General features: G+C 40.1%; 2 protein-coding genes and 1 pseudogene across 5 annotated transcripts; all 3 read left to right on the forward strand.

Moving 5' to 3' along the window:
• Nucleotides 1-6,032: 6,032 nt before the first annotated feature.
• On the forward strand, nucleotides 6,033-8,153 carry LOC137182622 (monocyte chemotactic protein 1B-like). The gene is made up of 3 exons (XM_067588969.1): nucleotides 6,033-6,269; nucleotides 7,110-7,227; nucleotides 7,325-8,153. Exons 1-3 carry the CDS (start codon nucleotides 6,203-6,205, stop codon nucleotides 7,437-7,439), a joined length of 300 nt encoding a protein of 99 aa, XP_067445070.1. The 5' UTR covers nucleotides 6,033-6,202; the 3' UTR covers nucleotides 7,440-8,153.
• Nucleotides 8,154-9,923: 1,770 nt separating this feature from the next.
• On the forward strand, nucleotides 9,924-14,168 carry LOC137182623 (C-C motif chemokine 4-like; annotated as a pseudogene).
• Nucleotides 14,169-19,478: 5,310 nt separating this feature from the next.
• Nucleotides 19,479-78,071, forward strand: LOC137182624 (septin-7-like). 4 transcript variants are annotated; one of them, XM_067588970.1, is made up of 13 exons: nucleotides 19,479-19,785; nucleotides 27,993-28,092; nucleotides 49,652-49,758; nucleotides 57,871-57,971; nucleotides 58,081-58,215; nucleotides 62,610-62,727; nucleotides 63,642-63,734; nucleotides 64,882-64,978; nucleotides 71,121-71,172; nucleotides 71,585-71,710; nucleotides 73,152-73,287; nucleotides 73,654-73,799; nucleotides 75,507-78,071. In XM_067588970.1, exons 1-13 carry the CDS (start codon nucleotides 19,747-19,749, stop codon nucleotides 75,544-75,546), a joined length of 1,290 nt encoding a protein of 429 aa, XP_067445071.1. In that variant the 5' UTR covers nucleotides 19,479-19,746; the 3' UTR covers nucleotides 75,547-78,071. The 4 variants fall into 4 exon arrangements, with proteins under 4 accessions (XP_067445071.1, XP_067445072.1, XP_067445073.1 ...); XM_067588971.1 differs by having other exon boundaries at nucleotides 27,996-28,092; XM_067588972.1 differs by lacking the exon at nucleotides 19,479-19,785 and adding an exon at nucleotides 27,362-27,486.
• The last annotated feature ends 42,158 nt before the right edge of the window (nucleotides 78,072-120,229 follow it).

Raw genomic sequence — 120,229 nt, forward strand, 5'->3', positions numbered from 1 at the left:
ATGAAATACTTTCTGCTTATGAGCCCACATCATTGCCTTGGTGACTACATGGGTTATGAGCAGTTCAATTAGAGAGTGATTTTTCTGTTTGAGTGATTTTTACAGCCTGAAGAGGTGAATGTATCTTGTATTTCACAAGAAACAAAAGGTAGTTGGAGAAAATCTGGGTTAACTATTAACATCATTTTGTGCAACAGAAATGTAGTATATTCTTTCTTTCCTGTGTCTTTAAACCTGCAGTGCGGAACTTTTACATATAAATGAACGTACTTAACATTCAAGCTCTTGCCAGACAAGTTCACACAATGCTGATTGAGTCTATCACCGCCAGATAAATGTCTGTATTTTCACAGTATAGGGAGTTTTTAAATCTCATGTCGGGGGCGACATTCTCTGCACTGGCTGTTTGGCCGTTAATCATGTGGCTCTTCTAGACTTTCCAAATGTTGTTAGACCGGATGTATCAAACTGGGACAGTAAAACGAGTCACTTTACCAGGGTTGTGTGACACTCAAAACAATTTATCCACCGTGTTACAGCTGCAACAGTAGGTTATGGCCAGTGGTGTACTGGCCAACGGGCATACAGGGACAAATCCCGGTGGGCCAGTGGACCATCAAAACATATCCAGCCTTCTCTGTGTGCCTGTCATTCAGGGTGCGTATGAGAGCATGCCAGAAGGGGGAGACAAAAGTCCCACACTCCAGCTTTAAAGGGTCACTCAACTGATTTTACACATGAATGTCAGTTTAAAGTTTAATTAGCACCACTCATCCTGTATAAACTGTTGTATAATATGTTTTGTGGCACTGGGGGAACTCTCTAAAGAGAAAATAACCCTGGAGTTATCAGGGTTGTTTTAGAATTTGGTTGAACAGAAAGCCCAGGGGAAAGGAATCTGAAAGACATGGGGATTTACCAGGCAGGGTGAGTCTAATGAGAGTCATTGTCAAGTTCAATTACGGGCAGTGGTGACAAGTAACACATTTTTTACAATTTTGAGATACTTTACTTGAGTATTTCCATTTGATGCTACTTTATACTTCCACTCCACTACATTTCAGAGGGAAATATTATACTTTCTACTCCACTACATTTATTTGACAGTTACTTTTCAGATGAAGATTTGACACAATAAGTAATATAACAAGCTTTGAAAATACAACCCATCGTTAAAGATGAAACCAGTGGTTTCCAGCTGTTTTGGCTTCTGACGTCTTACAAAAAGCAGTGTGTAGTCACATTTCAGATGTCTATGAGTTGTTAACAGTGATTTTTCCATCTAAACTTCTCACATGGTTTCATTTCAATAAATTACAATTTACAATTTTGCTTTTATCCAAAGCGACGAACATCTGAGAGCTGATACAACACAAGCAGGGATCTAGTCAGGAGAGAACAACACGAGTAAGTGCCATGAAGCTAAGTCTGAGTCCGATAGGACGTAGATGCCAACAGATGGTGCACAGAGGCAATGCATAGACTGCAGAGAAGCAGATTTGTTTTTCTTGGGTTTTTGGGGGTTTTTTTCTACCTTCAGTCCATCAAGTGATGGACAATGGACAGTTCTTCTCCAAAACAAATGAAGTGTTTTTGAACCAGCAAACACCATCACTTTGAGCTGAAAAAAGTGATTTGAAGGATGTGCAACAACACACATTTGTTTGGCATTCATTATCATGCTTTTTCCATCCCTCTTGCTTCCAAAGTGGCCCAACTACCTTGAATCACTTTGCAAGAGCTTCACCTACCTAGATGTGTAAACAAACATACAGTGCTGAGGTGAGCTGATGTGTAGTGATACAGAGACAAAGCAGTTCCATTAGTTTCAAAGCAAGAGGGCTAGAAAAGAGCCTGGACAATGAATCCCAAACCAACATGTGTCGTGCATCCTCCAAAATATATTTTTTAGTTCAAAATGGTGTTGTTTGCTGGTCCAGATTCACTTGAGAGGGGTGTGCTATGTTGGGACTACATGTGGACCACAGTTTACCACATGTTTCAAGACTCCAAGAAACCTGAGCCCTGCGGGTTCGCACCCAAAGTGTGAAGCTCCACCCATGGATCCAGGTTATCGAAACTAGAGATTCCCCTCTTATCTTTCTCTTTTCTCCACGAGTTGCAGCAGGAGCAGCTCCTTGCTCTCTTTCTCCTTAAGCTGCAGGAGCAGCTCTCTGCTCTCTTGTGTGGCCTGCTCACAGCAGACACACACAGTCTTCTTTACGGCAGAAGATGCAAGAGCCTGCCTAACACTCAGAAACTAAGTTTCCTTGTGCCAGCAGCTAACACACAAGTCTGCTGGCCAGTTTAACAAGTACAGGAGCCGCGAAATGGAGTTGCCACTAACTCTACACAAAAGAGTGACCTGGGCCCTCTGTACGACTGGAGTGCTGTCTCCCCAGCAACGCCTGCATCTTTCAGCTTCAGAGCCAAAGCCTTCTCAGCCTGAATCACCCACGGATTCACCGGCTACAAAGCAGAATGCCACAAAGCATCTCTTCCTTCATGGACTGGTAACAACTGGGCATAGCCTAGCAACACAGTGAAGCATAGTACGGCTAAGCAAGAATGTTTAACCCAAACAATGTACTGTACGTGTATTGATTTGGTTAAGGTTATACACTGAACTGTTGTTGTGATGTCCTTGTTGCTTATAGTCAGGTTACAGCATAGCCACACCGCTAGGTTAATGTTAGCAGGCTTAACACATGTTACATCCAGTAACTAGGCCTTGCATGCAACTAACCTCGTTTTAACCTGGCACCTTTAGCATACACCAATTGGCCTTGAACAGAGAACCAGACAGTTAAGTGGTTAAAACCTAGTTTGGCAAACTTTGGTTCAAGACACCACATGGTCTGGCCTTTTATCTCTGTAGTTCCCTTTATCAGCCAAATTGTCGGCATGCCATGTGCTCAGTCACCAGGTGACTGCAGCCATCTTGCTATTGTCTTCCTTACACACACACACACACACACACACACACACACACACACACACACACACACACACACTTGTATATAGGTACACTTAGCTAGATTAGTATTTTGTGTCGCTTTTACCCTTTGTTAAATAAATGCTTTTGGATAAAATCAAAGTTAGCTCAACATGATCAATCTCAAAATATCTACAAATGTTTAAAAAAAAGAATGTGAAGAAATTTGAATATTTAACACTTACAGTGAGACCAATGATGCTGATGACTACGGAATATTAAAAACGCAGATCCACCTCATTGCAGGAATTTGTGGCACTTTCCTGAGTTCCAAAGCCTGCATTTCTTCTTCTTCTTTTTGGTTTTCAATGGTGGTTGGCAACCAGCGTAGGTGCATTACCACCACCTTCTAGTTCGGAGTGTGGATCAGGGTTCAAGTTAATAAAAATTATCAGTTTAATAAACTCAAAAAGGAAGAGAATGTCACAGGAACTCAAAATATTTAAGTTAGTAGAATTTTTTTGGAAAATTAAGTTTACACTACTTAAACTATTCAATTATTTTGAGCATAGGATCAGAGCTTGACTATACTAAACTCTCTGTCAGGATATCTCGGACTCTGCTGCTTTGAATCAGACCTTTCTTTTTTTTTTTTCCTGCCTCTCATTAGTCCCCCTACCTTATGTGAGTTCAATACAAAATCGATGGAGTACCCCTTTAATCCTCTTGAGACCACTCACATGTTTCTTTACACCCCATGAAGGATCCTGACCACCAAGTTGGGAGCCACTGATTTAGTTCAAACTTTCAAAATAACATCTTTACCCTCTTGTGAAAACCCTTGAGAATCCTCAAACTGATTTTACTGTGCAGTTCATCATTGTTTTGAATACCAATGAAATGAGTGCCCCATTATCACTGGGCCTCAGAGTATGGAATCTTTTGCCTATTTTAAAATGTTCAATACACTGTAAATTCAAACAAGTTAAGTTTACTTTTAAAAAAATTAGGAAACTGATTACCTTAGGAAAAGTAAACAAACGTAACTGTATCTAGTTGTTTACATTTACATTTTTCATTTAGCAGACGCTTTTATCCAAAGCGACGTACATCTGAAACAGATACAACACAAGACAGGGATCTAGTCAGGAATGAACATGTGATATTTGATTAAGTTCTTTTTTTTAAGTTATGAGTACTTAATGTATCTCAGTATAGTAAAATTCAGTCAAGCTGTTACAACTCTAAAACTATGACTCACATTAACCTAATATATTCTGTCAAAAACAAGTGGGCATTACGTGAGATTTGTAATACACTACACTTAATGTAACTTAGTGTAGTCAACTTCAATAAAGTTGACAGGAACTCAATAAAGATAAGTCACATGAGCTTAATATACTGTGCCAAAGTAACTACAATACACTTAATATACCTTAGTTTAGCTGACTTAAAAATAAACAAGATGACAGGATGACAGGACAAGACAACAAACATCCAGGTTTGTTTCTTCCATCAAAGTAGTCATTTGCCATTACTTTGGACACTCTAAAGACTAAATGATTAATCAATTAATTCTTAAAATAATCTAATGAAACAACAGAGTAATCAAAAATGAAAATAACGATTAGCCTACTTCTGTTGTGGTTCAATATAGTGCAGCATAAGTTGGCCATACCTGACTTTTTGTGAGCAGCGCAGGCCAGCATTCCATCATCCTTTCGACTGGAGGCTGATCTTCCACAATTTCTTTGCGTTGCAAACCTTCAGGACATTAAACAATTTGAATGTGCAAATACACTGCTGATGAAGACACAGTATTTGGGAGGTTTTCGTGAAGCCACCATGTTTCAGTCTGTAATGCTTTGATAACTGGCCTCATTTGGGAGAGACAAAAGTAAAAATACAGGAGAACAGTCAGTTAGACTATAACAGACAGTGACTACCTATAGTAACAACAAATTTTGTAACATTTGGGTTAGGCAACCTGCCCTTTGAGGTGTTGCTAATTATTTATCATTGTTATCATTTGCCATTATATTTAGTCCAGTAATATAGGCCATATACAATAAAAACAAAAAAATAAAGGACATTTTAAGTTTAAAGCCAGTGATAGAAATAGGAATATGACAACCGAAGAGTAAAGTGTATCATATTAAGTCTGTTTAAACTTAAGTCTGTGTAGAAGCCTATACTGTATAGTCTTCAAAACTATTCAGTGTGAGTTCCAGCATAGCCCATAGACTTTAAATTGTGATGACGTCACAGATTTTAAATTGCTTTTGTCAGCTCGACGACAATTTTACAAATATACAACCAGACAGTTAAGAGGTTAAAACCTAGTTTGGTTCAAGACACCACATGGTCTGGCCTTTTATCTCTGTAGTTTCCCTTTATCAGCCAAATTGTCGGCATGCCATGTGCTCAGTCACCAGGTAACTGCAGTCATCTTGCTATTGTCTTCCCTACACACACACACACACACACACACACACACACACACACACACACGTGTATATAGGTACACTTAGCTAGATTAGTATTGTGTGTTGCTTTTATCCTTTGTTAAATAAATGCTTTTGGATATACCTGTTGTCTGTTTTAATGTTGCACAAGAATGAGTTTTGCCAACCCCTGCTCTGTAAAGAACTCAAAATCCTTCAACCATAACTAATTACACATCATTGCATACTGACTGTAAAGCAATTACTCATCATTTAACTTTGCATATGTGGTTTTCGTAACTTTTCTGTCCGTTTAGCAGGTTTATTCATGCAGTTCATAACTGAAATTTATGGTCAACCATAATGCTGCTGCTTTCAAACACCTAGAGTGTAAAAAGTCCATGATGTCAGAAAATCACCAACAGTTGTGACACACTGTAGGAAGTGAGAGAGACAACTGAAAATACGTATACATTTAGTTTCAGTCACAATCACACTAGCAATAGGCCCCCACAAAAAAAAACTATCACTTCCACTTTCTATTAAAGTTAATCGCACGGTTTATCAGTGGATGTTTAAGGAAGTGATGGACACACACACAGTAAAAACCCACACACGCGAAACTCCCACTGGTAAGCACCAACACGTCAGTAAATTTCCGAAGGCTGATCCAGGGGTCTTCCCTTGGCTTCTCTGCTCCTGTATATAAGGTTGATGTAGATGGAGTACAAGTCCACACAGCAGAGAGAACAGGCTGATACAGCTCAACTGAGACTATAACTTACTGCTACGCTGTAAAGGGAATAAACACACATACTTCAGGATGGCTGCTCCTCGTCTCGCTCTGTCTGTGTTTGTGCTGATGCTGGCAGCCGTCACTCTCAGTGAAGGTAAGAGCTCGACAATAACATGTTCATTCAGTGTTTGTGAGAGAGACTGGGAATTGTATCATATTTTAAAACGTTTATAATCAAAAGCTCTGAAAAACTGGTACAGGTCTGAATGCTTGACCCCTACAGTGAGGGGATCTGGTGGCTCTGTCATGCTTTGGGGGGCATTTTGCTGACATGGTTTGGGTCCACTTGTCCCCTTAGAGGGAAGGGTCACTGCAAATCAATACAAAGTTGTTTTGAGTGATCACGTTTATCCTATGATGAAACATTTCTATCCTGATGGGAGTGGTCTCTTCCAGGATGACAATGTCCCATTTCACAGGGAACGAGGGGTCACTGAATGGTTTGATGAGTATGAAAATGATGTGAATCATATGCTATGGCCTTCACAGTCACCAGATCTCAACCCAGTTAAACACTTATGGGAGATTTTGGACCGACATGTTAGACAGTGCTCTCCACCACCATCATCAAAACACTAAATGAGCGAATATCTTTTTGAAGAATGAACATAGTGGAACATTTAGTGGATATGGAGTTGTTAAAAACCAAAACACTGCTAAAAGAGTGTGAATACATTACCTGAAGCTGTGTTTATCTAAATAACAGTAACACACATCAAGAGTTTTTCTGTATCACAGTGGAACAACTGAACAATAGCACAATCTCTTCAATCAAAAAATGGCATAAAATTTAGCTTCCTGCAGGCCCAAAGGAAATGGAAAAGGGAACAAGAGAAAAGGGACCAACAGATGATGTCTGTGACTGTGATGATGCATGTGATTGCGTGTTTGTTGTATGTTGCTGAGTTGTTCATTCACAGCTGTGTGTTTGCAGGTTTGCGCGGTTCTGGTCCAAAGAAATGCTGCTTTCGTTTCAATGAGAAACCAGTGCCTAAAGGCCGAGTGGTCAGCTACACCAGGACCAGCCAGCAGTGCTCCATCCCTGCTGTGTTGTAAGTAAACAACCATAGAGAAATATATTGCCAATCACTGTATCTTCACCAGAATGAACTCAACCTGACCCATTGTCTTGTTTATTTGTGTGTTCAGGCTGAAGACAGAGGCAGGTCGTCAGCTGTGTGTCAGACCATCAGCTCCTTGGGTGAAGGAGCTCATCAGCCACCTGGATGCCAAACTTGTCCCAGGGGAGACATCCAACCTGTAACCGTGGCAACACCACTATCAGAGCCTCCAGTTAACAAAATCTTGCTGGTTAATGTGGAATAATACTGCAGCTTTTCAAACTATAACTTTTCAAGTAAGAGGTGTTAAATGCAAATATGTTACTATCCCCACTGTAACATCTGCAGGTGGATAATCATAAGCTAAACAGCAGCTCTATGTCTATCTATGTGCAAAATATATACAAAATATTCTTATATCTTGTAACATGCTCTGATAAGATTTGCTGAGATAAGTTGTATTTATATACATACAATGTTGTTAAGATGCCATTTTTATAACTGTGACATTTCCATCATATTTTCTACATTTTATTAGGTAGAGAAATGTAGTGTATTTTATTATACAAAAAGTATGTTTTTCTTATGGTATTAATACAACACTCAAAGTCAGACCGTCAACACTGTGAGCTACTGTTGTAATTTGAATTGACTTACAGAAACTACATTTGCTGTAGAAGAACAAAGCCTCCCAACTCCACTTGGTTTCATCAGTAGAGTATAAGCTATTGGCTACACCACTATTTCTAGACTGAACCACTGACAGTTCTGTGTCTTGTTTTTTATACATATGATGTTTGTACTTACAGTCATGTTTTAAACTCAGTTACCTGTAAGGATATGTAACCAATTTGACAGTTATTTATTTCTCTATGCTTATGCTACTAATCATTGAATTAAAGCAAGATAACATGTCAGAGTTTGGTTCTGTGTGGTTCTCTCTCTTCTTGCCAAAGGTCTAGTTTCTAATTATAGCTGTTATTTATTTAACAATCTAGGTGTTGGTTCCCTTTTTAATGTTACATAAACTAGAGTGTGGAAGCAGAACTGCCTGAGAGGCAATGTGCTCAGGCCATGTGTGGGTGTCTCATGGAGTGCCCTGGACCGGTTCTCCTCCTACCTCACAGATAGGAGTTTTTCTGTGTCTCTTGGTCCTTACACATCAGAAAGTGCTTCTCTTTCCTGTGGTGTGCCTCAAGGTTCCGTTTTGCGTCCTATACTCTTTGCTTTATATATACTCCCCCTAGGTCAGGTTATCAGCAAATTTAGTGATGTTTCCTATCACTGTTATACTGACAATATTCAGCTCTATGTATCTTTTAAGTCTGATAACCCCGGTAAAGTGTCTGTGCTGCACAACTGTCTGACTGCTATTAAGGACTGGATGTCAAACAACTTCTTACAGCTTAAAGGCCCAAACGCATTAAAAGTGATAATTGACGCGCGTCATCTGACGTCAATTGATGCTCTTATGGCGCACTGCAGACATCAGATTGTTGTTTGTATTAATCGCTGCATTAGTTGGATGTAATAAATGAATGAAAAGGAGAAATGCAGAGGAGGAAAATGAAACTGAAACTAGGAGCGTCTGTGTCCACAGTAAATCATCTGTTGACTGTTTAATGGTTATTTATTTGTGTTTTAAAACCTGACAGCCATGAAATAATCAGTATATAATGTTTTATTTCTCTCATTCAGAGGTTTTGTTCTCACTACCGCTCGCTCTCCTTACTCGACCACTGCCGCCAGCGGCAGAGCATTCTTAAGGGCCCTTCTAAAATATTTTAAAATTCACAGCTGTAAAATAGCTGATATATCCTATCCATAATCACAAATTGTTATTGAGCCATGAAGCCACTTTCAGACATGCTTGTTCTGAAGAACAAAAAAGAAAACAGGCTGCCAGCCGCGTTCAAATGTTTCAGCACTGAGGACCGCATGTGGTGCTCTACGTACAATTATTGATGAATGGTTCAGCACCACCGCCAATAGACAGCGACAAGCCAGGTGCTCTGTCTCAGTACCATGTCTTTCTTACATGGGAATAACATAAACATAAAATAGACACAGCGGTCTACAACACTACAAGGCCTATTCAAATACATGCTGAGATAAGCATGGAGTTAAACAGATGAATCTATTATTCTGACTGATTTCTTCATAACCAAAATTTAAGTTAATAAAGACTAATTATGGATGTTTCACTCACCAGTTGTTTTCCCTGCTTAGACTGCTGTAGTTTAGTGTAACGTTAGTCCATTTGTGTATTTCTCCATCCTCCATAGAACAACATAATCCGAACAGTTTAACAAACGTTGTACATATCATGATCCCTTTTAAAAACTTCATCTTCCTCTCCTTCATGGTGGAAAACCTGCCAACCACTTTGTCCTCATTAGTGTTTATGTCCCGCTCAACACACAGCAAAGTGAGGTTGGATAGTTTGGCCTCATCCATGCAGTAATGCAAACAGCTCTGTTCATTCACCATAAACATGAAAAGATGCAAACATCTCATATTTTGGATTAAGTTTTCAGCAAAGTTAGTCATAAACTTCGAATCTCTGCTTCTGCAGTCTTCAGTTCCCGAAGAGTCAATGAGCAGAAATACGGACAGCGCCACTCTGCCATAGCAACCCACATTGTGGTTGGAGGAGGGATTACACCCATTGTGATAAGAACTACCATATAGATGAATAGAAGAAGCTGAGAGTTAAGTTCTCCTTTTCCTGCTGCATCCACGGGGTCGCGCTCTACGTCCCCAGCGGAGCCCCTCCTGAGCGTGGGCCTCGAGGCGGCTGCCTCCTCGCTCTGGTTATGATGCTGTCTCTCTCTCTCGCTCGCCTTTGCTCAGCTGACTTACGCTATGTCTCTCTTTTTCGGCTGCAGAGAAAACAGCTTTGGTCGCTGGGTCCTCATTTGACGCTCCAAAAATCGAAACAAGTTCGGAGTAGGCGCGTCGAGGCAGTTTGACACGTGTCATAACGCTTCTAGTGCGGCATAGAACAGGCTGATACAGCTCAACTGAGACTGTCACTTACTGCTACGCTGTAAAGGGAATAAACACACATACTTCAGGATGGCTGCTCCTCGTCTCGCTCTGTCTGTGTTTGTGTTGATGCTGGCAGCCGTCACTCTCAGTGAAGGTAAGAGCTCGACAATAACATGTTCATTCAGTGTTTGTGAGAGAGACTGGGAATTGTATCATATTATAAAATGTTTATAATCAAAAGCTCTGAAAAACTGGTACAGGTCTGAATGCTTGACCCCTACAGTGAGGGGATCTGGTGGCTCTGTTATACTGTGGGGGGCATTTTGCTGACATGGTTTGGGTCCACTTGTCCCCTTAGAGGGAAGGGTCATTGCAAATCAATACAAAGTTGTTTTGAGTGATCACATTTATCCTATGATGAATCATTTCTATCCTGATGGGAGTGGTCTCTTCCAGGATGACAATGCTCCATTTCACAGGGAACGAGGGGTCACTGAATGGTTTGATGAGTATGAAAATGATGTGAATCATATGCTATGGCCGTCACAGTCACTGTCGACTGTCTAACATGTCGATTTTGGACCGACATGTTAGACAGTGCTCTCCACCACCATTATCAAAACACTAAATGAGGGAATATCTTTTTGAAGAATGAACATAGTGGAACATTTAGTGGATATGGAGTTGTTAAAAACCAAAACACTGCTGAAAGAGTGTGAATACATTACCTGAAGCTGTGTTTTATCAATCTAAATAACAATAACACTCATCAAGAGTTTTTCCGTATCACAGTGGAACAACTGAACAATAGCACAATCTCTTCAATCAAAAAATAGCATCAATATAGCTTCCTGCAGGCCCAAAGGAAATGGAAAAGGGAACAAGAGAAAAGGGACCAACAGATGACGTCTGTGACTGTGATGATGCATATGATTGCGTGTTTGTCGTATGTTGCTGAGTTGTTCATTCACAGCTGTGTGTTTGCAGGTTTGCGCGGTTCTGGTCCAAAGAAATGCTGCTTTCGTTTCAATTAGAATCCCATGCCTAAAAGCCGAGTGGTCAGCTACATCAGGACCAGCAAGCAGTGCTCCATCCCTGCTGTGTCGTAAGTAAACAACCATAGAGAAATTTATTGCCAATCACTGTATCTTCACCTGAATGAACTCAACCTGACCCATTGTCTTGTTTATTTGTATGTTCAGGCTGAAGACAGAGGCAGGTCGTCAGCTGTGTGTCAGACCATCAGCTCCTTGGGTGAAGGAGCTCATCAGCCACCTGTATGCCAAACTTGTCCCAGGGGAGACATCCAACCTGTAACCGTGGCAACACCACTATCAGAGGCTCCGGTGAACAAAATCTGGCTGGTTAATGTGGAATAATACTGCAGCTTTTCAAACTATAACTTTTCAAGTAAGAGGTGTTAAATGCAAATATGTTACTATCCCCACTGTAACATCTGCAGGTGGATAATCATAAGCTAAACAGCAGCTCTCTGTCTATCTATGTGCAAAATATATACAAAATATTCTTATATCTTGTAACATGCTCTGATAAGATTTGCTGAGATAAGTTGTATTTATATACACACAATGTTGTTAAGATGCCATTTTTATAATTGTGACATTTCCATCATATTTTCTACATTTTATTAGGTAGAGAAATGTAGTGTATTTTATTATACAAAAAGTATGTTTTGCTTATGGTATTAATACAACACTCAAAGTCAGACCGTCAACACTGTGAGCTACTGTTGTAATTTGAATTGACTTACAGAAACTACATTTGCTGTAGAAGAACAAAGCCTCCCAACTCCACTTGGTTTCATCAGTAGAGTATAAGCTATTGGCTACACCACTATTTCTAGACTGAACCACTGACAGTTCTGTGTCTTGTTTTTTATACATATGATGTTTGTATTTACAGTCATGTTTTAAACTGGACCGGTTCTCCTCCTACCTCACAGATAGGAGTTTTTCTGTCTCTTGGTCCTTACACGTCCGAAAGTGCTTCTCTTTCCTGTGGTGTGCCTCAAGGTTCCGTTTTGGGTCCTATACTCTTTGCTTTATATATACTCCCCCTAGGTCAGGTATCAGCAAATTTAGTGATGTTTCCTATCACTGTTACACTGACAATATTCAGCTCTATGTATCTTTTAAGTCTGATAACCCCGATAAAGTGTCTGTGCTGCACAACTGTCTGACTGCTATTAAGGACTGGATGTCAAACAACTTTTTACAACTTAATACTGACAAGACAGAGGTTGTCATCATTGCTTCTGACAGTATAGCTCCCCAGGTAGCTAAGAGTATTGGGTCCCTTTCATCAGCTGTCAGGTCAAACTTAAGAAATCTTGGTGTCATATTTGACCAGGCTATGCATTTTGATCAGCATATTAAATCACTGACCTGTACATGTTTTTTCCATTTACCAAATATATCGCAAAACTCAAGTCCATCGTATCACAACCGGAAATTCGAAATGATCATTCATGCTTTCATGTCATCCCATCTGGACTATTGTAATTCCATCTCAACTTGTCTCAGCAAAGCATCTCTGAACTGGCTACAAATGGTCCAAAATGCTGCTGCAAGGCTGTTAACCAGGTCCAGCAGGATGACTCACATCACTCCTATTTTAAGGTCTTTGCATTGGCTTCCCATTTGTTTTAGGATTCATTTTAAGGTCCTTGTCATTACGTGTAGAGCCCTGCATGGACAGGCATCTGAGTACATCATGGATCTTATCCATCCCTACATTGCCAGTAGGTCACTTAGGTCATCCAACCAGGACCTATTGGCTGTCCCTCGCTCTTGGTTGAAAACTAAAGGTGACCGTGCCTTTGCATTTGTGGCTCCAACACTATGGAACTCTCATCCTGTACATATATGGTCAGCAGTCTCTATAGAAGCTTTTAAAAAACAGTTGAAGACCCATCTTTTTAAATTGGCTTTTGTGTCATCTTGAGTTGTGTGTGATGTGTAATGATCATTTGTTCATATGTTTCTTCTTGAGGTACCTTGCTGCCTGTGTTTTGTTTTTTATGTTAATTTTAACTTGTGGCATATGTTTTTATTGTATGTATGTTTTTATGGTCTTATTTTTAACTTTATTCCTGTGAAGCACTTTGTGAATTTAATTTCTGTGAAAGGTGCTATACTTAATATCATTGGTGCTATTGTTATTATTGTTATTATTATTATTATTATTATTATTATTATTATTATTATTATTATTATTATTAAGAGGTGAAGACATACAAAGAAACACTGGAGACTGCAAATAAGCTTGAAACATTTTCTCAAGCTGTTATTTTGCATTTGCTTTATTTTCAAGGACAAAATCTTTCTATGAGTCTCATACTACTCATATTTGCGGTTCGGACCCCTGACAGTAGTCCATCTATTAACCCGGTGTCACTGATTACTGTCATCACAAACTTTAGGCCCAAGAAATGCATCCCTGCTCACACAACTACAGCCAACAGTAGTAACTTTATTAGTTTATAGCATAACTTTCTTATATTCAAGTTATGCTATGTTTTTATGTTCAAATGCAGGGCTGTACAGAGACCTTTAGAGGGGCAGGTGCTCAAAGTTAAAAAGGGGCACATGGAACAAGATTTTAAAACACCAACATAATTTATAGCATAACCTGTTGAATTATAGCAACCATATTCAAACAGAATGTAACATGGAATCTTAGAACAAACTGCATCATAGTATATCATTGTCCCCCCACCTAATGAAATCAGAGGGGGGACAATTTAATATGTCATTCACTAAATGGCTAAATGGCTTTAATTTAACCCCTCTAAATGTCTTTAAAGGCTGCTCCTTTAAAGAGTTTAAAAAATGAACAATGAAGAAATTCTCACAAGCAAGCAGCCAGACCTCCTGCACACTCATTCATAAATCACACAACATCAACAGGTGACTGAACAACCACTCAATTAACATAAAAACTGGATCAATTCAAACGAATCAGGCTCTTTCCATGTTAGTCTAGACAGCTCACTGTAACTCTTCAACTGCTTCAGTGTCCAGCCAAACTACTTACTGCACATTATATGATCTCTACTGCATTCTTGTTGAGGAGATGAATTTACACAACAGCCACAGAGAGACATTTAACCATCAGAGAAGAAATTAGCGACCAAATAGAAATTTAGCCTGAAGCCTGAATTCAAACCTTTCTAAGATTAAACATTGTCTAACACAACTGAACAGGCAATTCACTGCAATAGCAATCTCTGAGACTTGGCTTAACGAGGAACAAACTGCCATGGTTGACATAGAGGAATATTAGATGCATTTTACAAATAGAAATCAAAAAAAGGGAGGAGGAGTTGCCTTATACATCGACAAAAACTATAAAAGTAAATCTATGAAAAGCATGTCACAAGTAGTAGACAATATCATGGAATGCACCATGGTGTAAATAGAAATAGAGAAATCAAAAATCATACTAATAAGTTGTGTATACAGAACTCCAGGATCATGTATTGATAGATTTAGGGATAAGCTGTTTGGAATGTATGAGAACATAAATAACAAGAAAATGCTTTTTGTTTGTGGGGACCTCAATATTGATTTGTTCAATCCACTCAAACACAATATGAACTCATCAATTCAATGTACAGTATGAGTCTATACACATCAATTACACGCCCAACCAGAATAACAACACACAGTGCTACACTAATTGATAATATATTTACTAATGTAATTGTAAGTAAAGTAATAAGTGGACTAATCATAAATGACACAAGTGACCATCTGCCAGTGTTTGCGGTCATTCAGAGCTGTACAAGGACAAATAAAGATGTGACAACTTACAAAATAATTAGACGAAAAACAGAGGGGGCAATTTTTTTTTTTTAAAGATCTGATCATACAAGACTGGAACAAAGTCGATGTGGAAGATGTAGATGAAGCATATAACACATTTTTGTCCATAACAACTGCTCTTTATGAAAAAAACAGTCCTCTAGTAAAGACAGTAGTAAAACAGAAAGCTGCTGCAAAGCCTTGGCTAACTAAGGGGATAATAAACGCATGTAAGAAGAAAGTTTTATTATATAAAGATTTTTTAAAGAAGAGAACAAAAGAAGCGGTACACAAATATAAGACATAAAAACAAACTGACAAGAATTATGAGAAGCAGTAAAAGGGATTAATACAGTAATTTACTGGAGGACAACAAAAATAACATAAAAAATATATGGAAAGTACTGAGTAACATTATTTGAAATAGAACTGGGAAAACAAGATACCCAAACCACTTCCTAACCAAGACCAATAAAACTATTAATGATATGACCTTAGTTGCAAATGAATTTAATGAATTTTTTTGTTGGTGTTGGTCCTGGTTTGGTAGGGGAGATTGCAAACACTAGCAGTGGAAATGAAGTGGAAAGTAAAAATGTACATGTAAAGGAATCAATGTTTCTAAAGGGAACAGATGAAAAAGAATTATTGACATTGTTAAAGGAGCAAGAAGTGTACAGACAGGAATGACATTGATATGTCGTTGGTCAAAAGTATAAGTGACTGTGTGGTGAAACCCATAACATATATATATATACAATCAATATCTAAAAACTGGTGTTTTTCCAAGTAAAATGAAAACAGCTAAAGTCATGCCCATATATAAGGCTGGAGATAGACACATACTCTCAAATTACAGACCAGTTTCTTTGCTTTCACAATTCTCTAAAATTCTGGGAAAAAAATTTCTATTCGAGATTAGACAACTTTATCATAAAACATAATACACTGTGTGATCAACAATATGGATTTAGAAACAATGGGACTACTTCATATGCACTCATGGAATTTGTGGAGGAGATAACAACTGCTATAGAAAATAAAGAATATGCTGTAGGAGTATTCCTAAATCTGAAAAAAAAGCATTTGATGCAGTTGACCATGACTTATTAATGAAACTTCAAAAATATGGAATCAGAGGAGTAGTACTCTCTTGGTTACCAGTTACCAAGAGAATAGGAATCAATATGTGCAAATTAATCATGTTAAATCACAACTAAACTGAACTGAAGGTTAAATGTGGGGTTCCCCAAGGTTTAGTGTTGGGACCATTGCTGTTTATTTTGTACATTCATAATATATGTGAGGTTTCAAGAACACTAAAAACAATTTTATTTGCAGACGATACAAATTTACTCTGCTGTCGGGATAATTTGTGGATACAGTAGGAAATGAATTGAAGAAACTGAAGAATTGGTTTGATTCAAATAAACTAACACTAAATTTAAGCAAAACAAAATTTATATTGATTCAATCAATTGAATCAACTAATGCATGCAAGAAACTCATGATATATGATGTACAAATTGAAAGAGTGTCTGAAATCAAATTTCTTGGAGTAATAATAGACAATAGATTATGTTGGAAGCCACACATACATTATATTAAATCAAAAATATCAAAGTCAACTGCAATATTATATAAAGTCAAAGATCTCCTAAATCAACCATCACTATACACTTTGTACTGTTCGTTCATACTCCCATACATTACCTACTGTGTGGAAGTGTGGGGGAACACATACAAGACAAGCACAGATCCAATTTTCATCCTCCAAAAAAGAGCCATAAGAATACGATTCTTATGGCTCTTTTTAAAAAAAAAAACATTTACAGAGAACCAACAAACCCACTCTTCATCAAACTAAATGCACTAAAATTTAAGGACCTGGTTGACTTCAAAACTATTCAAATCATGGACAGAGTTAAAAATCAGCAGTTACCAAACAGTATCCAAAGGTTGTTTCAAATGAAGGAAAGTAAATATGATTTCAGAGGAATATGTATGTTTAAAAAGAGTTAATCTATGGAACAACTGTAGTGAAGAAATGAAAACATGTAGAACATTAAGTAAGTTTAAACAAATCTTTAAAAATAACATATTGAACAGATATAGAATGAATGAACAAAGAGGTGGACTGGAATAATATGATTACGTACAGAGTGTCTTTTTGACTTGTGTTGTTTTTGTTTGTTGTTATTGTTTCTATGCAAGTTATATTTATTCTCTTGTGTTGTTTTGAATGTTTTTTGGCTTTGGTTTGATTGATAAAGTACATATAAAAAAGGGGTAGGACTAGAAAAGTTCTTTACTTCATACTATGCCCTTTTCAAACATTGAAAGGTTATTATTTGTGTTGCTTACTGAACGTTTGCTGTTATTTCTGTTTTGTTTTGTTTCACTGCCTATATATTTTATTTTCTTATTTTAACATGTTTAAAATAAAAATAATCTAATCTAATCTAATCGGGGTCTGCGGTTCTCATCCCATGTCTGGAAGGCCTTCTGTTGGGTTCTGGGGGCCACCGCCAGCCTTTCCATCGGGTACCACCCTTAGTCAAAAGGGCAAACGGAGCGGGTAAACCAAGACCCCGTGGCAGCTCTGCATTGCATCACTGCACAACCACTCCTTTTCCCTGTTCATGAGGAAGAAGTTGCTATTGACTCTGTCCACGCCAACTTCCGTCGATGCCACTGGATTTGGTGGGAAGTCCAAATCTGGCCTATTATTAGTTTGTGTGATGGCCAAATACAGAGCATATGGCTCATAGTGTTACTCTGATCACTGTGACTCTTTTCAGTCTTTATAATACACTACATATTGTATATGTCACCTCATACAGAGGTTACACAGATCAGAATATCTTTAAAACAAATTTACATATTTTCATTTTATTTAATACACCCATATTGAAAATATACATTCCCATACATGTTTGAAATACATTTTAGAATGTATTTAAAGATTAAATTTTGACCAGTTTTGTATTTTTTACAAATATGTATATATATTTCACACATGTAAATATATTTGTAAAGGACAGTACAGGGTGGAAACGTTTAATAATTAAGTTGAGATAAGAAATTTAGAAAGTTAGTGGCAGAAAAGATAGACAATGGAGGTAGCTAGGACCAGGATACGGATGATCAGAATATATATATATATATATATATATATATATATGTCTGTATATATATATATATATACAGACAAATCTGTATATATATATATATATATATATATATACAGACAGATATATACAGACAAATCAAAGGTAGGAAGTTATACATAGTATGTACCCTTAACAAGTGTGAATAAATGTAACGTATGGGGAAAAAATCCAGATCAAAGTGACAAAGTAGATACAGTATGTTTGGAGTGAATACATGGATTATATAATGAATATGAGGTGGTTGGAGAAAGAAATCGCTGGAATGTCGTTGTAACCTGATGGCACTTCCTTTCTTTGCCACTAGAGAGCGTAACTACATTTAGTTTAAGGCCACACAGACACACACACACACACACACACACACACACACACACACACACACACACACACACACACACACAGACACACACACACACACAGACACACACACACACACGATCACAGGCTATTCACATCCGTGTTTGACCACTAGGGAGGCGGATTCAGGTTCCCTGCAGGTACATCAAGTTAGCAGCCAGTCAGAAGCAGACTGGGAAATAGAGGTGGTAACTTTCACAATAAGAGCCTGTATCCCTATGCGTCACCACCAATGTCAGTTATCATTGTATTTTGCCAGAAGAGGATTTTCTGTCCATATTTGAAGCTAAACTGATTTATTGCCTCTATTACTGTGCTGACAAGTGAACACGTTTATATTTTAGACAACAACTTTTTTATCACATTGTCAACATCTACGGTCTTAGTTGTTACATGCTAACAAAATACAGTAAACATCATTTTATCTTGGATTAAGTGATATCGTGTTCATATTTCAATGTCGAGGACAATAAACCACCAACTGAACTTGGTTCAAGGTATGAACAGAACACCATAAACCAGTAGACAGAAACTGCCTAAGCCAGTGGTTTCTCTGACTTTTTCATGTCAATGACCCCTAAACTGACACAAATTAGACCATGGATCCCCATTTGAGAAGATTTTGTCCCAGGGTCCCCCATCTGATAAGATTTTGGCTTTTAGATGTTTTATCACAAAAAGTGTACAAAACCCATAACCAAAATAGTCGTGCATTCTGTCATTGAGTTACTTGTGGATGGAATTATAGAGAAAATAAATAATTCCCCTTTTTGCTGGGGACCCCCTGGAACCCCCTCAAGGACCCCACTTTGAGAACCACTGCTTTATGCTACAATATATGTATTTCTTCCAGTCTTATTTTGAAACTCTCCTCCGAATGTTGCAGTGTGTTCTTTTGTGTTTGGCTCGTTGGGACGAACAGTCGTCGGAGCATTTTTCTTCACTCTGCTACATCTGGTAGTAGTAACCGTCAGCGGCCATATGAAATTTAACCCCATTCATTCATTTTCAGACACACTTTTGTTCTTTTTGTTTACATAAAACAACGGTTTTTTAGGGTGGAAAGCTGCGTGTTTCTCTCTGCTCCGTCGTTCTTTTGGACGTTTATCGGTTTATGCCTCGGTGACTGTCCGTTGCAGGCTGGGTGGTGACAGCACAGTACAATGATCGAGCGACCAGAGACTGCGGTTCCCAGCATCGCTGTAAGTCCATTTCTCTTCGAAATAGCTCAATGTGCAACTGTTGACACTGTTGTTCCTAGTGAATGAATAAATGTCTGAGCCATATTCGGCTAACCGCCGCTGTGTGTTTTTACCCCTTTTTGGCACCGACCTCTCTTAGCGGAGAGAACCACACACCAAGCTCCTTTAAGAATCTGCCGGTTTTAGGATATTTTGCGTCTGGACAGCTACATATACTTGATCAAAACACCAATCACGGCTTCTTACACATTTGTAGAGCCTGTTGATAAGTTCGGCATTAAATAATCGACTAAGCAGCCTGTGATTCAGTAAATTTCATCGTTTTAAAAATGAATCATGTCGCCTACCTAACGTTAGCTCTGTGCAACATAATTATAACAAATTAGATTGTGGGAGGCGAAGCTATAATATTAAATTGTATTTTTATTGCATTAGATAATGTGTGGTGTATAATGTGTTTTCTTAATTTATCATTTGGACCTAACCTAGAAAGAAAGTTATCTTATAAATGGCAGATATTTGAACGGAGGCTGGCTACCTGAACGTCACACAGACCGGCGCATATCAGCGGTACGTGGTCTGGTCTCAATTAACTTTATAGCTCGTTGCAGTTGGGAAAGAGATGGGTTATAGTGAATCCATGTGTAGACGTGTTTTCATACCGACTTTGACAATTATACTAGTCAAAGCATGTAACTGAATGAAATCCAGGAATATTATTACCCAGATGAGATTTCTCTTGTGCCGAATTGCCTTCAAATATCTCACAATTCATTTCTGCCTTGCTTATCTGTAAATGTAAATAACTGATGATATATAGCTTAAGTCCCGACTTAGTAGGAGCCACCCTTGTTGTAGTTCACAGCCATCACAGCAGTTTCATCTGTCTTCATATGATCAATAAAACCTGTTCCCCGAATTGCATTTATGTACCTTCACCAGAGAGCAAGTCTTCAGTGTGCTTGATTATTGAATGTAGTTTGGTCTGACTGTCCACATATCTGCACTTAGATATAGCAACCTGTTTATTGAGCACATTTGGCTTGCTTTGTTCAGGGCTTTTTATACTAGGACTTACAATTAGCAGTGACTAGTTGCTCATCACACAACACATTACACATTGTGTTCATACTGTATCAGTTTGTACAGTCTGAGGGGATTTACAGTGACTCTGCTTGGCATAATGCACAATGTGCCTGTGCAGAGAGAAAGAGATAGTGAAGGAGCAGTGGGCGCAATGTGCTTCATGCTAAAAATAACAATATGGAAATTGCACAGGCACTGTTTTTAAACAGGAACATTTTCTAATGATTTCTGTCCTCCTTCTGCAGTGTTAAGTGATTCAATATTCATACGATATTAATATTGAATATGTAATGAATTAAACTTTGAAACAGCTGATAGAAACAGTGAGGGGGCCTCGGCATCAGCTGCTGAATGCATGGGAGGGGGGCAGGGGTTGGCCTTGGCAATAGAGATGATGTCAGTGAACCAGGCAGCTACTATCACCACTGGGTGGACTGGGGGAGGGGTTAACATGAATGGTATGGACTGACTGGCCTTCCTCTCTTTCTCTATGCTGTCTCATTCCCCTTTACTTCCCTCTTTTACATCCCCTGCCTGTTCGTCTCTGTTAGTCATTTTCTTGTGAAAAAGAACCATACAGCCTAATCATGATACATTTTGCAACATGCTAGTGCTATTGTGCCATATTAATATTCTCATGATACTATGGTATAACCAAGCTCTGAAAAGTGACCTTTTCAAGCATATTGAGTATGTTTTATTCACAAATTTCTTTTATTATCCATCCACATATGAACATTCATACTGTATGTTGATACATTCACACACTTGTACAAACACTGTTTTACTCACATAATGCACCTTCTTGTTGACAGACTCCCACCTACACACACATGCGCACTCACAGAGCTCTTTTGTAGCCAAACACTGACTGTCTCCACTAATATGTTATCCCCAATAGTGAAATGACCATCCCAGTGAGTTAAATTACCTCTGCTGCTCACAGGGCCACTGCATGGAAGTGGTACCATTAAAAGTGGTACCTTATATAACACACACACAAAAAAAACTTGTATGTGGGTGGATCAAACATGGAAGTGGTGGAAAGTGCTTCAGGCTTGTTCAGAGTAGCTACGCCTGCTGTGGAAATCAGCCAGCTGTATACAACCAGAGTATTGACGAGGCTGATAGATTATTCCCCCGTTTTCTGTTGCTATATGCATGTCCATGATATCCACTGGTGATGTTGGAGTGTGTGCAAAACTACAATTTACAGTTTCATTTAGCAGGTGCTTTTATCCAAAGCAACGTACATCTGTGAGCTGATACAACACAAGCAGGGATCTAGTCAGGAGAGAACAACACGAGTAAGTGCCATAAAGCTAAGTTTGAGTCCGATAGGATGTAGGTGCCAAGAGGCAGTGCACAGAGACAATGCATAGAGTGCATAGAATGTATAGAAGTAGATTTTTTTCGTCTTTTTTTCCCTCCAGTCCATCAGGTATAGAGGTGTTCATGAAAGAGCTGGGTCTTTAGTCTTTTCTTAAAGATTGAGAAGGACTCTGCTGATCGAATGGAGTTTGGTAACTTGTTCCACCACTGGGGAATGCAGAAGAGACGATTCTGGCCAGTGACTTAGGGCCCTGTTGTGGTGGTGGTGGTATTAGGCGCCTTTCATTGGCAGAGTGTAATGAGCAGGAGGGAGTGTAGACCTGAATGTGGGAGTTCAGGTAGGCGGAAGCTATTTTAGTTGTTTTGTAAGCAAGTGTCAGGGTTTTGAATTTGATGTGGGCAGCAAATGGGAGCCAGTGGAGGGATATGAACAGCAGGGTAACATGTGCTGTTTTGGGCTGGTTGAAGACCAGATGTGCTGCCGCGTTTTGAATCATCTGCAGACGTTTGAACGTACATGTGTGGAGGCGTGCCAGTAAAGAGTTGCATTAGTCAATGTGTGATATTACAAGAGCCTGTACCAGGAGTTGTGCTGTATGCTCAGACAGGTAGGGCCTGATCTTCCTGATGTTATACAGGGCAAATCGACACAACCTAGTGACTGAGGCCACGTGAACCTTAAAGGTTAGTTGGTCATCGATCATTACACCCAAGTTTCAAGCAGACTTTGTGGGCATGAGTTGGATTGATTCGAGTTGGATGCTGATGTTTTGTTGTATAGAGGGACTAGCTGGGATTACAAGGAGCTTTGTCTTAGAGAGGTTAAGTTGAAGGTGGAGTTTTTTCATCTGTACCAATATATAAACAAGGCATGATGAGATCCGAGCTGAGACTGTGTGGTCTTCTGGTGGGAACAACAGTAAGAGCTCGGTATCATCAGCATAGCAATGGTATGAGAAACCATTGGAGCGGATTATTGCACCAAGTGAGGTGGTGTATATTGAGAAGAGAAGGGGACCGAGCACTGACCCTTGAGGAACCCCTGTGGATAAGCCGTGCGGTTTGGACACTTCTCCCCTCCAAGATACTCTAAAATATCTCCCTAAGAGGTTGGACATGAACCAGTGTTGAGCAGATCCTGAGATACCAAGCTCAGTGAGTGTGGAGGAGGATTTGGTGGTTGACCGTTTCAAGGCAGCTGCTAGATCTAGCAGCAATAGAGCTGAGGACTGACCAGCAGCTTTAGCTGAATGTAGTGCTTCCATAACCGACAGGAGCTCTGTCTCGGTAGAGTGCCCCCTAAAGTTGGGCTGATTTGTTTCACACTGGTTGTCCTCAGAAAGGATTTCAGTACAGCGTATAGCCAACTTTTACTTTTCTGTGTTGCTGGGAAAAAGCTTCAAAGCTGAAATTGTGAAAGACTTGGGCCAATCTCTCAAAGAGTGATTTATTATGACTTATGACTCAGTGCTGATAAGCACACTTTCAAATGACATACCCTATATTGCCCTAAGTATGTAGACACTAGGGGTGGGCGATATGGCCCTAAAATAATATCACAATATTTCAGCACATTGCTGCGATAATGATATACTTGACGATTTGACAAAATACTCCTGGCGGAATATTTGGCTCTCCTCGTACTCAAGCAGGTGTTTCTGCTTGAGGTGGTGAAATAAGTTTGTTGTATAGCCCTCTTTTGTTGGTACAGTCTTCTTGCACTTCTCACATATTACTGTGGTTTATTGTACATCTGATATTTTGTAACCAAATCACTTCCATTCTACTGAAGTTGTTCCCCCTTTTGGAACTAACTCCTCCACCGTGAAGCTGGTAGCAATAATGTTACTTTCGTTTTCAGCCATGCTTGTTATTACTGTGTGTAACAATATGATGTCATTACATCAACAAGTCTGAATGTTACCATTATCACTATGAATTTTTTCTATCATATTAAAAATTATACCAATATTTTCATTAATGATACAACATGGCACACCCCTAGTGGACGCTTGAACATTGAACATGCCTCCTCAAACTCATGGGCATTAATCTGCTGCTGTAACAGCCTCCACTCTTCTGGTTTCAAGCTGTCCACCAGATGTTGGAACCTGGCTGAGGGGATTCACTCCCATCCAGCCACAAGAGCATTAGTGAGGTCCAAAGCTGATGTTGAGAGATAACGTCTGGCTCACAGTCAGTGTTCCACTTCACCCCAGAGGTGTTGGATGGGGTTGAGGTCAGGTCTCTGTGCAGGACAGTCAAGTTCTTCCACACCTAACTTGGAAAAAACATTTCTTTATTGAGCTGAGTTTATGAATGGGGGCATAGTTGAGTTGAAACAGGCCACAGTGTTGGAAGCACACCATTGTCTAAATATGTAGACAGGAGTGTCCATATACAGTATGGAAGTTTGTGTTTCTTGGAGGATTGGTGTCCATTTGATGTAGCTCTGTCAGAGAACCTCTTATGTTACTCTACTGTCAGATTCCAAAAACCTGACTGTCACAACAAAATCAGCTCCTCCACCATGCATGGGTGCTTGGCTTTAGTGAGTCCTAGCCAAAAAGAAAGCAGATTATGTATAAATAATATGAAGAAGATTAGAAATGGGAAATTGTCACTTCATTAGAAGCTCTTAATTTTTCCACCTCTTTTGAAGAAAAGTAAGATTTAACACAAAGTTCCAGATGAAATGACATAATGAGGTGGATATGTCTTTGAGCGGAAACTAGTCTGAGGTTTCTTTAAGTATGGATTTGGACTGAAACTGGGTCACTGGCCTGTTTCTGGAGATAAAAGTATGTTTATATGCGTCTGCTCTCCCTGGGTGAGACTTGAAACTTTCAAGAGTCCCGCTGTTGAAGCCATTTGAAAAGCCTCCACTAGATTTTCCTTTCTGTTGTAAAGCTTCCAGTGTTTAACTTCCTCCCTTGTAATGACTTCACATTCTTATCCCTACATGGTCCCCAGCCTCACGTTGTTATTGTCAGTCAGTACATTTGCATGTACACAAGAAACCAGGGCCTGTATTTATCACCAAGTGAAATTTTGGACTTAAGGGAAAGATCCTTCATTTTTCCTGCACACAAATGTTAGAATTGAAGCTATCCATCTCATTTCTTTGGACTGGAATCAGTGTATGTAATTCAGAATAGGGTTTAAGTCTATTATTTGCATTTGATATGAACATTTGATAGAATGTAAAAACACTTCTGCCAAAATCTGCCAGTGATTTTGTCTGTGATCACTTTACATACTTTTTAATGGTCTACAACTTTCAATGTGGTACTAAATTCCTCTTATTACCAGTATATGACTTCCCGTCTAGCAACACCAGAATTTCTTTCTAGATTTTATTTTGTTTCCATTTTAGCCATTTCATACTATTTCCTGCAAAATATTACACTGATTTCACATAAATTGTGATTGGAGATATTAAAGATTTTGCCCAAATAAAATTTAATTTTAGAATTTAAATGACAAATGTTTTTGTAGGGAAAAAAACATTCAAATGTGAGGATTTTTGTTTTCAAAAAATGAATAATATGGCAGATGTAGGGCTGTTTGTCTCTGACTGGATATTCCTGCTCAGAGAATAGTTTTTACAAGTGGAGAAAAGTAGAGACAAACAGCCAAAACTGTCACAAAAGTGCTGATGTGTGAGAAAAACACTCTCTGCTGAACCTGTATCGGTGATGGCTGCACAAGTTAACTCTTGATTTTATTGGGTGATGTTTACGAGCTACTTTGAAACTGAGAGCAGGACGAAGAGATTTAAGCATTTTTGTTTTGTTTTGACATTTAATTGTGGATGCCAGACTTTTAGAGAATATTCTGAAAACACAGGCGTGGATGGAAAACTTCTTGATAGTGCTTACTACAGCTTCATGTGCAGTAGTGGGGCCATGGCCAACTATTTGATGGATTGACATGAAATTTTATACAGACATTCATGTTCCTCAGAGAATAAATCCATCTGACTTCTGACTTCCCCTCTAGCACCACCATGAGGTTGACATTTGTGGTTCGGAGTGAAATATCTATACAACTATAAGATGGATTGCCTTGGAATTTATAACAGATATTCAAGTTCCCTAGAGGATACATTCTAATCCAGTGGGTCTCAAAGTGGGGTCCGGGGACCGCCAGTGGTCTTTGATGGGAGTTCCAGGCAGCAAAATGGGGAATCATTTATTTTCACTATGATTCCATCCATAAGTAACATGATGACAGAATGTCTGACTATTTTGGTCATGGGTTTCATACACTTTTTGTAAGAAAACATCTAAAAGCAAAAATCTCATCAAATGGGTGTCGATGGTCTAATTTGTGTAAGTTTAGGGGTGCTTGATGTGAAAAAGTTTGAGAATCATTGTTCTGACCATTGTGGTCATCCCGGGACTTTTCCTCCAATGACACCAGAACGTCAAATATTTCACTCAACATCTGAACGTCTACTTGACGGATTGGTACCAGATTTGGTACAAACATTCATGGTTCCCAGATGATGTTTTCTTATGACTTTGATGATCCCCTGACTTTTCCTCTATCACCACCCTTAGCTTCACTTTTTATTCATTACTGAAATATCTCAACAGCTATTGGATGGATTCCTGTGACGTTTGACATATTCATGGTCCCATCTAGCACCATCAAGTCAAAATTTCATTTTGTCCAGTATTTTTGTTCAAATGTTAACATGCTAACACATTAAACAAACACACATTGAACATGCAAAAATCAACATGCTAACAATATCATTGTGAGCATGTTAGCATGCTGATTATTAGCATTTAGCTCAAGTACAGCCTCTCAGAGCTGCTAGTGTGGCTGTAGACTTGTTTTCACAACATTCAGTGGCCATGTTCAATCTGGACAGGCCCATTCTGTGTCTGCATTGGGGAGTTTGAGTGCAGGTGGTGTACACCCACTCTATCAGCAGAGCTCTCAGCGCAGCACTGCAGTTTTCCATCAGCGCCATGCATGACAGAGCCTGAGAGGCCGCTCAGAGGCAGGCAGCCCAGCAATCAATTGTGTTTGCCTCACGTAGCGTGCAGGACAGTGCTCAGTGATTGGGGGGGCGGGGTTATATGACAGCAGGCTGGGGGATAGAGAGAGGCAGAGGGAGATGGGGAAGGGAGGAAGGAATGAAGTGATACCTCGGTGGTAAAGAGAAAGAGCAGCTGGAGAGAAGCCTGGCTGTGATCCGGTCCGAGATCCACTGCCTTCACCGCGACCCGTCTGTCCTACAGGAGGGACATGATGGACATGATTCAACACGTAGGATGTTTGCATTTGTTTGTTCTTGTTGCCTTAGCTTCATTTATTGTCTCATGTTAGTTTTCACAACCTCGCTTGGCAGTGTTGACTCCACTTCCTCTTTCCATCCTCTGTGGGGAAAGCCTGTTATTTCTCTCTGTGAGTCTGCCTCCCCTCACCTCTGTTCCCCCTAAAACAGCCTTTTTCCCTTCTTGTATTTATCCCAGCTGCACTTCACTTCAAAGGGGCTCTGTTGCTGCAGGACACAGAAATGCTAATTGCAGGTTCACAAAAAACAAGATTTTTGTCACTTTGTGCACACATAACTGTGTATGTCTCTGTGGAGCTTTTTTTGTAAAACGATGTAAAATACCTTAGTAACAGAGTTTTTATGTGTTGATTATTTGACTTGTATTCTATGGTAAAGTTACACATTCCAGATCAAGAGTTTATGTTTTATCATTATTCATTTTTGTGGTGTGATGTCTGCTTTAACAGAATGTGTGTCGGTGTGTGTTTTCTTTCAGCAGCGGAACCTGGAGGGCTATGTGGGCTTTGCGAATCTCCCCAACCAGGTGTACCGGAAATCGGTCAAAAGAGGTTTTGAATTCACTCTGATGGTTGTAGGTAAGTTGGAAACATTTACATCTAGACACCTGCGTCTGCTCGTCTGCATGCGATCTCTTCCTCGTGTGTATGTGTGTCAACAGCGCAGGTTGAAAGGCAGTAAAGCATGTGTGGCATCCAGCGCGCTCAGCTGCTCAGGATGACGAGTTGACAATTTAAAAAGCGGTTTCTGCAGAGCAGTGATGCTCTGCTGTAAAACATCTACTGTGTATGGGGTTTTTTTCCCCCTATCTTTATTCAAGAGCGTGGTCTTTCAATTTGAGAGCATGATTTATTGATTTCATGTTCAGATTTTGTAATTCTTACCCTCAAACCCTGCCCTCGCACTCAGATAGCCCCTGCTTGTGCTTAGATTTGCTCTGCTTCTGCTCAAATTGTATGCTTGCACTCAGATATAGTGTTGCTTGCACAGATTTCCTGCTCCAGTTTCAGCCCTTCTCCTCACACTCAGGATGCTTTTGTGCACTTGTAAAATGTCTGCTCTCAGATATTTCTGCTCTGCTCTTGGATTTGTTGTGCAACAACCCTGTCAATATCTCCCAACTGATAGAATGCCAGGTATAGTGTCGACCAATGAAATGATGCCTGCCTCCTTGCTGGAGCGCTTGCTTTACTTCTTAGAACATCCCATATGGGCGGTTACCCTCTAACCGGGTTCATCCTCTCCCGCCCTACAGGGCTTTATTAAATGTACTTACCTTGTTTTCTTTATGACTTTTGGAATAAAAGGACAGTTAATGTATACACCAGCTCCCGTACTTTTTACTATAATAGCTACATATAATAGTAGATGTATAGCACACACCATAAATAGCCGTGAAGTGAACACCCCTGGGAGGAGGCAGGCATCATTTTATTGGTCAACACTACACCTGGCATTCTGTTGTTTGGGGGATTTTGACAGGGTTGTTGCACAAAAAATCCAAGCGGAGCTCTCAGAGCAGAAATCTGAGAGCAGACGTTTCACAAGCGCACAGAAGCATCCTGAGTGCCAGGAGAAGGGCTGAAACTGGAGCAGGAAATCTGTGCAAGCAACAATATATTTCAGTGCAAGCATACGGTTTGAGCAGAAGCTGAGCAAATCAAAGCGCAAGCAGGGGCTGTTTGAGAGAAAGATTTACAAAATCTGAATGTGAAATCAATAAATCACGGTCTCAAACTGAAGAACTACGCTCTTGCAGAAAGATAGGGGAAAAGCCCCAATAACTGTGTTGTTACTGACGGAGAATGTGTGTGGAAAAATTTCTTGTGAAAGCTGGATTCCCACAGTTTCCCAGGGGATCTTTCTTCCTAGACCTGGGACGCACAATGACACATCTGTGTGCTTTGGGTAATTTGATTTGGAAAGCGAGCAGCAGGATGTCGGTTCAAGTATGAATGAACTGGGTTGCAGAATGTGGCTACAGAGGGAGGGAAGTGGCTGGAGGAGTGCTGGAACGATGGGTTTGGCTGGCTGTATGGACACATACACTCACTCACACACAAACACACACACACACACACAACATGCAGAAATGATGTGGTGTTGTATTGATATATTGAACCATTCTCTGTGTGAAAGGTTCCTGTAATGAACAGATATGGATTGTACAGGGGAGGTCCTTTGGAGCTATTCTAAATTGTATTGGCTTCTTTACACATACTGTGTGGGGTGAGCTTCAACCGTGTAGCTGTATTATACACATAACACTGTGTTCAGCTGTATTACATGCATAAGCTTAAATATTGGGTTAGGACTCTGTTAAATGACAAAAGATACATTTGATTGCGACATCTCAAAATTGTTTTTGTGCAATTATTACCATATTTTGCATTTAAATCAGGTCTTGACTCTGGGTCTGACCGCCACATCTGCCAGATAAGTGTCCCTGCTATAGGCAGCAGCACGGAATTAAACATTCGCTGTGCATTATTTGATTTTGTGTTCTCTGAAAAGACAATTACAACTTAAAGGAAAAGTTCAACATTTTGGGAAATACAATTATTTGCTCTCCTTTCAAGACTGATGTGAAAAGATCAATACCAGTCTCATCTCATGTGTGTGTGGTAAGTATAGTGCTAGAGATAGCAGCTGGTTAGCCTAGCTTAACATGACGACTGAAACTGGCTCTGTCCAAAGTTCACAAATACCTACCAACAATGTCATTAGCTAACTGACTAACACATTGTACATATCTTTGTTTACCTTGTACACAAACAGAAATGTGAAAATGACAGTAGGACTTGCTGCAACTGTCTCTTGAAGAACACTAGTTTATCCACCTGCCCAATACTTGTGTGAAGTCTGTAGTGCAGGTCGCCAGACACAGGATGATATTAAACCTGACAGCCTGGGAACTGTAACTCTGCTTGAATATTAGCTTCTTTCATATCGTGCTATCAATACATTTGAGGATCAGAATGTCCAGTCAACATGGCTCTTGTATCTTTGGACCATTAACACTCTAATCTATTCATATACAGATGTTTGCAGTGTGTGGAAAACCAATGGACATTTGCATTACATAAACAAATTGTGTTCACAAACAACAGTTCATCCATCCACTCAGTACATAAGTACAGCGTCTCCGGCTATAGCAATGGATGCCAGATACAGTTGGAGAGCACAGGGTTTAGTCTCTTTACAGGCACAATGGTATCAAGTCAGTAACCTCACTGTGACAACAAGAATCCAAGATCACTGCAATTACATGTTGTACATCAAGAAATAGTTCCAGCGTAACTACCCCTAAAACCACAAATTATTGTTTTAACATTTCGTTCTGTGTATGTGGTTAAACACAAAAGATACAGCATGTTAATTAGTGAGCTGCACATGTGTTGGTAGGTGTATTTTGAACTTTGGACAGAGCCAGGCTAGCTAAGCTAAGTAAACCGCATCTTGACTGCAGCTCTGTTCTTAAAGCACAGACATGAGATTGATATCAATCTCCTCATCTCACTCTCATGGAGAAAGCAAATAAGCACATTTCCCAAAATGTTGAACTATTCCTTTAAACTCCTAACTAAACTATATAGATGAAAACTCATGCATCAGCATTGTAAAAAACTCAAATAGCTCACATCCTGTCTGTTTTACTATACACCCATGGACTCTTAAAAAAATCATTTCCTATTGTACTTCTCTTTCTTTCTGCCTCTCATCATTTCTGCTTCTTCATTCTTATTCTGGATTTGGCAATTTTTTTGGTTCTTTAAGTTTTTACATTAATCTTAAACTCACTTCCAACCTCTATTAAAATGTTTGAAAAAGTCATAAATCTAATCCTATGTATCCTGTGGTGAACCCCGGTCAGTTCATTAACACAAAGAGGCGTCCAGCCTTTATTATTTCAGCCTGGGGTTTTAGTTTCCTGTTTAGTAAACAGCCACTGTGGAAGAGTTGCAGAAGGGAGACAAAGACAGCAGAGTGATAGCTTGGGAGAAAAAAAAGCAGAGATCCACAATCAACTCTCACATATGGGGCCCCCTCTCTCTCTTCCCAGTTTTCTTGGCTCCCTGCTCCACATACCCCAGCTGATCCAAATTTCACACATAACAAATGTGAAGAGCATAGCAGTGTGTTCACGACTCAACACAGACGTTTTCAGAGGATGATCACTGCCCCAGCCCTAACGGCCTCTTGAAAGCTCTACTGCAATTATGTTCACTTCCTTGAAAACACTGTGATGAAATATATTCAGAAGTTAATATTTTCCCCATGATGATGATAAAACAAAACTATTGTTAATTTTGTCAGCTATTTTTCATTTAGTCTTAGCCCTGTGTCAAATTCTCCTTGTTAGTTTTTATCATATTACCTCATCCTGTTTTTGTTTTTGTTTTTTTAAGTCAAGTTTTAGTCGACTAAAAGTCTGAGCATTTCAGACTTATTTTAGTCAGAGGAAACTGTAACTATTTCGGTATAGTTTTAGTCCATGAAAACTGTTGACATTGTAGTCTTTTTTAGCCATCAGATTACATGGAACATTTCACTCAATCTAGTCGAGCCAAAACCAATAACTTTTTGTCAGATTTTATCATATCGTTATCTGATGAAAAACACAGGTTGAATGATTAAGAATGCAGCCTTGTAGAAAGTATCTGGTCTGACGGTATCAGTTTAATGAATACATCCAGACATGAAACATGTTCTGATTTGCATATTTATTTTGAACCAACACAATTAAACAACTGGGGCCCATACTCTTTAAAACTATTATAAAACAATGAGAGCTGCACAGACAATAAAACATTTTGAAACCATGTTTTTGGTTGCCCAAAGTACATGACAAACTGAGGTTAACTTACTTTCTGTAAAATAGTTGATGTACTCATCATTGTGCTCATTGTGCTGGTTTTTTGTCAATGAAAATAAAGAGATATTTTGGTAAAGTTTTTATTGTTTAATCTACATTTTGGTCTTTTTTCGTCAACAATATCGCATATTGATATAGTCACAGTTAGTGTTTAATAACGTCAGTGCCGTCTCCTCATTGTCTCATTTTAGTCATCATTAACAAACATAATTAGTTTTCATCAACGAAATTAACACTACACAAAACCGACCTAATGAAACCAAAATGTCTAAATCGATATAAGCGTTGACTCAAATGGAATTTGAAAATTTAAAAAAAGAGAAGAAATGATATTGTGTTTGTAAGCTACTTTTATTACTTATAACAAGTAATTTTGAAACTAGACTAAAATGTGCATGATTTTCTTTGCCTAAGACAAGACTAAAGGTCCAGAGTTATTACTGACTAAATATAAGAAGGATAAAGTTGACTAAATATGACAAAAGCTCACAGGGTTAGTTGGTAGCTAACTGCTAACATGCTAGCACTATTCAGTCACAAAAGTTTCAAACATCTTTCAGTTTTCTCTGTAGAGGGCCGTTTGCCCCCAATCCTCGCATTTTGTTTTTGCAGTTATTGAAGTTGGAAAAGAAGCTCCCTGAGTAAGCAAGCTTGCTAACTGTTAGTTTGGTTGCTAATGGGACAATAAGCTCCCAAAGCTTTTTCGAAAAACATATTTGTACCATTAAGGGATTTCTCAAATGAAATGCTGATGTCTCGCATGCATACAGGAGAGACCATTCCAAACACAGGAAATAACTGGCTGACATAAGGACTGCTGACAGGGTTAGTTGGTAAACTGCTGTAGCTGGTGAGCCAACTGCTAACACACTAGCCAGCTGGCAACATGCTAGCACTATTTAGTCACAAAAGCTTTTCAAGCCTCTTTATGTTTTCTCTGTACTGGGCTGTTTACTGCCCCCAGAATTTTGTTAGTGAAGTAGTAAAAAAGCTCTCCAAGCTAGCAAGTTTGCTAACTGTTAGCTCAGTTGTTAAAGGGACAATATATTCAGACAGCTTCGTCAAAAACAGATTTGTACTCCTGTTTCATAACTGTCTGCAAGCCATGTCTCTTATCTGGAGCAGTGTATGCTCTGACAGGATTTAAATAAAAGATAATAAGCTACGCTATGATAGCTTCATTCATTTTGGCTTCTCCATGGCTCAATATTCTCAGTGGTTGTGAAGACAGCTTGCTATTGGTCAATGGCATAAATTCTTATGTCAAAGTTTGTCAAAATTGAACTTGACACAAAAATTCTTGAGCGACTTGGCTGTTGTTTTGTTACTGTTGTAATTATGTTGTCTAATATCCACAGCCTGTATATATAGATGGATGTAGCGAGGTGTGACATAACCCATTTGTTTGCATTGGAGCCAGTTTGCATCTAGTAACTGTCGGCGGCATTGCACTTTAAGGTATTTCTGCATTGGCTTCAACCTCAAGCCGTGGTAGTTGCTGCTTGCTAATAACACAGTGCAATGGTGAGAGTGAAATGCTGAAGAATTGCTCAAATGAATTTCTGGTGTCTGGTATGCACACTGGAGAGAAATCATTTCAAACACAGGAAGTAACGAGCAGAAACTTGAGCATAATCCAAACTGTGTTTGAAACAGCAGCTAGTGTGTGTGTCCACCCAGAGATGGAGGCTTAAGGGCCAATAAGTCCAATAAAATGTGGCCAGTGGTGAAGTTTGTGCAGCTTTAGCTCTGTATATAAAATCTTGTACAATATACAGTACACAAGATAAAATGTTATGTTAGGCATTTAATGTAGACTTTTGGAAACTGGATAATAGTAGAGGAAAGTCCAGTTCCTGAATCATTAAATATAGACACAACCAAAAATTAGGAGAACAAAGTTCAGCATCTTCATACCCTTAACATATGACAGCAATCATAAAACAATGTAACGGAGAAGTGAAAGGAAATACCAGTGTTAGAGAGAGACTGAAGAGCTGATTATGTTTTGATTTGAGAAACAGCCAGCTGGACCTATAAGCAGGACTGTGAAAGTAAAGAGTGAAAACTGGCCTCAGCACTGCTGTACTTGGCATTGTAGTGAAGTGTGAAAGCTCGGCTCGACTGAGAGGCCCAGTATTGTTCCATTGTAGCTTTGGAACAGACAGATGGTGGAAGATGAGATGACTGGGGCTGATGCCTGCAGGTAACTTCAAATTCCAACAGTGCGGGCAGTGAGAAGTCATTTCTGTAGCAGTTGCATTCAAATGTGCAGGTAAGAACTGTGTTGCTTTTGATAACTTCAAAATATATGAACCTATTTTCAACGTATGCGAGCACTGAGAAATGACAAAGAGATCTTGATCTATTTCGGTACCTAGCAGTAGATACAGTCTATACAGTAGTATAAAATGAATGAATACAATGAAGCTATAAGGCATTGCAACAACATCCCTGTCCTACACACTGCTGAACAACTGGGTGACGAGCTTTCTAATGAGTGCAAGTAGACTAAGTAAAAATAAAATATGGGTGTGTTTGTGTGTGAGAGAGAGAGAGAGAGAGATAACAAAGGTCAGACGGGCTGAAATATGAGCTCTAATATGTCTCCTGGCGAGACGTTTCAGATTAACAGATTGTAATGGCATCCAGCTGTAGCCGGCTGTGTGTGGGTATCTGAGTTAGTGTAATGAGATGTTTATGGTAGTTTGGTACATAAATATTGTTGCTGTGGTCACCCTTAATATGACCTGCAAGCAGAAAATGTAGACATAAGTGTGTGAATTTGAAGAGTTCAAAGAATACATAGAATACGTTTGAAGGAACATTGTAGTATTTTTCAGCCTGGGTCAAATGGTGGGCAGTTGCTGCGGACCCCTCCATTGTTTACAATGTAAACGTGACAGCAGGGAGGGTGGGCGGCTGCCGTTCTTGTGGACGCACATGGCTGTGTGCCGCCGCCTTCAGAGTTTATAATGGATTAACTTTTACTATTTGCAGTGTGACCATGGCAACCACAGAGACCACACTGAGGGACGTAATACAGGAGTTAATTTTACTGGTATCTGAGCTCCCTGTATTATACACCTGTTCACCAGCAGTGAAGAAACAGATCAGCAAAGTGAAGAGCTTAGTCAGTCAACAGAAAATTAACTGGCAACTGTTTTCATAGTTGAATAATCATAATTTAAGAAGCAAAAATCCCCCAAAAAATGCAAGATTCACTTCCTCAAATGTGAGGATGAAATGCTTTTAACACTGAGTATCTGAGTTTTGGACTGTTAATGGGACAAAACAAGACATTTGAAGACATCACTTTGGGCTGGGGGAAATTATAACAAGCATTTATATTTTTTATTATCTGACATTTTGTAGATAAGACAACTAATCGATTAATCAAGAAAAAAATTGGCAGATTAATCAATAATAAAAAAAAAATAAGTTGGAGCCCTACAATGAAGAAAAGCGTGTTGAAACAACATCAGCTACAAAGGTTGATTATCAGTTCTGGGCCAATAAACGGTGTTCATAATAAGTTAGCTAATGTAGCTAACTGCATAGGGATCTACCTCTGCGTATCTCAACTAGCTGCCCATTCATCTGTAGCTCGTTCTGATGTGGTACATAGTTTTATATTAAACCTACTGTATATTAGTACAGACATTATAATATATTGTGTATACCAGTCATGGCCATTTCCGTGGAGCTCTGGACTCACCAGGAAGCAGCTCTGGTTGTTCTGCTCTCATTCGGTCACTCCCTGAGAAGGAACGCCACCAGAAACTGCTCCACTGGTGTTTTTTTTTTATTCAGCTCTCTCTTTTCTTTCTCCCCTCTACCCAACTTGCTGTCTTCCCCTCTCAATCTGCCTCTCTCTGAGGGGGAAAAAGCTGCTTCCTGCCCCTTTGTCCAGCTGGCAGATTGAATAGAAACTCCTGGAAAGATTAGCAAGATCCAGCGCCAGTGCACAGAGCCGAACAGAGCAGAGAGTCAGATCAGAACTGAAGAGAGCCGGGAGGAGAGGGGAAGCGATGCTGGCTTCACGCTGCTTGTGATGTGTAACAAGGCCACTACTTCACAGCCCCGCTGCTTCTGCTTCCCTAAAGCAACTCAGGAGGAGAGCACATCAGAAGACTCTGACCTTGTAAGCAGTGCTGTGAGATGCATGTGGGACATTGCATTAGAGATGAACTGATACAAGTTCTTGATGGAAGACTTTCAAATTTTCACTGGTTCTCAATATTCTGTGCTGATTCAATCAGCAGAGTCAGCATTCAGAGTTTTCCTGAGAATGTACATATCAGAGTGGAATAGCTTCTGAAACAGCATTTAGATCAAAGCAGGGCTACAACTAACTAGTGACTGACTGACTGAGTGATGAAGTTACATCATTGGTCGGCCAGCTGCGTAGGCGTTTCCTCATTGGCCGTCGCTCTCTCAAAATGAATTGGCTCGAGATGATGGAAGCGAAGGACAGCAGCACGACGCAGAGTGACTGCGCCTCTGCTCCGAGCTCTGACGCTCTCAGCTCCGGTGTTAAATGCAATAACAGCGTTTCCTCCTCTACCGACTGGCAGCGCTGTCAGCAGCTGGCAGGAGAGACGCTCTGCGGTGTGTTTGGATTTTATAACTGAACTAATACCAGGACTCAAGCTTTTTATTTCTCTGATGTTTTCATATCACAAACAATGAACAACAGCATTAAAACACGAGTCTTGCAGGGAAAACATGCGACGTGTAGCTATTTTATTAGCTAGTTTAATGTTGGGCGGCTGCTCTGCAGATGATTTGACTGTAACTGTGGTAACTGGGCGGGGACAAGCCTCCTGAATTTGCACCCAAAATGCTAAAAAAACATTTTCCACCACAGTCTCCTCAACCAGGAAAGAGGCAGAAAAAAGGTGCATAGAGGCGTGAGGGAGAGCACACATGAGCGAACATGAGCGCTCTTGTGACCACACCCTAACCAGTGATGTCAGAGCTGGGAAGTGTTTCCAATCAGCTGTCAAAGGCAAAACACCTGTTGTGACACCACTGATTTGGGGCATCCACAGTGGTGAAGACACAACGTACAAAGTAGTGTAACAGGGACTTCTTGTAAACATTGGTGCGTGTTAGATCAAAAAGCCCAACATGACTTTTATTCACTTATCAAGGCCTGTGAATGACGCAGCCAGTAATGTTTTGCATGAGCTTGAATCTCTTTTACAGTCCAGTAGTAGTCTGCTTACTAAGTCGGTATCTGTTTGTCTGCCTCACTGATCCCTCTGCGGTTGTAGGACTGTTTGTCAGTCTATCCCGCTGTTTGTCCTGTTGTTGTTGCTGTAAGCATGTGAGCTCAGTGTTTGTGTGTAACATTGTGCAGTGTGTGTATGTGTGTCCAGATAAGACGGTCTGACAGGCTTAGGATTGACCGCCTTGCCTACTGACCTTGCAGAAGTGAGTGAGTAAGGGAAGGCTTTGGTCTAGTTAATCTGCAGGCTTAACCAGATGCGTTAATACACACACTCTCTCACACACACACACACACATGCGCACATAAAATGTGTCTGTATTTAACTCCTTTTTCCTTCCATCAGTCTTATTCCCATATTACACTTAATCATAAAGGATCAGCAATCAAAGAGAGAGGAACCAACAAAGTGCACAAGCAAATTGTTAACATGAGAAAGAAGTAGGTGAAATTCTTCAACAAGCCAGCCACAGTCTGAATTTACTGGTGTGTGGTGACTGTAATTCCTCGTTTCGTTAAAGTTTCACTTCTCCTAAACACCATACAGTCATTTATTTTAATGGGCTTTATTTTAAACTGTTCTGATCAGACTTTTGATCTGGCTCCGGTATGTGATCTTTTTCAGTTTCATTTTCTTGAATACCAACTATTTGTATTTCAAGGCATTCGACCTGCTCATAGAACAGGAATAAAAGTAAATTATGCAAATCATCACAGTTCCTCACACATTCACACAGGGAACATTTCAGTTCTGGAGACCAGTGTTTCTCCTGCCTTCACGCTGCAGCGGTGCACAGCCACTGCAGAATTATGAGCGCCGCCGCTAAAATTTCACATGATCATTCATATCAGTGGGCTACTAATGATTTTCACTTGCACACTGTGCAAGCACGATAACACCCTATGTTATTGTGGACTTGTTTTGAGTCTTCGACTTATGCATCAAATCCCACTGTACTTGTATAGTCTTCCGTCCACTCAAAGCGCTTTTACACTACGAATCACATTCACCCATTCACACACATTCATACGCTGAATGGTACAGGGGCTACCATGCAAGGTCCCAACCTGCTCATCAGAGGAAATCTAATCATTCATACACATTCACACACTGATGGCACAGCCCAAGGACACATCGACATGCGGACTGGAGGAGCTGGGAATCGAACCGGCAATCTTCTGATTAGTGGACGACCCACCCTACCTCCTGAGCCATAACCACCCTGTCGTCAGTCTGGCAGTAAATGTGCAGTACAGGCTACTGTGTGTCAGTTACTAAATGCTGCGGCTTCTCAAGACCAAGAAAAGTCTCTATTGTCTATTGTTTCTTCAACTGCTGGGTTAGTCTAGCCTGACCAGGCTCACTTAAGGTGGACCAGCTATTCTCATTTTAGTGTCAATGTCAGTCGCTCTTAAACAGAGAACGGAGAAATGTTTTGTTGCTGAGTCTCTCTCGAATTTGGCTCAGCACTAGCTCCCCCCCCCCAAACACACACACACACACACCGCCACCCCAAAGCAGTCAACTTAGAGGAAACACTGGAGACTGCAAAATCTTAAAGTGGTTGATGATGATAAGTTATCTTCAAATATGTCTTCAGAGCTGGCCATGTGCACTAAATCATTGTCAGAGTCCAAGGCGTTGCGGTAAAGGCAGATCAGTCCTTCACTTTCATGAATTCTTTTAACTGCGTGTCATATTTTGCACATTTTTATGCTTGTTCACTGCCTGCAGTTATTGAGACATAATGTGCAGTCGAGTCCACCTCCCTACAGCATTACTAACTTCCACACTTTGATTGCATAATTAGCAGCAGATACAGTCGAAAAATGGCACTTGTTCCTTATTTTTCTGTGTGACACCCCTCCCATTAATCCTCTCTCTGCACTACTAGAGTCATTTTTTCGTGGCAGGTATTTCGACATGTGATTTTTATCTCTCAAAGGACTGGCAGCACAGTCATCTGGCCCCTTTTTTAAATTTCTTTTTTATTACATTAGGAAAAGTACAAATTTTCCAGCGCAAATTGGCTCTTTGTCGGGGCTGGCAGAAAAGACCCAGATACAATTAATAACATTAAGTAATGATGGCTGCATTCCATTCAGTGGTGTCATTTCCAGAGTCCTGGTATTGTGCATGCTGGATAACTGGCATGTTTTACTGGGGGACGGTTCAATGTAATTGAGCCATCGTTAGTGTTATTAGTAACACCTGTGCTCTACCTGCTGTGACACGTCGAAGTGTCTGCTGTGAAAAAGGCTTATTAAAGAACCACTGTGCAACTTCACCATGGCAGTATCTTACTTAATGTAGGGATATTCTAGTGATCAGGCCAAAGGACTATGGTCAAGGACACAAGGAAGCCAAAAATGAGTTTTCTGCACAGGGGGACCTTTTTCACAGCAGATATTTTGACATGTCAAAGCATGAAAAGCACAGGTGCACTTAATAACACTAACTGAAACTGAGCCATCGTTAATGTTATCAGTCTCGACTATGCTTTTCCTGCTATGACAGGTCTGCTGTGAAAAAGGTCTATTAAGGACAAGGTGAGGAGGTACGGAGTAGAAGCAGAGCTTCTTCACATCGAAAGGAGCCGGTTGAGGTATTTCAGCCATGATAAGAGGCAGACCCAGAGCATGGTTGAGGGATTATAAATCCCATCTGGTCTATGAACCTCTCAGGATCCCTCAGGGGGAGCTGGAGGAAGTGGATAGGGAGAAAGACATATGGGTGACTTGGCTTATCCACCTCAATCAGCTGAAAACGTTTGGATGGATAAATAGGCTATTATATTGTGTCACATTGTATAGGTGTTGCTTTTATGTGTCCACACCCAGTATAATACATTATGGGTTGCACACAGCTGTGCTTCACAGCCATAAAAAAGCGTCATGGTCTGGCTGTTCTTCCAGGTCTGTTTCTCAACTGCCAAGTGTCAAATCCAAGTTGACAAGTTGGTACTTGTGCCCTTTTACAGAATGATGTACCCATGTCACTTTATAGACAACCAGATTCCTAAACTTGAACAGTTTTGTGCGGGGATGTCCTGTGTCTGGGCCCCAATCCCGTTCCATCCTTTCAAATTGGGTATCTGCCAGTTCAGTACTTACATTTACATAGCAGCAGAAGACAAGCAATGTTGATTTGATATGACACTAGTAGGCTGAGGTGTACAGAACACTGCAGAGTACAAAAATGAAAGGATGGGTTTTATTTTAGCTGATATAACGCTTTTGAATATACCCGGATCGGCCCTGATACTGATCCTTAAGATCGACTAAGGACATCTCGTCGTGCCATCATTTCAGACTCACAGTTGCTCATTTCCCCAAGCGATTGTGTCAGCAACATACTGCAGATTCTTGCATTTCTTGAACATGATGCAACATTCTTGCAGTTCATTTTGGACCTTTCTTATTGTTTTCATAATGTGATACATCCTTGCTTGGCAAGAATCCTCTCCGATCTTTATCAGTCCTACTTCAACTGTTTGATAGTTATCACAGAGGACACAGATACACGTCTAGAGAAAGAGTTTGTGGTTCCAGAAATGCACAATGCCACCCAGAAGCCCCGCTTCCTGCACAACAGGCCAGTTGAAAGTCTTAGAATGATGGCTCAGTCTGTAGTTTATTATGTCCTGGTCTGTCCTGGATCTGTGGTCAGTTTACTATGCATTGAGCCGTCCATGTTAGAGCGTTGTCATTATTGCTGGACAGCCTGTTTACAAACCTGCCTCACAAAGACTCGTCATCGCCTCCGGGCACAACACTCAGCACAGGCCGCTCTGTCAGTGTGTACGTGTGTGTGTACATGTGTGCGGATGAGCTCGTGCACATGTGCATGTTCATGCATGCTTAGTCAAACCACTGCAGGCGAGTCTCTCCCTCTCCTTTCTCATTCTTTCTCTCCGTTCTGCTCCCGTTCTCTCGGCCTCTATTTTGAGATGCACATGTCTGCTGTGACCCAGCACGTGCCAATTCTGTCAGATTTAGTCTCAAGCTCGGCAGATCGAAGCAGAACACTCGCTCTCTAATTTTAAAACCAGAGGAAAGTGGGTTGTGTCCCTCCAAGGCTCCTGTAGCGCGCCCGTGTGGACCATCACAGTCCGACCGAGTGCTGACACAGTCGAGGTTGGATTCCGATTCTTGCATAGAGTCTGCTGGACTTGCAGATCCTTATCTCCGCCAAAAACAATGACCTTTGCCCCCTGTTTCAGCCAGACCCATTTATCCTCAACAATGGAGAATTATCTTTTCCAACAGTCTGGTGTTCAGCAAACACAACTTCACTCACGACCACTGTCTCTCTGTGACTCACTGCTGCTCTCTCCTTTATGCCTGTATGTTCCCCAGATGTCTCTTTTCACACTTTCTACTTCAGGCCTTACACATGTCTGTTAGATGTGTGTGTTTGTGTATATATATATATGTGTGTGTGTGTTTGTGTTGAGTGCTAGTTAGTAGGCCTGTCAGGATGTGAGGGGGCCAGCTGCTGCCTCAGGGCTGAAAGAGAGGGAGAGACAGAATGAGAGAAAGAGAGGGAGGAATGTCAGGAATCCTGTGGGAAACCCACTCTGACCATTTGTATGTTTGTTTTTTTTCTGTCTCTCACAGTCCAGCTTGGTATAGCTTTTTCAACAGAGTCATATATAATATGCATGGATTTCAAAGTGTACGTTAATCTTGCAGTGTGCTACTGTGGAGCCATGATTTAGCATCAGTAAAGCAGTCAGGTTCCTGGTGCGCCGGTTGTTCTGTTCATTAAGTTTACAGTGTTTTCCCTTGGTTTCTGGAGGGCTTAGGTGCTGTTTGTTCCTCCCCTAAGAAAATCATGTTATTTGACGAAAAACCATGCATTTTCACATAATTTTGGACTATTAACATTACAAAATTTAGATAAAGAAAAAACACAGGTTGTAGTTTTCACAGTACACTCAGACATTAGCAAGAAGAATGAAACGAATATGCTCACTGATGAAGTAATCCTTTACATTTTGTGAGTGATCACACTGTGCGCCATAAAAAATATACATCAGTATCAGTCATTCATCCTGTCCTCTATCCTCCCCCCTCTGCTGCTGATGTGATTCACTGCCTGCTGGTAGAGGAAGGGGGGGGCTGCCGTCTCAGCCAGTAGCTAAAACTAAACAAACTAAGCTAAACAATTAGCTATTAGCTTAATCAGCGCACTGTGGCTGTGTAAAACATGCCGGCGGTGGACGGGACACTGCAGGCGAAGCAGGTGGAAATATCGCTTTTGTACATGTTTCTGCTTGTTGAGCAGGTGGTTTAATAAATTACTCTTATTGGCTTTTGCTCGCGAAGATTTTATAGCACTTACAGTAACAAGTGAGATGACGTCAACTCAAGTTAATTATTTAGAAATCTTCACTTCACCTGGTTCACTGTCTCCACTGTGGCCTCTCTGCTCTTCTGTCTACTCTGTGTGTGTGTGTGTGTGTGTGTGTGTGTGTGTGTGTGTGTGTGTGTGTGTGTGTGTGTGTGTGTGTGTGTGTGTGTGTGTGTGTGGAGGACAGAAAAAGCGCGACCAGAAATTTTCTCTTCATTCATTTGTTACTGCGCCTAAGCGTTTTTCTTTTTTTTTTTCACAGCGCCTAAGCGCCTTATAATGGTAGGGAAAATCCTGATTTATTTCTGATTGTATTGGTTGCTAGTATCTCATCACAGTAGTATAATAAACAAAGTATCCCAGTAATAAGTAATAGAGCTTTATTTATTCAGGAAGTCTCACTGAGATCAAGATCTTGTTTCCAAATTAGACTTGAGAACAAATTACATAACATCACAATAAGACCGTTAGTCACACCAAACCATTCAGCTCATACACAGACTGAAGCCCGCTAACTAAAAGAAATCCCAAATATTCCATTGATTTAGCTTTTAATAAAGGATCTTAGTCATTGCATCAGAATCAGACATTGTCTTTTTTTATTCCACGCATTCCTCTTGTCAAAACCTGGCGCCTACATTACCCACGATGCAATTCGACTGCCAACAGTTTAGACACAGGTTAGAGATTCAGGTGTGTTATGCTAGTAGCAGCTAATGTAGCCTGGAGCTGCTAGCCTCCAGCAGAGATGAGGAGCGGGTTACAGAGGTCTGGTAACTTCACTGTTTTCTAACTCCACACCCCAAGATTTTTTTCATTTTCAAACTTGTAGTCTTCAGACCCAACCAATTGCATTCCAGTATCAATGTGCTTATAACTGGAAACCAGTCTTCCCCAGTTCAGCAGAAAGTAGTGCAGCCAGTGGGAACTTCTAAAGCTAACCTATCCTGTGATCTGGTGTCACGGTTAATCGTTTTCAATAATGTATTATTAGATCAGAGTTCATCGAACTTCCTGTTCTCACTAAATAATCTTGTAATGTAATTTTGTGTAGTACATGATGGTTTAATTTAGCTCAAATGGCAAGAATGATCACAATGAGAACACAGGAAAAACACTGTGCCCCACAAATGATGATATTTCCCTCCAGGCTAGTCAATAACAAATTAGTTGGTCTTGTTTTGCTTCTATGTGTTGTACCATCTGTGGCCGGCCTGTACTGAAAATGCTGGAACACAGCGGTGAGAGCCCGTACTTCCCAAAGTTTTGTCAAAATACAATAAAGTGTTTATCACGCGAATGGCCAAAACGAACTCTGAATATATGTATAAAGAAATAGGCAAAGACGTCCTCTCCATCACTGAATTAACAATGAAAGAGTTGAAGTACAAAACAGACATTGGCGACAGAGAGGAGAAATGGAAAATGGAATGTGTTTGGAGGCCGTTTCGGAGACAGAGCTGAAGAGAGATGGAGTGATGGCTCACTGAGCGAGAGGAAGAGGAAGGGAAACAGCGGGAATGAGCTGGAAGGGTCATCCATCACTGACGCTCAGGTCATTAGTCTGTCAGAGCTGGCACTGCGCTTCCAGTTGTCATGTGGAACCAATATTTAATTAAAGCTGAAAGAGGGAGGCTAATTGGGACGGACCTGCCCTCAGGGGGGCTTAGAGTACCGCTGTGACTGACTGAAACATCCGTCACACTGTAGTCCTCTCAGTCAGAGAAACTAACCTGTCATTTTTAGCTACAAATCCTCTGTTTCATCTGTACAATCATTAATAACCAGTTTCCATGGCATTTGATTTGGTAAAATGTTAACTTTTACAATTTGTTTGCTTATTAATCTCACAAATGGAGATCAAAATGCTTAAGTCAAGTTCGACTGGTTATAAACCTTCGTCAGCAAGCCAACTATAACCATCCATATCTGTAGAAAGAGATACAGAAACCTGCTCCTCGCTGGTTTGTTTGCACCAAACATTACAGTGTTTGTAAAACCAGTTTGGTTCATTTGAGCAGCCAACGTGATGTTTGTTCAGGATACACTGAGACACTTGGACAGTAGGATGTTAGGTGAGCTCAGTACAGGGTTTAGGTTGTTTGGGCCCCTGCCTTGACTTTTGAGATGACAGATTTCAGTATCACATCTGTACCACAGACAAGAATGGGCTATTTCAGCAAGACCACAGACAGAGCCTGTCAGGAACAGAGAGCGAAACCTTTGACCCATGACTCTCTGTCCTGAAATGCCACCGTCACCCTGCTTTCACACAGGTTAAGCAACCTGATGAGGTTCACACAGAAGATACTTAAAACTGTCAGGAAGATATAGGGCAGCACTTTCAGAGTGGAGAGCCATCTGTCATAAAACAGGTGGCGACGCATGAAAAAACATGTTATTTGGAATACATGAAGGCTAGCAGAGAATATAGGGTTAACGTTTGTGAAAACACATCAAATTATTCAAGTCAACAAATTAAAGGCTAGCTTGCTTATACGGTTGTCATTTTAAGGCAAGACAGAGAAAAATTGATCATAAGATACATTTTTATTATTAGATAATATGAAATAAGGTGGATACATTTCAAATAGGAATCAGCCATTCAAATAGTGTCCAATGTTTTCATAGACTCTCCATTGTTTTTCTCATGATGCATCTGTGTCTAATCTGTGACTCCCAACAGCCATGAATGGCGCTGTCATGGTCTGTTAGTATTGATAACAAGAAATATAGTTCTACAAAGAAAAGACAGATATCTTAAAAAGATTTCATACTGTATGTCATTTTAAAATAAAATGACTATTATAATAAGGGCAGTAATGATGTCTTGGCTTTAGCCCAAGTTCATGCTCTCAGTTTGTTCAGGCTAACTGTGCTGTCAGCCGTGCTCAAGCTACATGTGTTAACTAGCTAGCAGACTCCCTCAGTGAAGCGGACAATTTTAAGTCCTAGTGAAATGGCCGAGTGAAACTGAAAATTTGGAGCAGGACCTTCTTCCCTTGTTGTCATAGAAGGAGGTCAGGAGGACAAGGGAGAACATTTTTAACCCAAACACACACCTCTGACCCATGATAACCCCTCTGCCAGCTACTACCCATACGCTAACGGTTAAATGTGGTTTCAAGGACTTAGCTGGTCACCGCAAATCACATCAAACTGAGTACTCAGAGTGCAGGATGAGTCATCAAAAATAGTTTAATATTTCACAATAAGAGGGAAGAGAGGAAAAAATGCTTACATACCAAGTAATAGCAGAACAATTAAAATAGTGCACATATAAGAAAAAGTATTTTTGACTTCACTATGCTGGTTTGTCTTAAAATAAATATATTTTGAACACAGCAGCAGTGGCTAGCTAACCAAATACATTAGCCGGCTAGCAAGCTAGATTTAGTTGTTAGATTGAATGTAAACTATTTCCATAAAAATAACCTAATTCATCAGAACCTCCATCAAATGGATTGCACACTACCACAAACATCACTGGGTTTTATTACCTAAACGTGATCTTTAGGATTAATGTTTTCTTATAACTCTAAAGTGGTCCTTTATGCATAACTACAGATATTTCAGCTAGCCATGAGTGATGTATAGTGTTTCTTCAGATATTCCATCATTAATCCATCACACCTGTTAAATTGCTTTTCAGTTCAGGTTTGTTAAGTTGTGTGATGTAGCTGCAGCCTCCATGTGAGACCACTGGGGTCATTGTTAGGTTACACATTTCACTTCATTTCCTGCTGTTTGTTTTGTCGAGTTAGCATCAGTAATGACACTAACCTACCAATTGACACAGCTAGAGCAAAGCGAACAAGAGGGGCAGACATAAAGTTCAGCATTAGGGATATATATACACCCCAAAACACACATAAGTAGCCTTTCCCCTCCATGTTTAGATAACCTTCCCTCCTTTGTAGGGTGGGGAGCAATGTTCCCTTTACTGAAGAGGAGGAGTGTTTTATATATCTGTGCTCTCTCATCATGAAATGGCCTTTGTGTATATGCGCGTGTGTGTGTGCGTGTGTGTGTGTGTGTACGTGCTTGACCTCTAACTCCAAACAGTCCGTCAAACGGGAGAGTCGGCTGTCGTCTGGCTGCAGAGGCAGCAGGAGACACAGAGACAAAGTGCGGTTCATAACTCACACGGAGACAGAAAATCATCCATAACTGAGCAAACACACACATGGGGCAGCCGAAGGGTTAAGAAGGAGTAAAGACTGGAATCCACCAAGGCTTCACCTCGGGTCAACATGGACTGATGGTAACCACAGATGTCCTGTTGAAAGAAAGAATGAAACAGTTCTCCCTGCAGATGTTCCTCCCCAGCAGGTTGCTGATTTGAAAGACATAAAAGGAGAATTTATATTCCCATACATAAAATATACCTGTGAAATGGTGCTTAAAGGAAAACATTTTTACAGTGAAATTGTAAAAAGTAACATTTGAGCTGACTGACCCTCAACCAGGAGCACTACTTTCATAAGCCCTAGATACTGCACGAGAGACTTTGTCAGCTGTCACTTCTCTACAAAATTGCTCATCAATATAGAATTACTGGAGAAGCATCTGATCATCATTTTGAAATGGAAAACCTCCAGACTTCTGCTTTCAGACTGAACACAGATTGTTGCGAAAGTCATACAAGTTGGCAACACCGTGCATATTTTTCTCAGATGTCAAGAGCAGCTCGATTTCTCTGACTGAATGCAGTAGGGTCTTTGCCTGTTTGCAACACAGATATTCAAAGGTGCAATTTATATTCTATCTTAGCATACTTGATGTCACTTCAAGGTTAGTTTTATTTTCTCCAGTAAAAGAAAATGGTTTCAGAAGAAAGGAAGTGCTGCACAAAAGACATATTTCACAGCAACACACTCTAAATGGCTCAATAGTAACAAAGAGTAAATGGAGTTAAACACTGATAGAAGAAATGTGGATTCTCTGCCCTATCAATGTTAACTTAAAAATTAATCCATAACTATTTTAATAATGGTGGTAAAAGTTATTGTTTTAGTTATTTATCATGCAAAAATGCCAAACATTAGTTTATTCCAACTTGTCAAATGTAAACATTTCCCTTTTTCTCTTTGGATTTTGGACTTAGGGTCACACAAAATGAGCAATTAGAAGACATTCTGAGTTCTGACATTCTTTTTTAAAATGACTTTTTAAAAACTGTTTTAGTCTAAACAAGTAATCAACTAATCCAAAAGATAATCAACAGATTTAATCATCTGGATGTAACTATACACAAAAAAATGCAGAGGAAACATTTACTTTTACTAATTTAAACATACTGCTCATAGGACATAATTCTTACTAAATGAAGCTGTTGAAAAGAAGAGAAAAAAACAACAAATGTCAACAATTGTCAATCAAAAAGACTGCTTTCTGTCAATGGAAACTAAATGGGGAAAAAACATCTATTAAGACAATTGAAGGCATTCTGAGGTTTGAGTATCATGATAAAAAGCCTTTAATACAACTAGCCAGGACACCATAAAGCCTTCAAACTATAGATCTACACACGGCAGGCTCTCCCAGCTCTGATTTCTCTTATGTGTTCACCATATGAGATATACAACAAGGGGCTAACCTGACTGGCTTGGCACAGCAGTTCATAGTCTGTAGTTAACAGAAGAAAGGCGAACACCAAACTAAACATCATCAATACAAACACCCGTATTGTTACATAGCTATTAATCGATATATTGAAAATAACTGTCCTAAAATTGTGACATATTGCTGTTTTGTTTGAAATTGGATTCACTTTGATATTATAAATGTAACCCCCGGTGTTTTTTCAATGCTCTGTATCCTTCGGAATTTTTCTTTTAATTCTCAGATTTTAGTAAGTACACTACACCCCCTCCAGCTACTGTGTACACAGGTTTTGTTCGTGTTTGGTCACAGTTGCCAGGGAAGTGCCGGCTTTGGTTTTTCAAAGGCTGAAAAGCAATGTGTTGGCGTGGTGGGAGTCAGTCAGAGGTCTCACTAGGACAAGCGGCCCTCTTTCCCTCCGATCAAACACTCCTCCCCAACGCCTTTTCATGAGACACGAGCCAGATGCTCAGCCATTAATCACAGCATTGTGTGTGTGTGTGTGTGTGTGTGTGTGAGTGAGTGTGAGTGTGAGTGTATGCAATGTGTATGTTTGGAGTGGATGTGCTCTTTGTCGAGTAAATGTTAACTGTGTGTTTGTGTGGCTGCTGCTTAACGTTAGCATGGGAGCAGGGGATGGAAAGTTGGCACAGTAAGGAGAGAAAAGGGAAGCTTTGAGTGGGAGGGACGGAGGAAGATCGGATAGACGGGGATGGTGAGGGAGAGAGTGAGCAGGAGGTGGAGAGGAAATGTTTTATTCCCTCAATCAGAAAGCTTTTCTTGCTGGCAGACGAGCTCCTGACCTTTTCCCTTACAGACAATGAATCTCCTTTATTTCCTCTGCTCCAGTCTGTGTGTGTGTGTGTGTGTGTGTGTAATGCATGGTTGAGTATGGTTTTTAATACGTTTGTAGTGTAAGCATACATGCTCATATCATGTGGCTAGTAGGTCTTTCCATTTCCTGTGCTTCTCTCAAATAAAATGCTGTGTTTTTATTGCCTTCCCACAAAATGAATCTTTTTATCAGTTTAATATGTAACGTGGTTGAATTTATGTGTTTGTCCTCAGGTGAATCCGGTCTTGGTAAATCAACACTCATTAACTCTCTGTTCCTGACTGACCTGTACTCCAAGGATTACCCCGGGCCATCCCAGCGCATCAAGAAGACTGTCCAGGTGAGCTTACTCGTTAAGCATTAGGACTCATTAGGCATCACAACTGTTTTATCAAAGTTCACTCCAAGTAGGTCAAAAGTTTAGACACTACGCCGCACATGTTTACATCCTATATGTCCTGCAAAGAAACTCTCAAGTGACAGCTATTGTAAGTGGGTGATGACTGGCTGATGACCTCATATACTGATGACCTAGTTTAGTTCAAAATGAGTATCCTGTTGTTGTGAGAGACAGGGACAGGGACTGATGTGGAAACATGCAGTTCAAGGTAATTACTACAGAAATAGCCTATAAAAGTTATATAATTATTATTCAGCTTTTCCCCCAAAAAAGACATATCAGTCACCTTACAGCCCAGAGGCAAATGTTCAGTGGCATGGTAGCGCTCGAGTTTGCCTCCAGAGCTCTGAATTGCTGCCCACATCCCTGATTTTTTTTTTTTTTTTTTCCCCCAGCTGATTAAATAAGTGGTGTTGTGCTCACTGACGACCAGTCAGAGTTTTGTAAGTGATTAAGAAAAGGAACAGCCACGAGGATGTGTTACCAACTTACAATTCTAAAATCAGCATTGAAAACATAACTGAAATTGACGTTGGCAGAAAGAAAACTTTACTCATGGTTGATTGGTTTTGGCGAAACATTTCAGTCTGATCATCAGGGTACTTCTGTCCCACCACCTGCTGTTCAGGAACCGCCGCTCTGAAGCTCTGCTGCTGGCTGGAAACTTAAGTATTTTGTTCATACAGTGAAAAAAGACTGTGTAAACATTCCTGTCTCAACAGATCCACCCTGACACTCCTCCCTTCACCGATCCAGCACACTGAACAAAACATTATAAATGACCATTAGAGGAAAGCTGAAGCTTTTCTTTGTGTAAAACTATTCAGCTGTCAGCCGTATTTTTGTGTGCTCTGTGCAGCTGTATTATGTTGGAAAGTGACAATATGAAATCAAGGGTAAAAATACCTTGATAGACTTGGACATATCTAATAAAAATAATCTTTATACAAAGAAAAGCCTGGTCAGTTGTAATGAGTCAATGACAGAAACACACCTGACAGTTTGAAAGAACAGTCGTCTCCCTCAGGTTTGTTTTGGTTGTCGTAGTGGCAGTTTAGACAAAGTGCCTGTCAGGTGTGTGCGAGTTTTGACTCTCATTCCACCTCCAGGTGTGTCACTTCAGCCCACCATGACCTGCTCTCTCACTTCACCTCATTTGTCAAAAGACTTAAAACGAGCACTTCGAAGATCTCAGCAAACGTTTCAGTATAATGCATTACTACAGTAGATGTTGTTGTCCTCAGATACTACCTTTGTCTGAACATTGAACAGACCTGACTCGAGAGCTTTTTGTTATCAGTACTCACTACAGGCAAACACGAGCTCTCTCTGACCACTCTGTCACTATAACATGAGCAACATGCAATCTATAGAAGCTCTTCATGTCTAGATGTTTGAGAGAAATCCGATACAGTTTCAAGATTGTTAGTCACTTTAAAGGTAATTTGATCAATGGATCAGTCTCCCAAAACCTTGGTGAACTCTGCTAAGGAGCTGCTCAGTCTTGAATGAATTAGTATATGAATTCCCTCAGAAGAAAGCATAGCTGCTTACATCTTCAACCATAAATATTATCAGGCTTCAAAGCCACATTGGTTGAACCAGCCCTCGTTGTCATGCTGTCACTGAGGGTAAAAGGCTAAAGGGCAGAGAGGGGAAAAGAGGGAGGGAGCCAGAGATTCTGGAGAAGGAGAGGGATGGAGTATCGTGGAAAAGCAGAGAGAGAACGAAGGATAGAGGAACTAAAAGAGAAACAGCAAGGCCACAGGGCCTGGTTTTATCCTTTTATGGTCATGACAAACTGAGGAGGAGGAGGAGGAGGAGGGAGGCTGCATCTGGAGCAGCAGTGAGGAGCAGAGGACAGAGGGAGGGAGGAGAACCAGTTTGAGAAAAGGGAGACGGGTTGTGATGAAGAGTAGAAGATGGAGAGTGTACAATGTGGAAGAGAGAAGAGTTGTGGGTAGAACAGCAAACAAGCAAGGGAGGGATGCAGGTGGGAGGAGAGGAGAGGACAAAAGGAAGAGGGGGAGGAAAAAAGCAGGAATAAAACCAGTGTGTATGTGAGGACTGAGGGAACGATGGGTTAGTAAAAGGTGATGGAAGAAAGCGACAAAGAAAAACAGGGAATTGGGTGAAAGTCCCTGTATCCCCCCCTGGGGTCTGAGAGTGTCAGCAGGAGGGCAAGAATGTTCCCATGAAATGTAACACCATCACACACACACACACACACACACACACACACACACACACACACACACACACACACACACACACACATACATTTGCATATATACAGTACAAACATAATGCTAAAAAGATGAAAAAGCCTCTCTTTACATGATAAATAAATTATTTGCCTAATCATAAAATCTGCTTCCACATGCACTTTGTCAAATCACTTTGCAGCAGGATTTGACTCCCACTCATACTGTACACTGTTGTCTATGCACATTAATACAAGAGCATAACACCCACACATGCTCCATATACACACCTGTCTCTTCTAGTTGCCAGATATTCATTTCTGTGAGTAAAATAAAGCTGTACATTTAAAAGAACAACATAAAATAACCCCTAAAATGAATCCGTTTGTCTGCAGTATCAGTGCATCTTGGCTGCATATTTATTGAGACAACAGATTCTTTTCCCTTTTTTTATGTGTTGTGTCAGCATAATTTTATCAATTTCAGTGCTTGCATGGAAAATTCTCTTATTCCAAGGGCTGCCTCAGGGTTTTTATGAAAGTTGCTGTCAGAGAACATCTGTTGTACCCGAATGCTCATCCATCTACATGACTGTCACACCCTTGACCGCCTCCTATCTGAGTCATGGACCACTTTGCTGAAGTGAGCTGGCTTTTTCTTTAGCATCTGATGTCATTTCAAATCATTCCTTCTTATTTCTGTCATGGTACAGATCTACGGTGTTGACATATGTAGTAGTATTTTCTCATTTTTGCGGGTCCCCTAATACAACTACTGACATGGCTAAATTAGTTAGGTCATGGTTTTTTCTTTTTTTTTTTCCTACTTTTTTACTCAAAGTGTATGACATATTTGTGTAATGAAATGGAGCAGAACAGGTAGTCTTGTAAAGCAATTTGCAGGCATTGATTATGCAAATGATTATATAAAATTACATGACAATATGATAAATGATGTCTATAAATGCCACAAAGAGAATTCCACTCAAACATTATAATGGTGTGGATGGGAAGAAAGCTATCTGAAAACCTGGCAAAACTTTTAGTATGGTTAGATACCACTATATGTCCTTCATATTCCATTGAAATATTTCAATACTAACGCTAATTTGATCAAATTTTGAATTTTGGTACCAATGCCAAAACTAGGACACACATTTCTCTGTTCTCTGTTTCTCTGTTTAGCGTCATCAGGTTAGGCTAACCCATTGTTGCTAACTTTGGAGCTAACCACTTCACTTTTTCAGCAGTTGAGGAAACAGACGTGACATTTTTTTGCCTTGAGAAGCTGCAGCATTTATTAACTGATACACTGTAGTCTGTACATTTACTGCCAGACTGACAACTTACTGCTAACCTTTTCTTCTGCTCCGCTCGCGTTCACCATCACTTTTCTGCTGCTCATTCTCTCACACTCGCTCAACCACTCACTCACTACTGACATACATTACTCACTGCCCTATTTCTTAAAGGACCTATAGATTTCTACAAAACATAGAAACCCATGTAGTCCTTCAATTACTGGAAATACAAATATTTCCAATATCATAGTTATATTTCTGATGGTGCCCTATTCCTTACAGGAACTATGCTACCAAGAGTTTCCCAGGCAACGATACAGAGGTTGGCTCATGTTTCGGAACAGCTCTACACAGAGGCTCCCAAAGCTATTGATTTCCGAATACAGGGATATTTGGTGCTATTTTTGGCATTAAAAAATAAAAATAAAAATTTTGGCCTTGCAGCGGTTCTCGTTGGCCTGGCTGCCCGCCAGGCCTGTGCAATTATAGGGGAAACACTGGTTTTAATTAGTGTATAATCACCTGAACATAAGAATTGTTGCGTTTTCGTTACCTTACAATGATCCCTTTACATCCACATAGGGAGCAGGTCCTCTTCCATGGAGCCTGCAATGTTGCATCGCCATGTTTCTGCAGTAGCCCAGAATGGACAAACCAAACAATATTCAGTTGGTTGCAATCTGCAACCTCACCACTAAATCCCACACACTCATCCTTTAAATTAAGTATCTGATCATAGAATAAGTTAACAAGAAACAACAAATCTCACCAGACATGCAGTGCCGAACTTTGGTACTTGACAGTTTTGACTGTGTGTGAGCACCAATACTCAGCCCTACTGGAGGTAAGAGAGGGGTTTTTGTAATTTGGATGAACCCGCCTTTTTAACTGGACAGAGAGAGATAACTTGATGCTTATACCTTTATATTGTAAACACTAGATTAGGATGGAGCAAAAACACAAGCTTGTGTATAGGCACGACAGCTTAGTCATTCAATCACCTGTCATGTTGTATCTCAGCTTTTAAAGACTTTGTAAGTCTTTTAACTTGACTAAATATACCTTTTAGAGGTCTGCTAATAGAGGTCAGAAAATTTTCCATAAGTCTACATGATATCAGATGTCTAGGCCTTGATATTGAACCTCAACACTGTTTCGGTGCCCACTAAAATGTGTCCAGAGCACTGAGTATCAAAACCGTCAAGTGCTGAAAGTTGGATCATTTTTTTTGACAAAATAATCTTAACTTGAGATCTGCTTCAGAGCTTTTTCCAGTGCTTTCATCACATCTCACAGTCCGCCTCAGCAAATCCAGTTTGCTCAGTTGTCATCAGATGGCCTGAGTATGGAACTTTGTTCAGCCAAATCAACCCCATGACAACTTGGGAAACTATTTGCTGATGGAAGGCTATGAGATGCGAATGAAAGCTGTGTAAAAAGCTAGTAAGTGGATCTTGAGTTCAGATTCTTTTGTCAAATGAATGGGTCCCAGGATCAAGAATCTTTTTTTACAGTCAGATTTTAGACTTTTATGTTTTGGAAAAGTTCTTGCATTGCTGCTTGTGTTTAGTTAACTGTTACATTCGATAGCTTTCTTTTGTTAAAATAAAAAACTTTTTTGTAAAAACATACTCAAAGTAAAATTGAAAAAGTAAGGTTTTGTTATAGATTTCTACAAAACATAGAAACCCATGCAATCCTTCAATTACTGGAAATACAAATATTCCCAATATCATAGTTATATATCTGATGTTTTTTTACACCAACATTCAGAATTCTACAAAACTTAATTAATTTTTCATTTAAACTTTCAGATTCTGATTTCAGTCCTGAATCCTTCCTCTCATGCAGTGTGTACTGTTATGGATCGCAGAAACAAATCCGGTGACTTTGCTGTATCTTTTTCATCTCTGCATGACAGCAGCCCTGTTATGTTTCATTCTTTGCAGCAGAGCAGTGCTAAATTTACTCTGGCTGGGCGAGACTGAAAACATTAAGAAAACTTTAGCTCCAAGCTCCCCTCGGTCTGTCACTCATATCGAACCTCATGTGAACCCCATGAGCTCAATGCGGGCATGCATGCTCTCCTGCAAGTAGCAGTTAGTGTGTCTATGTGTGTGTTTGCCATGGGTGCTGCGGTCTGAGGCCGAGGGGAAGAGACGGGGTCAGAGTATTTATATTCCAGAACAATCTCTCATGTTTTGTCGCTCACTCGCATTCCCCTAGATCAGATTTCTTTTAAATGATGGTGTTGAGTCTGACGACATTTTTGAGGTTTTCTCTCAATCTGTTTTTCTTCGCGGAAACGGTCGAAATAGCAGATTTGGTTTTGAGATGGCCGACATGTCATGCACAAACACTTACAGTACAAACACACACTCTTACACACACGCTGGAGGCACAATTAAGCTCAGATATGTCAATTGAATGTGGTGCATGATATATATAAGCTCAGCTGTAAAGTCAGACGGATTATCTGAAGGTTTGTGGAAGCTGAAGAATGTTTGTTTTAGAGCGAGAGGGCTGCAGTTTGAGTTAAAGGGGTGATCCTAAAATAACTAGATGGCCTTGTGAAAGTATGCGGCGAAGCGAGGGAACGGCAGACGAGCTGCAGGAAATGATGGATCTGAATGTGAACATATGTGACTGAAGAGTGAGAGGGAGTGGTTTTGTTTGTCTGCGTTTTCTGTTTCTAACTTAAGCCAATCACAGAAAATCAGTCAGTCAGATCTGCTACAGAAATTTAGAGTAGTAATTAGCAATACCAGTTAGTTTTATGTTTTCATATTTTTATAGTATATATCACATTAATCCTTAACAACACTTGCCTGTAGTAGTAGTAGTAGTAGTAGTAGTAGTAGTAGTAGTAGTAGTAGTAGCAGTCTGACATGACTTAAACCAAGATGTTGGCATATCTTAGCCCATTTGCAGCAAAACACATTTTGTAGTCTTGCATGGTTTTTGAGAGTATTGAATGCATTTTCCTTGGCTTGCTTTTGATGAAGATGTTTTGTATTTATTAAATTTCAATCAGCAGAGATTTTGCAGTGCAACTTAACACCTTGTCTCTCCCTGAATAAGTCCCCTTCACCTTTTCAAAAAAATGCATTGAAAGCCAGACACACAACCCCACACCCGGCCCCACACTCACCTCACAACTGTGAGTTTTTGTCCCATGTTATTCGGTTGAATTTGACTGCTAGAGTGTTTATTTGTCCTAAACAGCCAATACACTGACAGATGTGAGCTGTAGCTAGCTAACTCTGACTGACCTCACACCACGTTTCATATGGGATTGATGGTAGAGATGGGAAAAATTCCTACATTTAACAATGAATGTTGGTTTAATCTCCTTGAATTCAAATGACTTTGGCTGACGTGAGGCGTCTCTATTTGCTCGACTCTCAGGCACTTCAGCATTAATCATAGAACAGTAAGAAAACATGTCAGTCACTCTGCAGAGCACAGCAGGAGAAGCAGCCGTTGTCTTTGAATAGAGTTCATAGAATTGACAGGTAGATTTTTTTTATGACCGACATGCAGCTGAATGCAGCTGGCTTTCAGAAAAATCTGAGTTTCCAAGTTGTAATTACGGCTTGGATGTTGACATAAATACTATTGCAATTACAATAACTGATATGACTGACATCAGTGTGACATCAGAGCTAAAGCAACTCCAGTTCTTTTTGTTATTTTCCTCTAGTCCATTCTTTCCCTACTCGTCCCTTCGCACTGTTATTGACTGGGGGCTACACACCCACTGCCCAAAGGTTGGACACCCAGAGGCACCCCCAACACAACAAAATAATAAGAAAATACAGGCAGAGAGCAGAGTCTCTGCAGATACATACACCACCACACGCTTCTAGTGGGTCATAAGTGATGATTGAGAGGGATTACTTTTGTATGAGTGTGTACATTGCTTTTTAGGAAAATCCTGCATAGTATACCTTTTAAAGTGGCTTGTTCTCCATCAGCGTGAGCACCATGTTGTCATCTTTCTTTTGAAATATTGCTGTATGGTAATGCAGATGATTGCACATAGATTCAAAAATCCTGTAATTTTGTTGGCATTTGCTAAAAGGAAACTGACAATCTGACACATGAATCAACTGTATTAAAATTAAAGTTTGCATCATCATCAAAAACTTGCTCATGTGTGTTGAACCTGCACACAATGCAAACTCATAGCTTAGGCCATGTTTTCTATGTGTGCTCTTAGTGCACATTGGTCAGTTTTGCAGGATTTTGTCTGCCAAACAATTTTAGTAGTTTTGGCCATGTGTGAGAGGATAGTGTCACATAATAAACATGTAAGCCAGTGTGTGTGGGCACATTCCTTTTGCCAAATTGTATTCTGATGTGTATTTACAAAGTGTAGAATCTGCACAAATGCGGAAAGATTATCAAAACACTGGAACAGCCAGGGTTTAGATGAAGGACATGTGTTTCCATTCAGATTCAGCTGGTTAGAGACCAAGGACTGAACTCAAGTCAAGGTTTTTTGTCTCTAGTGAACTAAACAGTGTGTATGTTTGTGTGTTTCAGGTGGAGCAGTCCAAAGTGCTGATCAAAGAAGGAGGGGTCCAGCTGACACTAACCATTGTCGATACACCCGGGTTTGGAGATGCAGTGGACAACAGCAACTGGTGAGTCGTCTCATGATCTGACTTTTTGTTGTCCAGAGGAATAGTATCATTAGATTTTGAATCCTGATCTAATGTTCTCCTGCTCTTCCTCTGCTTGACATCTTCCCAGTTGGCAGCCTGTTATAAACTACATCGACAGTAAGTGCGAGGACTTCCTGAATGCAGAGTCGAGGGTGAACCGCAGATCGATGCCAGACAACAGAGTCCACTGCTGCCTATATTTCATTGCACCCTCTGGTCACGGGTAAGTGAAGTATGAGATGTTGATGCATTAAGATGAGACGGAAGAGGCAATGTGCACTTACTGTAGGTGAAACAGAATGAGGAAATAAAGAGAAGAAATGATCTTAATATGACACTAGTTGCATTCCCCTTTGTTTGTGCCAAAAATGGATGCTGTGTTAGAACCATGAGACATGTTTTAAAATATTTTTGGCCACATCAGACTTTCAATTTTCAGTTCTGTGCGTCTGTGTAAAATCTCAGTACAGTTTTTAGAGAATGAAACACATGGCACAAAACCTCTTTCACGGTTCATATGGACACCTGACCTGACTGTTGTTTTAAGACACGCTTGGAAAAATAGCATTTATTTTCAGTTGGAGTAGTGTTTGTGTCCATCTGATGAACGTAAGTCCAATATTCACTCTCCTTTTAGCTCTGTTTTGGTGTCAACCAACTCCTGACAAAAATATCTGGCTCTTTAGCTGCGAAACGCTCCACCATGTTCACCAGCTAGTCACTAACTTTGTTGATCTGCTGTTTGGTGCTGAGCAGGTAAAGTACAATGGGTTAGAGCTTATTTTCAGAAAACATCTGCCTGCCACTGGAAACTATACTGATAAGAGTAGTGAGAATGAACCAAAACAGTCGAGCTGCAGACAGTAAAACCGAAATAATGAGCTGAAAGCTAAAAAGCTTTGTAGAGCAGAAGGGAACTGTAGCGTCAGGTGATAACTCTCAGTGGACTCATCACTACCAGTGACCTCTTTCGCATTACACATAGTAATTTGATGCAATGTTAATATAAAAAATATTGGTTATAGCAGCTTTAAGTTTGTACCCAGGCTATAATTGCATATCATAGTTCCAACCATGTACTTTTACCTAAAAATGGAAGATAAAACCAGCATTTTAGAAGGAGCAGTTAGCAAGAGGGAAGGTGGTTTTGTTCTGGTTGAGATGCTTCCTATGTAAGTCTGTTTATTATTATTAGATGAAAACCTGCAGATTCTTTGACCTCTTTTTGGTTTGAAGACCCCACTCTAAGAAAAGTCTACCTTTTACACCCAGGTATGCAAGCTGAAGCAAAAGGCCATAGTGAATGTTTGCGTCTATATGTGTCTGTGCCACAGTCGAGGAGGCTGGCAGCCAGTGATGTGACCCACAAAGGTTATATAACCCGGCTCTGCTCATGCTCAGTAGAGTTCCTGCTCTCCATCACTGAGCCATCCAATCACAGTAAAGGCTTGTAGCAGGCCTCTCATCTCAGACAAACACACTCTGTCTTCTCTCATCTTGCAGCGTCTCAGATGGTGTGTGTGTGTTCACTTGATATCACATGAACACTCCCTTGCTTCTCGATATAGCTGCATCAGCATCCCCCACCACCACAGCCGCCAAAGCCCAAAATCCATCAGCATGGCTCAGTGACAGCTAAATCTGATCTGAATCATCTCTGGATTGTTTATAAATCTTCAGAGATGAGTCATATAAAAATGATATCCACTGTTGGTGTTTCTGAAACTGAAACATTTCCTGCTATAAACATGTCACTGCAGCTTGCTTGAAGTATCCTCATGTTGCATCATATCCACATTTAGCCAGTGATGAGAATAAGATAGATATAAAAGACATAAGAAATGTGTCCAGGAATGTAAAGAGCATGACCATAGATGCTTTTTGAGAGTATTGGAAGTGTTTTAGGGGGGATTTGTCCTTTATCTCTTCACACTCTGGATCTGGGTTGCACTGATCCTGAGGCAAAAAGAATAAATTCTTAGGTTAACTACTGGCTGTCAAGGCTGATCTCGTAGTTAGAGGCAACCAACACATTGTACCAATTAGGATCGATTTAATACTGCAAATAGTTTTCCCTAGATGAATTTTAGAATTGGAAAAACATTTCCGCCAGATCAGCTTTCATTTCATTTTCAAGTGGGTGGCAACAATCAACAATCCGACTCTCGGGTGACCTGATAGATTTCTGGCATTTCCTACATTTTATTTCCAGCTGTGTGGGATTCAGTCTATCCAATCCATCTTCAATGCTTCTTGGATGCATTTATACTCAGCTTCCTTCATATCTGATATCTATCCGATCCACCCAAGATGCGTTAAGTGCTTAAGTGTAAATGGGGTCAATAATAAGCAAGCAAGAAGACAAAGATAAATTTATCGACAATAATACACACAAAAAAGAAGGGAAAAAATAAAACCCAAGCCCAACAGAGGACACCCTCCATTATAAAATTCACTAGGAGTTTTTCTGTAAAATATACTTTTTTTCATATGGAGCACAAAAGGAAAAGTTCTATCAAGGGAAGTTTCTCTGCTGTCAACTATACTCTATGAATCAAATTGAATTCTATTTGTCAGGATCTAATGTGAAATGAAAACTTTCACATGTTTACAAATTCTTTCCCAGCAGATATCATCAGTTTTCAAATGAAGTTCTTCCTCCTGCTTTTAACTAGATGGCTGCTGTCAAAAGATCATTATAAACTGCAGTGAGCTTGCTTTAATGTTGTTGGCTACTATAGCCATGACGGAGACTGTGCTGTGAGAAAAATCAAACTGAACTTTGCTGTAAAACAGACCAGCCAGCTGCAGCTCCGTATTTTTCTTCTTGCTTTCCATTCAAAGTACAATTGCACAAAGTAACACTGCCTTTCTTCTTTTTTCTCCTAGCCATTTAATTAAAATGAAATGAGTCTTGTCAAATGACAAAAGCAACCAGGTTTCATGTTTACATTCATTGTGTGCACCCACGTCACACAGATCATACAGTATCTTTAAAGCTTTATGCAGTAAGTGCACAGTTGATGTTGAAAGTCAGTTTGCTACAGTTGTCTGCATTTGACAGCTCCAAAAATGACAATAAATGTTGATGACATACTCTTATTTATTCCAGGATTGTTCATACAGATGCACATGAACTCTTGAGGAACTAACGAGTCAGTAAATGTCAGGACAGAGGACCTCTCTGGAATACATCATTTTGCTTTTACGATAAATTGCCAGAATTTTGTTTCTAACCAGGCTGTTAACCCCTTTAAATTTGACTCAAACAGCTGAATAAAGGCAGTTTGCATGCTGCTGTCTCCAAAAGCCACAAACATGTAGCTGTACACGGGCATACAGAGGTACATTGTATGCCCGTGTTTTCAAGCCTGGCTGGTCTGTGATGTTTTACATCACTGAATACCAAAAAGTTCCACCAGCGAGTCCAGCTCTCTCACTGCTGGTTTGATAAATCACTTTCACTGTGCGGAGGCTGTTCGTGATTTAAGACTAAAGAGGTATAAGTGCCTCGACAGTCACTATCTCCTCCAGTCCTCAAGTCTCCCCCCCTGCCCACACCAGACACACCGACTCCTGTTTTATCAGGGGCCACACTCACCGTGGGACCCCTCTGATGCTACATCGTACACAAACCTGACCCCGTTCTTCTGAAGTAGTTCATAAACTCCCTCTGTGTCCCTCTGTGAACTAGTGAACCACTCAACAGCTGTTTTGTTGCCCTCTTAGTACGTCTGCATTCCTGGGATGAGTTACTCTCATTCACTTTACCCACGCCCTCTAAACACACACACTTATTACAGAACCGCATCCACACAACATGCATCATTTTACATATTTTTACTCTCATTATGCAGCACGTACTGACTTCCCAACACACTGCCCACACTTGCAAACAGCCCACCCTCCTCATGCTCTCTTTCTCTGGCCACACAAGTGAATTCGAGTCCCGCTAGTCGGTCAGGCAGAGATGGGGAGCCCATAGGAACGTTACAAAGACGATCCCTCATCAGCCCAGCATGACAGCAATCAGTTGTCACCAGAAAAGAAGAACACATGAGACAAAAAGTCAGTTACACAGCTGGGCTCTTTGGTTTCCTTTGTGTCTTTGCTGTAGGCTACATGTATGGTTTTCTTTGGCCCTCTGCTGGTGACCCACTGAACTGCTCAGGCTTTCAACAGCAATAAACTGAGGAAGGCCAGTGTGGCATTTTCTTCAGAATAATTCTTGTACGTGAATTCACAGGATGTGTCACTTGCCTGAAAGGGCTGTCGACCTACAGAAAACAGTTTTACTGTAATTAACCGCAAACCCACATTTCCATCCATTCATTTTCTATATGTATTCATCCTGATCAGGTATGGCCCACAGTCTGTCCCAGCCTGCAGTGGGTACACACAAGACAGGCCACCTGTGCCTGGGCCAACACACACAGAGACAGATGCATTCACCAGTGAACAGTCATCAAATTGTCAATAGAAAAACAGAAATATTAATAGCCCTGGGTCTGGGTCTGGTTCAGCTGTGGACAACTTTTCTTCCACATTAAATCTGTTTAGCACTCAGTTGTTTCTGATCCTTACAGTTCTCTCTCTCTCTCTGTGTCTGTCCCTCAGACTGAAGCCACTGGACATCGAGTTCATGAAGAGACTCCATGACAAAGTCAACGTCATCCCTCTTATTGCGAAAGCCGACACTCTGACCCCAGAGGAGTGCCAGCTTTTTAAGAAACAGGTATTTGTGAGTTTGTATGTGTGTGTCATATGAGTGCAATAGGCAGTGCTTTACTCATTACAGTCCAACTGAAGTGGACAGATAAAACGATCTGTAGCAGATGTGGTATCTAGGATACTTTTCTTTGTATAAGCAGTATATACAGGATAATGAATGGGAGACATTTTATTTGCTTTTTTTCCAAAAGATGAGAAGATCAATACCATAGTAGTATATTTCACAAGAATGGTCTTGATATACAGCCAGAGCCATAAGCTGATTAGTTTAACATAACAACTGGAGGCAGGACAAAATGGCTAGCTGGGCCTTCTCCAAAGTTAAAAAATCCAAGAAAATTTAGAACAACAGTTGGGAGGAGTGACTTCATGGAGTCATTTCTTCACAGTGAAGTTGCCAGGCATCCAGCAGAGATGCTGGATGGATAAACACTAGCTCATCAAGAAATTGCTCCAGTACATAACTCCCTCTAAATCCACAGCTTGTTGTTTTAACATTTTTGTTTTTGTGCAGATTAAACAAACAAGATACAGTGGGTTAGCTGTATTTTTTTTTTATCTCTGAACAGAGTCAGGCTAGCAGTTCTCCCCACTTCCAGTTTTTATGCTAAGTTAGGCTAATCACCTCCTGGCTCTAGCTCTGCACTTGACGCACAGACATGAGTATCAGTCTTTTCATCTCAATCACAGAGTGAAGTGAAGTGAAGTGCTGAACTGTTCCTTAAAGTGTACAAGATTTGCAAAACACACACTACAGATATTGAAATTCTACTTGAGCTGCATATGTATGCTGGCCTATTGTGTGTGTGTGTGTGTGTGTGTGTGTGTGTGTGTGTGTGTGTGTGTGTGTGTGTGTGTGTGTGTGTGTGTGTGTGTGTGTGTGCTACCTTTGTTTTGATTTGTTTCTCCCTTCCACAGATAATGAAAGAGATTCAGGAGCACAAAATCAAAATTTATGAATTCCCAGACACGGAGGACGATGAGGACAACAAGCTCATCCGAAAGATCAAGGTACTGGGCCTCACATTCTTGTTAGTAATTTCAAACTGGAATCAAACACCTCTGATTGATCTCAGCAGGAAGACAAATAAATAGAGAGTAACAGAAAGCCAAAGGTCAGCCTGTCCTTTTGTCAGTATCCAACCCTCGCAGCTGCATCTGTCCCATTTCTCCATGCCTGGCAGGATAGTTGTGTAACAGATAATTTGCTTGATAGACACATTCATTGAATAACTTTCTGTGGTGATTGTCATCCATGTAACTCAACCCCAGTAACTGTTGCCTCTGGCAAAAGCCAAACATGGTATCTGCCGCACGTGGTCATATTTTTTTCCTCATCATGGTGATGTCAATCATAAGTGACAGTGTTGACACAATTAAGGGCGATCATTTGCCATTAAAAACAGCAAAATCAATTTATTTCAATACAATTGCAGTGATCAGTTGATTCACTTGAAGGGTTGAAGTTAATTTTCACAATTTTTTTGCTTTTGATTCAACTTTGGACCATCCAGTCAGTACTTGTTGCTTATTCAACTCTCCTCTATCAGAGTATAAACTGCTCCATGAGAGAGGAATGCGAGTTTTGAATAAACTATGTGAATTTCTTGTCCCATTAGCAACCAAACTAATGAGCTTGCTAGTTTGGAGAGCTTTTTTCCCTTCAGTAACTCTGTTTAACTTTATTAAAGGCACACTGTGCAGAATTTGTCATGCATGCATGTTTACAAACTAATAGCTAATATCATGTTAGCCATTAGCTCACTAGCTACATTACTTCACTAAGTAGTCACTAACTATCTATTAGTGTTTATTTTACAAAGACATGCAGATGAATTTTGCTGTCACTTTCTTTTATAGCCAGGTGTTAAAAATATGTAAATCTGAGCCTAAGGCAATGCTCACACTCTAAAAACTGCGCACTTCAGTCCACTGCACTTAAGCAAGGAGTTTTAATGGAAAAATACTAATAAACATGTCAACAGACATGAGTATCCCTACCATCTGCAAATAACCCAAACAAAGCTGTCAGGTATGGTCATTTGCCAAAGGCAGCAGCCAATCAGAACATTCCAAACAGCACTGAGCTTTGCAGAGAGAGCTAGAAGCAGCAGTTTTTTTGCAGTCAAAGAAAGTTGTGTTTGTCTTCCCACTCCAGGAGAAGATGCCGCTGGCAGTGGTCGGCAGCAATGTGGTAATCGAGGTGAACGGGAAGAAGGTCAGAGGTCGTCAGTACCCGTGGGGTGTGGCAGAAGGTAGGTTCACTCAGGTCCACTGCCAGAAAGGAAGGAGACAGCTTCCATCTTGTGGCCAAGCTGCAAAGGCCTAGAAAAGAAACCAGCACAAAGATGTGGGCACTTTGAAGGTTTATGAGACACAGCAATAAAGCATTGTCAGTTTTCAAGAATTTGATACACTCTATGTCATTGCACCTCGGTCAGACAATGACAGATGTAAGAGAGAGACTGAAACACATTGGTGTTGGTAGGTTGATGTGTTTGAGAATGTCCAGCAGTCACCTCTATCGTAATGAATGAAGCATGATATTCCTGAGAGTGTGGGACACCGTGCATGTTCTCCACAACAACTCCCTGTCTCCACTGGATGTATTAACTACCAGGTAATAAAAGGACTGGCTTGTCAAAATGTAATTTCTCATGAAAACTGGTTGATAATCAAATAGTAACCCATTACAGCCATAGCACGAAATGCTGGAGCTTGATAGGATTAGTCTTAAATTGATATTAGTTTTAGTTGGATTTTAGTAATGTCAGTATTGTTGGATGTTAAGTTAAACAAAAGTTTATGGACAAGTTCATTCCAAAGCCAACTTTTATACAGAAATATAGAGAAAATATAGGGCAAATGTTTATGTATCCAATTGTATCCGTTTAAAAAGTGTCTTCAATCAGTCATCCAGTTTGGCCAGAGAGGGTAAACCACTCACCCTGTGGGTGGCCCCATCTAAAAAAAAATAAAATAACTTAAAGTGTTCACCACTGGGAAACCAGCAGGGGATCATGTCCTTGTTATTGCAATAGCAGCTCATCCTGTTCAGTCAGGCTGTCATCATGAAAGGGGGTGGTGACTCTTGGATTGCATGAACCTCCCAACATGTTACATTAAAGTTATTTAGATGTTGCCACTATGCTAGCACACATACAAGTAGTGCATTTTTGGAGAGATGTGTTTTCATGGATTGTGCCTAAAAAGTGTGTTAGAGTTATATCATAGATAATTTAGAAGCCATTGACCTCATATCAGCTTGTTTAAAGTTCTTACACATAGTGGAGTTGAACAGAAAACAACTCTGTGTTTCCGTTTCCAGAGAGAATCAACACAAGCACAACTGGTTATTGCTTCCACACATCAGTGGACATTTCCACAAAAACTTTTTAAACTTCTCCTTGTTGAACCGCTGAACACCTGTTGAGGCTTTGAGTCTTATTGGGCAGCACCGGGATAGTTTTTAAGGTTCACTTCACAGTGACTGGCAGCCTGTTGGGTCCTCAGAGTATGTGTGAATGTAGGTTTAGCAGTGACGAGGGCTGTTGGACATGACCTTTAAAAGGCTTCTGGAAAACCTTAGGAAGTGAGAATTCACTAAGCATTTAGAATATTTTATCCATTACTGTATGTGACAGCAAGAATATCCACATTTTCATTTTTTGTCTTTGGAATTGGGAAATAAATGATTGCAACATGTTGCTAAAGATGTTATTACATTTCGACAAGTGTGAAGTTGTCTGGCAGTTAATACATTGTTACCGTATACACCCACCCTTCTTCCCCAATACAAACTTAAATGCACACTGTCTTGTTGGTAGTGTTGGTGTTGACCCTGATAGGGATTCTGGAAAAGGAGAATAGACATATGGTGTATTATGGGATATGTTGTTTCAATATGGCAGCAAGTCACCTTTCACCATTAGCCACAGTGAACTGTTGGTGCTCTTACTGGTGTGTTGGTTTTCCACTAAGTTTTCATTTGTTTAAAAGTCCTCTGAAAGATGATATACTGTATCTATCTTTATATAGAATAATTTAACGTTGTTGCTCTGTGGTTGACCGTTTATCAGTCTTTCACTTTTTCATTCTTTCTTTTCTCTCTTTTTTCTTTTTTCTTTGTCTATTCTTTTCCATGACTGACAGAGGGCATTTTTGGTAAACAAAATCATCTTTCACTTTATTTCAGCATCATTTTCTCCCCCACCTCCTCCTCCCTCAGATCACCAGCCCCTATTCTCTCCATCACTCCTTTCCTCTCCACTTTTCTGTTGCTGTGCTGTCTCATCATTAGGCTGATGGTCAAACCAATGCTCGAATCAGACTTGGGCTCAATACTGATTGCAACATTTTCAAATACTGAAAACCATGTTTTGGAACCATTTGGAAACAAACACGAACATAGACATATGAAAATATGATATATATATACTTTATATACCAAAATCATCCATGTGTTCCCAGTAGTTTGTTGGTCCTAGAGCTCTTTTCTAACACTTAGCATACAGCTTTATATGGTGAATAGAGTTGAAAAGTGTAAAATAGCCATTGGTTATATGGTTTTGGGAGTATTTTTTCCTCTCTGTTTCCCTACCTTTTCAAAGTTTTATACTAAGATCCTTAATGATCTCGAACATAGAAATGGAAGAATTCACCCCGGAGAACTCAGAATTCTCTATATTTATATTACATTGCATTTATTTTGGTTCTAAGAAATCATGTTGTTTTTTCTGTCAGTTTGGGATGGCAGATAGCTCTAAATACACATTGCTATGGAGAAGAAGTTAGTCCAAGTGAGTCCAAGCCGCAGAAAATTCAGAACACTTTGTCCTTGCAGTTGAAAACAACACACGGTGCCAAAGAAACTGACCCAGAAAAAGTCCAAAAGTCTTTTAATTTGCAGATTGTATTTTCTAAAAAACCATATTTATCTTCCATTCAATGTTAGCGGCTATGTACTATGTTTCTTACCGAAATGCACCTTGGGTTAGTTTTGGGTTTTTTGTTGGGTTTTTTTTTAACAGAACAAGATCTTTTCTGACATAGATGCTCAAGAGTTTTGTGTCCATCAAAAAAAGGCTGGACACCTGAAGCAGCTTCCTCCATTTCCCTTTCCTTTTTTTCCTCCAGGCAAAAAAGCGTGTATCTATCCACTGCACAGTGGTTTGTCATTGTACACAGTTTACACATTGACCTCCTACTTAGAACAGATAATGTATTTACTGGTAAAACATAAATCTGCAAACACTTAACATCTCTATAGTATCATTTGGTATAACTCTTAACAATCTCTTGGAAGAAAATATCAGAATTTGCTACTTATTATGTATAATTTGATAATTATATTGAGCTCCAACAAAGGCAGCAGCCAATCAGAACACAAACCAAGCACACCCATTTCAATATTGTACAGTAATTGAACAGTCTCTGCCCCTCCTATTATTAGCCATCATAGTGCATGCTAGCATTGAGCAGAAGAGCCAGTGATCTACCAGGGACACAAGGATTATGAATTTTGGTGTCTTTATTCTCATTATTTAATTTGGACAATTTAGACATGTTGGTTTTTTTGTTTCACACATATCTAAAAGTAATTTTTCCAAGCTACTTCAGTTGTATTACCCCAGGTCTGATGATGTGAATAGTCATGGAGAAAACTAGAGGCTGTTTGGTGCTGAAGCTACAGCTGCAATAGAAACATCACTCTAACACTGTGGCTCCCTTCCTTGCTCCTATGGTATCCCACTCTGTTGCACCACTTCATTTCAGCCCCGCTTCACCACGTGATTCAGCTCGCTACGTTTTGTTAGCGTTGAATTGGGTTGTGTAGGCGCAGGTCGCGAACGGTGTGCAGACTTTGTAGTATCACTGGACCAAGGTTTGGGATCCACCATCCTAACGCATTGCTTATAGGTTCATGAGCAGTTAATGGTGAGGTAGTTTTTTCAAAAGGGCATGTAGCAACTCATTTAAGTCATCAATGTAAAACGTGGCTTGGTATCATGAATTCTCACTCATTAGCTTACTTGGATTTTGATGTAAGACTTTTAGTGTAGAGACATCTAGCCTTGCACACTTATGCATGTTTCAAATAAACTGCTGTGTGCTCTTAACTCATTAAACCAATGCAGTTCATCATCATGGGCTAAATAAACACTGCTAGTATATAAAACATTCAGGCTCAAAACACCTGATGGACAATGTTCAATAAATATCTCACGGATTGACAAGTAAAAAACTGAGTAGACATGGATTAAATAAACCAGTTGCATCAGGTATTTTCTGCCATTGAATCAACAAATAAGATCTGTTTACTATTAGTTACAACCTGTTTTTTTTCCGTATGACCCTTGACCCCACTTAGCTCCTCTACTTGTTCCCTCATTGAGATTTGCGCCCTTGGCTGGTCATGCATAGCTCCTCATATAACTCCTCCTCCAACCACCGCACTCCCTTTTACAAGCCCTGTGCTCTGTAGCCAGCCAGCTTGGACTCATGCAGGTTATGGTGTTGATCCGGGCCAAATCTGGGCTGAATCTGGGCCAAACATGGGCCGATTCTGGGTCCGAACCAGGCCAAGTCTGAGCCATAAAAATCCCAGCTGCTCCAGACCCAGATTTAGCCCCCGCTGGGTGCTGACAGTAACTGAAAAACCGTACCCCTCCCCTCCGTCAGAGTTCCCTCCTCTAGAAGAGACAGGAGGTCAGTGGCTGGCTCTGGAGGCCAAGGGGCGGGACTGCTTAAGTTTCATCAATGGTAAGGTGTCCTCCTCATTCGCTCCCCTGATGATGATTGACTGCCAGTGGGGTGGAGGTTACCCAATACGGAGCAGCGTATTTGATGAAGAAGAGGCTGGAGATCGTACACCATCACATACATCCTCAGCAGCAGTTTATCTGCGGTCCTTTTCCAGAATCCCATCTGATCGTTTAACCATGTCTCTGTTGTTAAGATGAAAACTCACAATCATCTAACTGTTCCAAGTTGAAATAAGACCAGTTGTGTTTACTGCTGTCTGACCAAGAACTCTTGTTTGTTCTAACTGTGTGGCGTCTGTGTTGTCCGACACTGAAGGGCTGTGATCAGATAGGTCTTGTGCTAAAATACAAAACTCAGCTGTGAGCATCAGCAGTAACACCGAGCAGGAGGTCAGAGGAGAGTTGCACTGAACATCAATGTCATTGCTGTGCAGTTAAGTGGCAAGCACCATGGCTAAATATTGTAGCTCATGCAAAAATGACTTACATGTAAACTGCAACAAATCAACTGTACTAAGAAGAAGCAAACTCTTTGTTTCCACAAGACTCATCAATCTTGCTTCTTATATTTTTCTCTTCTTTTCTTCATGTTTTGTATTATTAAGAATATATTAAATCTGCACTAGTGATGAACCAACAGATAATTATCACCAAACACTGCAGCTACCTTTAGCCTCTACCAAGTGTTTTGGCTTCTTTCAGCTCTTTGTTTTGGTCTTCCTCACTTCTCACAAAAAGTTCTGATGAACCCACTGTACACTACTACCCCAGCACCTAACAGTAGAAGGCAAAGTTAGCCACAAGCTGGTGAACATAGCGGAGCATTTAGCAGCTAAAGAGCCAGATATTTCTCTCAGAATTTGGTTGAGATCAAACAGAGCTAAAAGGAGAGTCAATATGGGACGTACATTCAAAGGGTGGACAGAAACACAAGTCCAAATTACTCAGCTGAGGTGCTGAAACCAAATCCATGTGAAAATAATAAATAAAAGAAATATTTTCACACTAAAATCACATCCTATGTGATCATGGCCTGATGTTTCTCTGCCCTTTGTTTTATGTTTATGTACCACTGCAACTGATACTGTACTACGCCCCTTATACACCTGAAAATACCTCTCTGTCAGTGTACCCCTCCCTCTATAACTGAAGAATGAATGAATTTTACATACAGTACTATGTGTGTGTTTGTAGTATGAGGTCTCCATAACTAATTAACTAAGTGATGTTTTACTTATGTTTCTTTATCACTGATATATTTACTGTAATTAGTTATATAATGTAAATAACACACACTACAGCTGTGTTGATCTTACTCACCAAAAGCACAATAACACATATGTTTCTGCTGGGACTGCCTCTGTATTTGAATTTATAGCCAGAGATAAACCACAGAAGTTGACAGTCTTTTACTCAGACTTCATTGCAGTTATTTGGCACCTGTAAGATGTTTATATACGCAAATATCTGGCTCATCTATATCTATAGAGGCTCAGATATTCCTGCTTGCCATGTATTTCTAGTTCAGTTTCCCTTGAGACCAGATAATGATGATTATTATAATTATTATTTTTATTATGACAATGAATTGAATAGTAATTTTGATATCTGTGTGTCTCTCCGTGTGTTTCAGTGGAGAATGGAGAACACTGTGACTTCACTGTTTTACGCAACATGCTGATCAGGTAACACAGAGTGTTCTGATAAATGAAACTGTTTTTATTTCTGTCAAATTGAAACCAGAGAGGCCACTAGAGGCTGATAAATGTCTTCCTCGTGACCTCATTAGTTTACAGTAAATACATTATATTGTCTCAGATGCTAATTTAGTGAAAAAAAATTGTATATGTGAAATTCATTCACAGCTTTAGCTTGTGCCCTTATAAATAAGCCCTTACCTTTTGGCTGGGTCCCGATGTATGGAGATTTTTTTGTTAGAACTAAGAGTAAAATTTTCACATTCAAATACTGCTTTTCTTCTTTTTGTATATTGTTCTTGTTGCATTATATCTTCTTCTCCTTTCCTTTTTTTCTTGTCCGCCACCTTCCTAGATTACCATCATTGATTTATTTCTTCCTTTTCCTTCCATCCCATAGGACCCACATGCAGGACCTAAAGGACGTCACCAACAACGTCCACTATGAGAATTACCGCAGTAAGAAACTTGCTGCCGTCACCTGTAATGGAGTGGACACCTCCAAGACCAAGGGACAGCTCACCAAGTAGGACCCAGTCACTTTTTTTAACACATGTATCTATTGATTTTCCATGCATAACAGACTTATTTTACCAATATTGTAGACACAACATTAACCCTTACCCCCCACCCGCTATAGCAACAGTACATTTATAACAAACTTAAAACGACAGTAACCCCCCTACACCAAGAGGCAATGAGGCAACAATAACAACAGCATAGACACTATTACAATAGGTTATGCATTAAAGGAATACAGAGACGAAGTAAATAATGATAATACATGTTAGCAATAATAAAAACAATACCAACAGCAGCAAAATAAGAGTAAATAAAGAAATACAATTAAGATTAATAAATACATCCATACATAGTTTCTGCTTCTAAACACAGCTGCCACCCACTCCAGACAATCAACAATCCGCTCTCTCGGCCATCTCTCTCAACCACCTGCCTATCCTCAGTCTACTAACATTCTTCCACTGTAAGGCAATGAGACGTTGTGCTTGTAGAACACACATATCTCTACATTTGTATTCTTTTTGTTTCAAGAGTATGTTACATGGGTATAACTGCAATATAAATGTCTTTGGTTCGAGAATGGATTATTATGTGTATGCAGAATCTGTACAGTGCTGATGTTTGACGTCTATGCTCTGACCTCGTCACTCCCCACAAGCAAACACAAAGCTCAGTACAGCAGGGAGTGGGGAGTGACAGCAATAACTTATCTCTAATAATTCTGAAGGAGCAGTCCAGAAGCAAATCTAATACATTTAAAGAAGTTGAAGTCCCTGTCTGGAAGTAAAGAATGACAGTTCAAATCAGATATCTGAGAAAATAGTTTCTCTCTTGGAAAGCTCAGAAATGTCCAACATTGTTACACTATAGGCAGAAGGTTTCCATTAGCTTGTCTTCTTTGGTTCATTGCCCAGCTTTATGCACCTTATGCAGTTTGTTCGAGCTCCTGCAAACTATCAAACAAATGTTCCTCTTCAGTGGCAGGGAACAGAGCGTTAAATTAAAAGGGTTTAAACAAAGTTAAAAAAGCTTCAAAGCTGCCTCATTACATTGGATCACTTTTTAGGAATAAAATGTGGTTTAGTGTTTTCAGTCCATCACATATGAACATTTGATCTCATTCAGTAGCTTTCCCACACTCCCTAACTGTGGAACATCTTCAATGTAGAGTTCTGCACACGCTTAAAACTGAGACCTGTACCCAGTCCATACTTGCACCTTTCAGACCTCACTGAACCCACCTGGTACTGCTGAATTTGAGGCCTGAACCGGACACGAGACCTGAGGCTATATTGAGGCCTTGAGGTCCGACCAACACAGAATATGATAAGGCCTGAGCCCAGAGCCCAAGCTTTAGGCAAAAAAAGTGGAGTGTGGGGTTCGGGCAGTACAGCCTCGGTCTGTGACATCAACTCTTAACCTCCACCTTTCCCTACGGTCTACAGGAGTCCCCTGGCACAGATGGAGGAGGAGCGGAGGGAGCATGTGATGAAAATGAAGAAGATGGAGGCAGAGATGGAGCAGGTGTTTGAAATGAAGGTCAAGGAGAAGAAGCAGAAACTGAAGGACTCAGAGGCTGAGGTGGGTTTGTGGATGTGTGTGTGTGAGAGAGAGAGATGAAAATTTGTGTAATATAAAATAGGCCTGGGTTATAAAACTATAGCAATACGTACTGGCTATAGACACTTCATCAATAGCAATAAGAAAAGCCTTTTTTTCTCCTGGTTTTATTAAAAATAGGTCATTAAAAATTACAAATAATTATCAATATCGACAGCAATGAAACATTTTATCATGATACATTTTTCAGCTATATCACCCAGCCCTGATATAGAACTGATACAAACTGTGAACACCAACACTTGCGTTTTCTGGCATGATGAAGCAGGGACATAAAGTGACAGTTTCTGACTGTGACTGAGTCTATACACTTGTTTTGACCCTCAGCTGGAGCGACGCCACGAACAGATGAAAAGGAACTTGGAGGCGCAGTACAAAGAGCTGGAGGAGAAGAGACGAGTGTTTGAAGACGAGAAGGCCAACTGGGAGGCTCAGCAGAGAATCCTGGAGCAGCAGAAACTGGACGCTTCAAAGTCAGTAACACACACACACACTTAAACAGCTGTCTAATACGCTGCCTGTTCATTTGGCAAAAAAATGGTTCATTTGTTCAGTTGATGGAAAAAACAACATACAAAAGCAAAGTAACGCCATCTCAGTCTGCAGCATGTCTACTGATTTAGACCAATAGATCAATATATTTGGCATGAATTTTCTAAAATAGGACACTAACTAAATGTTGTAACTCATTTCAACACATTTTCAGCTGTAGCTGTAACACTATCTGTTCCCTTGACTGGCCTCTACTGGTCACCAGTATGAATAGCAACAAAATGTTCAACAAATTTAGCCTCAAATAGCACAGAGTCTCATGTGAAATATACACAGTAAATATACCCAAGCTAACACACACCCATGAATGTATTAAAACAAAAATGATGCTGATAAATATTGTCTCTCCTTGAATGCAACATTCAATACTTGTGTACCAAATATAACTGACAGACTCCATCATGTACATCTCAAGTATTTGAAATACCACAAAACACATTTACACAGAGGTGGAGTTCATCTTTTGACAGGACATGAGGCGGTGTGACACACTGTAACACATCCTTACTGTCGATATAACCAATAGATGCATGATACCAGCCAATCAGCTGACAGTCTAAAACTGATTATCTTTTTTTAAAGGGTCAGTTCACCCAAAATTGGATTAAAAAAAATCTTACTCACCATGCTGTGGTATTGAGCTACATTGATAATTTTGGGTTTATGGTTTGTCTTGAAATATCCTCCTCTGAAACACCTGCCACCACCCGTCTTCTACTGTTTCAGTACAAAGTAGAAAAGGGACGTTGTTTCTGGAAAGAAATGTTACTGTTTTAAATGAGATTCAACTTTATTACCATTGAAATCACTACAATAAGTCCCAGTTAAACCAAATACAGCACACATAGTGCACATAGGTACAAGTAGATGAATAAATGTGCAGGATATGCAGGATGAATCAGCAAAGCAGAAGAGATGTGACATACAAGACGACCAGAAGCCAGTGAATGAATGTACAGAATGAAAAATATGTGCAGAATATATACAAGGAACAGTAAACCAATGGGTAGCATGAGAACTGTGATATTTACAAAATGAAAACACTATACAAGTAACGTGCGCATGAATGCAGCTGTGGAATGTAAGCGAGTATTTATAGTGTGGAATTTTTATGCGATCCTTTCTGTATTATTAATGTGCTGCAGATTAAAACTCTGTGGAATTTCCATACAATCTGCAACCAAAGCAACATTTTAAGAAGGGGGAGGGGAGAAAAAAGCTAACCTGAGGACCCAACCAGTTTCCATTCCTGATTATAAATAAACGTAAGATTAGCTTGACAGATATAACCACATTTATTTGCACACAGTCAACATAACATTTAATCCAGACTGCAAGGTCCGTCTTGGAAAAACAACCTTATCTTTTCAAGAATAGATAAAGTGAAATAGTACATGAAAAACTTAATAAAACAGTAAGTAGTGGGTGGTGGCACATTTTAACAGTCATGAGGCAATTATTTAAGATCTGTCGGGGTTCTTCACATGTATGAAAAATAAGTCTGACGTGTTTATCATGTCAATCAATGTCAGGCCTGTGAAGCCTTACATAACATTTTTGGGTGTCATAGTACAAGATAGTGACATCATTTTCTCATGAACTTTGTTGTTTTGTCGTTTCTCACACAGGACGATGGAAAAGAACAAGAAGAAAGGCAAAATCTTTTGAGGAGAGACGCGAGCTGTTCTCTGTTGTTTTTGTTCTTCATCCCCTCTGAAGTTCACATCAACTGTGGCCCTCAGAACACACAAACATAACCATACATAACATAACATTCCTCTGTGTTACATTTCACACGCAGAACATTTGACACAGACGCCATTTACACACACACACACACACACACACACACACACACACACGCAACTGACCACAGCAGCCCACACGCTCGTCTCTCTGCAGGGTTTTACTGTATCTGCCGAGGCCATTTCATTTTCCTGGGGAATGCATGTGTTTGTGAAATTCTATTTTCCTATTTTCCCTGACAAAGAGGAGAAACCCGAGTTCCTCTGAGCTACGAGTTAACACATGGCAGGGACCATGCATAGCCATTTGTACACATGTAGTAGTCTCTGTGTGTGTTCTCTAGATATTCATAGATCTGCAGATAGATCCCTGTCTTCTACACTCTTTCATTTATTGTTCTCAAACATTTAACACAAGTGTACGCACACTATAACACTCATAAGTCATAAAGACCTCCTTGAGAGTGTGTTAGGAAAGGGGAGAGATGAAGGTAATGGTATCAAGTGGCAGCTGAGGAGGGAAGATGGGAAGAAGTCAGGTGGGATTAAGGCCTGGTCACACCAGAAACCCTGACTTTGCGACATTATTTGGTTGTAGAAGCTATGTGACATAGTGGCTACTCACAGTGCTAGCTGGTCAACTACTGTTGCTGGTGAGCTAACCACTAACACACTAGCTAGCCGGGAACATGCTAGCGCTTTTTGAGCTTCTTTCTATTTTCTCTATACTGTTCCGTTTACTCAGGATTGTACATTTAATTTAGTGAAGTGTTATTAGGGAGGAGGGGGGCTCTCCAAGCTAGCGAGGTTGCTAACTGTCAGTTAGCAACCTTATGGGTTCAGTCGCTAACAGGACATTAGTTCACACAGTTTTTTAAAGGATGTATTTGTACCATCGATTTCTGTCTCATAACTGTCTGCAAACCATTCCTCTTTCATTTCCTCTTTGGAACATTTTTTACTCCGACAGGAGGTTCAATAAAAGTGGTTGGTGGAACATAATTAATAAGCTATGATACCTTTCTCCATTTTGGGCTCTGTTCCCTAAAAGGTCAGCACTGTCAAGGTCATTGTGTGATTTCAATTAATGGAATTGATTTTGTTTCAAACTTTTACCAATTTAGACGCTGGTGTGACCAGGCCTGTAGACAGGATTTACAGTGCAGCAGCAGGTGTGTGTATGAGCAGGTGTGTTATAGTTAATGCTGTGTTTGAGGTCATAGATACAGTCTGATTTAAACTGCACAGACAGAAGAAGGGAGATAAGAATCATGTGTGCAACAGCGGCCAGAATATTGTCGTTGCAGTGTGTGTTTCCTGTTTGAATAGAGGACAATATGCAAAAGCCTCATCTGTGTCTACAACTTTACAGGTTCCAGTGATTTACAAAGATGTTTTATATTGTGATGTAAGTGATGGGTGTTGTCAAAGACCTGAACCCTAATGTCCAGATTTTTGTGATATTTTCTCTTTGGTTACAATGACCAAAGGGGATAATTCATTAAAAAGCTGAACTATTTCTTTAAAATTCTTTCCTCCTTGGACGCTACAGAAAGAAAACTTTTCAGAGAAGTCTGCCATAGCTTTATCTCTGACTTCACTGTCAAATATTACACATAAAAGCTTCCGCACAAAACTAAACATTACCCCTCTGCTTTCCTGAATATGTCCAGGTTGGAGGCGAAGCAGAGTCAGAAAGCTGCACACTGTGCAACAGATTTGAACCTTTAATATACCTTTCCCAGAGCTGTCATGTTTTATTTTCATATGATGATAATAGTATATGTACGGTTGAAGAATGACTCCTTCTTTCCCTTGTAGTTTTTCTTAAATAACTCATAGATGAATCTGTTATTTTAGTATAGTTTTCCAGACTGCCTGCAGTCTTCATGATGCATTTAAAGCAACATGCTAAAGGGACAAACCTTACACCCTCAACACAGAAAATATTACCTGTATGGATTTGTTCATATATTGTGTACATACTGGAGGCTGCTCAGTGGCCTTTTTTTTTCTTGAGTTTTTTGTTTGTTCTTTCAGAATACTACATGCCAGGAGTAACAGCAGAACGTATTATGTAAAACTTGTCTTAAGAATCAGTGGATACGTTTCCATGCATTTATACTCTCTCACAGACACATATTACATATATCTATGCCAATGGTTACACCTTCTCAGGACCGCTCCGTTATGCTAGATTTTCCCGAGAAAAGCAATTCTGTGGTCCAACAAGTTTTTTAAAAAAGTGACTGAATTTTTCTTGCTTGTGAACCACTCGCCCTTCCAATAACACCAAGTTAAGATAGACATAAGTTAGGTGGATTTTTTTGTAATATTTACTTTTTTTTATATATGTACACTGTTTTCTGCTTCTCTTCTTTGTTTTATCAAATGTTCTGTCTCTAACTGTACATGGTTAATATTAAAGTTGAAAACATTATGCTTTAACCCCCAATGTGTCTTAAGTATTCTTATTAACACACTCACACATGAAATGAATATTACTTTTAAGTTTCAGTACTCAACCTTTTCAGTCCCAGCAGAGCACTGTGTAAGTGAAGCTCAAATACGACTATCTCACTGTCAGTCATCAACATACAGTCCAGACAGTAAGTATTTGGACTGTTAATTACATTTTATACTTATTTTATTTACTACATTAAAGTGCCAAGTTGGAGCTTTAATTGGAGTAGGTTTTGAGTAGGTTAGGGGTTCAAAAGTAATTGGACACCTGGCTGCTAAATGTTTCTTTAAGGCAGTTGTGTGTGGTTTCAACATTAGTTCATGTACAAACGAGCTCACGTGTGGCTCAGAGACTGAAGAACAAAAAAATGTCCAACTGTCCAAATACTGTCTGGATTGTATGGTCCCTATGAGCAAAATGAGCTATTACAATTAGTTTTAACCTTCTCTGTAAGTATTAATCCAGGCAACATTAACGTTTGGTTGTTTCCCATTTTTCTTTCACTGAATAGTTACTTGTGTTATTTATTGGTTATAATTTAAATTGTAGTTGTTCACTCCTGATATCTATAAAGTCAAAAAGGTCAGTGACGTGGTTTGACTTGACTGAATGTATTGTTGTTGTACTTTGCCATTTTTTAAACACTTTTCTTGTTATTTATTGATTATGAGGCTGTTAAAAGCTACATTTCTTTCTAGTCGAGCCTAAATTATTCACTTTTAAATCGTAAATCTTAGGTAGAATTATTCACATCAAATATTTCTTTCATTTTCAGTTTTAGCAATTCTGAAAAAAAATGTCATTGAGGTATTTTACAGAATAGGAAATTAAGAAAAATGAAAACATTCTCAAATTAATGTAATTAATTTGTCATCATAAAGGAAATAAAGTCAAATATACAAAATCAGAAGTACAGGATGGAAAGTTTAAAAAAATGAAAATATTCTTGATTGTAAGATGACCAAGGAAAGTCTATAACCTTTACTGAACACTGTGGCCACAAGTAACAATTATGAGTAAAAGTAAATGCTAAAAACTGTGTAGCAGTAGCACGAGTAGAAAATGACTCAATAATGTCAGTTACACAAGAATATCTGAGTTTGCTAACATTAGCCACCATGTGCTACACAGCTGGTAATGTTTTTCATTGCACTCCTGTTTTTCCTGCTAAAAAATAAAAATGAAATTGAATTAAATGACAATTTAATAAATGATGAAATGTACAAAGTACAAGAATGATGGGCCACACATTGAAAATCATTATATTTTGTAAAATTAAGCTTTAATGATGAAGAATAAAACACAACAAGGCTCAACAAGGCTCCACAAGGTGAATCATTAAAATAGTTAACACCCAAAGCTGCTTAAAGATTACACAATTCAAAGCTTCTTAACAAATGTATTATGATACAACGATGCTACAAACAGGTCAGAGAGACAGACAGACAGAGCTCTGTCATGGCTGCAGGTGGAGCTGTTGGAGCTGTTCTAGGAGACCTGCTGTTAGTTGAAAGCTCTCACTGCCCACTGCTCAGTCTGCCTCACACACATCTGCTGTTCAGGAGTGTTGACCCTGCAGACAAATCAGTACATCTGCTGTGAGTCTTGGTGATGGAGATGATGATGTGTGCCTTTGGGATACGTTTCAGAAAGAATTTAAAGCAGCACGGTACAGGTGACACTTCATTCAGCCCAAGAGCTAAAATAATAATAACAGGGATCATTTAGTGATATTCATGCACTGTTTTATTTATATGTTGAACTCTGTACAGTCCCAATAAGGTCAGAACTGTTAATATGATATTATAATTAATACATTTGTACTTTTCTGATTTGAATTTTCTTATTGATCCCACGTTTAATTATTGGAATTTCACTTATATGCATATGATATTCATATCCTTCATAAAAAACACTGTAGTGCTGAAACAGTGGTGTGAATGTACAGGATGTTTGATATAGAGGCACATGCTCAGCTCTCTACTTCTTCATTTTTGCACACTAACATTGTAAGCGCCCTTGGAGGAGATCCTCTAATGTCAGTATGAACAGGAGTAATGATTACAGCGAGAAAAACCTTTTTCAATGTTCATATGTACATCTGACTATTGTTTTAAGACAGACTTGAAAAATAATTGTGAAGCTATCCTTTAAATAATATTTTTAGCATAAGTTTGCCCTGATGGTCCTGATGTGGAGAGTAGTAGTAAAATAGATTACTAAATCTGTCCTCCACAAAAGAAAACCATAAATATTTACACTGTCATTTCTCTCCAATCAGGTCCAGAAAGTAGACAGACTTGCACATGGCAGCGCAGTGAGCAGTGAGCAACAGCAGCAGTCCTGTAAACTGTAAAGCTGAGAGTCTTCATGTTGACTTCAATGTTCAATGTAAATCTGATGATGTTCCTTTGTCTTCACTGTCTGCAGTGATCTGCTCCTATCACTGCACATCTTATAGCTGTTCACATTCTCTTCTTGATAGTCATCTTAATTTTAAGAAATCTACAGGAACAGGAAGTTTGTGGCACTCACGGCTACTTTGATACTGTGATTAAATAATCAGCAGCAAACCAGTCAATGCTGAGGTGAGAAGGAAATGAATCATCCAACAGCAAACCAACAATATTCTTCAACCTCTCTACATTATCTTTACATTAAACACATTTAAAGTTGCAATTGATCAGATCCTCATGTTCTGTTTAGTCCTCAGTGTGTTCCCGCCTTATCTTATCACCTGAGTCATCAAATGTCCATTATTCCCTTATTATATACAGCATAGCACTGTATATGTACCCTCTCAAGTCTATGTGGCCTGTGCCAAACATTTCAGCCATCTTTTGTTCTCTTGTTCATCTTTTGTCTCTATTTATCTGTTTTGACCCTGATTCTGCATTTTCTTAGATGTTTTTTTTTCATCTTACAAGAATACCTACGAAACTACAGTATTTAATCACCAACCCTGTCTGCTAAGTTTTCAGGTTGGTTCCCCTTTGAATAAACCAAAGTACTCAATTTTCCTGAAATTCAAAGCAAGCAAAATCTCCCGGCACAAACACACACTACCTACAAACACCTATGGTGTCTAGGAATCTTTCATGTCCACCTGCTGCAACATGTGCATCTTCTTCATGGTGGAAATCTTAATTTTCATTAAGGATCTCATTTTGAGGCATAGATTGTGCAGAAATGCACAACAAGCAGTGATGTCTGGGGCAAAGAAATATTCACAGCCAGTTATTTTGCCTTTTTGTGTCATTTATTCATCATGTCCCCGGTGTGTAAAGGCCTTTATCCTCTGTTCACACCACTCCATTCTCCCACTGGCTTTATTACTCAAAAATACCTTCCTGTTATTATTCTGGCCATTCCTCGTACAGAAAATATCAGCAAATAATGACATTTTTCATGTTAGGACATTAAATATTTACATGTTTTTAGTTTATCAGATTTCTCACACCTCCCTCTGCAGACACAAAAGGCTTTATACAACTTTTTTAGTCACATATAACATCTGGAAACACTGAGGTGGAAAATCAGTGGAGTTCACCTTTAATCAGTGTTAGAAGAGGTATTGAGATATTTTACTCAAGTAAGATTGTAAGTAAAAGTAGCAATAGAGAATGTGAAGGTACGTCATCCCGCATTGCATGTTGGTACGGGGGAGCCATTGTTGGAGGAACACGCTCTGTTACCTGTCTGTGCCTGCTGCAGTGCTACGGTGGTTGCATGCTTACCTTTAGTTTTGTTAAGAGTTTGGCTAAAATGTTGGTTAAATTAATAAATAGTTTAAAAGTTACAAATCCCTAGAAGCTCATGAACAGTTTGCATGGCTGGGTGCAAGATCTGCTAATTCACAAGCCAGCAAATTGTGAGAGCATAGTCATACTTGCGAAGGTAAGATGGCACTCCTCTTTTTGCCTCAATTATTAAACCAAACAAAATACAAAACTTACGAGACAGTCAAAGGACAGACAGCGAAGAAGCATCTGTTCAGTGTGAACAACAATAATTATCTGAACTTTAAATAAGTTTATTGTGAAGTGACAATAATAATCATACTGAACAAAGGAGGAAAGTTAGTTAAATTGTATTTCAGTAGTCATATATACATACATTGAGCTCAAATTGATCTATTTACAATTAATTTACACATGTGATTGTATTTACAGAAGCAGACTGTGCCACAGCCTCTGTACAGTGCAGAAGATGAGGACACCTCCAGCCTGGACAGTGGACCCTCTACTGTTCGTGTCCACTCTGTCAGTCTTTGAAAGAAATGTAGAGATGGACAAAAGTTTGAACATTCACAGAAATCATAAACATTTATATTTTATTAATGTACTGTGTATTAATGTTACCTGAGCAGACCTGGCTGTGATTCTCTCTTCTTTTTCTCAGTATTAATGTGAAAAGTTAATTATCTAATTGTTTGAATGAAATGTACAGTAACAACATTAAAGCCAATGTAATACAAGGCCAGTAGACTTGTCATCATGGTTTATTATTACATTTTTGGTTGATGTGGACACTTGGTAACACAAACAGCATTGAATAATTTTCAGTAAACTGTTGCAAATGATTTATGTTTGGGTTCTCTGCAATCATGTTTACACAAAACTGTACAAAACATAAGTTCTATGTGTCACATTCAACACTTAAGTAGAGGTAGTGCATAATATGAAGGAAAAACAACACATTAGAATTATATAGAGTAAAACTTTATTTTACAAAAGGAGCATGTGAAGGATTACAGCCCAGCCCCTGGATGCTTCTGTCTGAAACTACAGAACAAGCTGATGCTCCCATCAACACATCAACACAAGGCGCCATCATGCTGTCTCTTCTGGCTGAGAAGAGACAGCATGTGTCGAATCTTCATCTGAAAAGTAACTGAAACCTTAAATGTAGTACAAAGTACAATATTTCCCTCTGACATGTAGTGGAGTGGGGTAGCATCAAATGGAAATACTCATGTAAAGTACAAGTCCAAATTGTTCTTAAGTACAGTGCAGTGAATGCAATTTCTTATTTTCCACAATAACATCTACTATTGGAGCAATGGAACTTTTGAAGGTAGGTAAAAATGAACTGTGTGATAAAACTGAAGATTTGGAACATACCTTAGCTTAAAACCTGGAACCCTAACTTGTCCACCACCTAATTTGAGATGTGACAACTATTGCAAAAAACAGTTCCCTAATTATTTTCTTCACATGTTTAGCCTGAGTTAAACTGAATCAAATCATCAAATGCAAATAATAAGAAAAGAGTGATTTTGAAGCAGATATGAGAATGTAGACACTTTTATTGAATGACTTTTTCCATTTTTACATTCATGAAACCAATAAGCTTTTTGTGGACAATTTTGAGTGTCCAATTGATCAACTGTTTTGAAGTAAAGTGGGAGGAAACCGGAGAACCCGGGGTAAACCCACGTCACCTCAATAGACAAAATACAGGACTCAAACACTCGTCTTCTAGTTGTGAGGAAACATTGTTGACCACTGAGGTGACTCTGAGAGCTCAAGTCCTGCTCTGCATCCAGGGCACAACTGAAGCTCCTAAACCCCAGCTCACTTTTTCCTTTCAGGATGAAGGCTACCCACCCCCTAAATAACCTCAACACTGGCTCCATATCTGAAGGGGAGGCCCTCAGATATAGAACCACTGCTGACCCCTGAGATTACCCTGAGAGCTCCAGTCCTGCCTCACATGGAGGTAAGGCAGGACTGAAGCTCTTTACTACCTACCCCCTAAATAACTACCCCCTCCCCCCAAATAACCCTGACCCTCTATGCCCGTCTGAAGGGCTTGGCCCCTGAGATTACCCTGAGAGATCCAGTCCTACCTCACGTGAAGGTAAGGCAGGACTGAAGCTCTTTACTACCTACCCCCTAAATAACTACCCCCTCCCCCCAAATAACCCTGACCCTCTATGCCCGTCTGAAGGGCTTGGCCCCTGAGATTACCCTGAGAGATCCAGTCCTGCCTCACGTGGAGGTAAGGCAGGACTGAAGCTCTTTACTGCGTTCATCTTGAAGGAAAAAAGTAATTCTCAGCTCACTTTTTCCCTTCAAGATGAAGGCTACCCACCCCCTAAATAACCTCAACACTGGCTCCATGTCTGAAGGGGAAGCCCTCAGATATAGAGCCACCGCTGACCCCTGAGATTACCCTGAGAGCTCCAGTCCTGCCTCACGTGGAGGTAAGGCAGGACTGAAGCTCTTTACTACCTACCCCCTAAATAACTACCCCCTCCCCCCAAATAACCCTGACCCTCTATGCCCGTCTGAAGGGCTTGGCCCCTGAGATTACCCTGAGAGATCCAGTCCTGCCTCACGTGGAGGTAAGGCAGGACTGAAGCTCTTTACTGCGTTCATCTTGAAGGAAAAAAGTAATTCTCAGCTCACTTTTTCCCTTCAAGATGAAGGCTACCCACCCCCTAAATAACCTCAACACTGGCTCCATGTCTGAAGGGGAGGCCCTCAGATATAGAACCACCGCTGACCCCTGAGATTACCCTGAGAGCTCCAGTCCTGCCTCACGTGAAGGTAAGGCAGGACTGAAGCTCTTTACTACCTACCCCCTAAATAACTACCCCCTCCCCCTAAATAACCCTGACCCTCTATGCCCATCTGAAGGGCTTGGCCCCTGAGATTACCCTGAGAGCTCCAGTCCTACCTCACGTGAAGGTAAGGCAGGACTGAAGCTCTTTACTACCTACCCCCTAAATAACTACCCCCTCCCCCTAAATAACCCTGACCCTCTATGCCCGTCTGAAGGCCTTGGCCCCTGAGATTACCCTGAGAGCTCCAGTCATGCCTCACTTGGAGGTAAGGCAGGACTGAAGCTCTTTACTACCTACCCCCTAAATAACTACCCCCTCCCCCTAAATAACCCTGACCCTCTATGTCCGTCTGAAGGGCTTGGAGAGGGCTTTTCCCAATGAAGAGAAGAACCTGGAGATGGCACTCCGTTTCTTTGCAGTAAGGTGGTGGTACAAATAGTTGGTGATGACTTTTTCGGCTTGTGGCACCTGTAAATTAATCGAAATCAGCAAATGCGTTGCACAGCCCCACATTTTCGCCAGGGGTTTGATCACCGCCTTGTCGAGGTCTTCAAACGTCTCTGGGGTTATTCTCAATTCTGCTCCCTCGACTTCGGCCCATATCCTCTCGAAGAGACGCTGGATGATGACCTCTGGCTGCGTTGTGGTCCAGTTCAATTTGGCCTTGTTGTACAGCCCAGATACCAGCCTCTCCACGAGGAACAGGACTGCTTTCTTGTTTATCTCCCCCATTGTGTCCTCCTGTGCCCCTGCAACTTCCTGTGGGGATCGTGTCTTCTTACGATTACGTTTTTTATTACGTTTAGTGGCTGGCGCTGGAGTAGGTATCAGGCATGCGTTCTCCTCTGCGACCTCTTTTAAGGGACTCTGTGCAACTGACTCAGTGCCTTGTAAAGCCACTGTGAGTCTGTCGGAGTGGCTGGCAGCCTGGGTTTTCTGCCACCAGTTGATCAGAGCCAGGAAGCAGCGGATTTTCTTCCGTATGTCCTCATACATGGCAGGATCAACCACAGGACGAGCCGCTGCCTTCCTCCTGATGGCTTTCGGGATGATCTCCGGCATGACGGTCCCATATTTGATGTAGCAGTACATCATTTCGGTGAGTTTGTTGGTCATCACCACAACGTTATTCCCAGAAAGAGTTTTATATCTGGGAAATAAGCAAAGCTCATTCCCACCTTGGTCTTTCTGTTTATCCCCATTCTCCACCAAAAGCAACGACTCAAAACTATCAATGAGAGACTGCATTGACTGGCTGCTTTCAGCTTCGGACTCGTGTCGGAATTTCCTCTTCATTTGTGCCACAATGCGAAGTATTGATGTTTTGGCGAGGACCTTCACAAAGAAGGTCTTTATAATGCTGCTTACTTCTGTCAGACTGAGTCTACACTTCTCTTTGGATTGTGGAGTTGAAGACTTGAAGACCTCACTGGCAATGAGTTGACTGATGTCATATGACACAACCTCAATTTGAAAAGAGGATTCAGACTGCAGCTCCTCGTACTCCGAATCCACTACATCCTGCAAAAGAGGCTCTGTGATCTCACTAACAGCTCTCTCAATTATTTCCTGGACTACTTTAGCTGTTTCAGCCACAAATCGGTCTTGTGGTGGCTCCTCCTCTGCGTCTTGTGGCTCCTCCTCTGCGTCTTGTGGCTCCTCCTCTGCGTCTTGTGGCTCCTCCTCTGGGGTTTGTAGCTCTTCCCCGTGTGAACTACAGATGGAATCGAAGTCTTTGTTCTCCAGATCCTCCAGTAACAGCTCTAAGCTGGTCTTCTCTAGGGAGGTGGTCTGGCTTACTGTCTGCCGATGTCCCCGGGGTGTGCGAATTCTAATCTTGGCGGCAAACTTTTTAAGCATTTTGGAAGCATGTTTGAGCATGTTGTTAAGTCTGTGCGGAGGAGTGATGTGCTGGCTTATTCCAGACCCAGAGCTCTTCTGAGCAGAAAGGGCAGAGCTGACGCTCTCTGCAACCTCCTTAGCCAGCAGGCTTGTCAGTCGTTGGGGGCTGTCACACTGGTCTCGGTCCTTTATGTCCAGAACCTCGGCAAAGCTCTGACTCAGTGTGTCACCCAGTTTGACTTCGACTAGCTCCTCAGAAATTGCCACACTTGTGTTCTTGAGTGTGGCCAAAAGGGTGTTTGTCATTGCTTGTATGATTTCCAACAGCAGCTCAGCCAACAAGATTTTGGTGGTATCGTCAGGAGAACCGGATTTCAGCAGTATCCACCGCTCCTCTGTCATCCTTCCAACAAATGTTTGGATCAGCGGGCGAAAAGTGTCGACTGTGACCACCGCCATCTCTTCTAAGCACAAGTTTCCTGTTGTATTCATGGTAATTGTTATGATGTTACCTTCGATGCTTGATACTTGATCCGTTCTATGAACTGCACTGGGCTCTGTGAACTGCACTGGGCTCAGTTTTCACGTACCAATGTCTGAGTTTAACACAATGCTGAGAATCAGTGTGTGGGAGACACTTATTGGGTTTTTAACATCAACATCAAAGCTTTCAACATCAAAGCATCAAGGGATTTGAACATGATGTCACAGGGAACAAAGAAATGCCAAAATGTGATGTCACACAGATCAACGGAACTGTCTTTTCCATAAATCCCTCCCCCAAGCAACGGCCGTTGTTCGGCAACCGTTGCTAGGCACCGGCAGCATTCTCTGACCAGTTGTGTTCTAGTATTTAGTGTCTTTTTAAATGTCTACAATGATTTTCAAAGATGAAACCCATACGATTTGATTGTTTTATACTCACAAATAACTGCAAACATTTTGAGAGGTAAATATTTTTCCTGTTTAATCTTCATATTATGACATAAACCTGATTCTGGTAATGATCCACGAATAAATGAGGGTTTTTTGAATCACACAGTGGTGGAAGAAGTACTCTGATCCTTTACTTTAGTAAAAGTACCAATGCAGCAATGTAAAAATACTTCATTACAAGTAGAAGTCCTTCATGATAAAGTAAAAGTACATAAGTATTATGAGCTTGATGTAGTTAGAGTATTGCAGTAAAACCAGTGGTTTGGTCCCTCTGACTGACATCATTAGATTATTAATACTGAGGTATCAGTCTGTAAGCAGCATGTTACTGTTGGAGCAGCTGGAGGTGGAGCTAGTTTTAACTACTTTATATACAGTTAGCTAGTTAAGTCCAGTGGTTCCCAACCTAGGGGTGGAGCCCCTCCAAAGAGTCACTAGATAAATCTGAGGGGTCGTGAGATGATTAATGGGAGAGGAAAAAAGAAATAACAAAGTTCTGATACACAAATCTGTTTTGCATTTGAACATTTATTGAAACAAAACCATGTGGGAAGTTTAGAGGGAAAAATCACTATTTGGTGGAGCTGTTAACAACTCATAGACATCTGAAATGTGACCCCGACTACACACTGCTTTTTTTATGACGTCAAAAGCCAAAAAGGTTGGACACCACTGGTGTCATCTTTAACAGTGTGTTGTATTTTAAAAGCTTGTTATATTATCCAATGTGTCAAATCTTCATCTGAAAAGTAACTAAAGTTGTCAGATAAATGTAGTGGAGCAGAAAGTACAATATTTCCCTCTGAAATGTAGTGGAGTGGAAGTAGAAATTGTCATCAAATGGAAGTACAAGTGCCTCAAAACTGTACTTAAAGAGGACCTATTATGCTCATTTCCATCTCTAAACTTTATTTTTGGACTCCACTAGAGTAGCTTTGCATGATTCACAGTTTTTACAAAAAAAGCCTTATTTATCTTATACTGGCCCTATACGCAGCCCCCACACAGGTAGTTTCGGGTCTGAAAAGTGAAGCCAGGTTCAAGTGCCTTAAACCTGCAGTCTCTCTAATGGCCAGCAGGGGGCGACTCCACTGGCTCCAAAAGTTGTATAGAAGTCTATGAGAAAATGACACAATGTCTTACTTGATTTATTACCTCAGTAAATACTTTCCTAATGAGTTTATGGTCTCAATCGCTAGTATCAAGTATTCAAGTATTCAAGTATTCATTTTGTAAAATATGGTTCCTTAGAGTAAAACAGACAATAAAGCAGCGTATGCTTTAGGGCGTGGCTATCTTGTGATTGACAAGTCGCAACCACAGCAACATTGGTTAGGTAACATAACCACGGTGTCACCACAGATTCACAGAGTATAGCTGTAGCCGTCGCTATTTAAATGTGTTTTTCTTACTGTGAATCATGCAAAGCACTGAGACGTGTCAGGTCTCAAGTCAATCCAGAAAGTTTACCTCAAGTTTTAAGTAAATCAAGAATTTTTTCTTTTTCAAATATTTTACTCACAAAATACAAACCAAAAGACAAAAGATATACATTTCTGACAACAAATCAACATACAACTGAGTCCTACCATTTCTAACCCCCTCCAAACCAATTTACAAATCTAAACCAACCCGTATACCAATATGCCCCTCAACCAATATCAGTCATAAACATCATTGCTATTCTTTCATCTCAGAGCACAGATAATATGCAGTGTTGATACTGTATAAGAGCACTAACAGAAAAAGAAGACAACAATCATTAGCCTAGATCAATAAAAGAAAATAAAAGAAAACAAAACAAAACAAAATAAAATAAATAAAACAGAATAAACATGGTGGTCTTGTTTTGGTTTTGTTTTTTTACATTTTTTTATTGATTTTAAGTACTTTTCCACTGGAGCTCATCTTTCAGCGTAATCTGTCTCCTTATTTTGCAGTCGGAAAGCGACCTTTTCCAAGCTAATCATTTCTATTGCTTCGGTGATCCACTCTTTCTAAGTTGGTGTATTTAAAGCAATCCAGTTATTCATACTTACTTTTTTGTGACCATACATAATGAAAGAAAGATATTTTTATTCTTTGAAGATACTCTGCTGAAGTTATGCAAATCTCCCAATATAAATGATTGTGGTGTGAGTGGAATTACTATATTAGTGTGGTTCATTGCTTGCTTTGTTATCCCAAACCAAAGATCTTTAATTTCATTGTAGTCCCACAGCAAATGGAGCAGAGTTCTTTCAGCAGTACCACATTTTATACACTTACTGTCATCCCTTATGCCCATTTTATATAGCTGTGTTGAGATGTAGTATAATCTATTAAGTATTTTAAATTGGCTTAGTTTTGTTTTTTGTACAACTTTTTTCCATATATCATTCCAGGAAATATCATCCTCTTGTTTATAGAGATCCCTGTTCCATTTCATTGCTCAAATCTTAAATTGATCATTGGTGCTTTCCTTTAATATTTTGTAACACATTTTAACTATATTTTTATTGCACAAGCTATGGTTAAAAAGTACATTTTCAAATTTGTGTGTGTTAATGTTCAATTTATCTATGGGAATATTCTTCTTAATAGCATGCTGTAAAGTGATGTAATTTAAGTATTCACTTTTTGGGATACTATGTTCAATGATTAATTCATTAAAGGTTTTGAAACAGTTGAAACATATAAAATATGTGACAAATATGTGACAAAGCTTAGTGATTCCATTGTCTTTCCATTTAGTCCATTTATGACCTTTTTGTTTACGGTTATATTTGAGTTCTGCCATAGCAGCTGATTTATTGAGGTAGCTGTGTTAATTCCAATGATCTTTGTTCATGGTTTCAAGATGTAAATGATGCTTCGATTGGGCTTTGCATGATTTCCTTTAGTTTCATAAAATATACACATTTCATGTCAATGTTTTAGCTTTATAACATATTTTCTTCTATGTATTTCCAATCCTTGCTCACAGGGGGATCAAATAATTCACTAACTTGCTGGCAACCAAAGGATAGATAGTGAAAAAAGTTGGGTAGCTGTCGTCCACCTTTTTTGTATGAATTAGACATCCTTAGGTATGAACATCTGGCCTTTTTCTCATGACATATAAAGGTTGAGATTGTTTAATGCAAATGTTCAAACCAGGTTTTCTGTATTGTGACAGGTAACATCTTTAGAGTGTAATTGACAGCAGGAAGAATATTCATCTTTACTATGTTCACACAACCCCACAGAGATATGGAAAGGTTTGACCATAGATCTATATTTGACTTTATTTTATTGAATATTTGTGTGAGATTTATCTCGTGTTTGATAGCTATTTGTTGTAATTCTTAATCCTAAATATATTAGCTCTGTTGGTTTCTATTTAAATTTGTATTTTGCACACATATGATAATGCAGTGTTTATTTAGAGGCAGTAGCTCACATTTTCCCCAATTACTTTGTATCCTGAAAGTCAGCCATATTGAGTGATAATCTGATTGATATAACAAAGTGAGGAGTCCATGGCTGTTAGGTAGAGGATGATGTCATCACAATACAGGGATATTTTATATATTTGACTTCCAGTTTGTATGCCTTTAATATTCTTTCAGATCTTATTTTCTCAGCTAATGTTTCAATGATTAGATTGAATAAAAGTCCTGAGGCTGGACATCCTTGTTTTGCTCCTCGGTGTAAAATGAAAGGTTTTGAAATGACATCATTAGTTCTTATTGAATCCATGGACTTTGAGTACATCATCCTAATCCACTGTATGAAATTTTTATCAAACCCATATTTCTTAAGGGTACTGAACATAAATGGCCATTCAATTCGATCAAAGGCTTTTTCAACATCTAAACTACACCGTGCTGCTGGATGAGGGAGCTTTTTTGCATAATGAATGATATTGAATTATTTCCTTGTGTTGTCAGATGAATGTTGATTTTTCATGAAACCAGTTTGGTTAGTGTGTATAAGCTTTCCGATTACCTGAACTAATCTGGCTGCAAAAGTAGAGGAGATAGATCCTCACAAAACTCCTGGCGGATTTCTTCATTATAACCATCAGACCCTGGAGATTTATTCTTAGAAAATTAGTTAATGGCTTTATTTATTTCAAATAGAGTTATTGGTTGTTTTAGTGCATTTTTCCTTCCTCTGATAAGCAGGGGAGATGAATAATCTTTAAGAATTCCTGCCTTGAATTAGGGTCATCATCACTGTCGGACTTGTAAAGATTTTCATAAAAGTCAATAAAGGTTTTATTTATTTGATCTGGATCAGTGGTAGTTGAGTTCTTTGGTAATATTTTAGTCATCTGTTTTTTAAGTCTTGAAGTTAGCAAGTTTCCTGCCTTCTCTCCACATTCATGATAATTAATTTTGCTCTTTTTTAGTTTATATTCAATTTTGTTCCTTATAATGTCATCATATTTATCCTTATATTCATTTGACAGTGAGTTTCGCAACAATTTGATTTCTGTTAATAATCTGTTGTCTTCTTGGTGCTGCTTTTTATTCTTTAGGCCACTTATCTTGATTAATTCCCCTCTAAGGCAACATTTTAAAGTTTCCTATATCAGTGGAGTGTCAGAGATGGAGTTTTTGTTCATGTCCATGAATGTTTAAATGTATTCACTTATTTGCTTTTTAATCTCTGGATCTTCAATCACAAGGTAGCCACACCCTAAAGCATACCCTGCTTGATCATCTATTACACTCTAAATGGGGCCATAATTTACAAAATGAACATCATGATACGTTGAAGAATACTTGATACTCCCATTTCTTGTAGAAGAAATGATACTGGGTAAAAGAGTTTTTTTGTTGTACAGAACACTTTGCAAATATCAATATTAGCAGAGGTTTTATTATATTTGGCCACTAGATGACCAAATCACAGGTATACCAATCCATATCATATTGATGCCTATAAAATTGTCTTCCTACAGATGCCAAGGGGGAACTTGCGCTGAGACTGCTGCCTACAATGCTTCCACCTATTGTTTACAGTTGGCCGAAAAGGAGTTCTTCATTGACCACAAGCCTGCAAGTACAATTTTGGATACTTAAAGGGAAATATTATTAGTTTTAGGAATTTACATTTTATTCCTTGGCTCCAGAATATTCCAGTAAATATATCAGAATATGCACCAGGAATCACTAATTTAGGGGGTTCAGTACAGTGTCGTCATCAAGCAGGTGTGGAAAAAAAGAATTTATTTTGTGAGGTCAACAATCATGCGTAGTTGGAGTAGCTATTCCTCACTATTTACATGTCAGTTTAGCTTGTTTTTTCTCCTGCATTCTTAGCATTCTCACACATTGTTTCCTCCTTTATTCAGTATTGATATTATCACACTCCAACTTGGCATTTTGTTATCCTGCTTATGTAATGGGTTGGAAATGCCACATGTTAAGTTTTTATGTAAACAGACACCCCCTAATTTTTTGTTAATTATTTGAACTAAACTAACCTTGTTTATACAGTTTTGACATCAGGTCAATACTCGAAGATGTCAGTAGGCAGCGCTCTAATGCCACTGTGGATACCTGAGGGAGGTCACTTGTGTCTGCTCTGCTCATGCGCAGCTCAATATTAAATGAGCATCGGCTAGAGCAAGACGCTAACTTTGGCTCTCTCCCTTATTAATCCACAGGTATGTTAAAACTTGCTTTTCTATGATTAGCTTTGTTTACTAGCTAATGCAAATGCATTGGAAATCGTTCTGTGAAGTTGTGACATGGTTTAGAGATGTATTTGGAACGTATTTTTGTTGCTGTATGTTTCGTGGGCGCCACCATTGATAATAGTTCCCTCCGTGAATTTCGGTTTTCTACTATTTTGTCAGTGAAAGTTACAGACCTTTGCATGTGGTAACATATAAAAATGTGTTTAAAAGATTGTTTTAGAGTATAAGCCAGTCAGTCGCGAGTTAATGGTACATAGAGATGCTATATTCAAACCAGTTTCACTTCCGGTCGCTCGTTAACAAGGCAGAGTCGCGCCATTTTGTTAAGAGGTTAAGTGCAAGTGCAAAGGAGTGTTATGCTAATGTTGCAGAAAGGTTCTGTGTAGGTCATATCAGTGTAAGATGAGTGTAACTGTGGTGTATGTGTTAAAATAGGAGTGATCGTAGTAATGTCAGTAAAGTAAATGTGTGTTTTGGGTAATATAATTTTTGTGCTGTATATTATATTTTATACATATATTACATTATATTGTAGTTAAGCCTATTCTTATTTATTTAGAAATGTAAGTCATATTTTGAATTCCTGTGAAGTTATTTTTCTTTAGACAAAATGTTTCATATTGTTTATTGTGAATTTGGTTTCAACATTTATTTTATTTTTGTAGCATGTTTTGGTGTGAATGTGAAATATGAACCTTGTAGCTGTAGGTTTCAGGAAACTGATGTAACTGAGAAATATGTACAGTTTTATACTGTTGTGTCAATATTAAATGAGCATCGGCTAGAGCTAACTCCCTTATGAATCCACAGACCACGTTTTTATCGGCTACACAGTGCACCCTTGCCTGTGTAACCTTTGCTGCTGGTCCAGATTTCCCCTAGGTCTGGCACCGGTAACACTTACTCATTGCTATTCAAGATAATCTTTACTTTGTTTTATTTCTCTTTCTTGCTTTCTTTCTCAGGTTGGTAAACTGCAATACCTCCAGCAGGCTGAGGTGTCAAGGCTGCACCCCTACATCCTGACTGGGAGATAACCACCAGTACTCCTCTCAGTCATTTGTCATTCTGGCGGGACAGGCTTTGGAGCAAAGCACACTGCTTTGGGCAATTGATGTGATGACATTTTATATCTTTGACATTAACTACCCCAAGCAATGTGCTCCTGCATGGGACTTATTCCATAAAATGGTCTATGAAAGGGGAGGAAGTGAGTCCATACCCATTGAAATTTCTACATACAGCAAGTAGAGACTAGAGGACTTGATCTTTTTTTTTTGCTGCTGCCCATTGGCTCAGACTATTTCTACGTATCTCTGGTTATTGGCGTTTAATAATGCTCACTTAAAAGTCAAAAACTGTTTTTTTTTTGTTTGTTTTGACAGTAATGGTTATGTGCATGTAGAAATGCTGTTGTTGATTCAAAATATTATAGAGTTTATGAACTGAAAACAGTTATGAATTTCTTATGGCTTTTTGAAAAACAAATGTTTCTAAAATTCCAACATTGTTTAAAAGTGTGTTGTTTATTGCATATATCTATGACTTACATTACCAAACTTGGATGTAATTTGTAATAGGCCAGTATATCAAAGTAATTTAACTGTTAGACATGTGTAGTCTATTGAAATGATTTTTCTTACAGATTTTAGTGTAATGAAACATGAAAATAATAATAACCAATATATGAGGTAGAATGAACCCAACATTCTACTTAATATGAACCAGCGTTTGGATTAAATATTCAACACATCTTGCTGGGTTAAATTAACTCAGCATGTGGTTGGTCCAATAGTTACCCAGCGGTGTAGTTGAAAACTACCCAGATTAGGTTGTTCTCAACATTTTTTAGGTTGCAGACACAGGATTGATTTTTTTCCCAGTCCTTTCTTTAAGTGTGTGTAGTGTTGTATGTAGTGTGATTACTTCTGAAGTTGTTATACCTTATATCCCTGTCCTGTCCCGTCCCATCCACCTGCCGACCACAGCAAGCCTTTTTATACTCTTTATACTTTTCTTTATCTGTTTCAAATAACTGTGTGGATAATATTGGCCATACTGGAGAACTTCACGTCTCAACTGCACTGAGACCAGGCTCGGACTGGCAATCTGGCAATTTGGGCAAATGCCAGATGGGTCGGCCCACCACCAATGTGGGAAAAAAAATTCAACTTACCGGGCGTGGCTCACTTGATGTTGGAACTGCCCATCTGACTGGAGTTTACATGGCCCCAATTGTCAATAGGCTACTATATTGTAAGGCAGGTGCAGGAAGTGCTACCGACATCCTGCCCACACCTCTTCATGTGTATACTTCCATCCATGTAATATCAGAGGTCAAGCAGGAAATAATCAAATCAAGTCGGAAAGAGTGGAGTTTGAATTGAAATTCAGGCTAGCCTGTACAAATGGATAAAGGTCCCAGGAAGTGAAAAGGCGGCGTGGAAAAGGTCAGAGAGAAAAAGAAAATCTTGAGGCTGATGCTTAAAACTTAATGTTTTAAGTTAACAGCAACAACTAGTTAATACCGATGCCACTGCCATGCAAAATCCTGTTAGCGTTAGCATGCCTAGCTGCCATGCAGTGTTGCCAACTTAGCAACTTTGGCGCTAGATTTTTAGACCCCTTTAGTGATTTTTTTTTTTTTTTTCAAAAAAGCACCTAGCAACAAATCTAATGACTTTTTGGACATCCTTAGCTACTTTCCATGGAAGAGAGTAGCCAGTACTGCCCCATGAGTGGAGCGGAGGTACACCGCTCTTTCTGCCTCTTCTCTGTTGAGTGAGTGCAGAGGAGGGCGGAGCAGGCTCAGGGCAGCTGACACATGACATGATATGGATGAGCAGCTGTGCATGTGCATACAGTATTGCCCAGGACCAATCATTAATCTGTATTGTTTGCTCCTCCTATGTTTGAATTTAAACAATTTAATTTGATCGTTTTAACCATTGTTACTGTCTTATAACTCACTATCATACAGTGACAGGAGGGATTTAGTTTATTCCCATTTCTGGACTCTGAATTCATCTATTCAGACAATTCCGTACGTTGTGCTCTATTCAAACACATAATAATCTGAATATTATAAATTTACACACACATAATACAAATATAAATAAAAATACACACACACACACACACTACAAACACATTAAAAATTCTTTGCACACTGAAAAGTCCAAGCAATACAACCAAGCAAAGCAATCTACATTACCTTTTTTTTTTTTTTTTTTTTTTACAAAAAACATGAACTCTGCGGAACAGAGTCAGGCATGTAAGGCTGCTTTTACGGATTCCAGTGCAGCCAAAATTTCTGGATGCACCATATGAAATGTACTGAAATGATCAATGGTGTGTTGGCACCGTATTTTTTTAAAAGTGGCTTAAGGTGGCTGATATTAGTGACAGCAAATACAGCCTCCTTCTTGATTAAAGCACCAATGTAAGTGTCTCAAAGTACCTTGAGGTTGTAATTCAGTATTTTAGTGAGGAGAAGGGAAATGTGGTGGCCACTTACCTAGGCCCTCTTGAGCTGGAGGGAGGGGACGCTAGATCAATAGCCAGAGCAGTTCTAGCTTTTCTTGGGAAGTGTGGCCTCAAGAGGGAGAACCTGCTTGGCATTGGTACAGATGATGCATATAATGCATCAGTGATGACAGGAGTGTACAACGGTGTGCACAAAATCCTGAGGGAGGAGAGTGACTTAAAACACCTGGTCCTCATTCGCTGTGTGTGTCACTCACTAGAGTTAGCTGTAAGCTCTGCCTCCAAAAACACACTTCCACGTAGTGTGGAATTCCTTGGTAGAGAAACCTATAATTGGTTCTCTATTTCACCAAAGCGCAGAGAGGCATACAAAGCTGTCTATGAGACAATAAACTGTGGGGAGAAGCCTTTACTGATAACTATGATCTGTGCCACACACTGGCTTTGCCATAGAGCCTGCCATGACCAGAATCCTGGATCAGTGGGACGAATTAAAACTGCATTTCAGCTTCACCATGGCACGTGAACACTGCTACATGGCAGATGTTCTACACTCCATGTACAGTGACCCACAGAACCTCCGGTACCTCACTTTTTTAGAATCTATTATTAGTGAGGTGCAGTCTGCTGTTAAGGCTTTTGAAGGGGAACAGACGTATCTGTTTAAGCCGCTTGACTGTTTAATGAGGCTTATAAAGTCTGTCTGCAACAGAGTCATCAACCCCATGGCAAAAATTGACGTGCTCAAAGAGCCAATAGATGGACACATCTCTCCCAAGCCATACCTTGGCTATACATTTGAGTCCAAGCCAGCTCAATGTTCAATGAAGGGGGGACACTAAAACACAACGAGAGCCTGGAAGACATAACAAAACTTACAAGCCTTCTAGGATATTGCCCAGCCACAATTGACAACATCATTAATCACTTGGAGTGGTGACAGCAAGGGTTTAATTGGCAGAATAATCAGTATAATTAATGAAAAAGAAAAACGTCCTGTGTGAGGAGTATATGTGGCTGACACAGAAGTATCCCCAACCAGACCCCACCATGTCCGTCAGAAAGAAAGCCACTTTCACCCAACCCTAACCCTCACATATTATTTATTATTTATTTTTCACAATTGAGTGCACGTTTCTTAACCTTTTTCTGGCTAAACTAAATTAAATGAAATTTATAATGAAATGATATGAAACATGCTATTATTGATGGCCAATATAAAAGTCAAACTCGATGTAGAAAGATAGAGCTGGCAGTAGCAGCACCGCAGCAGTAACGCTGTCTGTGTGGACACTGCAGGCCTGCGAGCTGCAGCAGTTCAGCGATGCACACGCACTGCTCAGGTAGAGGTACACTGTGTAGCCCAGGCGTTCGGCACACAGACTGTGACTTATTCATATTTTAAACATTAGTTTGTTGTTGCAGCACATCTGCAGCAAGTATTTAGTTTGATCCTGTTGATAAAATCACAAAACCAGTGTGACGTTGCGCCACAAATAGATGTGGTTCTGAGACTCCTGTTTTCAGGACAATGTCTAGAACCAAATTTCAACCAAAAAACAACAACTGTCTTTGTGCTGTTGTCAGTGCCTCTCCTCCCACCAATGCACCATGCCCTCTGTGCTGGTCACCAAAATACCACACAGATGCACAAAGTGAGTTTCAAGGTCAGGAAAATACCAAACAGTCGGAGCGCTGCTTGTGCTGGTCAATGAGCCTTCATGAAAATATGTCCCTGGGTCCACCCCAATAGGGTGCAGGCATGCTGCTTGTCACAGCCTGACTATACCAGTGAATGAATATTTAAATAGTGTTGTAGCATGAATTTCTGACTGCTAAGCCTGATGTTTGAACTGCATCAGATCAGCTGCGAACACAATGTGGCATGACTGACTATAAATAGCTCTGACATTTCCAGATCCTCATAGGAAAGCTTTTGTCCAGTATTAAAATTAAGTTTTGGCTGTTTTGTTTCATGATGACAGCAATGCAAACTACATTCATGACATATCATTATGTTATATTTGTTTTATTTGTGAATTTACGGATTTTAGTGTGAGTGTGCCTCTTCTTTCCCTCTAGGCTATTTCTTGGCTATTTATTTATTTATTACATTATTTCATGAAACCCTGTAAGTACATTTGTTAGAGTGTCAACTTGATATCTATTGCTTAGCCAATGTATGTTATAAATAGCCTGATATTGCTTTATGCAGCTCATAAGCGTGTATGTTGGGGAAAAATGGAGCCGGTCCAGATGAAAATTGCCAGATCCGAATTTTGTTCCCAGTCCGACCCTGACTGTGTCTGTCAAATGTTCTTCTTGTTTTTTTCCTTAAAAAAACCAAAACAACCACCATCTTAACAAGAAGTGAGATATCGAGATACACAAGTGTTTATCCCACTGTTTACAGTGTACTCCGACCACAGTCAGAAGGGCCTGGCTGCAGACAAGATGGCAGACCTGTGAAGGCCGATGGGTGAAACTTAATGTCCTTGGCTCAACCGTCTGTGTCCACTAGCAGCTGCCTCCCCTGTTTGCTGTGGCCCTCGTCCTCCCTGAGGCTGTCGTCCTCCCTCAGACAGGAATCCATCTGGCTCCTGGGGTTAACCTGGAGACAGAGAGCAACTGCCAGTAACAGGTCCTAAATGGCCTACAGTGAAACAGAGCTTTCCTTATGCCAGAGTACTACATACACAGTTACTCACAGAGTCGGGTCTGGAGGAGGCAGAGGAGAGTGAGGGAGAGATGACTGCAACTGCAGCTACTGCAGCTCCACAGTCTACTGCTAAGGCAACCAAAAGGAAGAGCAGGGATTTCTTAGAGCAGTAATTGGAGAGGAAAGAAACAATTTTATTGAATGACTTTTTCCATTTTTATATTCATGAAACCAATAAGCTTTTTGTGGACAATTTTGAATGTCCAATTGATCAACTGTTTTGAAGTAAAGTGGGAGGAAACCGGAGAACCCGGGGCAAACCCACGTCACCTCAATAGACAAAATACAGACTCAGAAAGGCTAAAAATAAGGACTCAAACACTCGTCTTCTAGTTGTGAGGAAACATTGTTGACCTCTGAGGTGACTCTGAGAGCTCAAGTCCTGCTCTGCATCCAGGGCACGACTGAAGCTCCTAAACCCCAGCTCACTTTTTCCTTTCAGGAAGAAGGCTACCCACCCCCTAAATAACCTCAACACTGGCTCCATGTCTGAAGGGGAGGCCCTCAGATATAGAACCACCGCTGACCCCTGAGATTACCCTGAGAGCTCCAGTCCTGCCTCACGTGGAGGTAAGGCAGGACTGAAGCTCTTTACTGCGTTCATCTTGAAGGAAAAAAGTAATTCTCAGCTCACTTTTTCCCTTCAAGACGAAGGCTACCCACCCCCTAAATAACCTCAACACTGGCTCCATGTCTGAAGGGGAAGCCCTCAGATATAGAGCCACCGCTGACCCCTGAGATTACCCTGAGAGGTCCAGTCCTGCCTCACATGGAGGTAAGGCAGGACTGAAGCTCTTTACTGCGTTCATCTTGAAGGAAAAGAGTAATTCCCAGCTAACTTTTTCCCTTCAAGATGAAGGCTACCCACCCCCTAAATAACCTCAACACTGGCTCCATGTCTGAAGGGGAAGCCCTCAGATATAGAACCACCGCTGAACCCTGAGATTACCCTGAGAGCTCCAGTCCTGCCTCACGTGGAGGTAAGGCAGGACTGAAGCTCTTTACTGCGTTCATCTTGAAGGAAAAAAGTAATTCTCAGCTCACTTTTTCCCTTCAAGACGAAGGCTACCCACCCCCTAAATAACCTCAACACTGGCTCCATGTCTGAAGGGGAAGCCCTCAGATATAGAGCCACCGCTGACCCCTGAGATTACCCTGAGAGCTCCAGTCCTGCCTCACGTGAAGGTAAGGCAGGACTGAAGCTCTTTACTACCTACCCCCTAAATAACTACCCCCTCCCCCTAAATAACCCTGACCCTCTATGCCCGTCTGAAGGGCTTGGCCCCTGAGATTACCCTGAGAGCTCCAGTCCTACCTCACGTGAAGGTAAGGCAGGACTGAAGCTCTTTACTACCTACCCCCTAAATAACTACCCCCTCCCCCTAAATAACCCTGACCCTCTATGCCCGTCTGAAGGGCTTGGCCCCTGAGATTACCCTGAGAGGTCCAGTCCTGCCTCACGTGGAGGTAAGGCAGGACTGAAGCTCTTTACTACCTACCCCCTAAATAACTACCCCCTCCCCCTAAATAACCCTGACCCTCTATGCCCGTCTGAAGGGCTTGGAGAGGGCTTTTCCCAGTGAGGAGAAGAACCTGGAGATGGCACTCCGTTTCTTTGCAGTAAGGTGGTGGTACAAATAGTTGGTGATGACTTTTTCGGCTTGTGGCTCCTGTAAATTAATCGAAATCAGCAAATGCGTTGCACAGCCCCACATTTTCGCCAGGGGTTTGATCACCGCCTTGTCGAGGTCTTCAAACGTCTCTGGGGTTATTCTCAATTCTGCTCCCTCGACTTCGGCCCATATCCTCTCGAAGAGACGCTGGATGATGACCTCTGGCTGCGTTGTGGTCCAGTTCAATTTGGCCTTGTTGTACAGCCCAGATACCAGCCTCTCCACGAGGAACAGGACTGCTTTCTTGTTTATCTCCCCCATTGTGTCCTCCTGTGCCCCTGCAACTTCCTGTGGGGATCGTGTCTTCTTACGATTACGTTTTTTATTACGTTTAGTGGCTGGCGCTGGAGTAGGTATCAGGCATGCGTTCTCCTCTGCGACCTCTTTTAAGGGACTCTGTGCAACTGACTCAGTGCCTTGTAAAGCCACTGTGAGTCTGTCGGAGTGGCTGGCAGCCTGGGTTTTCTGCCACCAGTTGATCAGAGCCAGGAAGCAGCGGATTTTCTTCCGTATGTCCTCATACATGGCAGGATCAACCACAGGACGAGCCGCTGCCTTCCTCCTGATGGCTTTCGGGATGATCTCCGGCATGACGGTCCCATATTTGATGTAGCAGTACATCATTTCGGTGAGTTTGTTGGTCATCACCACAACGTTATTCCCAGAAAGAGTTTTATATCTGGGAAATAAGCAAAGCTCATTCCCACCTTGGTCTTTCTGTTTATCCCCATTCTCCACCAAAAGCAACGACTCAAAACTATCAATGAGAGACTGCATTGACTGGCTGCTTTCAGCTTCGGACTCGTGTCGGAATTTCCTCTTCATTTGTGCCACAATGCGAAGTATTGATGTTTTGGCGAGGACCTTCACAAAGAAGGTCTTTATAATGCTGCTTACTTCTGTCAGACTGAGTCTACACTTCTCTTTGGATTGTGGAGTTGAAGACTTGAAGACCTCACTGGCAATGAGTTGACTGATGTCATATGACACAACCTCAATTTGAAAAGAGGATTCAGACTGCAGCTCCTCGTACTCCGAATCCACTTCATCCTGCAAAAGAGGCTCTGTGATCTCACTAACAGCTCTCTCAATTATTTCCTGGACTACTTTAGCTGTTTCAGCCACAAATCGGTCTTGTGGTGGCTCCTCCTCTGCGTCTTGTGGCTCCTCCTCTGCGTCTTGTGGCTCCTCCTCTGCGTCTTGTGGCTCCTCCTCTGCGTCTTGTGGCTCCTCCTCTGGGGTTTGTAGCTCTTCCCCGTGTGAACTACAGATGGAATCGAAGTCTTTGTTCTCCAGATCCTCCAGTAACAGCTCTAAGCTGGTCTTCTCTAGGGAGGTGGTCTGGCTTACTGTCTGCCGATGTCCCCGGGGTGTGCGAATTCTTATCTTGGCGGCAAACTTTTTAAGCATTTTGGAAGCATGTTTGAGCATGTTGTTAAGTCTGTGCGGAGGAGTGATGTGCTGGCTTATTCCAGACCCAGAGCTCTTCTGAGCAGAAAGGGCAGAGCTGACGCTCTCTGCAACCTCCTTAGCCAGCAGGCTTGTCAGTCGTTGGGGGCTGTCACACTGGTCTCGGTCCTTTATGTCCAGAACCTCGGCAAAGCTCTGACTCAGTGTGTCACCCAGTTTGACTTCGACTAGCTCCTCAGAAATTGCCACACTTGTGTTCTTGAGTGTGGCCAAAAGGGTGTTTGTCATTGCTTGTATGATTTCCAACAGCAGCTCAGCCAACAAGATTTTGGTGGTATCGTCAGGAGAACCGGATTTCAGCAGTATCCACCGCTCCTCTGTCATCCTTCCAACAAATGTTTGGATCAGCGGGCGAAAAGTGTCGACTGTGACCACCGCCATCTCTTCTAAGCACAAGTTTCCTGTTGTATTCATGGTAATTGTTATGATGTTACCTTCGATGCTTGATACTTGATCCGTTCTATGAACTGCACTGGGCTCTGTGAACTGCACTGGGCTCAGTTTTCACGTACCAATGTCTGAGTTTAACACAATGCTGAGAATCAGTGTGTGGGAGACACTTATTGGGTTTTTAACATCAACATCAAAGCTTTCAACATCAAAGCATCAAGGGATTTGAACATGATGTCACAGGGAACAAAGAAATGCCAAAATGTGATGTCACACAGATCAACGGAACTGTCTTTTCCATAAATCCCGCCCCCAAGCAACGGCCGTTGTTCGGCAACCGTTGCTAGGCACCGGCAGCATTCTCTGACCAGTTGTGTTCTAGTATTTAGTGTCTTTTTAAATGTCTACAATGATTTTCAAAGATGAAACCCATACGATTTGATTGTTTTATACTCTAAATAACTGCAAACATTTTGAGAGGTAAATATTTTTCCTGTTTAATCTTCATATTATGACATAAACCTGATTCTGGTAATGATCCACGAATAAATGAGGGTTTTTTGAATCACACAGTGGTGGAAGAAGTACTCTGATCCTTTACTTTAGTAAAAGTACCAATGCAGCAATGTAAAAATACTTCATTACAAGTAGAAGTCCTTCATGATAAAGTAAAAGTACATAAGTATTATGAGCTTGATGTAGTTAGAGTATTGCAGTAAAACCAGTGGTTTGACATCATTAGATTATTAATACTGAGGTATCAGTCTGTAAGCAGCATGTTACTGTTGGAGCAGCTGGAGGTGGAGCTAGTTTTAACTACTTTATATACAGTTAGCTAGTTAAGTCCAGTGGTTCCCAACCTAGGGGTGGAGCCCCTCCAAAGAGTCACTAGATAAATCTGAGGGGTCGTGAGATGATTAATGGGAGAGGAAAAAAGAAATAACAAAGTTCTGATACACAAATCTGTTTTGCATTTGAACATTTATTGAAACAAAACCATGTGGGAAGTTTAGAGGGAAAAATCACTATTTGGTGGAGCTGTTAACAACTCATAGACATCTGAAATGTGACCCCGACTACACACTGCTTTTTTTATGACGTCAAAAGCCAAAAAGGTTGGACACCACTGGTGTCATCTTTAACAGTGTGTTGTATTTTTAAAGCTTGTTATATTATCCAATGTGTCAAATCTTCATCTGAAAAGTAACTAAAGTTGTCAGATAAATGTAGTGGAGCAGAAAGTACAATATTTCCCTCTGAAATGTAGTGGAGTGGAAGTAGAAATTGTCATCAAATGGAAGTACAAGTGCCTCAAAACTGTACTTAAAGAGGACCTATTATGCTCATTTCCATCTCTAAACTTTATTTTTGGACTCCACTAGAGTAGCTTTGCATGATTCACAGTTTTTACAAAAAAAGCCTTATTTATCTCATACTGGCCCTATACGCAGCCCCCACACAGTTAGTTTCGGGTCTGAAAAGTGAAGCCAGGTTCAAGTGCCTTAAACCTGCAGTCTCTCTAATGGCCAGCAGGGGGCGACTCCACTGGCTCCAAAAGAAGTCCAGTTGTATAGAAGTCTATGAGAAAATGACCCAACTTCTTACTTGATTTATTACCTCAGTAAATACTTTCCTAATGAGTTTATGGCCTCAATCACTAGTATCAAGTATTCTTCAACGTATCATGATGTTCATTTTGTAAATTATGGCCCCATTTAGAGTGTAATAGATGATCAAGCAGTGTATGCTTTAGGGTGTGGCTACCTTGTTATTGACAAATCGCTACCACGGCGGCAATGTTGATTATGTAACATAACCGAGGCATAACCCCAGATTCACAGAGTATAGGCGTAGCTGCTGCTATTTCAGTTCGTTAAAGTTAATTATGGCATTTTGGTCACCTAAAAAAGTCTTGTCAAGTGTTTGGTTGTCATAAAAGACCCTCTAAAGAGTTGGATGTTCAGTTTTTCTGGTGAGTAGATTTTGTTTCAGTTCACCTTTAATCAGTGTTAGAAGAGGTATTGAAACATTTTATTCAAGTAAGATTGTAGTCAAACTAGCAATAGAGAATGTGAAGGCACATCACCTCTTTCACCGCCTTTATCCTCTGTTCACACCACCCCATTCTCCCACTGGCCTCATTACTCAAAAATACCTTCCTGTTATTATTCTGGCCATTCCTCGTACAGAAAATATCAGCAAATAATGACATTTTTCATGCTAGGACATTAAAATATTTACATGTTTTTAGTTTATCAGATTTCTCACACCTCCCTCTGCAGACACAAAAGGCTTTATACAACTTTTTTAGTCACATATAACATCTGGAAACACACACTGAGGTGGAAAATCAGTGGAGTTCACCTTTAATCAGTGTTAGAAGAGGTATTGAGATATTTTACTCAAGTAAGATTGTAAGTAAAAGTAGCAATAGAGAATGTGAAGGTACGTCACCCCGCATTGCATGTTGGTACGGGGGGGCCATCGTGGGAGGAACACGCTCTGTTACCTGTCTGTGCCTGCTGCAGTGCTAGGGTGGTTGCATGCTTACCTTTAGTTTTGTTAAGAGTTTGGCTAAAATGTTGGTTAAATTAATAAATAGTTTAAAAGTTACAAATCCCTAGAAGCTCATGAACAGTTTGCATGGCTGGGTGCAAGATGTGCTAATTCACAAGCCAGCAAATTGTGAGAGCATAGTCATACTTGCGAAGGTAAGATGGCACTCCTCTTTTTGCCTCAATTATTAAACCAAACAAAATACAAAACTTACGAGACAGTCAAAGGACAGACAGCATATGAACAAGAAGTGTCTGTTCAGCGCGAACAATAATAATTATCTGAACTTTAAATAAGTTTATTGTGAGGTGACAATAATGATCATACTGAACATACTTGTATTTCAGTAGTCATATATACATACATTGAGCTCAAGCTGATCTATATACAATTAATTTACACATGTGATTGTATTTACAGAAGCAGACTGTGCCACAGCCTCTGTACAGTGCAGAAGATGAGGACACCTCCAGCCTGGACAGTGGACCCTCTACTGTTCATGTCCAATCTGTCAGTCTTTGAAAGAAATGTAGAGATGGACAAAAGTTTGAACATTCACAGAAATCAGAAACATTTATATTTTATTAGTGTACTTGTTACCTGAGCAGACCTGGCTGTGATTCTATCTTCTTTTTCTCAGTATTAATGTGAAAAGTTAATCCCATATTACACATCTAATTGTTTGAATGTAATGTACACTAACAACATTACAGCCAATGTAATACAAGGCCAGTAGACTTGAACATACTGTATCTCGATTTACTTGAGACATGACTGGAACACACTTCAGTTGACTCAACGCTTGACTTGAAGTTTCTTGATTAGAAATGTGACACAGAGTCTAATACATCCAGTAGTTATCTCAGATCATAATCCCATTCAGTTTGACTTTAATTTGCAATCAGCACCACTGCGAACTAAACAGTGGAAGGTCAATAAATCTCTATTCAAAGATCCAGAGATTAAAAAGCAAATAAGTGAATACATTTAAACATTCATGGACATGAACAAAAACTCCATCTCTGACACTCCACTGATATAGGAAACTTTAAAATGTTGCCTTAGAGGGGAATTAATCAAGATAAGTGGCCTAAAGAATAAAAAGCAGCACCAAGAAGACAACAGATTATTAACAGAAATCAAATTGTTGCGAAACTCACTGTCAAATGAATATAAGGATAAATATGATGACATTATAAGGAACAAAATTGAATATAAACTAAAAAAGAGCAAAATTAATTATCATGAATGTGGAGAGAAGGCAGGAAACTTGCTAACTTCAAGACTTAAAAAACAGATGACTAAAATATTACCAAAGAACTCAACTACCACTGATCCAGATCAAATAAATAAAACCTTTATTGACTTTTATGAAAATCTTTACAAGTCCGACAGTGATGATGACCCTAATTCAAGGCAGGAATTCTTAAAGATTTTTCATCTCCCCTGCTTATCAGAGGAAGGAAAAATGCACTAAAACAGCCAATAAGTCTATTTGAAATAAATAAAGCCATTAACTAATTTTCTAAGAATAAATCTCCAGGGTCTGATGGTTATAATGAAGAAATCCGCCAGGAGTTTTGTGAGGATCTATCTCCTCTACTTTTGCAGCCAGATTAGTTCAGGTAATCGGAAAGCTTATACACACTAACCAAACTGGTTTCATGAAAAATCAACATTCCTCTGACAACACAAGGAAATAATTCAATATCATTCATTATGCAAAAAAGCTCCCTCATCCAGCAGCACGGTGTAGTTTAGATGTTGAAAAAGCCTTTGATCGAATTGAATGGCCATTTATGTTCAGTACCCTTAAGAAATATGGGTTTGATAAAAATTTCATACAGTGGATTAGGATGATGTACTCAAAGTCCATGGATTCAATAAGAACTAATGATGTCATTTCAAAACCTTTCATTTTACACCGAGGAGCTAAACAAGGATGTCCAGCCTCAGGACTTTTATTCAATCTAATCATTGAAACATTAGCTGAGAAAATAAGATCTGAAAGAATATTAAAGGCATACAAACTGGAAGTCAAATATATAAAATATCCCTGTATTGTGATGACATCATCCTCTACCTAACAGCCATGGACTCCTCACTTTGTTATATCAATCAGATTATCACTCAATATGGCTGACTTTCAGGATACAAAGTAATTGGGGAAAATGTGAGCTACTGCCTCTACATAAACACTGCATTATCATATGTGTGCAAAATACAAATTTAAATAGAAACCAACAGAGCTAATATATTTAGGATTAAGAATTACAACAAATAGCTATCAAACACGAGATAAATCTCACACAAATATTCAATAAAATAAAGTCAAATATAGATCTATGGTCAAACCTTTCCATATCTCTGTGGGGTTGTGTGAACATAGTAAAGATGAATATTCTTCCTGCTGTCAATTACACTATAAAGATGTTACCTGTCACAATACAGAAAACCTGGTTTGAACATTTGCATTAAACAATCTCAACCTTTATATGTCATGAGAAAAAGGCCAGATGTTCATACCATACAAGGATGTCTAATTCATACAAAAAAGGTGGACGACAGCTACCCAACTTTTTTCACTATCTATCCTTTGGTTGCCAGCAAGTTAGTGAATTATTTGATCCCCCTGTGAGCAAAGATTGGAAATACATAGAAGAAAATATGTTATAAAGCTAAAACATTGACATGAAATGTGTATATTTTATGAAACTATTTCCAAAGGAAATCATGCAAAGCCCAATCGAAGCATCATTTACATCTTGAAACCATGAACAAAGATCATTGGAATTAACACAGCTACCTCAATAAATCAGCTGCTATGGCAGAACTCAAATATAACCGTAAACAAAAAGGTCATAAATGGACTAAATGGAAAGACAATGGAATCACTAAGCTTTGTCACATATTTGTCACATACTTTATATAACTGTTTCAAAACCTTTAATGAATTAATCATTGAACATAGTATCCCAAAAAGTGAATACTTAAATTACATCACTTTACAGCATGCTATTAAGAAGAATATTCCCATAGATAAATTGAACATTAACACACACAAATTTGAAAATGTACTTTTTAACCATAGCTTGTGCAATAAAAATATAGTTAAAATGTGTTACAAAATATTAAAGGAAAGCACCAATGATCAATTTAAGATTTGAGCAATGAAATGGAACAGGGATCTCTATAAACAAGAGGATGATATTCCCTGGAATGATATATGGAAAAAAGTTGTACAAAAAACAAACTAAGCCAATTTAAAATACTTAATAGATTATACTACATCCCAACACAGCTATATAAAATGGGCATAAGGGATGACAGTAAGTGTATAAAATGTGGTACTGCTGAAAGAACTCTGCTCTATTTGCTGTGGGACTACAATGAAATTAAAGATCTTTGGTTTGGGATAACAAAGCAAGCAATGAACCACACTAATATAGTCATTCCACTCACACCACAATCATGTATATTGGGAGATTTGCATAACTTCAGCAGAGTATCTTCAAAGAATAAAAATATCTTTCTTTCATTATGTATGGTCACAAAAAAGTAAGCATGAATAACTGGATTGCTTTAAATACACCAACTTAGAAAGAGTGGATCACCGAAGCAATAGAAATGATTAGCTTGGAAAAGGTCGCTTTCCGACTGCAAAATAAGGAGACAGATTACGCTGAAAGATGAGCTCCAGTGGAAAAGTACTTAAAATCAATAAAAAAATGTAAAAAAAAACCAAAACAAGACCACCATGTTTATTCTGTTTTATTTATTTTATTTTGTTTTGTTTTGTTTTCTTTTATTTTCTTTTATTGATCTAGGCTAATGATTGTTGTCTTCTTTTTCTGTTAGTGCTCTTATACAGTATCAACACTGCATATTATCTGTGCTCTGAGATGAAAGAATAGCAATGATGTTTATGACTGATATTGGTTGAGGGGCATATTGGTATACGGGTTGGTTTAGATTTGTAAATTGGTTTGGAGGGGGTTAGAAATGGTAGGACTCAGTTGTATGTTGATTTGTTGTCAGAAATGTATATCTTTTGTCTTTTGGTTTGTATTTTGTGAGTAAAATATTTGAAAAAGAAAAAATTCTTGATTTACTTAAAACTTGAGGTAAACTTTCTGGATTGACTTGAGACCTGACACGTCTCAGTGCTTTGCATGATTCACAGTAAGAAAAACACATTTAAATAGCGACGGCTACAGCTATACTCTGTGAATCTGTGGTGACACCATGGTTATGTTACCTAACCAATGTTGCTGTGGTTGCGACTTGTCAATCACAAGATAGCCACGCCCTAAAGCATACGCTGCTTTATTGTCTGTTTTACTCTAAGGAACCATATTTTACAAAATGAATACTTGAATACTTGAATACTTGATACTAGCGATTGAGACCATAAACTCATTAGGAAAGTATTTACTGAGGTAATAAATCAAGTAAGACATTGTGTCATTTTCTCATAGACTTCTATACAACTGGACTTCTTTTGGAGCCAGTGGAGTCGCCCCCTGCTGGCCATTAGAGAGACTGCAGGTTTAAGGCACTTGAACCTGGCTTCACTTTTCAGACCCGAAACTAACTGTGTGGGGGCTGCGTATAGGGCCAGTGTAAGATAAATAAGGCTTTTTTTGTAAAAACTGTGAATCATGCAAAGCTACTCTAGTGGAGTCCAAAAATAAAGTTTAGAGATGGAAATGAGCATAATAGGTCCTCTTTAAGTACAGTTTTGAGGCACTTGTACTTCCATTTGATGACAATTTCTACTTCCACTCCACTACATTTCAGAGGGAAATATTGTACTTTCTGCTCCACTACATTTATCTGACAGCTTTAGTTACTTTTCAGATGAAGATTTGACACATTGGATAATATAACAAGCTTTTAAAATACAACACACTGTTAAAGATGACACCAGTGGTGTCCAACCTTTTTGGCTTTTGACGTCATAAAAAAAGCAGTGTGTAGTCGGGGTCACATTTCAGATGTCTATGAGTTGTTAACAGCTCCACCAAATAGTGATTTTTCCCTCTAAACTTCCCACATGGTTTTGTTTCAATAAATGTTCAAATGCAAAACAGATTTGTGTATCAGAACTTTGTTATTTCTTTTTTCCTCTCCCATTAATCATCTCACGACCCCTCAGATTTATCTAGTGACTCTTTGGAGGGGCTCCACCCCTAGGTTGGGAACCACTGGACTTAACTAGCTAACTGTATATAAAGTAGTTAAAACTAGCTCCACCTCCAGCTGCTCCAACAGTAACATGCTGCTTACAGACTGATACCTCAGTATTAATAATCTAATGATGTCAAACCACTGGTTTTACTGCAATACTCTAACTACATCAAGCTCATAATACTTATGTACTTTTACTTTATCATGAAGGACTTCTACTTGTAATGAAGTATTTTTACATTGCTGCATTGGTACTTTTACTAAAGTAAAGGATCAGAGTACTTCTTCCACCACTGTGTGATTCAAAAAACCCTCATTTATTCGTGGATCATTACCAGAATCAGGTTTATGTCATAATATGAAGATTAAACAGGAAAAATATTTACCTCTCAAAATGTTTGCAGTTATTTGTGAGTATAAAACAATCAAATCGTATGGGTTTCATCTTTGAAAATCATTGTAGACATTTAAAAAGACACTAAATACTAGAACACAACTGGTCAGAGAATGCTGCCGGTGCCTAGCAACGGTTGCCGAACAACGGCCGTTGCTTGGGGGCGGGATTTATGGAAAAGACAGTTCCGTTGATCTGTGTGACATCACATTTTGGCATTTCTTTGTTCCCTGTGACATCATGTTCAAATCCCTTGATGCTTTGATGTTGAAAGCTTTGATGTTGATGTTAAAAACCCAATAAGTGTCTCCCACACACTGATTCTCAGCATTGTGTTAAACTCAGACATTGGTACGTGAAAACTGAGCCCAGTGCAGTTCACAGAGCCCAGTGCAGTTCATAGAACGGATCAAGTATCAAGCATCGAAGGTAACATCATAACAATTACCATGAATACAACAGGAAACTTGTGCTTAGAAGAGATGGCGGTGGTCACAGTCGACACTTTTCGCCCGCTGATCCAAACATTTGTTGGAAGGATGACAGAGGACCGGTGGATACTGCTGAAATCCGGTTCTCCTGACGATACCACCAAAATCTTGTTGGCTGAGCTGCTGTTGGAAATCATACAAGCAATGACAAACACCCTTTTGGCCACACTCAAGAACACAAGTGTGGCAATTTCTGAGGAGCTAGTCGAAGTCAAACTGGGTGACACACTGAGTCAGAGCTTTGCCGAGGTTCTGGACATAAAGGACCGAGACCAGTGTGACAGCCCCCAACGACTGACAAGCCTGCTGGCTAAGGAGGTTGCAGAGAGCGTCAGCTCTGCCCTTTCTGCTCAGAAGAGCTCTGGGTCTGGAATAAGCCAGCACATCACTCCTCCGCACAGACTTAACAACATGCTCAAACATGCTTCCAAAATGCTTAAAAAGTTTGCCGCCAAGATTAGAATTCGCACACCCCGGGGACATAGGCAGACAGTAAGCCAGACCACCTCCCTAGAGAAGACCAGCTTAGAGCTGTTACTGGAGGATCTGGAGAACAAAGACTTCGATTCCATCTGTAGTTCACACGGGGAAGAGCTACAAACCCCAGAGGAGGAGCCACAAGACGCAGAGGAGGGGCCACAAGACGCAGAGGAGGAGCCACAAGACGCAGAGGAGGAGCCACAAGACGCAGAGGAGGAGCCACAAGACGCAGAGGAGGAGCCCCCACAAGACCGATTTGTGGCTGAAACAGCTAAAGTAGTCCAGGAAATAATTGAGAGAGCTGTTAGTGAGATCACAGAGCCTCTTTTGCAGGATGAAGTGGATTCGGAGTACGAGGAGCTGCAGTCTGAATCCTCTTTTCAAATTGAGGTTGTGTCATATGACATCAGTCAACTCATTGCCAGTGAGGTCTTCAAGTCTTCAACTCCACAATCCAAAGAGAAGTGTAGACTCAGTCTGACAGAAGTAAGCAGCATTATAAAGACCTTCTTTGTGAAGGTCCTCGCCAAAACATCAATACTTCGCATTGTGGCACAAATGAAGAGGAAATTCCGACACGAGTCCGAAGCTGAAAGCAGCCAGTCAATGCAGTCTCTCATTGATAGTTTTGAGTCGTTGCTTTTGGTGGAGAATGGGGATAAACAGAAAGACCAAGGTGGGAATGAGCTTTGCTTATTTCCCAGATATAAAACTCTTTCTGGGAATAACGTTGTGGTGATGACCAACAAACTCACCGAAATGATGTACTGCTACATCAAATATGGGACCGTCATGCCGGAGATCATCCCGAAAGCCATCAGGAGGAAGGCAGCGGCTCGTCCTGTGGTTGATCCTGCCATGTATGAGGACATACGGAAGAAAATCCGCTGCTTCCTGGCTCTGATCAACTGGTGGCAGAAAACCCAGGCTGCCAGCCACTCCGACAGACTCACAGTGGCTTTACAAGGCACTGAGTCAGTTGCACAGAGTCCCTTAAAAGAGGTCGCAGAGGAGAACGCATGCCTGATACCTACTCCAGCGCCAGCCACTAAACGTAATAAAAAACGTAATCGTAAGAAGACACGATCCCCACAGGAAGTTGCAGGGGCACAGGAGGACACAATGGGGGAGATAAACAAGAAAGCAGTCCTGTTCCTCGTGGAGAGGCTGGTATCTGGGCTGTACAACAAGGCCAAATTGAACTGGACCACAACGCAGCCAGAGGTCATCATCCAGCGTCTCTTCGAGAGGATATGGGCCGAAGTCGAGGGAGCAGAATTGAGAATAACCCCAGAGACGTTTGAAGACCTCGACAAGGCGGTGATCAAACCCCTGGCGAAAATGTGGGGCTGTGCAACGCATTTGCTGATTTCGATTAATTTACAGGAGCCACAAGCCGAAAAAGTCATCACCAACTATTTGTACCACCACCTTACTGCAAAGAAACGGAGTGCCATCTCCAGGTTCTTCTCCTCACTGGGAAAAGCCCTCTCCAAGCCCTTCAGACGGACATAGAGGGTCAGGGTTATTTAGGGGGAGGGGGTAGTTATTTAGGGGGTAGTTAGTAAAGAGCTTCAGTCCTGCCTTACCTCCACGTGAGGCAGGACTGGAGCTCTCAGGGTAATCTCAGGGGTCAGCGGTGGCTCTATATCTGAGGGCTTCCCCTTCAGACATGGAGCCAGTGTTGAGGTTATTTAGGGGGTGGGTAGCCTTCATCTTGAAGGGAAAAAGTGAGCTGGGAATTACTCTTTTCCTTCAAGATGAACGCAGTAAAGAGCTTCAGTCCTGCCTTACCTCCACGTGAGGCAGGACTGGAGCTCTCAGGGTAATCTCAGGGGTCAGCGGTGGCTCTATATCTGAGGGCTTCCCCTTCAGACATGGAGCCAGTGTTGAGGTTATTTAGGGGGTGGGTAGCCTCCATCTTGAAGGGAAAAAGTGAGCTGGGAATTACTTTTTTCCTTCAAGATGAACGCAGTAAAGAGCTTCAGTCCTGCCTTACCTCCACGTGAGGCAGGACTGGAGCTCTCAGGGTAATCTCAGGGGTCAGCGGTGGCTCTATATCTGAGGGCTTCCCCTTCAGACATGGAGCCAGTGTTGAGGTTATTTAGGGGGTGGGTAGCCTTCATCTTGAAGGGAAAAAGTGAGCTGGGAATTACTTTTTTCCTTCAAGATGAACGCAGTAAAGAGCTTCAGTCCTGCCTTACCTCCATGTGAGGCAGGACTGGACCTCTCAGGGTAATCTCAGGGGTCAGCGGTGGCTCTATATCTGAGGGCTTCCCCTTCAGACATGGAGCCAGTGTTGAGGTTATTTAGGGGGTGGGTAGCCTTCATCTTGAAGGGAAAAAGTGAGCTGAGAATTACTTTTTTCCTTCAAGATGAACGCAGTAAAGAGCTTCAGTCCTGCCTTACCTCCACGTGAGGCAGGACTGGAGCTCTCAGGGTAATCTCAGGGGTCAGCGGTGGTTCTATATCTGAGGGCCTCCCCTTCAGACATGGAGCCAGTGTTGAGGTTATTTAGGGGGTGGGTAGCCTTCATCTTGAAGGGAAAAAGTGAGCTGAGAATTACTTTTTTCCTTCAAGATGAACGCAGTAAAGAGCTTCAGTCCTGCCTTACCTCCACGTGAGGCAGGACTGGAGCTCTCAGGGTAATCTCAGGGGTCAGCGGTGGTTCTATATCTGAGGGCCTCCCCTTCAGACATGGAGCCAGTGTTGAGGTTATTTAGGGGGTGGGTAGCCTTCTTCCTGAAAGGAAAAAGTGAGCTGGGGTTTAGGAGCTTCAGTCGTGCCCTGGATGCAGAGCAGGACTTGAGCTCTCAGAGTCACCTCAGAGGTCAACAATGTTTCCTCACAACTAGAAGACGAGTGTTTGAGTCCTTATTTTTAGCCTTTCCGAGTCTATATTTTGTCTATTGAGGTGACGTGGGTTTGCCCCGGGTTCTCCGGTTTCCTCCCACTTTACTTCAAAACAGTTGATCAATTGGACATTCAAAATTGTCCACAAAAAGCTTATTGGTTTCATGAATATAAAAATGGAAAAAGTCATTCAATAAAAGTGTCTACATTCTCATATGTGCTTCAAAATCACTCTTTTCTTATTATTTGCATTTGATGTTGAGGATGAAGATACTGATGATGTGGATGGCAGCACACCGTGTGCCATTAGGAGTATTCGAGAGAATAGGGCATCAGCAGAGGCGCTGAGGGTGAAGGATATGTTCTGCCAGTATTTCACCTCTCCTGCTGGCCAAGTCCCATTGCAATATGACCATATGCGCTGTGCTCCACTGTGCAGACTTCTCCTCAATCCTTTTAAAGTTTTTGAACTGAATTTGTAAATATTGATTTAGGTATATTCTTTAATGTTTAAGTTGTACATGTATATAATTTGTAATAAATTCCATGTTTAATTATTCAAGATTAAATTAAACTCCTAGTGCTTCAAACAAACACATTACATTTACCCAATGTCTTGTTAAATTATTGTTCATAGTATTGATTTAATATCTAGGGTTCAACAGCATGGAAAATGTAAGCTCAGCCAAATTACAAAAAGAGAAACAGATACCTCAAACTGGACAGGTAAATAATGTGCATCTTCAAATACAGATGAAGGCACCTATGCCTTACATTGTATTTTAAGATGCATATTGTTAAATAACATCAAGTTTAACTGTTTCTTCTTTGTTTGTCAAATTTTTATTTAAAATTTAGTTTCTAGATTGTCCTTAAACTGTTAAAATGACATGTTGCTAAAGTAAATGTAGTGATTATATTTTCTCAATATAGAACAGGAACAGGTACAATAAAAACAATCAACACCATATCAACACTCACCTCAAAGTAACATTAAAATAAATATATTATACATGTATTATACATACATACATAACCACATCACAGCTGTACATCATGTGAGTTGACATGTGGCTGCTGTGAAAATGAAGCTCCAACCAAACTCTGCCTCTTGGAGCCTCTCCTGCATTCTAACTTTGAGCCATGAATGCCTGTCTAAAGGCAGTTGTCTCATGGCTGGAGCCAGGCTCATGAGAAACAAATGGACATCAAATCTCCTCATGCTCCCTGGCATGCTGCTGCTCCCTTGTTTCTTTCCTCTCCAATTACTGCTCAAAGAAATCCCTGCTCTTCCTTTTGGTTGCCTTAGCAGTAGACTGTGGAGCTGCAGTAGCTGCAGTTGCAGTCATCTCTCCCTCACTCTCCTCTGCCTCCTCCAGACCCGACTCTGTGAGTAACTGTGTATGTAGTACTCTGGCATAAGGAAAGCTCTGTTTCACTGTAGGCCATTTAGGACCTGTTACTGGCAGTTGCTCTCTGTCTCCAGGTTAACCCCAGGAGCCAGATGGATTCCTGTCTGAGGGAGGACGACAGCCTCGGGGAGGACGAGGGCCACAGCAAACAGGAGAGGCAGCTGCTAGTGGACAGACGGTTGAGCCAAGGACATTAAGTTTCACCCCTCGGCCTTCACAGGTCTGCCATCTTGTCTGCAGTCAGGCCCTTCTGACTGTGGCCGGAGTACACTGTAAACAGTGGGATAAACACTTGTGTATCTCGATATCTCACTTCTTGTTAAGATGGTGGTTGTTTTGGTTTTTTTAAGGAAAAAAACAAGAAGAACATTTGACAGACACAGTCAGGGTCGGACAAATGTACAAAATTCGGATCTGGCAATTTTCATCTGGACCGGCTCCATTTTTCCACAACATACACACTTATGAGCTGCATAAAGCAATATCAGGCTATTTATAACATACATAGGCTAAGCAATAGATATCAAGTTGACACTCTAACAAATGTACTTACAGGGTTTCATGAAATAATGTAATAAATAAATAAATAGCCAAGAAATAGCCTAGAGGGAAAGAAGAGGCACACTCGCACTAAAATCCGTAAATTCACAAATAAAACAAATATAACATAATGATATGTCATGAATGTAGTTTGCATTGCTGTCATCATGAAACAAAACAGCCAAAACTTAATTTTAATACTGGACAAAAGCTTTCCTATGAGGATCTGGAAATGTCAGAGCTATTTATAGTCAGTCATGCGACATTGTGTTCACAGCTGATCTGATGCAGTTCAAACATCAGGCTTAACAGTCAGAAATTCATGCTACAACACTATTTAAATATTCATTCACTGGTATAGTCAGGCTGTGACAAGCAGCATGCCTGCACCCTATTGGGGTGGACCCAGGGACATATTTTCGTGAAGGCTCATCGACCAGCACAAGCAGCGCTCCGACTGTTTGGTATTTTCCTGACCTTGAAACTCACTTTGTGCATCTGTGTGGTATTTTGGTGACCAGCACAGAGGGCATGGTGCATTGGTGGGAGGAGAGGCACTGACAACAGCACAAAGACAGTTGTTGTTTTTTGGTTGAAATTTGGTTCTAGACATTGTCCTGAAAACAGACGTCTCAGAACTACATCTATTTGTGGCGCAACGTCACACTGGTTTTGTGATTTTATCAACAGGATCAAACTAAATACTTGCTGCAGATGTGCTGCAACAACAAACTAATGTTTAAAATATGAATAAGTCACAGTCTGCATGCCGAACACCTGGGCTACACAGTGTACCTCTACCTGAGCAGTGCGTGTGCATCGCTGAACTGCTGCAGCTCGCAGGCCTGCAGTGTCCACACAGACAGCGTTACTGCTGCGGTGCTGCTACTGCCAGCTCTATCTTTCTACATCGAGTTTGACTTTTATATTGGCCATCAATAATAGCATGTTTCATATCATTTCATTATAAATTTCATTTAATTTAGTGTAGCCAGAAAAAGGTTAAGAAACGTGCACTCAATTGTGAAAAATAAATAATAAATAATATGTGAGGGTTAGGGTTGGGTGAAAGTGGCTTTCTTTCTGATGGACATGGTGGGGTCTGGTTGGGGATACTTCTGTGTCAGCCACATATACTCCTCACACAGGACGTTTTCAGTTCATAAACTCTATAACATTTGAATCAACAACAGCATTTCTACATGCACATAACCATTACTGTCAAAACAAACAAAAAAAAACTGTTTTTGACTTTTAAGTGAGCATTATTAAACGCCAATAACCAGAGATACGTAGAAATAGTCTGAGCCAATGGGCAGCAGCAAAAAAAAAAGATCAAGTCCTCTAGTCTCTACTTGCTGTATGTAGAAATTTCAATGGGTATGGACTCACTTCCTCCCCTTTCATAGACCATTTTATGGAATAAGTCCCATGCAGGAGCACATTGCTTGGGGTAGTTAATGTCAAAGATATAAAATGTCATCACATCAATTGCCCAAAGCAGTGTGCTTTGCTCCAAAGCCTGTCCCGCCAGAATGACAAATGACTGAGAGGAGTACTGGTGGTTATCTCCCAGTCAGGATGTAGGGGTGCAGCCTTGACACCTCAGCCTGCTGGAGGTATTGCAGTTTACCAACCTGAGAAAGAAAGCAAGAAAAAGAAATAAAACAAAGTAAAGATTATCTTGAATAGCAATAAGTAAGCAGGATAACAAAATGCCAAGTTGGGGTGTGATAATATCAATACTGAATAAAGGAGGAAACAATGTGTGAGAATGCTAAGAATGCAGGAGAAAAAACAAGCTAAACTGACATGTAAATAGTGAGGAATAGCTACTCCAACTACGCATGATTGTTGACCTCACAAATTAAATTCTTTTTTTCCACACCTGCTTGATGACGACACTGTACTGAACCCCCTAAATTAGTGATTCCTGGTGCATATTCTGATATATTTACTGGAATATTCTGGAGCCAAGGAATAAAATGTAAATTCCTAAAACTAATAATATTTCCCTTTAAATATCCAAAATTGTACTTGCAGGCTTGTGGTCAATGAAGAACTCCTTTTCGGCCAACTGTAAACAATAGGTGGAAGCATTGTAGGCAGCAGTGTTAGCGCAAGTTCCCCCTTGGCATCTGTAGGAAGACAATTTTATAGGCATCAATATGATATGGATTGGTATACCTGTGATTTGGTCATCTAGTGGCCAAATATAATAAAACCTCTGCTAATATTGATATTTGCAAAGTGTTCTGTACAACAAAAAAACTCTTTTACCCAGTATCATTTCTTCTACAAGAAATGGGAGTTCCCTGTCCTGTCTTGCCAGGTGCAGGATCTTCTCTGCATATACAGGCAGCCATGTTTTAAAAAGTTTTGGTGCTGTCTCTCCATGCAAACCAAGAAAGTCCTGCACAATCTAAAAAATGGAAAACAATTTTCATAAAGGAATTCAGCTGCTATACTAATATAATATGGTTGTAAATAATGCACCACCATTATATGTAAAATTATATTCCACTAGACACATACCATGCCCAGAGTGGTTAGATGTGGGAACTCTTGGAGGATCTCATGGATATTTTTCTCTTATCCACCGTTCCCCGTACAGGACTCTATCCTGCATGTATGCCTCCACCTGGTTGAGAGACCTCTAGCAGCAGAATTATTATCTGACAGGGAGTGTGTTTCTCCGAGTGTAGAGGCACTCTTGGTTTCTGATGGTGAAAGCTCAGGTGTGCCTTTGCTTCCATCAGTAACAGACACACTCTGACAGTGGGATACAATGCGTTTTTTTAGCGTCCACCTTCTGACCCGACCACTTTTTTTTGATCTCATTAAAGAACTCATTAAAGACCCAGATACAAATTGCAACCTTTACATCACCAACAAGAAACTGTCACCTTTTTTAACAGAAAAGTTTATTTAAAGTGAGATCATTTAATATATGAAATAAGAAATAACATATTCTTCTTTTAATATATTGAAAGTTGAATTACAACAAATAAACACATCACTGCTCATTTCAATACATTGCCACAGCCTTACTTTGTCTGGTATGACCAGATATGGTGATTAATGTTTATTGATGTTAGCTAACTTTAGTATATGAGTCTCAATCTCACGGCCCGGCCAATTGCGGACTGATATCTTGTGGCCCCCACCTTGATATGAAAGTTTAATGTTAGTGCGGCACTTTACTGTGTTGTGTGTGGAAGGTCCCTTTATTGCACAAACTGGAGCTGAACGAACCTGCCAATCACAGGGGTATATGGCTGTTTCACAACAACTATGCTATTTATACAGGAAGAATGTGCGCACCTCACGCTAGATTGTGTCGTTATTTTTGCTACACAGCTTTCAGTACAATTCAAAGGTGAATTATTAAACCTTATCAAAGCATCATTCTGTTTATTTCAACATAATCTCTCTGTTAACGATCACTTCATTTTGTTTTGAAGCACT

This window comes from Thunnus thynnus, chromosome 5, assembly GCF_963924715.1.
Source record: "Thunnus thynnus chromosome 5, fThuThy2.1, whole genome shotgun sequence".
Taxonomy (NCBI): Eukaryota; Metazoa; Chordata; class Actinopteri; order Scombriformes; family Scombridae; genus Thunnus; species Thunnus thynnus.

What these genes read in the sequence shown, in the direction of transcription:
- LOC137182622 (XM_067588969.1), top strand. Translation starts at nt 6,203, where the DNA reads ATGGCTGCTCCTCGTCTCGCTCTGTCTGTGTTTGTGCTGATGCTGGCA. An exon ending in AGCCGTCACTCTCAGTGAAG is followed by an intron (nt 6,270 to 7,109) that starts GTAAGAGCTCGA and finishes GTGTGTTTGCAG; the next exon opens with GTTTGCGCGGTTCTGGTCCA. An exon ending in TGCTCCATCCCTGCTGTGTT is followed by an intron (nt 7,228 to 7,324) that starts GTAAGTAAACAA and finishes TTGTGTGTTCAG; the next exon opens with GCTGAAGACAGAGGCAGGTC.
- LOC137182624 (XM_067588970.1), top strand. Translation starts at nt 19,747, where the DNA reads ATGATCGAGCGACCAGAGACTGCGGTTCCCAGCATCGCT. An exon ending in ATTGCACCCTCTGGTCACGG is followed by an intron (nt 58,216 to 62,609) that starts GTAAGTGAAGTA and finishes TCTGTCCCTCAG; the next exon opens with ACTGAAGCCACTGGACATCG. An exon ending in TGAAGGACTCAGAGGCTGAG is followed by an intron (nt 73,288 to 73,653) that starts GTGGGTTTGTGG and finishes TTTGACCCTCAG; the next exon opens with CTGGAGCGACGCCACGAACA.